Source organism: Salmo salar, chromosome ssa09 (assembly GCF_905237065.1).
Source record: "Salmo salar chromosome ssa09, Ssal_v3.1, whole genome shotgun sequence".
Lineage (NCBI taxonomy): Eukaryota > Metazoa > Chordata > Actinopteri > Salmoniformes > Salmonidae > Salmo > Salmo salar.
The window spans coordinates 67,181,135-67,325,313 of record NC_059450.1 but is presented as its reverse complement, the minus strand read 5'-3'; the positions used below and the strand labels follow the sequence as shown (position 1 = coordinate 67,325,313).

The 144,179-nt window shown below is 48.6% G+C and overlaps 7 protein-coding genes and 1 pseudogene across 15 annotated transcripts in view; 2 read left to right on the top strand and 6 right to left on the bottom strand.

Moving 5' to 3' along the window:
• Positions 1–5,777, bottom strand: part of stx3 (syntaxin 3) — a 22,018-nt gene extending 16,241 nt beyond the window's left edge. Inside the window, 1 exon segment of one of the 2 annotated variants that reach the window (NM_001139870.1) lies at positions 5,384–5,777. In NM_001139870.1, the coding sequence (NP_001133342.1) occupies positions 5,384–5,413 (30 nt within the window). In that variant the 5' untranslated portion in view covers positions 5,414–5,777. 2 annotated transcript variants of the gene reach the window in all.
• Positions 5,778–11,044: 5,267 nt separating this feature from the next.
• On the bottom strand, positions 11,045–14,805 carry ran1 (Ran protein). Of its 3 annotated transcripts, none has more exons than XM_014212121.2 (7): positions 14,719–14,805; positions 13,407–13,472; positions 13,178–13,262; positions 12,662–12,787; positions 11,989–12,176; positions 11,654–11,824; positions 11,045–11,425 (listed from the first exon to the last, which is right to left on the bottom strand). In XM_014212121.2, exons 2-7 carry the CDS (start codon positions 13,437–13,439, stop codon positions 11,381–11,383), a joined length of 648 nt encoding a protein of 215 aa, XP_014067596.1. In that variant the 5' UTR covers positions 13,440–13,472; positions 14,719–14,805; the 3' UTR covers positions 11,045–11,380.
• Positions 14,806–15,148: 343 nt separating this feature from the next.
• On the bottom strand, positions 15,149–23,842 carry LOC106611680 (NADH dehydrogenase [ubiquinone] iron-sulfur protein 8, mitochondrial-like). The gene is given in 7 exon segments (NM_001315327.1): positions 15,149–15,616; positions 15,799–15,927; positions 20,712–20,884; positions 22,487–22,576; positions 22,809–22,877; positions 22,964–23,018; positions 23,797–23,842. Coding segments are annotated over 6 exon segments (633 nt in total). The 5' UTR covers positions 23,004–23,018; positions 23,797–23,842; the 3' UTR covers positions 15,149–15,484.
• A 417-nt stretch (positions 23,843–24,259) lies between these two features.
• LOC106611681 (mucin-22) lies at positions 24,260–38,963 on the top strand. Of its 4 annotated transcripts, XM_045723897.1 has the most exons (11): positions 24,260–24,419; positions 24,793–24,947; positions 27,763–27,862; positions 27,956–28,063; positions 28,201–28,307; positions 28,473–28,587; positions 28,982–29,047; positions 34,589–34,778; positions 35,185–35,342; positions 35,461–36,288; positions 36,337–38,963. In XM_045723897.1, exons 2-11 carry the CDS (start codon positions 24,802–24,804, stop codon positions 37,939–37,941), a joined length of 3,423 nt encoding a protein of 1,140 aa, XP_045579853.1. In that variant the 5' UTR covers positions 24,260–24,419; positions 24,793–24,801; the 3' UTR covers positions 37,942–38,963. The 4 variants fall into 4 exon arrangements, with proteins under 4 accessions (XP_045579853.1, XP_045579851.1, XP_045579852.1 ...); XM_045723895.1 differs by having other exon boundaries at positions 35,461–38,963; XM_045723896.1 differs by having other exon boundaries at positions 24,265–24,419; positions 24,829–24,947; positions 35,461–38,963.
• A 252-nt stretch (positions 38,964–39,215) lies between these two features.
• LOC106611682 (cell cycle checkpoint control protein RAD9A-like) lies at positions 39,216–41,907 on the bottom strand (annotated as a pseudogene).
• A 7,117-nt stretch (positions 41,908–49,024) lies between these two features.
• LOC106611683 (P2X purinoceptor 3) lies at positions 49,025–120,877 on the bottom strand. The gene is made up of 12 exons (XM_014212134.2): positions 120,441–120,877; positions 120,059–120,194; positions 115,962–116,033; positions 115,680–115,749; positions 51,364–51,454; positions 51,115–51,192; positions 50,794–50,935; positions 50,405–50,541; positions 50,132–50,237; positions 49,987–50,052; positions 49,759–49,836; positions 49,025–49,613 (listed from the first exon to the last, which is right to left on the bottom strand). Exons 1-12 carry the CDS (start codon positions 120,569–120,571, stop codon positions 49,488–49,490), a joined length of 1,233 nt encoding a protein of 410 aa, XP_014067609.1. The 5' UTR covers positions 120,572–120,877; the 3' UTR covers positions 49,025–49,487.
• A 9,070-nt stretch (positions 120,878–129,947) lies between these two features.
• On the bottom strand, positions 129,948–141,736 carry LOC100286423 (FACT complex subunit SSRP1). 3 transcript variants are annotated; one of them, XM_045723892.1, is made up of 19 exons: positions 141,563–141,736; positions 140,886–140,967; positions 139,975–140,160; positions 137,188–137,293; positions 136,792–136,985; positions 136,390–136,490; positions 135,068–135,197; positions 134,795–134,898; positions 134,496–134,624; positions 134,077–134,301; positions 133,913–133,985; positions 133,792–133,797; positions 132,288–132,420; positions 132,032–132,074; positions 131,821–131,953; positions 131,500–131,667; positions 131,166–131,263; positions 130,616–130,814; positions 129,948–130,480 (listed from the first exon to the last, which is right to left on the bottom strand). In XM_045723892.1, the coding sequence occupies exons 2-19, from the start codon at positions 140,937–140,939 to the stop codon at positions 130,418–130,420; spliced, it is 2,145 nt and encodes a 714-aa protein (XP_045579848.1). In that variant the 5' UTR covers positions 140,940–140,967; positions 141,563–141,736; the 3' UTR covers positions 129,948–130,417. The 3 variants fall into 3 exon arrangements, with proteins under 3 accessions (XP_045579848.1, XP_045579849.1, XP_045579850.1); XM_045723893.1 differs by lacking the exon at positions 141,563–141,736 and adding an exon at positions 141,329–141,347; XM_045723894.1 differs by lacking the exon at positions 133,792–133,797.
• A 1,748-nt stretch (positions 141,737–143,484) lies between these two features.
• The window catches only part of LOC106611678 (uncharacterized), an 18,650-nt gene continuing 17,955 nt past the window's right edge, over positions 143,485–144,179 (top strand). Inside the window, exon 1 of the mRNA XM_014212125.2 lies at positions 143,485–144,035. Within this exon, the coding sequence (XP_014067600.2) occupies positions 144,023–144,035 (13 nt within the window). The 5' untranslated portion in view covers positions 143,485–144,022. The remainder of the gene's footprint in view (positions 144,036–144,179) is intronic.

Genomic DNA, 144,179 nt, shown 5'->3' with positions numbered 1-144,179 from the left:
CTCTCATTAGGTTTGTGTGTGCGCGTATGCGTTTTCTGTTCTACATCTGTGTGATCAAAAATAAACATGAATAGCTATTTATATTATTATATTTAATTGTTATTTGTCTATACTGCATTTGTTTTAGGCTTGCATAAGAGCAATGAAATGTACCAATATTTACATATAGTTGCATGTTTTCATAAACTTGGGTCCCAGGAAAACAGACTTTCTAATTTGTGTCCCAGGCTTAAAAAGTTTAAGAACCCCTGGTCTATGTGCCGGGGGAGCTAGGGTCAGTATTATATCTGGTGTAATTCTCCTGCCTTATCTGGTGTCCTATATGAATTTAAGTATGCTCCCTCCCTAGGACCATGCCTCAGGACTACCTGGCCTGATGACTCCTGGCTGTCCCCAGTCCACCTGGTTGTGCTGCTACTCCAGTTCCAACTGTTCTTTCTGCAACTATGGAACCTTGACCTGTTCACCGGACCTGCTACCTTGTCCTGGACCTGCTCTTTTCTAGACTCTCCCCCACTCTCTCTCTACCGCACCTGGTGTCTCGACCTCTGAATGATCGGCTATGAAAAGCCAACTGACATTTACTCCTAAGGCCTGTTGCACCCTCAACAACCACTGATTATTATTATTTGACCCTGCTGGTTATCTATGAACATTTGAACATCTTGGCCATGTACTGTTATAATCTCCACCCGGCACAGCCAGAAGAGGACTGGCCACCCCTCAGAGCCTGGTTCCCAGGGAGTTTTTCCTAGCCACTGTGCTTCTACATCTGCATTGCTTGCTGTTTGGGTTTTTAGGCTGGGTTTCTGTATAAGCACTGTGACATCTGCTGATGTAAAAAGGGATATATACACATTTGATTGATTGGTCTTCAGAACAAAGTTGACTACAAATACAAAGTTGGCAATGTCTTTGCAATTGATACAAACTAACTCTAGAACGCTTCAAATTAAAACCGAGATGACCGCATAAAATATAAAAAGTAGTCGAGTTCAGTTTTGTTACTTGTAGGCTACTGTCTGCAATTAGTCTCAATATACTTCATGTGTAGCATAAAATGCACCAAATAGGTGATTTAGTGCATTTTTATTGGGTAAGCGTTTGAATAAACCACCTCAATATTTGCTACTGTAGGTGGTAATATCGCTCTAGGAGCTGATCCATCATCAGTCTTGTAAACTAATTATAATGTTAAGATTTGGATGGAGGCGAAAGAAAAACGCACACCTGTTCGGGCGAGGTGCAGTAGAAAACTTCTAAAAGAAAAGAAGATCCGCACAATCTAGGTACTTAGACGCAATCACTTTATAACCATCTGAGCTGGAGAAAGCTGATCCGAGAACAGCACCCTTTCAATCCCATCAATATCGACACATTCTCCAACAACGCACTTAGCAACCATTCTCTCTACGCTATGTTTTGAAAATAAACGCACGTTACATCTTCGGCTGTTGTAGAAAAGATACATCCTTAAAAACACTCGTAAGCCTAACACGGAACCCAAACTGACTGCGCGTGTGCGCCTTCGTGCATAAATGTATTTTGTCCCCCCACACCAAACGCGATCACGACATGCAAGTTAAAATACCAAAACAAACTCTGAACCAATTATATTAATTTGGGGACAGGTCGAAAAGCATTAAACATTTATGGCAATTTAGCTAGCTAGCTTGCACTTGCTAGCTAATTTGTCCGATTTAGCTAGCTTGCTCTTGCGAGCTAATTTGTCCTGGGATATAAACATTGAGTTGTTATTGTACCTGAAATGCACAAGGTCCTCTAATCCACCAATTAGTCCACACATAAAACGGTCAGACGAATCATTTCTAATCATCTCTTCACTTTATATTGAGATTGGCAACTTTCATAAATTAGGTGCATTACCACCACTGACCTCGTTCGTCTTTCAGTCACCCACGTGGGTATAACCAATGAGGAGATGGCACGTGTGTACCTGCTTCTATAAACCAATGAGGAGATGGGAGAGGCAGGACTTGCAGCGTGATCTGCATCAGAAATAGAAAGGACTTCTATTTTAGCCCTTGGCAACCCAGACGCGCGCGAGCAGTGTGGGTGCAATAATTGAATAACAGATTTCTAAATTTATTTTGCAACACTCGCGCACCCGACGCGAGCGGTGTAGTCAGCCTGTAAGTTCAATTGCTATCGGGAAGCCGGGACCTGGTCTAAGTCAAGACAAGACAGGGCCACTTAAGTTCTCAAAAGTCTCAGAGTTAATTTCCCTGTCAATCACATCACATACAGGTTGGACACAAAACACAGTCTGTTTTTAAAATCATAAAAAACTGGAAAGGACAGCGTTCACCAGGATCTTCTATTTTTTTTATTTATTTTTTTACAACAAGAGAGAGTTGTATATCAATACACTTGTGATTTACACTGGCACTATACACATAAAGACATGACACACTCGCATGCCTAGTCAAAACACACACAAACAGTCTCTCGCTCTCTTTCACACAGTGGTAGTGCTGCGGCAGTGAGATAAGACTAAGCACTCGTTTCCTTCCTGTCTTCTCACTTAGTCGCTCTCATTCAGCATAAACAAGGAAGAGAGGGAATAAAATGTGTGAAAGAGAGAGAGAGGGTTGTGATGAGTATCGTGTGCGTCAGTTTAACACCGAGACCACAAGGTTAAGAGGGAGTGTCTCCCTCTCTCTCCCGTTGGTCATCGGTTATAAGAAACTTCCACAACCAGGCTCATAAACAGCAAACCCGTCTTGTGATTTACAACTCCACCTGCCTTTGCGAATAGAGGCTTCAGATTCTGCATACGTTGCTCGAGGTATGTCTAGTTGCATATTTCCCCTGTAACAGGGTAAATACCTAGACAGTCTTTACAACGGCACTGCATCACTGATCATTCGTCGATAGACATACGTGCTTAACGCGGAGACGTTCGATTGGCCCTCGATCTATAGGGTCGTCATAATGGAGCCATTTCATTGGTCCTCACATTGTAATTCCGCCACAATGCTTAATCTCAACCATATGCTCTTCCTGGATCTAGTCTAGTACATTAACGCCGTGAATGACTTTACAGACAAACAGATCATGCTTATGTTGGACTGGGGCTCTGATTAGATTACACGATCCATAATAACTGATTTGGGATCAACATTTCCTCTCCGAGAGCTGAACCTTTCCCAATGTGAATTTTACTACACCGCAGAGAGAGAATGACAGGTTGTGGAGAGAGAGGGATAGACTGGAAAGAGATTGAAGTTAGAGAGGCAACCTTTCTGTCAAAGGCTACTGTGACTGAAGCCCGGGAGATAAGCCTCTGGATATTGTGACTGATCTAGAGGGCGACACTGCACTGGAGTGAGACTAGTGCATAAAGGCCATACTATGGAACACAAGACAAACCCACTTTGAGTGTCACTGTGTACCTGAAGGATGCATGTCTGAACATGTCTCTAGAGTACAGTCAGACTGCTGTACAGAGAAGGCAATCTATATGGAGATCTTGCTGTAGAGTTACTACAAAGACCAGACTGAATATAATATGGTGTGTCCAGGGAAATGATCCTCCCATTTCCTGTTGTAGTCCATTCTGTCTACTGCACCTGTCAGCTGACCTTTCATGCTCCGAGCACAACAATACAGCCACACCAAGTTAAACATTAGAAGGAAAACAGATGAGAACCCTACAGATGTTCAAGGCCTCCAGGTCTTGTTTTATGTAAATGGTCATCCCTGAACAAACTGCCACACCATTTTGACTTTACTTACCCTCCCAGTAGAAACCCATTGTACCTGGGAGATTACGACTCAGGGCACCATTTGACAAACTAAACATGGCACATATTTGTCCAACAGTAAGGCCATGGTAACAGAATCTGACACGGCTGGAGTGGATCAGCAGCGTCTCACCCAAAGGCGAGCCAGACATTCTACAACTGGAAATTTACATCCTGGTTGTTTTGTGTTAGAAACTAGGCTACCGACTATCACATTGAGTGGGATAATGTCTAAATACCCAATACAAGTTCTAGGCTAATAGAGTGTGGAAAGGGATCTGAGATGTAGAACAATCACCAATCTCCCCACTATAGGCCTTGCATTAACACTACTAACTGTTAATTAGTATAGGTGTCAATTACAACTGCAGCTTAATTACAGGAGATTATAAACAAATGGTGGGAATGAAAGCCTACAACTGTCAGCCCAAATCAGAAATCAACTGACCACGTGACGCCACATTCTCCAATACCTGAAGCACGCGAGGGCACACTGCACACGCGAGGACACACGTGACACACCCGTGATCCCGTTACCTTGTCCTCAACCTCCACCCCCCCACTCACTGACTGCCGCACAAGACACCAACATGTCCCCAAGAGAGATACAGGCAATGACACTGAACAAGATCATAAACACAACACGTAAAGTGTTGGTTTCATGAGCTGAAACAAAAGATCCCAGAAATGTTCCATACGCTTCCCTGTTAGTGACCATTTCCCCTTAGACAAGATAATCCATTCAAGTGACAGGTGTGGGATATCAAGAAGCTGATTAAGCAGCATGATCACTACAAAGGCATACCTTGTGCTGGGGACAATAAAAGGTTGTGTCACACAATGTGCAGTTGTGTCACACAACACAATGCCACAGATGCCTCAAGTTGAGGAAGCATGCAATTGGCATGCTGACAGCAGGAACGTCCACCAGAGCTGTTGCCAGATAATTTAATGTTCATTTCTCTACCATAAGCTGCCCCCAACATTGTTTTAGAGAATTTGGCAGTATGTCCAACCAGCCTCACAACTGCAGAGTATTTCTGTCTGTCATAAAGCAATTTTGTGGGGGGAAAAGTATTCTGATTGGCTGGGCCTGGCTGCCAAGTAGGTGGACCTATGCCCTTCCAGGCCCACCCATGGCTGCACCCCTGCCCAGTCACATGAAATCCATATATTAGGGACTAATTTATTTATTTTAAAATCAACTGATTTCCTTATATTAACTGTAACTCAGTAAAAATCTTTGAAATTGTTGCACGTTGCGTTTATATTTTAGTTCAGTATAAATATCCAAGTTTATGAAAAATAAAAACATAACAGAAACGATTCTCTTTTCCATCGTCTCTCATGCATCTTTTCAATCGTAATTAAAGTAATTAATTATGTAGCCATGTAATCAAATCCAATAGCGGCAGTCCAAATAGGGTTTCGAATAGGCTGATGAATAGCTTGTAAACTGCCGAATAAGACCAATAATGAGTTAAATAATGTTGTCGAATGATACACTTTCTTGCATAGACCACTTGTAATTTGCATGCTGGCCCACACAGGAGGTTATAACGTTTGTCTCGCTCTGTGAAAAGGTGCCCCTGTCACACTTCCCAGACCTCACTTACTGCTTTAAGTTGTTCCAATCGGTCCTTCATCTTGACGACTGTTAATAAAACAAGCTAAAAAAATAAATATAGTAATCTTAAAAATACAATCCCCAATCTGTGAAATCCCTCAACCAGCTGGACAGCTAGCTGTTGAACTGAATCCCACCGCCAGCGGGTTGAAGATCAACTTTACCAAAGTCTTGGCAAGTTTCTTCTAAAAATGACTTTTGCTGCGGAAATACTGCTTTTTCCCACCAATAGTCCATACAGTATTGCCGCTAGGGGAGAAACTAAATCTCTTCCTCTTCGGTCTGGGGATTAAAACAAGTTGTGCACACCCTGCGTAATTTCTCTCGCTCTCCCGGAGTAATTGTTATAAAACAGACTTTCGAGCTCACGCATGCGCGACAGCCTCCTCGCTTGTCCACTTGTCTTGTAAGGGGCCACGCCCAGGCCAGCGTGATGCCTACCTGTGCGTGTCGGCCAACCAAAGTCCTTTAAAGGGGAAGCACAGTCTCAGGGGAATTCGTGTAACTTCAGGGTGTTTTCACATGTAGTCATCTTTAAAATAATATTAATAATGTTTGTGTCATGTTTTGTGCTGCTACCGTGCTGTGTGTCATGTGTTGCTGCCTTAGGTCTCTCTTTATGTAGTGTTGTCTCTCTTGTTGGGATGTGTGTTTTGTCCTATATTTATGTTGTATTTGTTTATTTGAATCCCAGGCCCCTGTCTCCTCAGGAGGCCTTTTGGTAGGCCGTCATTGTAAATAAAAATGTGTTCTTAACTAACTTGCCTAGTTAAATAAAGGTTAAATAAAAAATAAAATAGTGAATTCTGGGGTAAAAACAAAAACAAAACAGTGTTGCAGTAGTATAGTGTGTGGTGCGGGAATAATGACAAGTGAACCTGGGGAGCTTTGTGTACACATTGACCTAAAAAAAAGGATCCAGATCACGGAATCCAGGCGAAACTAACTCAGACCACCTCTTGAAATGGTTTCAGTTCGGTTTGCTTCGGGGCTCTTTTGAGAAGTCTGAAATGCTTGAGTGTTCACACTGGACAAAAAAATGTAAGGAACCTCACTGAGTTCACAAAAATTGTCTGAAAGGGATCAAGAGTGAAAACACCCACATTGACAGTGACAATATGATGTACATTAGGATATTCTCGTAGAAAAAGCCTGCACGCATCGGAATGTGCACCACGTCTCAGCGTATTTACTCAGGGGTATGTGCGTGCATTTGTTTGGTAATTAGGCCTACACAGGGTCGATGTTTATAGCCTATTCTGCCTCACCTCTAGTGGGATCTAACATTCACCCATTCACAGTCACAAAGATATGTCATCTCTCTCTCAGTTAAAATCCAATTGTATTGGTCACATACACATATTTAGCAGATGTTATTGCGGGTGTAGCGAAAAATGTTTGTGTTCCTAGCTCCAACAGTGCAGTAGTATCTAACAGTTCACAACAATACACACTAATCTAAAAGTAAAATAATGGAATTAAGAAAAATATAAATATTAGATTGAGCAATGTCAGAGTGATATTGACTAAAATACAGTAGAATAGAATACTGTATATACATATGAGATGAGTAAAGCAGTATGAAAACATTATTAAAGTGGCCAGTGATTCCAAGTCTATGTATATAGGGCAGCAACCACTAAGGTGCAGGGTTATGTAAGCGGGTGGAAATAGGATAGTGACGGCTGTTTAACAGTCTGATGGCCTTGAGATAGAAGCTATTTTTCAGTCTCAGCTTTGATTCACATGTACTGACCTCACCGCTGGATGGTAGCGGGGTGAACAGGCCGTGGCTCAGGTGGTTGATGTCCTTGATGATCCTTTTGGCCTTCCTGTGACATCAGGTGCTGTAGGTGTCCTGGAGGGCAGGTAGTTTGCCCCCGGTGATGCGTCAGATAGATCGCACCACCCTCTGTTAAGCGGGTGGTGCGGACAAGGAAAGGGTTTATTATGGGTGGCCCATGAGTGATAGTTTGATAGCTTTTGTAGTGTTTTATTATGGCACCACCACGAATGAGAGTGGGCAAGTAGCCATCTAGCCTCGCGCACAATACCATACTTTCCCTTCTCTCTCTCTCAAAATACACACTAAACACTTAACTGACATAACCAATCAATAATCAACACAAATCCTATTCAAGTGAATTTGAGGACTGGAACGTTCGTGAATGTTGAGAATTGTTGAAATCCTGCATCGTCTCATTCTGATTGGACCAGTGGCTGTTACGAGTCCACAATCAGTGAGGCTACAATCAGCGCCTTGCGGGACGGGGAATGTTGATTTCTCTAAGACGCAACAAGGCTGACACCCGGTGGTCTTTCTGACAAACCGCAACCTAATAGAGCGTAGCGCGGGGAATAGGCCACAACACATTATTTATATAGACATTAGATTACTGATTGGGGCGCTGTGTTGAAGCCACCATCTTGGCACTTCCACACCGTTGTAAAAAATATTTTTGAAGGTATAGAAATGCATGTAATACATACTTTTATGTATACTTTTAAATGATATGTGAGCGCCAATATGTCCTACCGGTGGCTTCAAAGCCCATAGCATCAGCAATTAAAATCAAATGTTATTGGTCATCACATATTTTGCAGATGTTATCGCAGGTGCAGCAAGATGCTTGTTTCTTGCTCCAACATTGCAGTAATACCTAACATAAAAAATACAAAAGCAATGTCTGAGTCCAGAATAAAAATATGTATATAATGGTGTGTATAGACAGTATATGAGTAGAGCAAGTGTGGAGCATTAGTTATATAGGACAGCAGGTAAACATTATTAAAGTGACCAGTGTTCAATGACTATGTACATAGGGCAGTAGTCTCTAGGGTGCAGGGTAGAGTACTGAAATCCAGAGTTAATATACACTGCTCAAAAAAATAAAGGGAACACTAAAATAACACATCCTAGATCTGAATGAATGAAATAACCTTATTAAATACTTTTTTTCTTTACATAGTTGAATGTGCTGACAACAAAATCACACAAAAATAATCAATGGAAATCCAATTTATCAACCCATGGAGGTCTGGATTTGGAGTCACACTCAAAATGAAAGTGGAAAACCACACTACAGGCTGATCCGACTTTGATGTAATGTCCTTAAAACAAGTGAAATGAGGCTCAGTAGTGTGTGTGGCCTCCACGTGCCTGTATGACCTCCCTACAACGCCTGGGCATGCTCCTGATGAGGTGGCGGATGGTCTCCTGAGGGATCTCCTCCCAGACCTGGACTAAAGCATCCGCCAACTCCTGGACAGTCTGTGGTGCAACGTGGCGTTGGTGGATGGAGCGAGACATGATGTCCCAGATGTGCTCAATTGGATTCAGGTCTGGGGAACGGGCGGGCCAGTCCATAGCATCAATGCCTTCCTCTTGCAGGAACTGCTGACACACTCCAGCCATATGAGGTCTAGCATTGTCTTGCATTAGGAGGAACCCAGGGCCAACCGCACCAGCATATGGTCTCACAAGGGGTCTGAGGATCTCATCTCGGTACCTAATGGCAGTCAGGCTACCTCTGGCGAGCACATGGAGGGCTGTGCGGCCCCCCAAAGAAATGCCACCCCACACCATGACTGACCCACTGCCAAACCGGTCATGCTGGAGGATGTTGCAGGCAGCAGAACGTTCTCCACGGCGTCTCCAGACTCGTCACGTCTGTCACATGTGCTCAGTGTGAACCTGCTTTCATCTGTGAAGAGCACAGGGCGCCAGTGGTGAATTTGACAATCTTGGTGTTCTCTGGCAAATGCCAAACGTCCTGCACAGTGTTGGGCTGTAAGCACAACCCCCACCTGTGGACGTCGGGCCCTCATAGAGTCTGTTTCTGACCGTTTGAGCAGACACATGCACATTTGTGGCCTGCTGGAGGTCATTTTGCAGGGCTCTAGCAGTGCTTCTCCTGCTCCTCCTTGCACAAAGGCGGAGGTAGCGGTCCTGCTGCTGGGTTGTTGCCCTCCTACACGTCTCCTGATGTACTGGCCTGTCTCCTGGTAGCGTCTCCATGCTCTGGACACTACGCTGACAGACACAGCAAACCTTCTTGCCACAGCTCGCATTGATGTGCCATCCTGGATGAGCTGCACTACCTAAGCCACTTGTGTGGGTTGTAGATTCCGTCTCATGCTACCACTAGTGTGAAAGCACCGCCAGCATTCAAAAGTGACCAAAACATCAGCCAGGAAGCATAGAAACTGAGAAATGCTCTGTGGTCACCACCTGCAGAACCACTCCTTTATTGGGGGTGTCTTGCTAATTGCCTATAATTTCCACCTGTTGTCTATACCATTTGCACAACAGCATGTGCAATTTGTCAATCAGTGTTGCTTCCTAAGTGGACAGTTTGATTTCACAGAAGTGTGACTGACTTGGAGTTACATTGTGTTGTTTAAGTGTTCCCTTGATTTTTTTTAGCAGTGTATTTTAAGCTGTAATCTATGGATTTCACATGACTGGGCAGGGACACAGCCATGGGTGGGCCTAGGCCCACCCACTTGGCAAGTGAGTTCATGAGTTTATCCCCACAAAAGGCTTTATTACAGATATAAATATTCCTCAGTTTCATCAGCAGTACTGCTGGCTGGTCTCAGACGATCTCACAGGTGAAGAAGCCGGATGTGGAGGTCCTGGGCTGGCGTGGTTTGCGGTTGGACGTTTGCAAAGTTCTCTAAAATGACGTTGGAGGCGGCTCATGGTAGAGAAATGAACATTCAATAATCTGGCAACAGCTCTGGTGGACATTCCTGCAGTTAACGTTCCAATTGCACGCTCACTCAACACTTGAGACATCTGTGGCATTGTGTTGTAGCATAACTGCACATTTTAGTGGCCTTTTGTCCACAGCACAAGGTTCAACTGTGTAATGGTCACACTGTTTAATTAGCTTCTTTACATGCCACTGGTCAGGTGGCTGGATTATCTTGGCAAATGGGAAATGCTCAGTAACAGGTACATAAACAAAATTGTTCACAAAATTTGAGAGAAATAAGCTTTTTGAGCATATGGAAAATGCGACCTTCCATTTCAGCTCATGAAACATGGGACCAACACTTTACATGTTGCGTTTATATTTTTGTTCAGTACATAACATTAGCCTCAAGTCTGTGACCATATTTAAAAAGTAGTTGCACCTCTTAAACCAGTGTTTCAAGACTCACCAGGAGTCTGCAATGAAGTCCTCCTGAGTAAATAGGATGGAATACATCTGCAGTGTGCTACATGCCCCCACATACCTGATAAGCAAAAATTTAAAATGTTAGTTCACCTGCGTTTTTTAACCAAATGCATATTCCCACCAGGACATTGGGATATATTTTAAATATATTGTTAAGTCATATCAAAAAGGAACCTGGGTAGGTGGCGTTTACTTCAGAAGTTAAACCACACCGGCACAATACAGAGTATCCGAGTCAGAGCCCATTTCATTTCCACTCAATTATGATAATTACAATACAATTATTTTTCCTCATAGGGAAATTGGAATTTCAGTTTACTTCCTGAATTGAAATTCACCCCAACCCTTGCAAGTATGCTTAAACAATCAGCTACTGGAAAGATTTAAGTCTACCATGCTCAACTTCTACCCCCAATGACATGTCAAAACACTTAGCAAAACAACAAATAAAAGACAACTGCATGTTGTTTTGAGAATGTTTTTATTCAAAGTTTATTCCCCCAAGTGCTTCCGGTCAGTCGGCCTTAGCCCAGCGTGTGCCGGGTAAGGGCAGAGAGTGGTGCTTGATGATGGTGAGTTGCACATTACCTTGCCAGCACTAGGGCGGGTGTCTTACAATGAAACTAGAGAACCACACGACTTCACCAAGTTTGTATTTTTTTATCTGTTTTAAAACAGAAACGGGAAAAAAAGTTCCAAAATAAAAATAAATCTTCAACGGGATTTTACATGAAAAGGGGCCAAACTCCAACAACTTCCTGACACACGGGGGTGGGGGTCATACATAAATACATAACAGGTTAAAGGTCATCATCTTCATCTGGGAGCGCTGTTTCTGATGCAACCTGGAGAGGGGGGAGACAGAAGTGAATAACGGTTAGGGTTACAACGATACACCATGTACAAATCGGCAACATGGATGCATGTTGTTATTATCTAGCCATTCTGATCCAATTTCATACGGTAAGACACTGATGAGATCAGATCCTTCCGATCCAATTTAAACCGATAACATTTGACTGTCTAGATGCAGTCCATCTACCCGTGCTGAGCCACTGTGCGGTTCTACTCACTTTCAGGTCATGCTCGTACTGCGCTGCGAGGGAGGGGTCCATGAGGATCTCTGGTGGGGCGAGAGCGGGCATGGCCACGAACTCCAGGTTGGGGTCTCCAATCAGCTTCCGTGCTAGCCACAGGAAGGGCTTCTCAAAGTTGTAATTACTCTTGGCAGAGATGTCGTAGTACTGTGAGAGAGGGAGAAGAGGGTTATAACCTAGCTGTGGAGAACGAGGTCTAAAATGTTTATTTACCCATTATTTCATCAGGGCTAGTCTCAGCTTGCACAGAAACCCAGATACACTACTATACAACAGCACTAGTCAACTATATTAAAGTGTATAATAATTACCTGGAGGTTCTTCTTGCGATGGAATACGATGCTCTTGGCTTTGACTTTCCTGTCTTTGATGTCTACCTTGTTGCCGCAGAGGACTATGGGAATGTTCTCACAGACTCGCACCAGATCGCGATGCCAGTTGGGTACGTTCTTGTAGGTGACTCGGGACGTGACATCAAACATGATGATCGCACACTGGGCTGGAGAGCAGAAGGCAAGGGAGTAGAAAAGAGGAGAGTGGAGAGGAAAGAGGGAGCAGAGAAAAAAAAAGTACAGATGGGGATTCAGAGAGTGAAGAGGTAAAGAAAGCAAGAGAAGGATGTAGAAAGGGAGTGTCACAACATGAATCTACTCAACATAGCATCCTTACTGGAGGGGGCAGTTTACCCAGAATAGCTTGGTGATTCTCTACTAGACGTCCTGGGGGGGGGGGCAACTTCTTCATGGACTAAAAGTAATCTGCTTCAGGGCAAGGTTATTAAAAAAATATATATATAATATATATATATATATGTGCTTAACTTTAGCTCTCGGTTATAAGAACTGGCCAGTGATATTCCATACAAAGCTCTTAAGGCAAGTAAGTCAGTAGAGCAGGGAGCTTTTTTTAGTAACTAGGGCCCAGAGTTCTTCCTCCTGGTCAGCAAAACTTCTAGGCCAAGCAAACAAGCACTTTATACAATACCTTGGATGTAGTAGCCATCTCGGAGCCCTCCAAACTTCTCCTGCCCGGCTGTGTCCCACACATTGTATTTGATGGCCCCTCTGTTGGTGTGGAAGACCAGCGGGTGCACCTCCACTCCCAGCGTGGCTGGAAGGAGGGAAAGGGGAGAGAAGAGCGGAAACCCAACAGGACAGGCGAAAGAAGGGAGCGATGAGAGGGTGACAGGGAGAGGTAGCGAGAAATAAGGAAGTGGGCAGAAGAGAAAGAGCCAGTTTAGAAACAGGTGTTTACAAGGCAGGTGGTTGAATGGTGGCTGTTGGTTTCATTCCGAGTCTATCCCTTGCTGCACATTGTTATCTGGTGCCTCCGTGTATCCTCTCTTATTGGAGGTCTCTGCAGTGTGACACGGCTCCCTCCCAATGACTAAAACTCCAATAAACCATTCTACCACTACAGGCTGAGTGCAAAGGCCTAAAACATGTGGACGTGTTGGGGGGGTTGATGTAAGTAATTACATGCTGATGGGGAGTGACTTACCAACATATTTCTTCTCAAACTCTCCCGTTAAATGTCTTTTGACGAAAGTGGTCTTTCCCGTTCCTCCATCGCCAACCAACACAAGCTGAGAGGGTAAGAGCATTAGAAGTTGGAACACATGGGGGGGAAACGGCAGCTAGCTAGCCATGACCTAACTCAACATGATCCTGCTTCATGTTCTAAAACAAAATAAACAGTAAATGTGAGAGATACAAGGAAAAACCCTCACCTTGAACTGGACCTGTGGCTCTCCCTCTGCCATTGTGGAATGTGTCGTGTTTTTTTTTATGTTCTCCTAAAACACAGACAGGGTGGTATGGTTAGCTAGCTAGTATAGTTAGCTGGCTACCCTGGATCAACTAACTACCTAGTAGTGGCTAATGAGATTGTAGTTTTGCAAAGGGGGTTCCCAAACTTTTTCCACTCGGGAACATTCTGCACTGTCCATTTCTTTTGAAGTGGTTTAAATCTTGTTTTCTGCAATTCTACACATTTTCTCATGTTTAATGTGATATTGAGTGACAAATTACAATATATATGGGCTAAAAAATCCTAAATAAAAAAACCTTAGTTGACATGGGCAAGTTGATCTGGACATTTCTGACAAGTTATAAATAGCTCTCTAAAGTTTGCAATGACGAACAGCACAAGATTAACTGATAATGCACTAACCAATTTCGAAATTTCACTATTACAACTTTCAAAAGTATGTTTAAAGCCTGACAGAGTTCCTTTATACAAATGTTTTATTTTTTAGGTCCCCCGCCCCACAGCAGTTTGTGAACCACTGAACTACAACAACCAAACAACCTTTCGACATAGCAGCACGCGTCCAAGCTAACCAACAAGAAACCTTGGTAACTAGCTGCGCGTTTTATTAAACTAGCAACTTATTCCTAAACCTAGCATATTTCCGGACATCTGACGAATCAGGATATTACAACGTGTAAACAATCCGATCGATACCCTACATTCAGGCCTGTAGTTATGCCTTCTAAATATAGTATTAATCAGTTCATGTGATGTCACGTTAGCTAGCTAGCACAGCATGCAGTCTAAACGCCGAGGATGGCTAGCTAGCGCGTACGTTAGCTAGTTAGCAATTTGATGAGTGCGCCATTCAGCAGGCTACCGCACTTTTCTAGTTTCGGCTGGAACAATGTCTGTGCAGCACATCTGTTCTCTGGTTACTTAGTCTAAGTAATGGTTCTGTTATGTAACAAATTAACCCTGCACAAAACTGCTACAATCTGATATTTGTGTGGCCTATAACGAAACATCCTCAATCAAATCTATAAACGAAACAATTAAAGTTGCCATCTAACGTTAGCTAACTAGCATTTCGCTACACAAAGCTAACGTGGTGTTAGAATCAATAAAACTGCCTAATAACTTCGCTTATTGTCAAAATAATTACTAAACTGAAGGTATAAATACACCAATAACCCACTTTTGTGTCTCTGATTGTCCCAATTTTGATTCACAATGATTAGAAATTGAATTTAGACCAGCGTCACATTAGGAAAAATGTTGAGACTCACCCGGCGTTGAAACGAAGCGGAAAAGAGTAAATGGCTGCGTTCGCGGGAGATTCAGCGATGACCTGAATCAGTTTCCGCTCATATCACGTGATCAACGCCAGCGATAAACTATTTTTGGTGTAACAATTGAGATGCAAAAGAACCGTTGCGACTGTGATATACACGTAGTAAAGCTTTATCAGGAGTTTTATGATGGTTAAAAACAAATTCACGTTTTGGAAAATGTAACCTGCATGTTTTTTTGTTGTTGCCATGGTTGCTTTCCCCCCCAGTAATTTCTTCCGCAATTTGGCCATATGATTTTTAGACAATGGAAGAGTGCAAGCTATAATATTTGTTTTCAAGCTATGCCAAGCCATCACTTTCTAATCTTCATTCAATTACACATGTAATTCATACCTAAATCAGTATGAAAAAGTACAAACAGGAGGCCTTCAGAACACAATTTATTTTCTTCATACAAATAAATAAGCTACAATTAAATCGACAGTTATAATGCTTATTCAAAATCTCATATGACAACATTTGCATGAGGTATACACTTAAATCAAATAGTGATGAATGCAAATGTGTGCGCTTTTGCTTTTACACTTGTGCGTGTTTATTTGACTTTGACAATATGCCTATTGGCTCTATGTTAAAAGTATGATCTATTGCGTAGTTGGTGTATTATTAGTTGACATAGGATTGTCATAGTGTTGCATACAGTATGCATAGTATAGGTAGTTAGCCAGTATGATGATGGTTGGTGTGCCAGTATGATGGTCTATCTATAGAGGTAGTCTGCCTGTATGTTGGCAGCAATCTCCGACTCCCACTGATCTCCATTGTTTAGCAGCTTCTCTTTGTTGTACAGCAACTCCTCGTGGGTCTCTGTGGCAAACTCAAAGTTTGGACCCTGAAGGACATGAAAAAGTTAAATAAGTCCAGAAACCCTTAACCCTAGAATACACCAGAAGTTCTAGAATATGCTACTGAAAGTTCTGTTCTAGAATGACCAAAGCCACTAGAATTTGACAAGCTCTGAGTGAGTGAGCGAGTGAGTGAGTGAATGAGAGAGTGAGATTGCCAGCCGTTTACCTCCACAATAGCATCAACAGGGCAGGCCTCCTGGCAGAAGCCACAGTAGATACACTTGGTCATGTCGATGTCGTAGCGAGTGGTCCTTCTGCTGCCGTCTGCACGAGTCTCAGCCTCAATGGTAATGGCCTGGGGCAGACACGGGGGCAGCAGAGAGAGGACAGAATGAGCAGGCCGAGGGAAATAAACAAATGTCAGTGTCCGAATACCAATACCGTCGTACTAAATAATATGAAAACAGAAAGTGTAATAGTATGTGAAATTTCCAAAACAGTACTCAGAATGCATCATCTAATGCGCGATTACGTTGACTCCCGTCATTCGTTCATTGTAGTACAACTCGTCAATTTATCTGATTATCAGTTGTCAAACGTGCGTCGGAAAAGACAAGTGAATTCTACTAGATCAAACGTGAAAATGAGTATTCCGTTTAAGTATGTAGTACGCTAATATGGGTATTCGGACACAACCAGTGTGTACCCTATGAGCTGTGCAGGGGGTATTCGATTACCAGGGGAGGTAACTGGACTTTGTAGGGGTTACCTGGTTGGGGTACCATTGCATAGTAAAGTATATGAAGTTACCGATACCCTGGATAGTATTATGGACTGCAGGTACACTACATGACCAAAAGTATGTGGACACCTGCTCGTCGAACATCTCATTACAAAATCATGGGCATTAATATGGAGTTGGTCCCCCCTTTGCTGTTATAACATCCTCCACTCTTCTGGGAAGGCTTTCCACTAGCTGTTGGAACATTGCTGCGGGGAATTGCTTCCATTCAGCCACAAGAGCATTAGTGAAGTCGGGCATTGATTTTGGGCGATTAGGCCTGGCTCACAGTTGGCGTTCCAATTCATCCCAAAGGTGTTCGATGGGGTTGAGGTCAGGGCTCTGTGCAAGGCCAGTCAAGTTCTTCCACACCAATCTCGACAAACCATTTCTGTATGGACCTCACTTTTTGCACGGGGGCATTGTCATGCTGAAACAGGAAAGGGCCTTCCCAAAACTGTTGCCATAAAGTTGGAAGCACAGAATCATCGAGAATGACATTGTATGCTGTAGTGTTAAGACTTCCCTTAACTGGAACTAAGGGGCCTAGACCGAACCATGAAAAAAAGCCCTAGACCATTATTCCTCCTCCACCAAACTTTACAGTTGGCACTATACATTGGTGCAGGTAGCGTTCTCCTGGCATCCCCCAAACCCAGATTGGTCTGTCGGACTGCCAGATGGGTGAAGCGTGATTCATCACCCCAGAGAACACGTTTCCACTTGTGGCGAGCTTTACACCACTCTAGCCAATGCTTGGCATTGCACATGGTGATTTTAGGCTTGTGTGCAGCTGCTCGGTCATGGAAACCCATTTCATCGAGCTCCCGATGAACAATTCTTGTGTGGTTTTATCAACGATAAACCAAGTTCATACATGTAGATAGAGAGCTAAAGAAAGATATGGCTGGAAGAAGGGGAAAAAAAATGTGCACCCAGAACTGAGTTTGGGAAACGGTGGAACGGAGATGGCGGAAACTGAGGTTTTGTTTGAAACTGCTAGTGAGTCGAGTGAAGCTAATAGTACAGAAAGTGAGAATGAGTGGGTTACAGTGACAAAGAAAAAAAGGGAAACAAGAGAAGTAAAGCTGTTGGAAAATAGGAAACCACTAGACTCGTTTTTGGTTGGAGTCAGGGCTTTGGATAAATGATACTTGGGAAATCCGTTTAACGTCTCCAGGAAAATCTGGAATGTGTTGGAAGAAAGTGTGGAGTCAGTGAGATTCACAAGAAGTGGTCTTATTTAGATTTTTTGTGTCTGCGGAGCAGAAGAAGCGTGTTTTAAGACTCAAAAAGATAATCAGAATGGAATGTTTCCTGCATGGATTTTCGTAGCAGGGAGCCTATCAAGGGGGTTATTTCAGGGGTGGCGCAAGAAATAAAGGCAGAGGACATAACTGAAGACATCGATGGAGTGGTTGGTGCACGTCGATTGACCTGTATGGTGGACGGAGAAAAGAAGTTCACTTCATCCATGCTACTGTTCTTAGATGAAGAGTCTCTCCCTTCACATATAAAGTTAGGATTCATGATATACCCTGTAACAGCTTCTGTGCACAAGCCACTTCAGTGTCATGCATGTAAAAGATTTGGTCATGTGTCAAGTGTGTGCAGAAGGGAAGAATATTGTATGCCAGATGAAGGGAAATGCTGCAACTGTGGAGGTGAACGTGTGCCTGAATTCTTGGAATGCCCTGTTAGGGTGAAGGAGAATGAGGTGGCAAGGGTAAGGCTTGTCTAGCATGTCTCCTATCTGGAGGCGGTGAGAAAATAGGAAGGAACAAGTGGCAGGGAAGAAGCAATGGTAGTAGAGCCACCAAGACCAGTGAAGGTTTCTCAGCAACTGAGGGATAGTGAAATGCTACATGTTAAAAAGGTGGACTTTGTATTATTTATTGCAATGGTCATAAACTGTACAGCACAAGCAGGGAAGTCTAAGAAAATTGGAATCATTGTGAATGCCGCTGAATGTTTTTTGGGGTCTTTGTGATTTCATAGCCGAGGCCGTGCAAGAAATCCCGTCGGTGAATGTAACCCCAACAGTCCCCTGAGGCTGTGTAGGGATGTATTTTGAATTGGACTGTGATTGAAGTATGATGTTTTTGTAAAAAAAAAATTGTAAAAAAATTGTTGTCTTGTTTTATTTTGTATGTCATCGTTTTCCCCTTTCCCGGAATGTTTTTTTAGTTTGTTTCTTTGTTTCTTATTCAATATCTTGTCCAGCTGGTGGCGGTAATGCACCATTAACATTGGATGCCCACTGCTTTTAAACCCCATCGAATAAGAAGAACACTTCTTGTGCTGATGTTGCTTCCCAAGTCAGTTTGGAACTCGGTAGTGAGTGTTGCAACCGAGGACAGACATTTTTTTTTACACGCTTCAGCACACGGCGATCCTGTTCTGTGAGCTTGTGTGGTCTACCACTTCGCGGCTAAGCCGTTGTTGCTCCTTGACGTTTCCACATCTTACAATAACAGGACTTACAGTTGACCGAGCAAGCTCTAGCAGGGCAGAAATTTGACGAACTGACTTGTTGGAAAGGTGGCATCCTATGACGGTGCCACATTGAAAGTCACTGAGCTCGTCAGTAATGCCGCTCTACTGCCAATGTTTGTCTATGGAGAATGCATGTGTGCTCGATTTTCTACACCTGTCAGAAATGGGTGTGGCTGAAATAGCCGAATACACTAATTTAAAGGGTTGTCCGCATACTTTTGTATATACAGTGCCTTCGGAAAGTATTCAGACCCCTGGACTTTTTCCACATTTTGTTACATTACAGCTTTGTTCTAAAATGGATGAAAAAAATAGAAAATCCTCAATCTACACATAACCCATAATGGCAAAGTAAAAACAGGTTTTTAGACATAAATACCTTATTTACATATGAGACTCGAAATTAAGCTCAGGTGCATCCTATTCCCAATGATCATCCTTGATGTTTCTACAACTTGATTGCTGTCCACCTGTGGTAAATTCAATACATTTTTTAAGGTCCCACAGTTGACAGTGCATGTCAGAGCAAAACCCAAGCCATGAGGTCAAAGGAATTGTCCGTAGAGCTCTGAGACAGGGGAAGGAAGGTCGAGGAAGGTTACTAAAAAATGTCTGCAGCATTGAGGAGTCCCAAGAACACAGTGGCCTCCATCATTCTTAAATGGAAGAAGTTTGGAACCACCAAGACTATTCCTAGAGCTGGCCACCAGGCCAAACTGAGCAATCGGGGTAGAAGAGCCTTGGTCAGGGAGGTGACCAAGAACCCGATGGTTACTCTGACAGAGCTATAGAGTTCCTCTGTGGACATGGGAGAACCTTCCAGAAGAACAACCATCTCTGCAACACTCCACCAATCAGGCCATTTTGGTAGAGTTGCCAGACGGAAGCCACTTCTCAGTAAAAGGCAGATGACGGCCCGCTTGGAGTTTGCCAAAGTGAACCTAAAGACTCTCAGACCATGAGAAACACGATTCTCTGGTCTGATGAAACCAAGATTGAACTCTTTGGCCTGAATGCCAAGCGTCACGTCTGGAGGAAACCTGGCACCATCCCTACGTTGAAGCATGGTGGTGGCAGCATCATGCTGTGGGGATGTTTTTCAGCTGCAGGGACTGGGAGACTAGTCAGGATCGAGGGAAAGATGAACGGAGCAAAGTACAGAAAGATCCTTGATGAAAACCTGCTCCAGAGCGCTCAGGACTTCAGATTGGGGCGAAGTTTCACCTTCCAACAGGACAACGACCCTAAGCACACAGCCAAGACAACACAGGTGTAGCTTCGGGACAAGTCTCTGAATTTCCTTGACTGGCCCAGCCAGAGCCTGGACTTGAACCCGATCGAACATCTCTGGAGGGACCTGAAAATAGCTGTGCAGTGACGCTCCCCATCCAACCAGACAGAGCTTGAGTGGATCTGCAGAGAAGAATGGGAGAAACTCCCCAAATACAGGTGTGCCAAGCTTGTAGTATCATACCCAAGAAGACTTGAGGCTGTAATCGCTGCCAAAGGTGCTTCAACAAAGTACTGAGTAAAGGGTCTTAATACTTATGTAAATGTGACATTTAAGTTTATTTTTATAAATGAGCAAAAATGTATAAAAATCTGTTTTTGCTTTGTTATTATGGGGTATTGTGTGTCAATTGATGGATGGAAAAAACTATGTAATCAATTTTAGAATAAGGCTGTAACCTATTGCAATGTGGAAAAAGTCAAGGGGTCTGAATACTTTACGAAGGCAAGCAGGTATTAATGATGCATATCCCTACATACAGTAGTTTGTAGTACTAGTGAGTATAGTGGCCAGGGCATTGAGGGCAGTGTAGTGCTTTACCAGTGTGTTTATGTGAGTGTATATGGGTCACCTGGGCAGGGCAGACAGCCTCACACAGCTTGCAGGCGATACAGCGCTCCTCTCCGTTGGGGTACCGGCGCAGAGCGTGTTCACCACGGAAACGAGGAGACAGGGGACCCTTCTCAAACGGGTAGTTGATGGTAGCGGGCTCGCGGAATAGGTAACTCATAGTCATCCCCAATCCTGGAGGAGTGTGTGGGAAAGACAGGTAAAGAAATGTTACTTATGTGTGTGTGTGAGCATCACTGGAGTACCGCAAGGCAGGGGGGCCCACGAGCTCTGGGGTCCCATTCGTCTGTCATCGATGTCTATTTTATTTTACCTAATAAATCATTGACAGTAACCCTCCAAAAAGTCATTCATAAACCTTTTTAATTTCCATATGCACTAGGAAGCTAAGGTTGTTCTTTGTGGTTTTTAGTTTAGAAAACTAAATCTCTGCAGAAGCGACAGCTACAGGGATGGTAAAAACAGCTATATTGATGTAGCAACATCAGGAAAACTGTGAAGAAAGGAGTTGTGCTTCAAAATTAGCAAGTTTGTAACATCTTTAATTGAGCCTCTCATTCTTAATTGCCAGCCTCAACACGTTACGGAAAGAGATTAACTGTCGCCTACAGGAAGCTCTGGGGACAGGTCATCTGGATACTGGACAGACGATAAATTGCCAGATGCAAACAGATTATCGTCTTTAGCAGACAACAGTTCTTGAGGGCTTGAACAAAGATAGCAGTTTGCGTTTTTGTTCATACATGGTGAACCAGCGTTTGAGTTGTGTGGTTGAAATATCAACTGTCTTATCTCTGGTCTATCTTGGCATGCATCATTCAAGACTACGTTTAAATTGTGTGCAGCACAACGGACATATAATGCCCAATGTCTCAGGAAAGACTGTCTGGGCTGGTAATACTCACTATAGAAAACAGTCAGGCCCCCAACCTGGACCTACAGGCCGTGGTGAAAACATTTGTACACAAAAAAGGAGGACTTCAGGACACCAGGGGAGTCTCTTAAATTGGATTCCATTTAATTTACCTTGAATATTGCAGCCCATTTGTGTAGGCTACTAGCCAGACAAAACCAGTTCAACAATAAATAGTGGAGGAATTTATCCTCAAGCCAACTACTTTTTCCTCATTGTTAGGCTATTTGATGTGAATTTTTATAAAAAGTGTATAAATAGAAGCTAAATATGGTATATAGCTATAGATCGTACACTGCATAATGAAACAAACCCTAATGAGCTTGTGTTTTGAGGGTGGACTGACTATTAGTTGGCATTAATAGACTGGTTATACGCACAACTTTTTATCCAAGCTGGGTGAGAGAGTGAGGACGGCTCATCTCATGCAGGTTCAGGTAACCTATACAGGAGAGATGCATATTCCCCAAAAAATTTATTGGTAGCTGATTAGTATGCTGTTGCATCAAACATTTATTTTAGAATCTGCAATGTTTGAATTTCCAACTTTAATTACATTATTGCTGCCAGCCAGCAGTCTAAAAATAGCAGCATTGCGACACTGTGTATAGCTTTATGAAATGTTAGGCTTAACATGAGAAAATGCCGACCAAATAGGCCTACCAATAAACATTCATCCATTAGCTAAAGCTAAGCTAAGCCCTGGCACCCCAGAAAACCTAGAAATGTTTGCAGTCGCATAGACATGTCACAATTTCAGCACCATGGACAGTGGTCGCTAGAGTCTGTACTTTGATTTGTATTTTTATTTTAGAGGGGGGGGGACTCCAGAGAAACTGTGTTATGCAAGTGGTGTGTGTCACCTCTGAAGAGCTCGGTCCACAGGAGAGTCTGAGCAGCTCGGTCTGTGATGGACCTCATATCAAGAGGAAGTTCCTTGGCATTCACATACTCTAAACACACACACACACACACACACACACACACACACACACACACACACACACACACACACACACACACACAGAGAGAGAGAGAGGAGAACAAGATAAGAGAGAGAGTAGAACAAGAGAGGAGAAAGAGAAGAGGAGAAAGAGAAGAGAACAAGAGATGAGAGGCAGCCATGAAGCCAAATCAAATTCGTAGTTATGGGTACTACTGAATATCAACATTTGTGTTACTTACTGTACATCCCTCTCTGCACACTGAGGCTGAAGTGTCGAACCAAACCGGGGCTGATAACTCCAAAGGTGCCTAGCAAAGAAACAGAGAAGACAGTGACACAGGTAGCTGTCACCCCCCCAATGAACGCAATTTGATTTACAGGTGTCTAGTCTTACCTGGCCTGGGGCAGTAAAGCAAACGCACTGCAGTAGACATCAAAGCAAGAAGAAACTGGAGAGAGAGATATGGAGCATTTGTTGAACAGTTGGTCAATGAGGCAAACAGGCAAAATAGTGGATTCCTGATCCCACATGTCCAACAGCAGAAACAACCCTCTTCTCTCTGCCCCTACGTGACCTCCAGTGAGCACATCCTAAACACAAACCTCTTTGTGAGTGTATGTAAGGTGGTGAACAGATTGTCAGGCAGCTGCTTTACCCTGCACTTTGCTAATCTCCCATCCCCAATCTGGCCTTTAGGCCGACGTCACAGGTCACGCAAAGGCGCAATGCATAAGCACTTTCACAGCCAATCACACTGACCTTACAAATAAATACTGCAGGCTACCGTACAATTATACCCCCCCCCAAAAAAAGTACAATGTATAGGCTACAACTGTAGGAATAAGTTGTTCCTAGTAAAGAAAGTTGAAACACAAAGCGTGCAGTCTCTCGTAAATCATGAATAGTTTATAACTTTAACTAGGCTGTTTTGATAAATAAACCTTGAGGAAAAACGGTTCGATTTAAAACTCTGAATAATAACTCATTATCGACAGTAGGCTATCTGAGCTGTCTGGAACATATGATAGTGAAGCTGTCCAGGCAACAATAATTACATGCTGCGCACTTAAATACCGCTGTCCTGACCGGACCGTTTACTTCGCAAGTATTCCAAGCACCGTAATTGAAAATGCAGGAATACCGATTCAAAAACGAAATTGACATGTCAAATTACTTCTTTGTTTAATAAAACAGCATCAAACATTGTAAAACAGAAAGAAACATACCTGCTCCCACAACCTGTGATAACAGACGCAAGGGATAACCGTCACTGCACTGGCACTGTTGCTCTGAAGAGGCTTGTGAAACAGCAGTGTACTGTCGGCCTGGGTAGACATTGTCGCCATTTTGAATGTGGCAAAGTGCTATGCACTTACTTTCCAGTGCATATGAAAATATGGTATTATTCATCACACCACATTTACATTTTACATTTTCACCCTCCTATTATACAATGCTATTATACACAGTCACTTAGACACAGACACACACACACCAGTGGAGACTGGTGGGAGGAGCTATAGGAGGACGGGCTCATTTGTAATGGCTTGAATGGAATTAATGTGTGGTTTCCATATGTTTGATCTGTTTGATACCATTCCATTTATTCCATTCCAGCCATTACAATGAGCCCGTCCTCCTATAGCTCCTCCCACCAGCCACCACTGACACACACACACACACACACATATATATATACACACACAATAATGACTTCCCAATATGAGTTTGTGAGAGAGCAAGACTGAATAGCGGAAGTTTCTCTCTTTCTTTCCAATCTCGTTCAAACCAAACACTTCTCTCCAGCAAGCATTTCCCCCAGTCATCAAAGAGGAGAGAGAACTCAAAGGTATTTGATTTTACACCATTATACATCATTGTTACTTTATAACTACCGGGTGTGGTAACAGTCACAGTTAGTGTCGAGGCAGGATGCAGATAGGGCTTCACCTCTGCTTCCAACTTAATCTGTTGATGCTGTGGCTAGATTCTGTAGCACCACACTGTATGTATTGTGTTAAATGCCTTTATTTATGTAACAATAGGCTGTAGGTTTGATCTAAGTGTTTTAATATACAGGATAAGTCTTCTGTGTCGCACTTGTACTTGCTTTAGCTCTAACACACATAAAGTACAGATATACACAACGGAGACGGACACACTCTGGTACATCAATACAGAAGTGATGAGTATTTTTGTAACTGGGACCTCTCCTCTCTCAGTAGAGTAAGATGCTGAGTGTGTCCACTCTGACCCAGATGCCCCCCAGCGGAGAGGACAGTTCTGGTTCTGACAGGGGTTCAGAGGTCAGTGTTCCAACTCCAGCCACAGAGACAGACCGCTTCGGCTTCATCCTGGTGAATGGATCCACTGCCGGGTCAGTACGAAGCAGTCTCTAGCTTAGCAGCACTGAAAACCAGTTTCTGCTCTCTCTGTCTCTGTGTCTCTGTCTCTGTGTCTCTGTCTCTGTCTCTGTGTCTCTGTCTCTGTCTCTGTCTCTGTCTCTCTCTCTCTCTCTCTCTCTTATTTATTTATTTTTTAAAGCCCATGTACAGTCTTTGTCATTTTATTTTTAAATCACCACTGTGTGTTTATTTAGCGAAAATAACCCAAAAATATTTGTAATCATTTATTTCCCTTGACTTAAAAAATGTAACATTAACCTAACAAAGACAGTCGTGTAGGAATGAGGTTTGTGCAGTAAATGTAAATACATTTAAATAATTTGCTTTTTTATTATAATGGACTGATGGTACCTGCATCTGATGGTCATGGTGCTTTCAGGACAACTGGGAACTCGGAAAGAAACTAGGTCAAATCATGACGTCAGTGATCTTCAGGTCAGAAAGTCAGTGCTCAAGAAAGATGCCCGAGTTTCCGACTTCCCAGTTGTCTTGAACGCACTGAAGTTGGAAGTCGGAGATTTCCAAGTTCCCCGATGTTTAAAACACGGCATTCGTCGCAGCGGAGGGAAGGATGGAGAGAGCAGCAAATGGTTCACCTCTCACAGTCCCTGCTCTCTCCTTCCTTTCCTCCGGTGAGACTGACCAGAGAGAGGGCACACCGTCTTCCAAAAAGTGAAATATTCCTTGATATTAAAATAGACACGACGAGCTGCAGATAATAATAAAAATGCAGGGCTATCAAGACACTTGGTTACTTATTCATTGCAGCTGCAGCTCAAGTGGAAGTAGGGAGAAGCATGTTTTCTGTTTTGCAATAGTGTTGAATAAAACAGTGTTGAGAGTGCTGAATAAAAACCTAGGCATGAACTCACTCATTAAACAGCAGCTCTTTGCTGTATTCTTTGACAGTCTCTCTCTGGTCATGGTTTTAAAAGTAGTGAAATCTCACGTAGGCTTGTATCAAACTTTACTGTGGCCGGGGGTCGTGGAAGCTGTAGTAACTGTGATCGGAGCTATCCAATTGGCCAGCGCAGTAGACACACTGTATTTAGCCACAGATCTCCCGATCCCCGGACAAATTAAATAGATCAAAATGGGAACACTTTACCTTTGCCAGGGCTTCTGAATCAAGTGTACCTTTCATCAACAGTGCAACCCGGAAAAAATGCGTTGTTTGGTGATCGACTAGGATGCCTTGAAGATTGACCACTTGATCGCGATCGACCGGTTGGTTACCACTGATGTAGGCTTTAGGAAACAAATTTGAAGATATTTACATACACAGCCATGCTTGGCTGATAGGATGGTCTAGAGCCCACCCCCTTACCCAAATGAACAGTCATTGGTCTATTATAATCAGATCACATTGTGACATCACGATATGGCCAAAAGTTCCATCTCACCTGAACAGGCTGAAATTTCAGGTATTTTTTTCAAAAAGCTCTTACACAAATCAGAGGGGGTGCTTTGCTGCTAGAGGTACTGGTGACCTTCACAAAACAGATGGCATCATGAGGAAGGGAAATTATGTGGCTATATTGAAGCAACATCTCAAGACATCAGTCAGGAAGTTAAAGCTTGGTCGCAAATGGGTCTTCAAAATGGACAATGACCCCAAGCATACTTCCAAAGTTGTGGCAAAATGGCTTAAGGACAACAAAGTCAAGGTATTGGAGTGGCCATCACAAAGCCCTGACCTCAATCCTATAGAAAATGTGTGGGCAGAACTGAAAAAGCGTGTGCGAGCAAGGAGGCATACAAACCTGACTCAGTTACACCAGCTCTGTCAGGAGGAATGGGCCAAAATTCACCCAACTTATTGTGGGAAGCTTGTGGAAGGCAACCCGAAACGTTTGACCCAAGTTAAACAATTTAAAGGCAGTGCTACCAAATAATTATTGAGTGTATGTAAACTTCTGACCCACTGGAAATGTGATGAAAGAAATACGATCTAAAATAAATAATTCTCTCTACTATTATTCTGACATTTCATATTCTCAAAATAAAGTAGTGATCCTAACTGACCTAAGACAGGACATTTTTTACTAGGATTAAATGTCAGGAATTGTGAAAAACTGAGTTTAAATGTCTTTGGCTAAGGTGTATATAAACTTCCGACTTCAACTGTAGCTTTTACACAATTTCAGTGTTATTTTGACCTGTGTGGAAATATCCTAAAAAACAACAGCATGGAAATCACCTTTTTAACTGCACTTCCCTTTAAAGGATTGATTAGTTATGATAATAGAAACAAACTGGTAAACAGAAGGCACTAAAGACTCATCCTATAACTTGCAACTTCATGCAAAAAAACAGTTGTAGCACGAAAGATCACAGTTCAGCGTCACAGTACCTTTTTTTTATATATAGATACAAATGTAAGTCATTCTGTATTTAGTTCATAGAATAAACCCAGCTAATAACCTAACACAAATATAACAGACATCCTCTTAACAGTCATCTCCTACACTCTCTCACTCTGTGTCCTTGAACATCCTGACCTGTTGCTATGGAGATAGTCACACCGCCACCATGCGGTTTTCCTGTTTCCTGTGTATCTTTACGGTGTTTTCTTTCTCTGTGACGAGACATGAAGGTGCAGTTGACTCAACTCAGTACATTTTGGTAAATTGGCTGCCTTAGAGAGGACTTTGGTCCTCAGAAACAGGAAATAATCCAAGTGAGGAGTTAATTACCTGCCCTAGAAAGATACTGACTTGAAAATGTTATTATGACAGTTATGCTTAAAGCGATCACCTTAATTTGCTTATTTAATGTTGGTGTCAGGAGTGAAGGCCCGCCTCCTGAGCTCGTTAGACAGAGAGAGACTAAGTGGATCAACATCATCAGCCAATGGGATCGTGTCTTATTAAAGAAGTCCAGCAAGGTGTGTACTTGGCATTTTTGATGTAACCTCCTCTGGGACACCAGACCCAGGTATTTACTCTGGCATGATCCTTACTCTCCACCGGTCTCTCAGGTCAAAGAGCAGTGTCAGAAAGGCATCCCAGCATCCCTCAGGGCTAAATGTTGGCCACTGCTGTGTGGCGCCACAGACAGAATGCACCGCAACAAGGACCTCTACCAGGTAAGATAGAGCAAACAACTCAACTATATAGATAGAATCGTTTATTAGAACCTTACTGGGCCTTAATGGTATTCTTACCGTAAATATACAAATATTGCAGAGTAAAGTTATCAGGTAAATCTCTCTCCCTCTGTCAGACTCTGGACTCCAGGCCTGCCCTACAGAGCTGGGTGGACGTTATAGAGAGAGACTTAGACCGCCAGTTCCCCTTCCATGAGATGTTCCTCTCCAGAGATGGTCATGGGTAAAACAGCCTCATAATACTCCGTACTATTTATGGAACGATGATGACATACGACACATCTTTCTCCATCTCTCGTTCTTTGTGTAGTGTTGTATAAATATTGTCTGGTGTTATCCCGTCAGTGTTCTGGTTGTTCTGAGTGTTGTGTTGTGTGTGTGTGGGTAGGCAGCGTGGTCTGTTCCGGGTGCTGAAGGCCTTTACTCAGCTGAAGCCTGACGAGGGCTACTGTCAGGCCCAGGGACCTGTAGCAGCTGTACTGCTGATGAACATGCCTACAGAGGTACTGTTACAATCAGGGGCGCAACTATGGTTTTAGAAGTGGGGGGGACATATTTATTATGATTACTTATTGTTTATCCAGTCGGATAAACACTCCAAACAGCCTACCTGACCGCTCGGAGGTGTCCCATGGTCCTAAAGCACACCGTTGCCTTGTTTTGTATCACATTCCAATGATAAAATTGGGGGGATAGAAATGCAATTTCAGAATGTATGGGGGACATGCTCCCCCCCGTCCCCCGTCCCCAGTGAAATTGCACCCCTGGTTACAATCACCATCCATCCACCTGAACAACATGAAAGGACTGGATAGGTGGTAAGCTTGAGCTTTCCCTCCGTCACAGCCTGCAATAACCTTCCATCTCTCTTAATACCTTTGCTTTCCCCTCCTATAGGAGGCATTCTGGTGCCTGGTACAGATTAGTGAACAGTACCTCCCTGACTACTACAGCCCCCTGCTGGTAAGATAATGTTACTTACTGCTCATGGTCAATTAGTGATCCAAAGAGTACTCAGAGTGAAAACTGCATATGTACAGTACCAGTCAAAAGTTTGGACACACCTGGTCATTCCAGGGTTTTTCTTTATTTTTACTATTTTCTACATTATAGAACAATAGTGAAGACATCAAAACTATGAAATAACCCAAAAAGTGTTAAGAAAATCAAAATATATTTGATATTTGAGATTCTTCAAAGTCGCCAGCCTTCGCCTTGATGACAGGTTTGCACACTCTTGGCATTCTCTCAACCAGCTTCATGAGGTAGTCACCTGGAATGCATTTCAATGAACAAGTGTGCCTTGTTAAAAGTTATTCTGTGAAATTTCTTTCCTTCTTAATGAGTTTCAGGCAATCAGTTGTGTTGTGACAAGGTAGGGGTGTTATACAGAAGATGGCACTATTTGGTAAAAGACCAAGTGCTTATTATGGCAAGAACAGCTCAAATAAGCAAAGAGAAATGACAGTCCATCATTACTTTAAGACATGAAGGTCAGTCAATCCTGAACATTTCAGGAACTTTGAAAGTTTCAAGTGGAGTCGCAGAAACCATCAAGCGCTATGATGAAACTGCCTCTCGTGAGGACCGTCACAGGAAAGGAAGACCCAGAGCTACCTCTGCTGCAGAGGATAAGTTCATTAGAGTTACCAGCCTCAGAAATTGCAGCCCAAATAAATGCTTCACAGAGTTCAAGTAATAGACACATCTCAACATCAATTGTTCAGAGGAGATTGCGTGAATCAGGCATTCATGGTCGAATTGCTGCAAAGAAACCACTACTAAAGGATACAATAATAAGAAGAGACTTGCTTGGGCCAAGAAATATGAGCAATGGCCATTAGACCGGTGGAAATCTGTCTGTTGGTCTGACGAGTCCAAATTTGAGATTTTTTGGTTCCAACCGCTGTGTCTTTGTGAGACGCAGAGTAGGTGAACGGATGATCTCCGCATGTGTGGTTCCCACCATGAAGCATGGAGGTGGTGTGGGGGTGCTTTTCTGGTGAGACTCTCTGTGATTTATTTAGAATTCAAAGTACACTTAACCAGCATGGTTTGCATCTGGTGGGACTATTATTTGTTTTCAACAGGACAATGACCCAACACGCCTCCAGGCTGTGTAAGGGCTATTTGACCATAAAGGAGAGCATCTCTAACCTCTTTTGGGTAGGGGGCAGTATTTTGACGTCCGGATGAAAAGCGTGCTCGTAGTAAACTGCCTGCTACTCAGGCCCAGAAGGTAGGATATGCATATTATTAGTAGATTTGGATCGAAAACACTCTGAAGTTTCTAAAACTGTTTGAATGATGTCTGTGAGTATAACAGAACTCATATTGCAGGCAAAAACCTGAGAAAAAATCCAACCAGTAAGTGTGGAAATCTGAGGTTTGTAGTTTTTCAAGTGATTGCCTATCTAATATACAGTATCTGTGGGGTCATTTTGCACTTCCTAAGGCTTCCACTAGATGTCAACAGTCTTTAGAACGTTGTTTGGAATCAGATGACTGAGAAAATGACATGGGCTCAATCCACGCGCTCCCGTGAGAGTTAGGTGTGTTCCTTTTCATTTCTGAAGACAAAGGAATCGTCCGGTTGGAATATTATGGAAGATTTATAACAAAAACATCCTAAAGATTGATTCTAAACATCGTTTGACATGTTTCTACGAACTGTAATATAACTTTTTTGACTTTTTGTCTGAACTTACAGCGCGAGCACAGTGCATTTGGATTACGCGACTGAACGCGCGAACAAAATGGACATAAAGATTAACTTTATCGAACAAACCGAACATTTATTGTGGAACTGGGATTCCTGGGAGTGCATTCTGATGAAGATCATCAAAGGTAAGTGAATATTTATAATGTTATTTCTGACTTCTGTTGACTCCAAAATGGTGGGTATCTGTATGGCTTGTTTTGATGTCTAAGCGCTGTATTCAGATTATTGTAAAGTTTGCTTTCGCCGTAAAGCTTTTTTGAAATCTGACACAGCGGTTGCATTAAGGAGGAGTGTATCTATAATTCTTCGAATAACAGTTGTATATTTTATCAACATTTATGATGAGTATTTCTGTAACTTGATGTGCTCATTCACCGGAAGTTTTGGGAGGCAAAACATTTCTGAACATTACACGCCAATGTAAAATGTTTTTTTGGGGATATAAACATACATGTATTGTGTAACATGAAGTCCTATGAGTGCAATATGATGAAGATCATCAAAGGTTAGTGATTCATTTTAGCTGTATTTCTGGTTTTTGTGACGCCTCTCCTTGCTTGGAAAATGGCTGTGTGGTCTTTCTTGTCTAGGCGCTGTCCTAACATAATCTAATGTTATGCTTTCGCCGTAAAGCCTTTTTGAAATCTGACACTGGGGTTGGATTAACGAAAAGTGTATCTTTAAAATGGGATATAATAGTTGTATGTTTGAGAAATTTGAATTATGAGATTTTTGTTGTTTTGAATTTGGCGCCCTGCTATTTCACTGGCTGTTGGCGAGTGTGTCCCGCAGGTGGAGCTAGTGTCCCACATACCCCAGAGAGGCTAACCTTTCTGATTCTTGATTACAAGCAAAAATTAAAGCAGGAAGCACCAGTGACTCGGCCTACAAAAAAGTGGTCAGATGAAGCAGATGCTAAACTACAGGACTGTTTTCCTATCACAGACTGAAACATGTTCCGGGATTCTTCTGATGGCATTGAGGAGTTCACCACATCAGTCACTGGCTTTATCAATAAGGGCATCGAGGACGTTGTCCCCACAGTGTCTGTACGTACATACCCCAACCAGAAGCCATGGATTACAGGCAACATTGGCACTGAGCTAAAGGGCAGAGCTGCCGCTTTCAAGGAGCGGGACTCTAACCCGGAAGCTTACAAGAAATCCTGCTATGCCCTGCAACGAAACATCAAACAGGCAAAGCGTCAATACAGGGCTAAGATTGAATCATACTACACCGGCTCCGACGCTCGTCTTATGTGGCAGGGCTTGCAAACTATTACAGACTACAAAGGGAATCACAGCCGCAAGCTGCCCAGTGACACGAGCCTACCAGATGAGCTAAATCACTTCTATGCTTGCTTCGAGGCAAGCAACACTGAGGCATGCATGAGAGCACCAGCTGTTCCGGACGACTGTGTGATCACGCTCTCCGTAGCCGACGTGAGTAAGACCTTTAAACAGGTCAACATACACAAGGCTGCGGGGCCAGACGGATTACCAGGACATGTGCTCCGGGCATGTGCTGACCAACTGGCAGGTCTCTTCACCGACATTTTCAACATGTCCCTGATTTGAGTCTGTAATACCAACATGTTTCAAGCAGACCACCATAATCCCTGTGCCCAAGAACACAAAGGCAACCTGCCTAAATGACTACAGACCAGTAGCACTCATGTCCGTAGCCATGAAGTGCTTTGAAAGGCTGGTAATGGCTCACATCAACACCATTATCCCAGAAACCCTAGACCCACTCCAATTTGCATACCGCCCAAACAAATCCACAGATGATGCAATCTCTATTGCACTCCGCACTGCCCTTTCCCACCTGGACAAAAGGAACACTTATGTGAGAATGCTATTCATTGACTACAGCTCAGCGTTCAACACCATAGTACCCTCAAAGCTCATCACTAAGCTAAGGATCCTGGGACTAAACACCTCCCTCTGCAACTGGATCCTGGACTTCCTGACGGGCCGCCCCCAGGTGGTGAGGGTAGGTAGCAACACATCTGCCACGCTGATCCTCAACACTGGAGCCCCCCAGGGGTGCGTGCTCAGTCCCCTCCTGTACTCCCTGTTCACCCACGACTGCATGGCCAGGCACGACTCCAACACCATCATTAAGTTTGCAGACGACACAACAGTGGTAGGCCTGATCACCGACAATGACGAGGCAGCCTATAAGGAGGAAGTCAGAGACCTGGCCGAGTGGTGCTAGAATAACAACCTATCCCTCAATGTAACCAAGACTAAGGAGATGATTGTGGACTAGAGGAAAAGGAGGACCGAGCATGCCCCCATTCTCATCGACGGGGCTGTAGTGGAGCAGGTTGAGAGCTTCAAGTTCCTTGGTGTCCACATCACCAACAAACTAGAATGGTCCAAACACACCAAGACAGTCGTGAAGAGGGCACGGCAAAGCCTATTCCCCCTCAAGAAACTAAAAAGATTTGGCATGGGTCCTGAGATCCTCAAAAGGTTCTACAGCTGCAACATCGAGAGCATCCTGACTGGTTGCGTCACTGCCTGGTATGGCAATTGCTCGGCCTCTGACCGCAAGGCACTACAGTGGGTAGTGCGTACGGCCCAGTACATCTCTGGGGCTAAGCTGTCTGCCATCCAGGACCTCTACACCAGGCGGTGTCAGAGGAAGGCCATAAAAATTGTCAAAGACCCCAGCCACCCCAGTCATAGACTTTTCTCTCTACTACCACATGGCAAGCGGTACCAGAGTGCCATAAGACTCCTGAACAGGTAATCAAATGACTACCTGGACTATTTGCAGTGCGTGCGTGCGTGCCCCCCCCCGCAAACCCCTTTTTTACGCTGCTGCTACTCTCTGTTTTATCATATATGCACAGTCACTTTAACTATACATTCATGTACGTATGTACATATTACCTCAATTGGCCCGACCAACCAGTGCTCCCGCACATTGGCTAACTGGGCTATCTGCATTGTGTCCCGCCACCCACCACCCGCCAACCCCTCTTTACGCTACTCTCTGTTCATCATATATGCATAGTCACTTTAACCACATCTACATGTACATACTACCTCAATCAGCCTGACTAATCAGTGTCTGTACGTAGCCTCACTACTTTTATAGCCTCGCTACTGTATATAGCCTTGCTACTGTTTTTCACTGTCTTTTTACTGTTGTTTTTATTTCTTTACTTACCCATTGTTCACCTAATACCTTTTTTACACTATTGATTAGAGCCTGTAAGTAAGCATTTCACTGTAAGGTCTACACCTGTTGTATTCGGTGCACGTGACAAATAAACTTTGATTTGATTTGAGTGGTGCATCAGATGACCTGGCCTACACAATCACCCGACCTCAACCCAATTGAGATGGTTTGGGATAAGTTGGACCGCAGAGTGAAGGATAAGCAACCAACAAGTGCTCAGCATATGTAGGAACTCCTTCAAGAATGTTGGAAAAGCATTCCAGGTGAAGCTGATTGAGAGAATGCCAAGAGTGTGCAAATCTGTCATCAAGGAAAAGTGTGGCTACTTTGAAGAATCTCAAATATAAAATATATTTTGATTTGTTTAATGCTTTTTTTGGTTACTACATGATTCCATATGTTTTATTTCCTAGTTTTGATGTCTTCACTATTATTCTTCTATGTAGAAAATAGTATAAATAAGTAGGTGTGTCCAAACTTTTGACTGTTACTGTACATCAATGTTTTTCATCAGCAAGGGGTTTGGTTGTTGTAACATAGCTGAATAGCATTTCTCCAGATACTTGTCTCTCTAATGTTTTCTGTAGGAGGGGGTTCTCTTTGACGCGGCCATGCTGACCTGGGTGCTGAAGAAGACGTGTCCCGCAACTCACAAGCATCTGCAGAGACACGGCGTGGAGCCTCTGATGTTCGCCACCGATTGGCTGATGTGCCTGTTCACACGCCACCTGCCATTCAACACCCTCCTCCGAGTCTGGGACCTGTTCTTCTGCTACGGTCTGTTAATGAAGGAGGGAATGAATGAATTAATCTAGCCATCTGTCTATACATTCATCTATGTTCTCCAGTATCTGTCTGTCTGTCTATCTGTCTGTCTGTCTGTCTGTCTGTCTGTCTGTCTGTCTGTCTGTCTGTCTGTCTGTCTGTCTGTCTGTCTGTCTGTCTGTCTGTCTGTCTGTCTGTCTGTCTGTCTGTCTGTCTGTCTGTCTGTCTGTCTGTCTCGTCTGTCTGTCTGTCTGTCTGTCTGTCTGTCTGTCTGTCTGTCTGTCTGTCTGTCTGTCTGTCTGTCTGTCTGTCTGTCTGTCTGTCTGTCTGTCTGTCTGTCTGTCTGTCTGTCTGTCTGTCTGTCTGTCTGTCACATATCCTGTGTGTCGTTCTCATGCTCTCCATCCCCCTCCATCAGGAGTGCGTGTGTTGTTCCAGGTGGCGGTTGTGTTGGTGCGCAGGGCTCTGGGCCGGGTGGAGCAGAGGGAGGAGTGCGAGGGCCAGATGGAGACTCTGGAGAGGCTGAGGGGTGTGAGGGAGCAGGTGCAGCAGGAGGACGATACCTTCATCGGAGAGGTCAGACACCTGGCCTCATGTACACCGGTTATACTTGAACTATCCTACCATGCATGTACAATACACATGTGTTACCCCACTTTTACCAACTCTCCATCTCCCTTTCACCCCCACCCAGGTGTGTTCTGTCCCCCTTTCGGGTAAGGATCTGGAGAGGCAGACGGAGAAAGAGCTGGAGAAGTGGAGGAAAGAACGGCCTGCCTCCACCTTTGATCCCCGGGGTCGTTGCCACGGATATCGGATGGCGTGGGCGAGGGCTCGAGAGAGGGAGGAGGAGAGGAACAGAAAAGAGAGGGCGAAAGGGAACCTGCCCATCCCACCGATTCGCTCGCCCTCCGTGCTCTCGCTCTCTCCCTCGCTCCTCCGCAAGAGGTGGAAGAGAGGGAGCAAAACAGACACAGGGGAGTGGGAGGGGGGAGGCAGAGAGGTGAGGAAGGTTTCAAAGGAGGTGTGGAAGGAGAGAAGCGAGGGAGGGGTACTGCGGAGAGGAAGTGAGATGGATGGTAGTCCAGTGAGGGCTCAGGGTGTTCCACCTCCTGCTACAGAGGACAGGGAACCAGTGGAACTGAGAGAACCATTAGAACACAAAGAACCATCAGAACAGGACAGAACCCAAAAGACCCAGATGACCCCAGATTCAGCCGGAGTAGCATCCCAGCAGCGTGAGCTCACCTCTGACCCTCACGTCACCTCACAGGGCCAGGAGGAGGAGCAGGGTGGTTTCAGCGAGACACAGGCCTCTGAGCAGCACGGCGACTGGCAGTCACAGGAAACTAACCACAGTAAAGGCTCCATGGAAACACAGGAAGTACTGAACAAACAGTCAACAGAGAGTGCACGTATCATCACAGAACACATAGTGACAGAGACAAAGGGTGAGGCAGAGGAACGCAAGGAGACAGAGACACATGCAGAAGCCAAGACAGAGGAGGAAACAGTGACAGAGATCCAGATTCATACAGAAGCCAAGACAGAGGAGGAAACAGTGACAGAGATCCAGATTCATACAGAAGCCAAGACAGAGGAGGAAACAGTGACAGAGATCCAGATTCATACAGAAGCCAAGACAGAGGAGGAAACAGTGACAGAGATCCAGATTCATACAGAAGCCAAGACAGAGGAGGAAACAGTGACAGAGATCCAGATTCATACAGAAGCCAAGACAGAGGAGGAAATGGAGGCTGAGGTACAGAAAGGACAACACACAGATAAAAGTGTAGAGACAGAGACAGATATGAGGTCAAAAACAGAGACCCAAACAGATGTTAATGCAGACACTGAGACAGACACTGAGACCGACACGCAACAAGAGGCAGATATAAACTTAGAGGCAGAAACAGACATTAGGTCACTGAGAGAGAGAGACAAAGAGACGAACACAGAGACTGATACCAACAAGGAGATAGAGGCGCGTACCGAGACACAGTCACACAAAGGGACAGAAATGGAGACACACACGGACAAAAAATCTGAGGCAGAGAGACAAACAAAGGTAGAAACGGAGGTAAAGGCACATATAGAAACAGAGACACAGGGAGAAAATGAGTCAGCGATGCACATAGAGGCAGACACAAGAGTAGAGGCAGACTTGGGGTCACAGATGGAGGCTGATACACACATAGAGACAGAGAAAGAGTCAGAGAAAGAGGTAGGGACAGAGACGGTCACAGAGGAAACCACTGACACAGGGATAGAGGAAGCCACTGACACAGGGACCGAGGAAGCCACTGATACAAGCACAGGGACAGAGGAAGCCACTGATACAAGCACAGGGATAGAGGAAGCCACTGATGCAAGCACAGGGATAGAGGAAGCCACTGACACAAACACAGGGATAGAGGAAGCCACTGACACAAACACAGGGATAGAGGAAGCCACTGACACAAACACAGGGATAGAGGAAGCCACTGATACAAGCACAGGGACAGAGGAAGCCACTGATACAAGCACAGGGATAGAGGAAGCCACTGACACAGGGATAAAGGAAGCCACTGATACAAACACAGGGATAGAGGAAGCCACTGACACAAACACAGGGATAGAGGAAGCCACTGACACAGGGATAGAGGAAGCCACTGACACAAACACAGGGACAGAGGAAGCCACTGACACAAACACAGGGACAGAGGAAGCCACTGACACAAACACAAGGATAGAGGAAGCCACTGACACAAACACAGGGATAGAGGAAGCCACTGACACAGGGATCGAGGAAGCAACTGACACAAACACAGGGATAGAGGAAGCCACTGACACAAGCACAGGGATAGAGGAAGCCACTGGCCCAAGCACAGGGATAGAGGCGGTCATAGCGTCCCCAAATGAAATTCAGACACACACAGAGACAGCATCAAAGATAGAGGTACAATACACAGAGCCCTCTAGGATAACACCAGCCAATCAGAGCCAGGTTTCTCCAGAGTTGACCTCAGGCCAAGACCGAACAGGTCAAGACCAGAAGATTCCTGAAGAACCCCAGGGTCCAGTCACCATCCATCCAGAGGAGAATCAGGAGACCCAGAACGTCAGAGAGAGTGAAGGAGAGAAAGAAGAGGAAGCATTGACATTTCCCTCTCAGGAAGCAGGAAGCCTCAACTGACATCCTTCCACCATCGCATCAGGGGGAATCACTGAAAGCTGAACTCCCTCTCATACCTGGCAACCCAAAGTCCCAAAGTAAGAGTGAAAAGAGTGAGTCTCCACATCCTGCAGACTCAAAGGCTGGATCTGGCAAGCCATTATCCACACACACGGATGTCTCCTCCCAAAAGACTCAGGCCCGTGATGGACCTTGGGCAACCCCTTCTGGAGACTTCGGGCTCTGCAAGTCCTCCAGCTCCCGGAAGCTCACTCGGAGGCTCTCTGAGGATCTCTTCACCGACCCCAACCAATCACAACCCACCTTCACACACTCTAACCAATCAAATGCAGGCCTCATTCAGTTCGACCAACCACAACCTAACAACACAGCTCCAACTCAGGTACCAAAACACCCAGAATCACCCCGACATGTCACAGGGAGCATCCCAGGCACTGTCCCACCTCAGACTGTGTCCAAACCATGCAGAGGACCAACTGACACCCCCAGGCTATTTGGTCTCTTCCGCAGGCTCAAAGGGGAGCAGCCCAAACAGGACAGGAAGAAAGGGGAACCTAAAGTCCCTGTCCCCAGAATCCTAATCCAGGACTTTAGTGACGGGACAGGTGAGGGGCGCACGGTCAGGGGGGAGGAAGATGAGGAGCTGAGCTCCAGAGAGAGGAGGAGGAGACGGAGGGAGCAGGAGAGGAGGGAGAAAGAGGAGGAGAAGTTACGGAAGAAGAGGGAGAAGGAGATGGAAAAAGAGGAGAAAGAGAGAAAGAGGGAGAGGAGGAAGCCTCAGACGAGAGGGAAGAGTTTTCAGGTGCAACACAGCAATGTCCCCCTCCCCGAAAACAGCGGCTCACAGACATTTGGTTCCAAAAGAAACTCTACTCCGTCTACGGAGACATACTTTTAACAAGCAAGGAAAGAAATCGACATCTAAAAATATCTTACAAACCACAAAAATTACCCAGAAAACATTTCCTTCAATTGTAGACTTTTCTGGAATGTAAATAAAACAATTATTTTTTCTAACTCAGGAAAATAGTGTTTGTTTTATTCTAGGGCTTGTGTACATTGATCATTGACATGCCAACATAAACAGGAAGTGCTTGTTGTCCAATTCCTCATAACTCCGGAGTCCCCAGAGTGATGTCATCCTCATCATGGTCCAATAAAAAGGCTGAATGTCCCGTCACTGTCCCTCATCTCTTTAAATATTTGTCCTCAAAGGGATTCCATAAGTGGTGTGAAATGGATTTACACAGTGCTCCTGTTCCACCACCCCAATGTCACAGCGATGCTGCTGGGGTATCATCCTCGCTGTCGCTGGCCAGCACTTCCTGGCTCTTGATCGTTTGATTGGTCAGTTGAGAATCAGTGGGACAGACTGACCCGAAAAACAGGGAGCGGAACAGAGCAGGGATGGAGAGGGAGAGAGGGGGAGAGATTTGATTCGATTTAAGTGGGAGAGCAAGAGAGGGGTTGGTCTTACATTTTGAACCCAGCAGTTGTGTAACTCAGCCCTTTGACAACAAAGCTCACCTTTTTACTGGGAGGTCTTTCAGTGTCCTCTGTCTCTTCCTCCTCTTCCTTGCACTGTGATAAGCTACATGCGGCTGGGTTGTGATTGGGCGAGGGGGTCCGAGCTGCGGGTGCATCGGAGGGACCCGCTAATTCACTGGTCTCCATGGCGATGAGGTAGGAGTCGATGTTGCCACACATTGAGTTGTCAGGGGCTGGCAGCGAGCGAGCTCTGGGGAAAGAGGAGAGGATTCTGGGTAAAGAGCAGGGTCCTGTACAAAGAGGTATGACTGAGTGTTTAACAGTTAATGTTCATTTACCGTTTTGTGTTGTTGATGTTATGGTTAAGGAGGTTGGAGTTTCAGAGAGTGGCGAGCACGAAGTTCACCTCCAGAACACGGTTTGTTACACTTAACACCACGAGGCAGACAAAAACAGACACACACACAAATTAGTCATACACAGGAAACACAAAATATCCTAATAACTTAATATTCATATGTGTCCATTGTCCCCCCCCCCTCCCCCACTTTTACGCTGCTGCTACTCTCTGTTTATTATCTATGCATAGTCACTTTAACTCTATCTACATGTACATATTACCTCAATTACCTCGACTAACTGGTGCCCCCGCACATTGACTCTGTACTGGTACCCCCTGTATATAGCCTCACTACTGTTATTTTATTGTTGCTCTTTAATTATTTGTTATTTTTCAATTTTCTTTTTTTTATTATTATTTTTTTCAGTTTATTTTGTAAATACTTTCTTAACACTTATTTTTCTTGTTGGATTGTTGGTTAGAGTCACGTTGGTATAAATGATTCGCGAGACAGACACAGGAATGCGTAATAGGAGTCTATTATACCCAAATCACGGTGTGCCATGTAAAAGCACGGGGACGAAGACCAAACAAACACTACAAAAAACACAGGGTTGAACCCAAACAGAAGAGTGAGGAGTACCTTGAATAAATAACACACGCACACAATGATTAAGACACGGGATGAGACCCGTAATCATCTGATCAATCCACAAGAGCACGAAAGCCCAAAACACACAGCACAAGTACTCACACGCAACAACCAACAGATATTGGAACAAAAAACGACAGCCCAATGGAAACCAAAGGGCACACTTATACAAGTACAATCAGTGGGAATAGGGGCCAGGTGTGTGCAATGAAAGTTCCAGAGGGATCCGTGACAATTAGGGGCTTGGAAGTAAGCATTTCACCTGTTGTATTCGGCGCATGTGACAAATAAAATTTGATTTGATTTGAATATGTATCCTTACCTGCCTAGCTCATCAAAATACAACGAGACAGGAAGACCTGTGGATTCTGCAAACACCGGCAAGCCTTGAAAGACAAGGTAACACTTCATTAAGTAGCCTGCTATGATGCCTTTAAATCACTTATGACATGGCAAGCCAGATTATAACAACAGTAGTAACCCATTTGACAAGTGACATAACTCTACATACCCTCTGCTCCTTTAGGCAGAAGGTTATGCTGGTCTGAGCTCCGACAGCAAAGTGGTCAAACTCATCAGAATTCAGACACAGTTCAGTCAGCATGGCTTTTGATTTCTCTGAGAGAGAGAGAGAGAGAGAGAGAGAGGGGGGGGGGGGAATATTAAAAACATTACTATAATTTTACAAAATATGGTTCTTGACTTATTAAAAAATATATATATTTACTCACTTCAATAGGGCCGAAAATAAAAACAGTTTCTCCTCACCTGCCTCGTCATCTACGTGGTTCCTGAACCACACTCATTCTCCACTCACTGACACGCTCACCTCTTCCAGAGAGGAAGGGAAGTGCAGCACTGTGTCAACCACAACCTGGAGGACAAAAAGAAGGAAAACCAAAGAGCCGCTTTCGAGGGAAGATCTGAGGAGAAGAACGTTGACAGACTGATAGAGATTGAGAGAGAGGGAGAGAGAGCACGAGAGAGAGAGAGAGAGAGAGAGAGAAGGAGAGAGAGAAATGTGCTGACCAGGGCTGGGGCGCGAAGCACGTTGGCACGGCGCTCTTTATCAAACACGGCCTGCAGACTCTCACTGTCCTGGAATGACAGGTTGTGTGTCTTCAGCCGCCCATCGGCTCACACACACACACACACACACACACACACACACACACACACACACACAATATGCCATAGTTAGGGGAAAGCGAATGGTGCGAAGAGGTTTAAAGCGGTTGACTCTCTTTAGATCAAACTGCTCTATGGTTTTACGGCACGTTTCCAGTCTGTACCATGTTTGCACTGCAGGTTGAAGGTGAGACTCTTCCATCCAGCTCATTGTGACACTTCTCTACTGTTTTCTCCGGAGACGACAGGGGCCTGAACACTGTCTGCACACACTGGGAGAAAGGTCGGGTAAGTACAAATGACAAATATATCAGTACACTATGATACAATCAATGTGTCTCTGGACCTTGATGTCCATCTTGCAGCGAAAAGCATGTCCACAGGGAATGGTGTACCTGAATGGGCAAGACAAAAGATTTATGTGCTTTTGAACGGGGTATGGTAGTAGGTGCCAGGCTCACCGGTTTGAGTGTCAAGAACTCAAATCAAATCAAATCAAATGTTATTAGTCACATGTGCCGAATACAACAGGTGTAGACCTTACAGTGAAATGCTTACTTACAAGCCCCTAACCAACAATGCAGTTTAAAAAAATAAGAATAAAAAATAAAAGTAACAAGTAGTTAAAGAGCAGCAGTAAAATAACAATAGCGAGAATATATACAGGCGGTACCAGTACAGAGTCAATGTGCGGGGGCACCAGTTAGTCGAGGTAATTGAGGTAATATGCACATGTAGGTAGAGTTCTTAAAGTGACTATGCATAGATAATAACATAAAAGAGGGGGGGTCAATGCAATTTTTAGGGCCTTCCTCTGACACCGCCTGGTATAGAGGTCCTGCATGGCAGGAAGCTTGGCCCCAGTGATGTACTGGGCCGTACGCACTACCCTCTGTAGTGCCTTGCGGTCGGAGGCCGAGCAGTTGCCATACCAGGCAGTGATGCAACCAGTCAGGATGCTCTCGATGGTGCAGCTGTAGAACCTTTTGAGGATCTGAGGACCCATGCCAAATCTTTCCAGTCTCCTAAGGGGGAATAGGTTTTGTCGTGCCCTCTTCACGACTGTCGTGGTGTGCTTGGACCATGTTAGTTTAGTTTGTTGGTGATGTGGACACCAAGGAACTTGAAGCTCTCAACCTGCTCCACTGTTAGGGCTTTATGTAGGCCCTAACAGTTTGAGGGCACCGTTTGTCACCGTTATAGTGCGAACAATGTATTGTTTAGTGTTCTGTGGCTTTGCTGGCATGCAGCAAACCCCCCCCCCCCAGAAAATGGTTTGCCCCACCAAGATTTACATGCTAAAATTGCCACTTGCAAGGAGTCATCAGGCCAGGTAGTCCTGAGGCATGGTCCTAGGGTTCAGAAGGGGAGGGAGAAAGAGAGAATTAGAGTGAGCATACTTAAATTCACACAGGACCACAGATCAGACAGGATAATTAAACCAGATATACAGACTGACCCTAGCCTCCCGGGCACATAGACAACTGCAGCATAGATCAACCTGGTCTCAGCGGAAAACGTATTATATGTTACTAAAATCTGTGCTACTCCATTTAGTTTGATATGTTATATTAGGTTACATTACATAATATGATATGTAGGACGTGTAGTATGTTACAAATTCCAATAGGTATGATGTGTTACAAATTCCAATTTGTTGTTTCTAATGGTGGCTAAGTGGCTAATGCTAATGTTAGCTAGGTTAGGGTTAAGGTTAGAGTTAATGTTAGGAGTGTGGCAAAGAAGGGGGTCGAGTGATAAATGGCAGATATGTGAGGGCAGAACTAATAAACGGGCTCTGCCCGATCACTAAAATGGCCACCCCGATCAGAACTACAGACCACAAAATGGCCGACTGCCAAAACTACAATTCCCAGAAGCAAGGGGAACCCTCAGAAGGTGGAGCCGACCCACAGATAAAAGGTCAATTAAAACCAGGAAGAGAGAGAGAGGGCGGGAAGGATCTATGAACCATAGAGAAAGAGACAATCTACATTGGTTGGATTTACCGTGTACGAGCTGGACTGTTTTGGACTTACCTGTTGGCGTTTAGACCTGGACCTACCGAGAACCAGATTTGTGTACCGAACCCTGCTATCCTTGACCTTACCTGCGGCCTGGGTGGACCAGGACAGCGAAACAAACACACAGGTACTGTCATGTTCGAAAGAACTTTCATTCTGGGCTGACTTTGGTGACAGTTTCCCACTTAATTTGTGACAAACGCTCCTAACTTTGAAGAGGTTTGCCACAGGAGTAAGGTTAAAGGGTTAAGTTTAGGGTTAGGGGAAGGGTTAGCTAACATGCTAAGTAGATCAATGCTAAGATAACATGCTAAGTTGTAACAAGTCTACTGAACAAAAATATTAAGGCAACATGCTATAATTTCAATGATTTTACTGAATTACAGTTCATATAAGGAAATCAGTCAATTGAAATAAATTAATTACGCCCTAATCTATGGATTTCACATAACTGGGCAGCGGCGCAGCCATGGACGGGCCTGGGAGGGCATAGGCCCACCCACTGGGGAGCAAGGCCCAGCCAATCAAAATGAGTTTTTCCCCACAAAAGAGCTTTATTACAGACAGAAATGCTCCTCAGTTTCATCAGCTGTCCAGGTGACTGGTCTCAGACGATCCCGCAGGTCAAGAAGCTGGATGTGGAGGTCCTGGTCTGGCGTGGTTACACATGGTTTGCTGTTGTTAGGCCGGTTGGACGTACTAACAAATTCTCTAAAACTACGTTGGCTTGTGGCAGAGAAATTAACATTCAATTCACTGGCAACAGCTCTGGTGGACATTCCTGCAGTCAGCATGCCAATTGCACATCCCGTCAAAACTTGAGACATCTGTGGCATTGTGTTGTGTGACAAAACTGCACATTTTAGAGTGACCTTTTATTGTCCCCAGCACAAGGTGCACCTGTGTAACCTGTGTAACAAATTATAGCAAAACATTTGAGAGAAATAAGCTTTTTGTGCGTATGGAAAAGTTCTGGGATCTTTTATTTCAGCTCATGAAACATGAGACCAACACTTGTTGCGTGTTTATATTTTTGTTCAGTATAGAATCGATGATACCTTTCTGTGGTGCCAGGGCATGTATAGTGTTGCTTTAGCTAATGGTTTATTGGTAGGCCTATTTGGTCGTAATTTTCTCATGTTAAGCCTAACATTTCATGAAGCTATACATGGTGTCACAACTGCTGGCTGGTGGCAATAATTTAATAACTTTTTCAGTGATTAAAGTTAGAAATGTACACATTGCAAATTGTAAAATAAATGTTCAATGCAAAAGCAATTCTAATCAACCTGCAGGACATAAGCTGTCCTCACGCTCTCTCCCAGCTTGGATAGAAAGTTGTTGTGTGTAAAACCAGTCTATTAATGCCAAATAATACAGTCAGTCCACCCTCAAAACATGAGCTTACTAGGGACTGTTTTATTATGCAGTGTACGATCTATAGCTTTATACTGTATATAGCTGCTATTTATACACTTTTTATAAAAATTCACATCAAATAGCCTAACAATGAGGAAAAAGTAGTTGGCTTGAGGATAAATTCCTCCACTATTTATTGTTGAACTGGTTTTGTCTGGCTAGTAGCCTACACAAATGGGCTGCAATATTCAAGGTAAATTAAGTAAAATCCAATTTAAGAGACTCCCCTGGTGTCCTGAAGTCCTCCTTTTTTGTGTGCAAATGTTTTCACCACGGCCTGTAGGTCCAGGTTGGGGGCCTGACTGTTTTCTATAGTGAGTATTACCAGCCCAGACAGTCTTTCCTGAGACATTGGGCATTATATGTCCGTTGTGCTGCACACAATTTAAACGTAGTCTTGAATGATGCATGCCAAGATAGACCAGAGATAAGAGACAGTTGATACCACAACTCAAACGCTAAAAAACAGCTTTAACATGACCAAAGTTCTGCTAGAAGAACAAAGGGTTTTGTAAACGTGCCACATATATCTTTGTGTGGAACAGTAGAGGTAATGTCTTTCCTAACGTGAGGCAAACTTATTTTGCTCAGACATGTAAAAATAGCTTTCTCTGACCACACTGGGCAGAGAAAGCAGGCGTGCACCTGTGACAGGGGCACACAGAGTGAGAGTGATGGAGATAAAGAAAGGGAGAGAGTCTGAGTCGCTGTCACTTGTGGATGAAAGGGCGAGGGCTATAGAGTAGTTAGGCTATCCAGCCTCACTGGGCTTTCTCATTGGTCTGGATGTGTCTGCCTGTCTGCCTCTTGTCTGTCTGTAAGGCCTGTGAAACGTTTATTCCTCTACTCTCCTCCCAGTGATGACATGATCCCTATTGGAGCGAAAGAAAGAACAACTTCACCACAAAAATAGACAAATATGACTTGTATAGAGATAGGCTACAGAGAAACAAGAGAGAGAGGATTTGATCGTGAGCAAGACAAAGAGAGACTTAATGAGTTTGAGCTGTTTTTTGACACTGCTGAGTCTACAGAGTGATGTTTCAACCTATCTGACAACATATGGACAACTGGAGTGAACATGCAACAGACAGGAAATAAGGGGAAAGAATATGTCAACAATCCATCCGGAAAAAAGTGTGACATTGGAGAAAGACTAGGATGAAAAAGAGAAATCCTGGCATTCTTCCTAACAAGAGAAGAGAGGCCAAGGCACATGTCTGAAACTGAACTAAGACTGTGGACAATCAAGGAATATTCCAGATTGTTCTCTCTATATGTAAATCTCAATAGCCGCTGGTCTGTCTAATCCATAATCCATATACAGCAAATCATATGTATGTAATGTACAGTACCAGTCAAAAGCTTGGACAAACCTACTCATTCAAGGTATTTTCTTTATTTTGACTATTTTCTACATTGTATAATAATAGTGAAGACATCAAAACTATGAAACAACACATATTGAATCATGTACTAACCAAAAAAGTGTTAAACAAATCAAAATATATTTGAGATTCTTCAAAGTAGCCACAGCTTTGCACACTCTTGGCATTCTCTCAACCAGCTTCATGAGGTAGTCACCTGGACTGTATTTCAATCAACAGGTGTGCTTTGTTTATTTGTGGAATTTCTTTCCTTCTTAATGCGTTTCAGGCAATCAGTTGTTGTGACAAGGTAGGGGTGGTATACAGAAGATGGCACTATTTGGTAAAAGACCAAGTCCATATTAGGGCCGGAACAGCTCAAATAAGCAAAGAGAAACGACAGTCCATCATTACTTTAAGACATGAAGGTCAGTCAATCCGAAATATTTCAAGAACTTTGAAAGTGTCTTCAAGTGCAGTCTCAAAAACCATTAAGCGCTATGATGAAACTTGCTCTCAAGAGGACCGCCACAGGAAAGGAAGACCCAGAGTTACCTTCACTAAAGAGGATAAGTTCATTAGCGTTAACTGCACCTCAGATTGCAGCCCAAATAAATGCTTCCCAGAGTTCAAGTAGCAGACACATCTCAACATCTACTGTTCAGAGGAGACTGTGTGAATCAGGCCTTCATGGTCAAATTGCTGCAAAGAAACCACTACTAAAGGACACAAATAAGAAGAAGAGACTTGCTTGGGCCAAGAAACACGAGCAATGGTAGAAATCTGTCCTTTGATCTGATGAGTTCAAATTTGAGATTTTTGGTTCCAACTGCCATGTCTTTGTGAGACGCAGAGTAGGTGAACGGATGATCTCTGCATGTGTGGTTCTCACCGTGAAGCATGGAGGAGAAGGTGTAATGGTGGGGGTGCTTTGCAGGTGACAGTGTCTGTGATTTATTTAGAATTCAAGTTACACTTAACCAGCATGACTACCACAGCATTCTGCAGTGATACGCCATCCCATCTGGTTTGAGCTTAGTGGGACTATTATTTGTTTTTCAACAGGACAATGACCCAACACACCTCCAGGTTGTGTAAGAACTATTTGACCAAGAAGGAAAGTGATGGAGTGCTGCATCAGATGACGTGGTCTCCACAATCACCTGACCTCAACCAAGTTGAGATGGTTTGGGATGAGTTGGAGTGAAGGAAAAGCAGCCAACAAGTGCTCAGCATATGTGGGAACTCCTTCAAAACTGTTGGAAAAGCATTCCAGGTGAAGCTGGTTGAGAAAACGCCAAGAGTGTGCAAAACTTTCATCAAGTCAAAAGAACTTTAAAGAATCTCAAATATAAAATATATTTTGATTTGTTTAACACTTTTTTGGTTACTCCATGATTACACGTGTTATTTCATATTTTTGATGTCTTCGCTATTGTTCTACATTGAAAAACCCTTGAATGAGTAAGTGTGTCCAAACTTTTGACTTGGCATGGTATATAGCTGAAGTCGGAAGTTTACATACACTTAGGTTGGAGTCATTAAAACTCGTTTTTCAACCACTGCACAAATGTCTTGTTAACAAACTATAGTTTTGGCAAGTCGGTTAGGACATCTACTTTGCGCATGACACGTAATTTCTCCAACAATTATTTACAGACAGATTATTTCACTTAAAATTCACTGTCTCATTGAGGTATTTAAAACCATATCATAATCTCCCACAATAATAATAGAGTCTTGTATTGCTTGTAGGGTAAATAAATTATTACAGTTGATTTCGGAAGTTTACATACACCTTAGCCAAACACATTTAAACTACATTTTTCACAATTCCTGACATTTAATGCTAATAAAATTCCCTGTTTTAGGTCACTAATAACGATATTAATTAACAATAATTTTGATCGAATGTGCAAATTGTGCCAAACAGACAATTAGCACATTCGGATCAAAATGATTGTTAATTTATATATTCTCGCATGGGAGAAGTATAACTTCATCTAATATTGTCGAATGAGTTTCCTGTAAACAATATATATTATATTCCTTCTCTTTTAGCCAGGTAAATACTGATCGTCTTTTCTTATTCTCTGCTAAGCCATTACAATTACAACTGGCTATACTTATTTCCCCATTTACCATGAGACACAAGTTTCAATTCAATTTATCATAATGTTTGTAAACTTACCATTAAAAGTACCATGATGATTGAGTGTCCATATAACTGTACCATGATATTTGATATTGTTTTCCACTATTCCACCCGCCAAAACCTCCTCCCCTCCCAAGTTGGGTCATCGTCCATGTAACTGGCAGACCAGCCCTGTCCACCTGGTCCACCTAGACTTCCTGTCATTGCACTACTGCTAGTTAGCATTGGTTCACGAAATGACCTCTAACTTCCTTCCTACTGGACACAGAGACACTAAAATGGTATCCAGGAATTAATCTGACACACAAGTACGTAGATAAATGCCAAAATCCCGAAGTATCCTTTTAAGATGCTCTTAAGCTGATCTATTAGTGCTGTGATGGGTCCGTGGTGGGAGGAGTGCACAGGTTTTGCGTGTGTGTGTGTTTTGTGTGTGCATGTGTGTGTATATATTGGGTGTGTATTGCAATAGAATCAGATACAGACACACACAAAATACAGCAGGCGCGATTCAGTCAATTCCGACATTTATTTACTGGTTACTGTTGTTTTTTGGGGGTCCAAGAAGATTCTAGAACCACGTCATCTCTTCTCATACCCCTTTAATCCCCCCCATCGTTATAGAACATCACAAATGGAGGTTATGAGAGCAAGACAGAGATGAAGAAAGGGATGAGGCCAGGTAAATGTAACATATGAACTACATAGTATATGTACAAAAGCAATGGGACCAGGGCAGAGCTTTTATGTATATTGAAGTAACTGTTTATAAAGATATTTTAAGCTACAGTAGAGTTCAGAAATAGTTTGCACCAAAAGATTTTAAAACATATTTTTAATTTTTTTTAAAAAGTTCCTCTGATGTTAAATCGTTACCTTCCCTCACATGAACATGGGACTTATCAACTGCTGCTAATAAAATAAGGAAGTGGGGGCGGATCCTGTCTGCCGATTGGTTGAAGTGGACTGTCACTCAAAGCTGCTGGTCCAGGTAAAGGGAGGCAGCTCCCGAGTCATCTGAAATCTTCTCCTCTGGTTTGATTGACAGCTGGCTGCAACTTTCTTGGGAGAGTAATATCTGTATCTGTGACTCAGAAACCTAGGGAGAGGAAGCGAGAGAGAGAGAGAGAGAGAGAGAGAATAAGACTGTCTCGAGATGCTCTTCACCTCTCTCTCCCACACACAAATGACGTACAGTTTAACACACAAAAAATATGCTTTTATCTGAGTAATTAAAAAAATACCTCTTCAAATTTCTTGGCCTTGTATTGGTCCGCCCCCTTCAGGAAGTTCAGGAGGATGATATCACAAAGGACCGTACCCTGCAGCATATCAGAACAAAGACAGTTACACAAGTTGACCAAAATAAATCCTGAAATACTTGCCTCGATTCTAGGGTTAATGGAGGTAACATTCAAAACGTATTGCATGACCTCCTTTTAAAGCATACAGTCTGAGTACAGAAGCCTTACCAGTCCCACAGAGGTAAAGGCTGCCACTAGGTTGATCAGAGTAGGAACTGTGTTGAACTTCCCTGCCTGAAAGGACAAAGACAGATGAAACCCGTATAATACACAGATAACAGGTACACGCACACACACCCTAATCCACACTCACAAGCCCAGTGACCAGGATGTCAAAGCGGATAGCGTAGGCCTTGTGGAGAGTGCGGAAGTCCGTCCGATTCTCCATCCCGTTCTCCGTTTTGTAATATTTGGCAAATCTGTGGATGGTGAGAGAGGGGGAGACAGTGTCAATGAACACAGAAATAAAACGAGAGGAGGAGGGGGGTAAGAAGGATGGAGAGGGGAAAAGAAAGAGGATGGGGAGAAGGAGGAAGAAAGAGGGGGAGTCTCTTGAACAGTACTAAACTGAAAGGGGTTACAGTACCTGAAGTTGTATCCCTGAGAGATGGCGTTCTTCTGAAACACAGCATCAAGTCGCGTAAAGGAGTAATGTGGTTCACATCTTTCTTCTGACTCATCCAGATTACACTCCCATTCAATATTGATCCCGATCTCTCCACCCTGATAGAGGGAGACAGAGGGAGGGAAAAGAAGAGAAGGGCAGATAGGTGAGGAGGGGGAAGAGGAAATGTAGGGACAAGCAGGTGGGACTGGAGATATATGAAATGGAGAGGGAGAAGTGGGAAAGAGAGAGGTTGAGAAAGCAGAATATAAGAGAGAGGGAGAGGAGAGAAAAGAAAGATGGGAGACTTTTGGGGGAGAGACATGGAGATAGAGGAGATGATGATGAAGAGGGGAGGAGATGGGTCTCACTGTCTGAGCGATGGTGGAGAAGTTCTGTCCAGTATAGCGCAGCACATCTCCCACCTTAAAGATGGGACAGTGGCGGTTGTGCTCCGGGTCATATGTACAGCTCCTGATATAAGTTGTATTCAGCGATGACGGGAAGTTCCCTCTGTGGGAGAGAGAAGGTACAAATTTGAGTGACAGAGCCAAATCCCCTTCTTCGGCAGAAAAGAGAGGGCAACGCCTTGACAAGAAAGTTGGAGTGAGACCTCCTGAAAGTACTCTAGCACAACATCATAAAGGTCTTCCCCAATACAGCCCCAGAAATGAGAGGTGTGTGGGACTCACCTGGTGACGTTGAACATAGGGAAGCGGATACTGTTCTTGATGAAGATGGTGAAGTTTTCCACCTCCATCATTGGTTGCCTGAGAAAGGGTAAGGGAGAGAAGAGAGAGAGAGAGAGAAGAAAGACTTAGGTAGGTGGGATGCACAAGTTGTAAACATGACATGTCATATGCTCATGATATTATGGTGTATTTGAAGCAGCTTTCTTCGTGAGCGAGTGAGAGAGAGAAAGAGAAAATGAGAGGTCTTACATTATGACTTTGTCATTCTCAGCAGGGCACCAACCCTCCATCTCACAGCGGCCTCCTTCAGAGGAGTTCACACAGGCACCAGTTATTATTCCTGTGGAGGAGAGAGAGAGAGAGAGCCACAAGACTGTTTTGTTAGCATAGACTGGAATATGTTCTGGGATTCATCCAATGGCATTGAGGAGTATACCACCTCAGTCAACGGCTTCATCAATAAGTGCATCGGCGATGTCGTCCCCACAGTGACCGTACGTATATATCCCAACAAGAAGCCATGAATTACAGGCAACCTCCGCACCGAGCTAAAGGCTAGAGTACCCTCCAAGCTCATCATTAAGCTTGAGGCCCTGGGTCTCAATCCCGCCCTATGCAATTGGGTCCTGGACTTCCTGATGGGCCGCCCCCGGGTGGTGAAGGTAGGTAACAACATCTCCACTTCGCTGACCCTCAACACTGGGGCCCCACAAGGGTGCGTGCTCAGCCCCCTCCTGTACTCCCTATTCACCCATGACTGCATGGCCATGCACGCATCCAACTCAGTCATCAAGTTTGCAGATGACACAACAGTAGTAGGCTTGATTACCAACAACAACTAGACAGCCTACAGGGAGGAGGTGAGGGCACTCGGAGTGTGGTGTCAGCAAAACAACCTCTCACTCAATGTCAACAAAACAAAGGAGACGATCATGGACTTCAGGAAACAGCAGAGGGAGCACCCTCTATCCACATCAACGGGACAGCAGTGGAGAAGGTGGAACGTTTTAAGTTCCTCGGCTTATACATCATGGACAAACTGAAATATTCCACCCACTCAGACATTGTGATGAAGAAGGAGTTACGTTACGTTCAGAGGTTGGTGCGTTCTGCACCACGCAACTCCGGGGGCAAACAAAATGAAGCTCCTTATGGAAAATCAAGAGACACCTTTTGCTGACTATTATAAAAATGGGAACATCAGCAAACTCATCTCACACAGACCATCCCCTGGCATGGCACAGTGCTATTTTAGCACACTACCCCTCTGTTGGGGGGGGGGGGGTGTTACCGAGGGGTGGAAAGTCAGGATACTAGACAACGAGGACTCTGAGTCAACTAATATAAATCTCTAAGTCTGGAACAGTACTGGTACAGGGCAAACCCAAACAGTTTCAGCTGGACTTTCACCTAATCAAAGAATTAGCTCAGGAGGAGAACCTCTCCCTTGAGAAAAATACCCCGAGCGGGTCAGACCAGACCTCTTCATTATATAACCACACAGATGAGCAACCGCAAGTGGAAAGTCAATCTCCCAGCACAGAGTACTACTTACTCCCTCATTGAAATGAAGGATACATTTACCTAGCTGGAGGTAAGGCAGGTGAAGCTGGAACAGCAGGTGAACACACTCCAGTCAGCACAAAAAAATATCCAGCTCAACAACACCCTCAACCAGACAGAGAGCTGGAGGTGGAGAGAGACAAATCTGCACTCAGGACTGTAGTGAGACAACTTCCACAGGAGGAAAAGCAGAAGCAGGAGAATAACAGAGCACTAGAGGAGAGGATCAGACTGCTGGAGTAGAAGGTGAGGGGGATGGAGGGAGAGGATCAGACTGCTGGAGTAGAGGGTGAGGGGGATGGAGGGAGGGAGAGGATCAGACTGCTGGAGTAGAAGGTGAGGGGGATGGAGGGAGAGGATCAGACTGCTGGAGGAGAGGTTGAGGGGGATGAGGGAGAGGATCAGACTGCTGGAGGAGAAGGGGAGGGGGATGGAGGGAGAGGATCAGACTGCTGGAGTAGAAGGTGAGGGGGATGGAGGGAGAGGATCAGACTGCTGGAGTAGAAGGTGAGGGGGATGAGGGAGAGGATCAGACTGCTGGAGGTGAGGGGGATGGAGGGAGAGGATCATACTGCTGGAGAAGCAGGTGAGGGGGATGGCATATGACAGAGAACAACACACTAGAGAGGTGGCCACACCTGCAGAGAAGCCAGCAGAAAAGCCCATCTCAGCTCCCGACTAAAGTCTCGACATCACAGGAGAACAGGCCACCCCAGACCCTGACCACGTCTACATCACAGCAGAACAGTTCCCAGACCCTGACCACATGTAAAACACAGCAGAACAGTCCTCAGACCCTGACCAAGAGTACATCACAGCAGAACAGTCCACCCCAGACCCTGACCACGTCTACATCACAGCAGAACAGTCCCCAGACCCTAACCACGTCTACATCACAGCAGAACAGTCCACCCCAGACCCTGACCACGTCTACACCACAGCAGAACAGTCCACCCCAGACCCTGACCACGTCTACATCACAGCAGAACAGTCCTCAGACCCCGACCACGTCTACACCACAGCAGAACAGTCCACCCCAGACCCTGACCACGTCTACATCACAGCAGAACAGTCCTCAGACCCCGACCACGTCTACACCACAGCAGAACAGTCCCACCCCACAGACCCTGACCACGTCTACATCACAGCAGAACAGTCCCCAGACCCTGACCCCGTCTACATCACAGCAGAACAGTCCTCAGATCCCGACCACGTCTACATCACAGCAGAACAGTCCACCCCAGACCCTGACCCCGTCTACATCACAGCAGAACAGTCCACAGACCCCGACCACGTCTACATCACAGCAGAACAGTCCTCAGACCCTGACCACGTCTACATCACAGCAGAACAGTCCACACCAGACCCTGACCACGTCTACATCACAGCAGAACAGTCCTCAGACCCTGACCAAGAGTACATCACAGCAGAACAGTCCACCCCAGACCCTGACCACGTCTACTTCACAGCAGAACAGTCCCCAGACCCTGACCACATCTACATCACAACAGAACAGTCCACCCCAGACCCTGACCACGTCTACATTACAGCAGAACAGTCCTCAAACTCTGACCATGTCTACACCACAGCAGAACAGTCCCCAGACCGTGACCACGTCTACATCACAGCAGAACAGTCCCCAGACCGTGACCACGTCTGCATCACAGCAGAACAGTCCCCAGACCCTGACCACGTCTACATCACAGCAGAACAGTCCCCACCAGACCCTGACCACGTCTACATTACAGCAGAACAGTCCTCAAACTCTGACCATGTCTACACCACAGCAGAACAGTCCTCAAACTCTGACCACGTCTACATCACAGCAGAACAGTCCCCAGACCATGACCACGTCTAAATCACAGCAGAACCATCCACCATAGATCCTGACCACGTCTACATCACTGCAAAACAGTCCCCACCAGACCCTGACCACGTGTACAACACAGCAGAACAGTCCCCAGACCCTGACCACATCTACATCACAGCAGAACAGTCCCCACCAGACCCTGACCACATCTACATCACAGCAGAACAGTCCCCACCAGACCCTGACCACGTCTACATAACAACAGAACAGTCCCCACCAGACCCTGACCACGTCTACATCACAGAAGAATAGTCCTCAGACCCTGACCAAGTATACATCACAGCAGAACAGTCCACCCCAGACCCTGACCACGTGTACAACACAGCAGAACATCCCCAAGACCCTGACCACGTCTACATCACAACAGAACAGTCCTCAGACCCTGACCACGTCTACATCACAACAGAACAGTCCTCAGACCCCTACCACGTCTACATCACAGCAGAACAGTCCACACCAGACCCCGACCACGTCTACAGCACAGCAGAACAGTCCACCCCAGACCCTGACCCCGTCTACACCACAGCAGAACAGTCCTCAGACCCCGACCATGTCTACATCACAGCAGAACAGTCCACACCAGACCCCGACCACATCTACATCACAGCAGAACAGTCCTCAGACCCTGACCACGTCTACACCACAGCAGAACAGTCCCCAGACCCTGACCACGTCTACATCACAGCAGAACAGTCCCAAGACCATGACCACGTCTACATCACAGAAGAACCATCCACCCCAGACCCTGACCACGTCTACATTACAGCAGAACAGTCCCCAGACCCTGACCACGTCTACATCACAGCAGAACAGTCCCCAGACCCTGACCACATCTACATCACAGCAGAACAGTCCCCAGACCGTGACCACGTCTAAATCACAGCAGAACTGTCCCCACCAGACCCTGACCACGTCTACATCACAGCAGAACAGTCCACCTCAGACCCTGACCACGTGTACAACACAGCAAAACAGTCCCCAGACCCTGACCAAGTCTACATCACAGCAGAACAGTCCCCAGGTTCTGACCACGTCTACACCACAGCAGAACAGTCCCCAGACCCTGACCCCGTTAATCACAGCAGAACAGTCCACACCAGACCCCGACCACGTCTACAACACAGCAGAACAGTTCACACAAGACCCTGACCACGTCTACATCACAGCAGAACAGTCCAAAGACCCTGACAACGTCTACATCACAGCAGAACAGTCCACCCCAGACCCTGACCACGTCTACATCACAGCAGAACAGTCCCCAGACCCTGACCACATCTACATCACAGCAGAACAGTCCTCAGACCCTGACCACGTCTACACCACAGCAGAACAGTCCCCAGACCCTGACCACGTCTACACCACAGCAGAACAGTCCACACCAGACCCTGACCTCACCACAGCAGAACAGTCCACCCCAGACCCTGACCACGTCTACATCACAGCAGAACAGTCCTCAGACCCTGACCACGTCTACATCACAGTAGAAAAGTCCACCCCAGACCCTGACCACGTCTACATCACAGCAGAACAGTCCCCACCAGACCCTGACCACGTCTACACCACAGCAGAACAGTCCACCCCAGACCCTGACCACGTCTACATCACAGCAGAACAGTCCTCAGACCCCGACCACGTCTACACCACAGCAGAACAGTCCACCCCAGACCCTGACCACGTCTACATCACAGCAGAACAGTCCCCAGGCAGTGACCACGTCTACATCACAGCAGAACAGTCCTCAGACCCCGACCACGTCTACACCACAGCAGAACAGTCCACCTCAGACCCTGACCACGTCTACACCACAGCAGAACAGTCCACCCCAGACCCTGACCACGTCTACATCACAGCAGAACAGTCCACCTCAGACCCTGACCACGTCTACACCACAGCAGAACAGTCCACCCCAGACCCTGACCACGTCTACATCACAGCAGAACAGTCCACCCCAGACCCTGACCACGTCTACATCACAGCAGAACAGTCCACCTCAGACCCTGACCACGTCTACATCACAGCAGAACAGTCCCCAGACCCTGACCCCGTCTACATCACAGCAGAACAGTCCTCAGATCCCGACCACGTCTACATCACAGCAGAACAGTCCACACCAGACCCCGACCACGTCTACAGCACAGCAGAACAGTCCACCCCAGACCCTGACCACGTCTACATCACAGCAGAACAGTCCTCAGACCCCGACCACGTCTACATCACAGCAGAACAGTCCACACCAGACCCCGACCACGTCTACATCACAGCAGAACAGTCCTCAGACCCTGACCACGTCTACATCACAGCAGAACAGTCCTCAGACCCTGACCAAGAGTACATCACAGCAGAACAGTCCACCCCAGACCCTGACCACGTCTACTTCACAGCAGAACAGTCCCCAGACCCTGACCACATCTACATCACAACAGAACAGTCCACCCCAGACCCTGACCACGTCTACATTACAGCAGAACAGTCCTCAAACTCTGACCATGTCTACACCACAGCAGAACAGTCCCCAGACCGTGACCACGTCTACATCACAGCAGAACAGTCCCCAGACCGTGACCACGTCTGCATCACAGCAGAACAGTCCCCAGACCCTGACCACGTCTACATCACAGCAGAACAGTCCCCACCAGACCCTGACCACGTCTACATTACAGCAGAACAGTCCTCAAACTCTGACCATGTCTACACCACAGCAGAACAGTCCTCAAACTCTGACCACGTCTACATCACAGCAGAACAGTCCCCAGACCATGACCACGTCTAAATCACAGCAGAACCATCCACCATAGATCCTGACCACGTCTACATCACTGCAAAACAGTCCCCACCAGACCCTGACCACGTGTACAACACAGCAGAACAGTCCCCAGACCCTGACCACATCTACATCACAGCAGAACAGTCCCCACCAGACCCTGACCACATCTACATCACAGCAGAACAGTCCCCACCAGACCCTGACCACGTCTACATAACAACAGAACAGTCCCCACCAGACCCTGACCACGTCTACATCACAGAAGAATAGTCCTCAGACCCTGACCAAGTATACATCACAGCAGAACAGTCCACCCCAGACCCTGACCACGTGTACAACACAGCAGAACATCCCCAAGACCCTGACCACGTCTACATCACAACAGAACAGTCCTCAGACCCTGACCACGTCTACATCACAACAGAACAGTCCTCAGACCCCTACCACGTCTACATCACAGCAGAACAGTCCACACCAGACCCCGACCACGTCTACAGCACAGCAGAACAGTCCACCCCAGACCCTGACCCCGTCTACACCACAGCAGAACAGTCCTCAGACCCCGACCATGTCTACATCACAGCAGAACAGTCCACACCAGACCCCAACCACGTCTACATCACAGCAGAACAGTCCCCAGACCCTGACCACGTCTACACCACAGCAGAACAGTCCTCAGACCCCGACCATGTCTACATCACAGCAGAACAGTCCACACCAGACCCCAACCACGTCTACATCACAGCAGAACAGTCCCCAGACCCTGACCACGTCTACACCACAGCAGAACAGTCCCCAGACCCTGACCACGTCTACATCACAGCAGAACAGTCCCAAGACCATGACCACGTCTACATCACAGAAGAACCATCCACCCCAGACCCTGACCACGTCTACATTACAGCAGAACAGTCCCCAGACCCTGACCACGTCTACATCACAGCAGAACAGTCCCCAGACCCTGACCACATCTACATCACAGCAGAACAGTCCCCAGACCGTGACCACGTCTAAATCACAGCAGAACTGTCCCCACCAGACCCTGACCACGTCTACATCACAGCAGAACAGTCCACCTCAGACCCTGACCACGTGTACAACACAGCAAAACAGTCCCCAGACCCTGACCAAGTCTACATCACAGCAGAACAGTCCCCAGGTTCTGACCACGTCTACACCACAGCAGAACAGTCCCCAGACCCTGACCCCGTTAATCACAGCAGAACAGTCCACACCAGACCCCGACCACGTCTACAACACAGCAGAACAGTTCACACAAGACCCTGACCACGTCTACATCACAGCAGAACAGTCCAAAGACCCTGACAACGTCTACATCACAGCAGAACAGTCCACCCCAGACCCTGACCACGTCTACATCACAGCAGAACAGTCCCCAGACCCTGACCACGTCTACATCACAGCAGAACAGTCCTCAGACCCTGACCACGTCTACACCACAGCAGAACAGTCCCCAGACCCTGACCACGTCTACACCACAGCAGAACAGTCCACACCAGACCCTGACCTCACCACAGCAGAACAGTCCACCCCAGACCCTGACCACGTCTACATCACAGCAGAACAGTCCTCAGACCCTGACCACGTCTACATCACAGTAGAAAAGTCCACCCCACACCCTGACCACGTCTACATCACAGCAGAACAGTCCCCACCAGACCCTGACCACGTCTACATCACAGCAGAACAGTCCCCAGACCCTGACCACGTCTACACCACAACAGAACAGTCCTCAGACCCTGACCACGTCTACATCACAGCAGAACAGTCCCCACCAGACCCTGACCACGTCTACATCACAGCAGAACAGTCCCCACCAGACCCTGACCACGTCTACATCACAGCAGAACAGTCCCCACCAGACCCTGACCACGTCTACATCACAGCAGAACAGTCCCCAGACCCTGACCACGTCTACATCACAGCAGAACAGTCCCCAGACCCTGACCACGTCTACATCACAGCAGAACAGTCCACACCAGACCCCGACCACGTCTACAGCACAGCAGAACAGTCTACCCCAGACCACGTCTACATCACAGCACAACAGTCCTCAGACCCTTACCACGTCTACATCACAGCACAACAGTCCTTTGACCCTGACCACTTCTAAATCGCAGCAGAACAGTCCACACCAGACCCTGACCACGTCTACATCACAGCAGAACTGTCCTAAAACCGTGACCACGTCTAAATCACAGCAGAACTGTCCCCACCAGACCCTGACCACGTCTACATCACAGCAGAACAGTCCACCTCAGACCCTGACCACGTGTACAACACAGCAAAACAGTCCCCAGACCCTGACCAAGTCTACATCACAGCAGAACAGTCCCCAGGTTTTGACCACGTCTACACCACAGCAGAACAGTCCCCAGACCCTGACCACGTCTACATCACAGCAGAACAGTCCAAAGACCCTGACAACGTCTACATCACAGCAGAACAGTCCACCCCAGACCCTGACCACGTCTACATCACAGCAGAACAGTCCAAAGACCCTGACAACGTCTACATCACAGCAGAACAGTCCACCCCAGACCCTGACCACGTCTACATCACAGCAGAACAGTCCCCAGACCCTGACCACATCTACATCACAGCAGAACAGTCCTCAGACCCTGACCACGTCTACATCACAGTAGAACAGTCCACCCCAGACCCTGACCACGTCTACACCACAGCAGAACAGTCCCCAGACCCTGACCACGTCTACACATCAGCAGCACAGTCCTCAGACCCTGACCACGTCTACATCACAGCAGAACAGTCCACCCCAGACCCTGACCACATCTACACCACAGCAGAACAGTCCTCAGACCCTGACCACATGTAAAACACAGTAGAACAGTACCCAGACCCTGACCACGTCTGCATCACAGCAGAACAGTCCCCAGACCCTGACCAAGTGTACATCACAGCAGAACATTCCACCCCAGACCCTGACCACGTCTACATCACAGCAGAACAGTCCACACCAGAACCTGACCACGTCTACTTCACAGCAGAACTGTCCCCAGACCCTGACCACGTCTACATCACAACAGAACAGTCCACCCCAGACCCTGACCACGTGTACAACACAGCAGAACAGTCCCCAGAACCTGACCACGTCTACATTACAGCAGAACAGTCCACCTGAGACCCTGACCACGTCTACATAACAGCAGAACAGTCCCCAGACCCGGACCACGTCTACATCACAACAGAACAGTCCCCAGACCCTGACCACGTCTACATCACAGCAGAACAGTCCCCAGACCCTGACCACGTCTACATCACAGCAGAACAGTCCACCCCAGACCCTGACCACGTCTACTTCACAGCAGAACAGTCCCCAGACCCTGACCACATCTACATCACAACAGAACAGTCCACCCCAGACCCTGACCACGTCTACATTACAGCAGAACAGTCCCCAGACCCTAACCACGTCTACATCACAGCAGAACAGTCCCCAGACCCTGACCACGTCTACATCACAGCAGAACAGTCCCCAGACCCTGACCACGTCTACATCACAGCAGAACAGTCCCCAGACCGTGACCACGTCTAAATCACAGCAGAACCATCCACCATAGACCCTGACCACGTCTACACCACAGCAGAACAGTCCTCAGACCCTGACCACGTCTACATCACAACAGAACAGTCCTCAGAGCCTGACCACATCTACATCACAGCAGAACAGTCCCCAGACCCTGACCACGTCTACATCACAGCAGAACAGTCCCCAGACCCTGACCACGTCTGCATCACAGCAGAACAGTCCACCCCAGACCCTGACCACGTGTAAAACACAGCAGAACATTCCCCGGACCCTGACCACGTCTACATCACAGCAGAACAGTCCCCAGACCCTGACCACGTCTGCATCACAGCAGAACAGTCCCCAGACCCTGACCACGTCTGCATCACAGCAGAACAGTCCCCAGACCCTGACCACGTCTACATCACAACAGAACAGTCCACCCCAGACCCTGACCACGTCTACACCACAGCAGAACAGTCCCCAGACCCTGACCACATCTACATCACAACAGAACAGTCCACACCAGACCCTGACCACGTGTACAATACAGCAGAACAGTCCCCAGACCGTGACCACGTCTAAATCACAGCAGAACCATCCACCCCAGACCCTGACCACGTCTACATCACAGCAGAACAGTCCCCAGACCCTGACCACGTCTACACCACAACAGAACAGTCCTCAGACCCTGACCACGTCTACACCACAGCAGAACAGTCCCCAGACCCTGACCACGTCTACACATCAGCAGAACAGTCCTCAGACCCTGACCACGTCTACATCACAGCAGAACAGTCCACCCCAGACCCTGACCACATCTACACCACAGCAGAACAGTCCACCCCAGACCCTGACCACGTCTACATCACAGCAGAACAGTCCTCAGACCCTGACCACGTCTACATCACAGCAGAACAGTCCACACCAGACCCTGACCACGTCTACATCACAGCAGAACAGTCCCCAGAACCTGACCACGTCAACATCACAGCAGAACAGTCCACCCCAGACCCTGACCACGTCTACATCACAGCAGAACAGTCCCCAGACCCTGACCACGTCGACATCATTGCAAAACAGTCCACCCCAGACCCTGACCACGTGTACAACACAGCAGAACAGTCCCCAGACCCTGACCACGTCTACATCACAGCAGAACAGTCCCCACCAGACCCTGACCACGTCTACATCACAGCAGAACAGTCCCCACCAGACCCTGACCACGTCTACATCACCGCAGAACAGTCCCCACCAGACCCTGACCACGTCTACATCACAGCAGAACAGTCCCCACCAGACCCTGACCACGTCTACATCACAGCAGAACATCCCCAGACCCTGACAAAGTCTACATCACAGCAGAACAGTCCCCAGACCCTGACCCCCGTCTCATCACAGCAGAACAGTCCACACCAGACCCCAACCACGTCTACAGCACAGCAGAGTGTCCACCCCAGACCCTGACCACGTCTACATCACAGCAGAACACTCTACCCCAGACCACGTCTACATCACAGCACAACAGTCCACACCAGACCCTGACCACGTCTACATCACAGCAGAACAGTCCCCACCAGACCCTGACCACGTCTACATCACAGCAGAACAGTCCCCAGACCCTGACCACGTCTACATCACAGCAGAACAGTCCCCAGACCCTGAATACGTCTACATCACAGCAGAACAGTCCTCAGACCCCGACCACGTCTACATCACAGCAGAACAGTCCACACCAGACCCCGACCACGTCTACAGCACAGCAGAGTGTCCACCCCAGACCCTGACCACGTGTAAAACACAGCAGAACATTCCCATGACCCTGACCACGTCTACATCACAGTAGAACAGTCCACCCCAGACCCTGACCACGTCTACATCACAGCAGAACAGTCCTCAGACCCTGACCACGTCTACACCACAGCAGAACAGTCCCCAGACCCTGACCACGTCTACACATTAGCAGAACAGTCCTCAGACCCTGACCACGTCTACATCACAGCAGAACAGTCCACCCCAGACCCTGACCACATCTACACCACAGCAGAACAGTCCACCCCAGACGCTGACCACGTCTACATCACAGCAGAACAGTCCTCAGACGTTGACCACGTCTACATCACAGCAGAACAGTCTTCAGACCCTGACCACGTCTACATCACAGCAGAACAGTCCTCAGACCCTGACCAAGTGTACATCACAGCAGAACAGTCCACCCCAGACCCTGCCCACGTCTACATCACAGCAGAACAGTCCACCCCAGACCCTGACCACGTCTACATCACAGCAGAACAGTCCACACCAGACCCTGACCACGTCTACTTCACAGCAGAACTGTCCCCAGACCCTGACCACATCTACATCAGAACAGTCCACCCCAGACCCTGACCACGTGTACAACACAGCAAAACAGTCCCCAGAACCTGACCACGTCTGCATCACAGCAGAACAGTCCCCAGACCCTGACCACGTCTGCATCACAGCAGAACAGTCCCCAGACCCTGACCACGTCTACATCACAGCAGAACAGTCCCCAGACCCTGACCACGTCTGCATCACAGCAGAACAGTCCCCAGACCCTGACCACGTGTATATCACAGCAGAACAGTCCTCAGACCCTGACCACGTCTACATCACAGCAGAACAGTCCACCCCAGACCCTGACCACGTCTACACCACAGCAGAACAGTCCCCAGACCCTGACCACATCTACATCAGAACAGTCCACCCCAGACCCTGACCACGTGTACAATACAGCAGAACAGTCCCCAGACCGTGACCACATCTAAATCACAGCAGAACCATCCACCATAGACCCTGACCACGTCTACATCACAGCAGAACAGTCCCCAGAACCTGACCACATCTACAACACAGCAGAACAGTCCAACCCAGACCCTGACCACGTCTACACCACAGCAGAACAGTCCACACCAGACCCTGACCACATCTACAACACAGCAGAACTGTCCTCAGACCGTGACCACGTCTAAATCACAGCCGAACAGTCCACCCCAGATCCTGACCACGTCTACATCACAGCAGAAGAGTCCCCAGACCCTGACCACGTCTACATCACGGCAGAACAGTCCCCAGACCCTGACCACGTCTACATCACAGCAGAACAGTCCCCAGACCCTGACCAAGTCTACATCACAGCAGAACAGTCCCCAGACCCTGACCACGTCTACATCACAGCAGAACAGTCCATAGACCCTGACCACGTCTACATCACAGCAGAACAGTCCCCAGACCCTGACCACGTCTACATCACAGCAGAACCATCCACCCCAGACCCTGACCACGTCTACATCACAGCAGAATAGTCCTCAGACCCTGACCACGTCTACATCACAGTAGAACAGTCCACCCCAGACCCTGACCACGTCTACATCACAGCAGAACAGTCCCCAGACCCTGACCACGTCTACATCACAGCAGAACAGTCCATAGACCCTGACCACGTCTACATCACAGCAGAACAGTCCCCAGACCGTGACCACATCTACATCACAGCAGAACAGTCCTCAGACCCTGACCACGTCTACACCACAGTAGAACAGTCCACCCCAGACCCTGACCACGTCTACATCACAGCAGAACAGTCCTCAGACCCTGACCACGTCTACATCACAGTAGAAAAGTCCACCCCAGACCCTGACCACGTCTACATCACAGCAGAACAGTCCACCCCAGACCCTGACCACGTCTACATCACAGCAGAACAGTCCACACCAGACCCTGACCACGTCTACTTCACAGCGGAACTGTCCCCAGACCCTGACCACATCTACATCACAACAGAACAGTCCCCAGGCCGTGACCACGTCTAAATCACAGCAGAACCATCCACCATAGACCCTGACCACGTCTACATCACAGCAGAACAGTCCTCAGACCCCGACCACGTCTACATCACAGCAGAACAGTCTACCCCAGACCACGTCTCCATCACAGCACAACAGTCCTCAGACCCTGACCACGTCTACATCGCAGCAGAACAGTCCACACCAGACCCTGACCACGTCTACATCGCAGCAGAATAGTCCTCAGACCCTGACCAAGTCTACATCACAGCAGAACAGTCCACAGACCCTGACCACGTCTACACCACAGCAGAACAGTCCCCAGACCCTGACCACGTCTACACCACAGCAGAACAGTCTCCAGACCCTGACCACATCTACATCACAACAGAACAGTCCACCCCAGACCCTGACCACGTGTACAATACAGCAGAACAGTCCCCAGACCGTGACCACATCTAAATCACAGCAGAACCATCCACCATAGACCCTGACCACGTCTACATCACAGCAGAACAGTCCCCAGAACCTGACCACATCTACAACACAGCAGAACAGTCCAACCCAGACCCTGACCACGTCTACACCACAGCAGAACAGTCCACACCAGACCCTGACCACATCTACAACACAGCAGAACTGTCCTCAGACCGTGAGCACGTGTAAATCACAGCCGAACAGTCCACCCCAGATCCTGACCACGTCTACATAACAGCAGAAGAGTCCCCAGACCCTGACCACGTCTACATCACGGCAGAACAGTCCCCAGACCCTGACCACGTCTACATCACGGCAGAACAGTCCCCAGACCCTGACCACGTCTACATCACGGCAGAACAGTCCCCAGACCCTGACCACGTCTACATCACAGCAGAACAGTCCATAGACCCTGACCACGTCTACATCACAGCAGAACAGTCCTCAGACCCTGACCACGTCTACATCACAGTAGAACAGTCCACAACAGACCCTGACCACGTCTACATCACAGAAGAACAGTCCACCTCAGACCCTGACCACGTCTACATAACAGCAGAACAGTCCACCTCAGACCATGACCACGTCTACATAACAGCAGAACAGTCCACCTCAGACCCTGACCACGTCTACATAACAGCAGAACAGTCCCCAGACCCTGACCACGTCTACATAACAGCAGAACAGTCCCCAGACCCTGACCACGTGTACATCACAGCAGAACAGTCCTCAGACCCTGACCACGTGTACATCACAGCAGAACAGTCCACCCCAGACACTGACCACGTCTACACCACAGCAGAACAGTCCCCAGACCCTGACCACATCTACATCACAGCAGAACAGTCCCCAGACCCTGACCACATCTACATCACAGCAGAACAGTCCTCAGACCCTGACCAAGTCTACATCACAGTAGAACAGTCCACCCCAGACCCTGACCACGTCTACATCACAGCAGAACAGTCCTCAGACCCTGACCACGTCTACATCACAGCAGAACAGTCCCCAGACCCTGACCAAGTGTACATCACAGCAGAACAGTCCTCAGACCCTGACCAAGTGTACATCACAGCAGAACAGTCCACCCCAGACCCTGACCACGTCTACATCACAGCAGAACAGTCCACCCCAGACCCTGACCACTTCTACATCACAGCAGAACAGTCCACACCAGACCCTGACCACGTCTACTTCACAGCGGAACTGTCCCCACACCCTGACCACATCTACATCACAACAGAACAGTCCACCCCAGACCCTGACCACGTGTACAACACAGCAGAATAGTCCCCAGAACCTGACCACGTCTACATAACAGCAGAACAGTCCACCTCAGACCCTGACCACGTATACATAACAGCAGAACAGTCCCCAGGCCGTGACCACGTCTAAATCACAGCAGAACCATCCACCATAGACCCTGACCACGTCTACATCACAGCAGAACAGTCCTCAGACCCCGACCACGTCTACATCACAGCAGAACAGTCCACACCAGACCCCGACCACGTCTACAGCACAGCAGAACAGTCTACCCCAGACCACGTCTCCATCACAGCACAACAGTCCTCAGACCCTGACCACGTCTACATCACAGCAGAACAGTCCACACCAGACCCTGACCACGTCTACATCACAGCAGAACAGTCCCCAGAACCTGACCACGTCAACATCACAGCAGAACAGTCCACACCAGACCCTGACCACGTCTACATCACAGCAGAACAGTCCCCAGAACCTGACCACGTCTACATCACAGCAGAACAGTCCACACCAGACCCTGACCACGTCTACATCACAGCAGAACAGTCCACCCCAGACCCTGACCACATGTAAAACACAGTAGAACATTCCCCAGACCCTGACCACGTCTACATCACAGCAGAACAGTCCACACCAGACCCTGACCACGTGTACATCACAGCAGAACAGTCCTCAGACCCTGACCACGTGTACATCACAGCAGAACAGTCCACCCCAGACACTGACCACGTCTACACCACAGCAGAACAGTCCCCAGACCCTGACCACATCTACATCACAGCAGAACAGTCCCCAGACCCTGACCACATCTACATCACAGCAGAACAGTCCTCAGACCCTGACCAAGTCTACATCACAGCAGAACAGTCCACCCCAGACCCTGACCACGTCTACATCACAGCAGAACAGTCCTCAGACCCTGACCACGTCTACATCACAGCAGAACAGTCCCCAGACCCTGACCAAGTGTACATCACAGCAGAACAGTCCTCAGACCCTGACCAAGTGTACATCACAGCAGAACAGTCCACCCCAGACCCTGACCACGTCTACATCACAGCAGAACAGTCCACCCCAGACCCTGACCACTTCTACATCACAGCAGAACAGTCCACACCAGACCCTGACCACGTCTACTTCACAGCGGAACTGTCCCCACACCCTGACCACATCTACATCACAACAGAACAGTCCACCCCAGACCCTGACCACGTGTACAACACAGCAGAATAGTCCCCAGAACCTGACCACGTCTACATTACAGCAGAACAGTCCACCTCAGACCCTGACCACGTCTACATAACAGCAGAACAGTCCACCTCAGACCCTGACCACGTATACATAACAGCAGAACAGTCCCCAGGCCGTGACCACGTCTAAATCACAGCAGAACCATCCACCATAGACCCTGACCACGTCTACATCACAGCAGAACAGTCCTCAGACCCCGACCACGTCTACATCACAGCAGAACAGTCCACACCAGACCCCGACCACGTCTACAGCACAGCAGAACAGTCTACCCCAGACCACGTCTCCATCACAGCACAACAGTCCTCAGACCCTGACCACGTCTACATCACAGCAGAACAGTCCACACCAGACCCTGACCACGTCTACATCACAGCAGAACAGTCCCCAGAACCTGACCACGTCAACATCACAGCAGAACAGTCCACACCAGACCCTGACCACGTCTACATCACAGCAGAACAGTCCACCCCAGACCCTGACCACGTCTACATCACAGCAGAACAGTCCACACCAGACCCTGACCACGTCTACATCACAGCAGAACAGTCCCCAGAACCTGACCACGTCTACATCACAGCAGAACAGTCCACACCAGACCCTGACCACGTCTACATCACAGCAGAACAGTCCACCCCAGACCCTGACCACATGTAAAACACAGTAGAACATTCCCCAGACCCTGACCACGTCTACATCACAGCAGAACAGTCCACACCAGACCCTGACCACGTCTACTTCACAGCAGAACTGTCCCCAGACCCTGACCACATCTACATCACAACAGAACAGTCCACCCCAGACCCTGACCACGTGTACAACACAGCAGAACAGTCCCCAGAACCTGACCACATGTACATTACAGCAGAACAGTCCACCTCAGACCCTGACCACGTCTACATAACAGCAGAACAGTCCCCAGACCCTGACCACGTCTACATAACAGCAGAACAGTCCCCAGACCCTGACCACGTCTACATCACAGCAGAACAGTCCCCAGACCCTGACCACGTCTACATCACAGCAGAACAGTCCCCAGACCCTGACCACGTCTACATCACAGCAGAACAGTCCACCCCAGACCCTGACCACGTCTACTTCACAGCAGAACAGTCCCCAGACCCTGACCACATCTACATCACAACAGAACAGTCCACCCCAGACCCTGACCACGTCTACATTACAGCAGAACAGTCCCCAGACCCTGACATTTTTACATTTTAGTCATTTAGCAGACGCTCTTATCCAGAGCGACTTACAAATTGGTGCATTCACCTTATAATATCCAGTGGAACAACCACTTTACAATAGTGCATCTAAATCTTTTAAGGGGGGGGTTAGAAGGATTACTTTATCCTATCCCAGGTATTCCTTGAAGAGGTGGGGTTTCAGGTGTCTTCGGAAGGTGGTGATTGACTCCGCTGTCCTGGCGTCGTGAGGGAGCTTGTTCCACCATTGGGGTGCCAGAGCAGCGAACAGTTTTGACTGGGCTGAGCGGGAACTGTGCTTCCTCAGAGGTAGGGAGGCGAGCAGGCCAGAGGTGGTTGAACGGAGTGCCCTTGTTTGGGTGTAGGGCCTGATCAGAGCCTGAAGGTACGGAGGTGCCGTTCCCCTCACAGCTCCGTAGGCAAGCACCATGGTCTTGTAGCGGATGCGAGCTTCGACTGGAAGCCAGTGGAGAGAGCGGAGGAGCGGGGTGACGTGAGAGAACTTGGGAAGGTTGAACACCAGAAGGGCTGCGGCGTTCTGGATGAGTTGTAGGGGTTTAATGGCACAGGCAGGGAGCCCAGCCAACAGCGAGTTGCAATAATCCACACGGACCACGTCTACATCACAGCAGAACAGTCCCCAGACCCTGACCACGTCTACATCACAGCAGAACAGTCCCCAGACCGTGACCACGTCTAAATCACAGCAGAACCATCCACCATAGACCCTGACCACGTCTACATCACAGCAGAACAGTCCTCAGACCCTGACCACATCTACATCACAGCAGAACAGTCCCCAGACCCTGACCACGTCTACATCACAGCAGAACAGTACCCAGACCCTGACCACGTCTGCATCACAGCAGAACAGTCCCCAGACCCTGACCACGTCTACTTCACAGCAGAACAGTCCTCAGACCCTGCGCACGTCTACATCACAGCAGAACAGTCCCCAGACCCTGACCACGTCTACATCACAGCAGAACAGTCCACCCCAGACCCTGACCACGTGTAAAACACAGCAGAACATTCCCCGGACCCTGACCATGTCTACATCACAGCAGAACAGTCCACACCAGACCCTGACCACGTCTACTTCACAGCAGAACTGTCCCCAGACCCTGACCACATCTACATCAGAACAGTCCACCCCAGACCCTGACCACGTCTGCATCACAGCAGAACAGTCCCCAGACCCTGACCACGTCTACATCACAACAGAATAGTCCTCAGACCCTGACCACGTCTACACCACAGCAGAACAGTCCTCAGACCCTGACCACGTGTACATCACAGCAGAACAGTCCACCCCAGACCCTGACCACGTCTACATCACAGCAGAACAGTCCACCCCAGACCCTGACCACGTCTACATCACAGCAGAACAGTCCACACCAGACCCTGACCACGTCTACTTCACAGCGGAACTGTCCCCAGACCCTGACCACATCTACATCACAACAGAACAGTCCACCCCAGACCCTGACCACGTGTACAACACAGCAGAATAGTCCCCAGAACCTGACCACGTCTACATTACAGCAGAACAGTCCACCTCAGACCCTGACCACGTCTACATAACAGCAGAACAGTCCACCTCAGACCCTGACCACGTCTACTTCACAGCAGAACAGTCCACACCAGACCCCGACCACGTCTACACCACAGCAGAACAGTCCACCCCAGACCCAAACCCTGTCTACATCACAGAAGAACAGTCCTCAGACCCCGACCACGTCTACATCACAGCAGAACAGTCCACACCAGACCCCGACCACGTCTACAGCACAGCAGAACAGTCTACCCCAGACCACGTCTCCATCACAGCACAACAGTCCTCAGACCCTGACCACGTCTACATCACAGCAGAACAGTCCACACCAGACCCTGACCACGTCTACATCACAGCAGAACAGTCCCCAGAACCTGACCACGTCAACATGACAGCAGAACAGTCCACACCAGACCCTGACCACGTCTACATCACAGCAGAACAGTCCACCCCAGACCCTGACCACATTTAAAACACAGTAGAACATTCCCCAGACCCTGACCACGTCTGCATCACAGCAGAACAGTCCCCAGACCCTGACCAAGTGTACATCACAGCAGAACAGTCCACCCCAGACCCTGACCACGTCTACATCACAGCAGAACAGTCCACCCCAGACCCTGACCACGTCTACATCACAGCAGAACAGTCCACACCAGACCCTGACCACGTCTACTTCACAGCAGAACTGTCCCCAGACCCTGACCAAGTGTACATCACAGCAGAACAGTCCACCCCAGACCCTGACCACGTCTACATCACAGCAGAACAGTCCACCCCAGACCCTGACCACATTTAAAACACAGTAGAACATTCCCCAGACCCTGACCACGTCTGCATCACAGCAGAACAGTCCCCAGACCCTGACCAAGTGTACATCACAGCAGAACAGTCCACCCCAGACCCTGACCACGTCTACATCACAGCAGAACAGTCCACCCCAGACCCTGACCACGTCTACATCACAGCAGAACAGTCCACACCAGACCCTGACCACGTCTACTTCACAGCAGAACTGTCCCCAGACCCTGACCACATCTACATCACAACAGAACAGTCCACCCCAGACCCTGACCACGTCTACATCACAGCAGAACAGTCCTCAGACCCTGACCACGTCTACACCACAGCAGAACAGTCCCCAGACCCTGACCACGTCTACATAACAGCAGAACAGTCCCCAGACCCTGACCACGTCTACATCACAACAGAACAGTCCACACCAGACCCTGACCACATCTACATCACAGCAGAACAGTCCCCAGACCCTGACCACGTCTACATCACAGCAGAACAGTCCACCCCAGACCCTGACCACGTCTAATTCACAGCAGAACAGTCCCCAGACCCTGACCACGTCTACATCACAGCAGAACAGTCCACACCAGACCCCGACCACGTCTACAACACAGCAGAACAGTTCACACCAGACCCTGACCACGTCTACATCACAGCACAACAGTCCAAAGACCCTGACAACGTCTACATCACAGCAGAACAGTCCACCCCAGACCCTGAGCACGTCTACATCACAGCAGAATAGTCCCCAGACCCTGACCACATCTACATCACATCAGAACAGTCCTCAGACCCTGACCACGTCTACATCACAGTAGAACAGTCCACCCCAGACCCTGACCACGTCTACATCACAGCAGAACAGTCCTCAGACCCTGACCACGTCTACACCACAGCAGAACAGTCTTCAGACCCTGACCACGTCTACATCACAGCAGAACAGTCCCCAGACCCTGACCACGTCTACATCACAGCAGAACAGTCGCCAGACCCTGACCACGTCTACACCACAGCAGAACAGTCCACCCCAGACCCTGACCACGTCTACATCACAGCAGAACAGTCCTCAGACCCTGACCACGTCTACATCACAGCAGAACAGTCTTCAGACCCTGACCACGTCTACATCACAGCAGAACAGTCCACACCAGACCCTGACCACGTCTACATCACAGCAGAACAGTCCCCAGACCCTGACCACATCTACATCACAGCAGAACAGTCCCCACCAGACCCTGACCACGTCTACATCACAGCAGAACAGTCCCCACCAGACCCTGACCACGTCTACATCACAGCAGAACAGTCCCCACCAGACCCTGACCACGTCTACATCACAGCAGAACAGTCCCCACCAGACCCTGACCACGTCTACACCACAGCAGAACAGTCCACCCCAGACCCTGACCACATCTACATCACAGCAGAACAGTCCTCAGACCCTGACCACGTCTACATCACAGCAGAACAGTCCTCAGACCCCGACCACGTCTACATCACAGCAGAACAGTCCACACCAGACCCAACCACGTCTACAGCACAGCAGAGTGTCCACACCAGACCCTGACCACGTCTACATCACAGCAGAACACTCTACCCCAGACCACGTCTACATCACAGCACAACAGTCTTAAGACCCTGACCACGTCTACATCGCAGCAGAACAGTCCACACCAGACCCTGACCACGTCTACATCACAGCAGAACAGTCCCCACCAGACCCTGACCACGTCTACATCACAGCAGAACATCCCCCAGACCCTGACCACGTCTACATCACAGCAGAACATCCCCCAGACCCTGACCACGTCTACATCACAGCAGAACAGTCCCCACCAGACCCTGACCACGTCTACATCACAGCAGAACAGTCCCCAGACCCTGACCACGTCTACATCACAGCAGAACAGTCCCCAGACCCTGACCACGTCTACATCACAGCAGAACAGTCCCCAGACCCTGAATACGTCTACATCACAGCAGAACAGTCCCCACCAGACCCTGACCACGTCTACATCACAGCAGAACAGTCCCCAGACCCTGACCACGTCTACATCACAGCAGAACAGTCCACACCAGACCCTGACCACATCTACATCACAGCAGAACAGTCCCCAGACCCCGACCACGTCTACATCACAGCAGAACAGTCCTCAGACCCCGACCACGTCTACATCACAGCAGAACAGTCCACACCAGACCCCGACCACGTCTACAGCACAGCAGAGTGTCCACCCCAGACCCTGACCACGTGTAAAACACAGCAGAACATTCCCCGGACCCTGACCACGTCTACATCACAGTAGAACAGTCCACCCCAGACCCTGACCACGTCTACATCACAGCAGAAAAGTTCTCAGACCCTGACCACGTCTACACCACAACAGAACAGTCCTCAGACCCTGACCACGTCTACACCACAGCAGAACAGTCCCCAGACCCTGACCACGTCTACACATCAGCAGAACAGTCCTCAGACCCTGACCACGTCTACACCACAACAGAACAGTCTTCAGACCCTGACCACGTCTACATCACAGCAGAACAGTAATCAGACCCTGACCAAGTGTACATCACAGCAGAACAGTCCACCCCAGACCCTGACCACGTCTACATCACATCAGAACAGTCCACCCCAGACCCTGACCACGTGTACAACACAGCAGAACAGTCCCCAGAACCTGACCACGTCTACATCACAGCAGAACAGTCCCCAGACCCTGACCACGTCTGCATCACAGCAGAACAGTCCCCAGACCCTGACCACGTGTACATCACAGCAGAACAGTCCTCAGACCCTGACCACGAGTACATCACAACAGAACAGTCCACCCCAGACCCTGACCACATCTACAACACAGCAGAACTGTCCTCAGACAGTGACCACGTCTAAATCACAGCCGAACAGTCCACCCCAGATCCTGACCACGTCTACATCACAGCAGAACAGTCCCCAGACCCTGACCAAGTCTACATCACAGCAGAACAGTCCCCAGACCCTGACCACGTCTACATCACAGCAGAACAGTCCCCAGACCCTGACCACATCTACATCACAGCAGAACAGTCCCCAGACCCTGACCAAGTCTACATCACAGCAGAACAGTCCCCAGACCCTGACCACGTCTACATCACAGCAGAACAGTCCCCAGACCCTGACCACGTCTACACCACAGCAGAACAGTCCCCAGACCCTGAACACGTCTACATCAAAGCAGAACAGTCCCCACCAGACCCTGACCACGTCTACACCACAGCAAAACAGTCCTCAGAACCTGACCACGTCTACATCACAGCAGAACAGTCCCCAGACCCTGACCACGTCTACACCACAGCAGAACAGTCCACCCCAGACCCTGACTAAGTCTACACCACAGCAGAACAGTCCTCAGACCCTGACCAGGTCTACACCACAGCAGAACAGTCCACACCAGACCCTGACCAGGTCTACACCACAGCAGAACAGTCTACCCCAGACCCTGACCACGTCTACATCACAGCAGAACAGTCCTCAGACCATGACCACGTCTACATCACAGCAGAACAGTCCCCAGACTCTGACCACGTCTACATCACAGCAGAACAGTCCACCCCAGACCCTGACCACACCACAGCAGAACAGTCCACCCCAGACCCTGACCACGTCTACACCACAGCAGAACAGTCCACACCAGACCCTGACCACGTCTACACCACAGCAGAACAGTCCACACCAGACCCTGACCAAGTGTACATCACAGCAGAACAGTCCACCCCAGAAACTGACCACGTCTACACCACAGCAGAACAGTCCTCAGACCCTGACCACGTCTACACCACAGCAGAACAGTCCTCAGACCCTGACCAGGTCTACACCACAGCAGAACAGTCTACCCCAGACCCTGACCAAGTCTACACCACAGCAGGACAGTCCCCAGACCCTGACCACGTCTACATCACAGCAGAACAGTCCACCCCAGACCCTGACCACACCACAGCAGAACAGTCCACCCCAGACCCTGACCACGTCTACACCACAGCAGAACAGTCTACCCCAGACCCTGACCACGTCTACACCACAGCAGAACAGTCCTCAGACCATGACCACATCTACACCACATCAGAAAAGTCCCCACCAGACCCTGACCACGTCTACACCACAGCAAAACAGTCCTCAGAACCTGACCACGTCTACATCACAGCAGAACAGTCCCCAGACCCTGACCACGTCTACATCACAGCAGAACAGTCCACCCCAGACCCTGACCAAGTCTACACCACAGCAGAACAGTCCTCAGATCCTGACCAGGTCTACACCACAGCAGAACAGTCCACACCAGACCCTGACCTCACCACAGCAGAACAGTATACCCCAGACCCTGACCAAGTCTACACCACAGCAGGACAGTCCCCAGACCCTGACCACGTCTACATCACAGCAGAACAGTCCACCCCAGACCCTGACCACACCACAGCAGAACAGTCCACCCCAGACCCTGACCACGTCTACATCACAGCAGAACAGTCTACCCCAGACCCTGACCACATCTACATCACAGCAGAACAGTCCACCCCAGACCCTGACCACGTCAACATCACAGCAGAACAGTCCTCAGACCCTGACCACGTCTACATCACAGCAGAACAGTCCTCAGACCCTTACCACGTCAACATCACAGCAGAACATTCCACCTCAGACCCTGACCACGTCTACATCACAGCAGAACAGTCCCCAGACCCTGACACGTCTACATCACAGCAGAACAGTCCACCCCAGACCCTGACCACGTCTACACCACAGCAGAACAGTCCACCCCAGACCCTGACCACGTCTACACCACAGCAGAACAGTCCACCCCAGACCCTGACCACGTCTACACCACAGCAGAACAGTCCACACCAGACCCTGACCACGTCTACATCACAGCAGAACAGTCCACCCCAGACCCTGACCACACCACAGCAGAACAGTCCACCACAGACCCTGACCACGTCTACACCACAGCAGAACAGTCTACCCCAGACCCTGACCAAGTGTACACCACAGCAGAACAGTCCACCCCAGACCCTGACCAAGTCTACACCACAGCAGGACAGTCCCCAGACCCTGACCAAGTCTACATCACAGCAGAACAGTCCACCCCAGACCCTGACCACACCACAGCAGAACAGTCCACCACAGACCCTGACCACGTCTACACCACAGCAGAACAGTCTACCCCAGACCCTGACCAAGTGTACACCACAGCAGAACAGTCCCCAGACCCTGATCACGTCTACATCACAGCACAACAGTCCACCCCAGACCCTGACCACGTGTACACCACAGCAGAACATTCCCCAGACCTGACCTCGTCTACATCACAGCAGAACAGTCCCCAGACCATGACCACGTTTACATCACAGCAGAACAGTCCTCAGAACCTGACCACGTCTACATCACAGCAGAACAGTCCTCAGACCCTGACCACGTCTACATCAAAGCAGAACAGTCCACCCCAGACCCTGACCACGTCTACACCACATCAGAAAAGTCCCCACCAGACCCTGACCACGTCTACACCACAGCAAAACAGTCCTCAGAACCTGACCACGTCTACATCACAGCAGAACAGTCCCCAGACCCTGACCACGTCTACATCACAGCAGAACAGTCCCCAGACCCTGACCACACCACAGCAGAACAGTCCACCCCAGACCCTGAATACGTCTACACCACAGCAGAACAGTCTACCCCAGAACCTGACCACGTCTACATCACAGCAGAACAGTCCTCAGACCCTGACCACGTCTACATCACAGCAGAACAGTCCACCCCAGACCCTGACCACACCACAGCAGAACAGTCCACCACAGACCCTGACCACGTCTACATCACAGCAGAACAGTCCCTAGACCCTGACCATGTCTACACCACAGCAGAACAGTCGTCAGACCCTGACCACGTCTACATCACAGCAGAACAGTCCCCAGACCCTGACCACGTCCACATCACAGCACAACAGTCCACCCCAGACCCTGACCATGTCTACACGACAGCAGAACAGTCCCCAGACCCTGACCATGTCTACATCACAGCAGAACAGTCCACCCCACAACCAAACCACGTCTACATCACAGCAGAACAGTCCAGCCCAGACCCTGACCACGTCTACACCACAGCAGAACAGTCCACCCCAGACCCTGACCACGTCTACACCACAGCAGGACAGTCCTCAGACCCTGACCACGTCTACACCACAGCAGAACAGTCCACCCCAGACCCTGACCAAATCTACACCACAGCAGAACATTCCCCAGACCATGACCACGTCTACATCACAGCAGAACAGTCCCCAGACCCTGACCACGTCTACATCACAGCAAAACAGTCCTCAGAACCTGACCACGTCTACATCACAGCAGAACAGTCCCCAGACCCTGACCACGTCTACATCACAGCAGAACAGTCCACCCCAGACCCTGACCAAGTCTACACCACAGCAGAACAGTCCTCAGACCCTGACCAGGTCTACACCACAGCAGAACAGTCCACACCAGACCCTGACCACACCACAGCAGAACAGTCTACCCCAGACCCTGACCAAGTCTACACCACAGCAGGACAGTCCCCAGACCCTGACCACGTCTACATCACAGCAGAACAGTCCACCCCAGACCCTGACCACACCACAGCAGAACAGTCCACCCCAGACCCTGACCACGTCTACACCACAGCAGAACAGTCTACCCCAGACCCTGACCACGTCTACATCACAGCAGAACAGTCCTCAGACCATGACCACATCTACACCACATCAGAAAAGTCCCCACCAGACCCTGAACACGTCTACATCACAGCAAAACAGTCCACCCCAGACCCTGACCACACCACAGCAGAACAGTCCACCCCAGACCCTGACCACGTCTACACCACAGCAGAACAGTCCACCCCAGACCCTGACCAAATCTACACCACAGCAGAACAGTCCTCAGACCCTGACCAAGTCTACATCACAGCAGAACAGTCCTCAGACCCTGACCACGTCTACATCACAGCAGAACAGTCCACCCCAGACCCTGACCAAGTCTACATCACAGCAGAACAGTCCACCCCAGACCCTGACCAGGTCTACACCACAGCAGAACAGTCCACCCCAGACCCTGACCACACCACAGCAGAACAGTCCACCCCAGATCCTGACCACGTCTACACCACAGCAGAACAGTCTACCCCAGACCCTGACCACGTCTACACCACAGCAGAACAGTCCACCCCAGACCCTGACCACGTCTACACCACAGCAGAACAGTCCACACCAGACCCTGACCACACCACAGCAGAACAGTCTACCCCAGACACTGACCAAGTCTACACCACAGCAGGACAGTCCCTAGACCCTGACCACGTCTACATCACAGCAGAACAGTCAACCCCAGACCCTGACCACGTCTACATCACAGCAGAACAGTCCCCAGACCCTGACCAAGTGTACACCACAGCAGAACAGTCCCCAGACCCTGATCACGTCTACATCACAGCACAACAGTCCACCCCAGACCCTGACCACGTGTACACCACAGCAGAACATTCCCCAGACCTGACCTCGTCTACATCACAGCAGAACAGTCCCCAGACCATTACCACGTCTACATCACAGCAGAACAGTCCCCAGACCCTGACCACGTCTACATCACAGCAGAACAGTCCTCAGACCCTGACCACGTCTACATCAAAGCAGAACAGTCCACCCCAGACCCTGACCAAATCTACACCGCATCAGAAAAGTCCCCACCAGACCCTGACCACGTCTACATCACAGCAGAACAGTCCTCAGAACCTGACCACGTCTACATCACAGCAGAACAGTCCCCAGACCCTGACCACGTCTACATCACAGCAGAACAGTCCCCAGACCCTGACCACGTCTACATCACAGCAGAACAGTCCCCAGACCCTGACCAAGTCTATACCACAGCAGGACAGTCCCCAGACCCTGACCAAGTCTACATCACAGCAGAACAGTCCACCCCAGACCCTGACCACACCACAGCAGAACAGTCCACCACAGACCCTGACCACGTCTACACCACAACAGAACAGTCTACCCCAGACCCTGACCACGTCTACACCACAGCAGAACAGTCCACCCCAGACCCTGACCACGTCTACATCACAGCAGAACAGTCCTCAGACCCTGACCACGTCTACATCACAGCAGAACAGTCTTCAGACCCTGACCACGTCTACATCACAGCAGAACAGTCCACACCAGACCCTTACCACGTCTACATCACAGCAGAACAGTCACCAGACCCTGACCACGTCGACATCATTGCAAAACAGTCCACCCCAGACCCTGACCACGTGTACAACACAGCAGAACAGTCCCCAGACCCTGACCACATCTACATCACAGCAGAACAGTCCCCACCAGACCCTGACCACGTCTACATCACAGCAGAACAGTCCACCCCAGACCCTGACCACACCACAGCAGAACAGTCCACCACAGACCCTGACCACGTCTACACCACAGCAGAACAGTCTACCCCAGACCCTGACCAAGTGTACACCACAGCAGAACAGTCCACCCCAGACCCTGACCAAGTCTACACCACAGCAGGACAGTCCCCAGACCCTGACCAAGTCTACATCACAGCAGAACAGTCCACCCCAGACCCTGACCACACCACAGCAGAACAGTCCACCACAGACCCTGACCACGTCTACACCACAGCAGAACAGTCTACCCCAGACCCTGACCAAGTGTACACCACAGCAGAACAGTCCCCAGACCCTGACCACGTCTACATCACAGCAGAACAGTCCCCCAGACCCTGACCACGTTTACATCACAGCAGAACAGTCCCCAGACCCTGACCACGTCTACATCACAGCAGAACAGTCCCCCAGACCCTGACCACGTCTACATCACAGCAGAACAGTCCACCCCAGACCCTGACCACGTCTACACCACAGCAGAACAGTCCCCACAGACCCTGACCACGTCTACACCACAGCAGAACAGTCCCCAGACCCTGACCACGTCTACACCACAGCAGAACAGTCCCCCAGACCCTGACCACGTCTACACCACAGCAGAACAGTCCCCAGACCCTGACCACTACACACAGCAGAACAGTCCACCCCAGACCCTGAACACGTCTACACCACAGCAGAACAGTCTACCCCAGACCCTGACCACGTCTACATCACAGCAGAACAGTCCTCCAGACCCTGACCACGTCTACATCACAGCAGAACAGTCCACCCCAGACCCTGACCACGTCTACATCACAGCAGAACAGTCCACCCCAGACCCTGACCACGTCTACATCACAGCAGAACAGTCCCCCAGACCCTGACCACGTCCACATCACAGCAGAACAGTCCACCCCAGACCCTGACCATGTCTACACCACAGCAGAACAGTCCCCCCAGACCCTGACCATGTCTACATCACAGCAGAACAGTCCACCCCACACCCAAACCACGTCTACATCACAGCAGAACAGTCCAGCCCAGACCCTGACCACGTCTACACCACAGCAGAACAGTCCACCCCAGACCCTGACCACGTCTACACCACAGCAGAACAGTCCTCCAGACCCTGACCACGTCTACACCACAGCAGAACAGTCCACCCCAGACCCTGACCAAATCTACACCACAGCAGAACATTCCCCCAGACCATGACCACGTCTACATCACAGCAGAACAGTCCCCAGACCCTGACCACGTCTACATCACAGCAAAACAGTCCCCAGACCCTGACCACGTCTACATCACAGCAGAACAGTCCCCCCAGACCCTGACCACGTCTACATCACAGCAGAACAGTCCACCCCAGACCCTGACCAAGTCTACACCACAGCAGAACAGTCCCCAGACCCTGACCAGGTCTACACCACAGCAGAACAGTCCACACCAGACCCTGACCACACCACAGCAGAACAGTCTACCCCAGACCCTGACCAAGTCTACACCACAGCAGAACAGTCCCCAGACCCTGACCACGTCTACATCACAGCAGAACAGTCCACCCCAGACCCTGACCACACCACAGCAGAACAGTCCACCCCAGACCCTGACCACGTCTACACCACAGCAGAACAGTCCACCCCAGACCCTGACCACGTCTACATCACAGCAGAACAGTCCTCACCCAGACCCTGACCACGTCTACATCACAGCAGAACAGTCCACCCCAGACCCTGACCACGTCTACACCACAGCAGAACAGTCCACCCCAGACCCTGACCACATCTACACCACAGCAGAACAGTCCTCCCAGACCCTGACCACGTCTACATCACAGCAGAACAGTCCTCAGACCCTGACCACGTCTACATCACAGCAGAACAGTCCACCCCAGACCCTGACCAAGTCTACATCACAGCAGAACAGTCCACCCCAGACCCTGACCACGTCTACACCACAGCAGAACAGTCCACCCCAGACCCTGACCACACCACAGCAGAACAGTCCACCCCAGACCCTGACCACGTCTACACCACAGCAGAACAGTCTACCCCAGACCCTGACCACGTCTACACCACAGCAGAACAGTCCACCCCAGACCCTGACCACGTCTACACCACAGCAGAACAGTCCACACCAGACCCTGACCACACCACAGCAGAACAGTCTACCCCAGACACTGACCAAGTCTACACCACAGCAGGACAGTCCCTAGACCCTGACCACGTCTACATCACAGCAGAACAGTCAACCCCAGACCCTGACCACGTCTACATCACAGCAGAACAGTCCCCAGACCCTGACCAAGTGTACACCACAGCAGAACAGTCCCCAGACCATTACCACGTCTACATCACAGCAGAACAGTCCCCAGACCCTGACCACGTCTACATCACAGCAGAACAGTCCTCAGACCCTGACCACGTCTACATCAAAGCAGAACAGTCCACCCCAGACCCTGACCAAATCTACACCACATCAGAAAAGTCCCCACCAGACCCTGACCACGTCTACATCACAGCAGAACAGTCCTCAGAACCTGACCACGTCTACATCACAGCAGAACAGTCCCCAGACCCTGACCACGTCTACATCACAGCAGAACAGTCCCCAGACCCTGACCACGTCTACATCACAGCAGAACAGTCCCCAGACCCTGACCAAGTCTATACCACAGCAGGACAGTCCCCAGACCCTGACCAAGTCTACATCACAGCAGAACAGTCCACCCCAGACCCTGACCACACCACAGCAGAACAGTCCACCACAGACCCTGACCACGTCTACACCACAACAGAACAGTCTACCCCAGACCCTGACCACGTCTACACCACAGCAGAACAGTCCACCCCAGACCCTGACCACGTCTACATCACAGCAGAACAGTCCTCAGACCCTGACCACGTCTACATCACAGCAGAACAGTCTTCAGACCCTGACCACGTCTACATCACAGCAGAACAGTCCACACCAGACCCTGACCACGTCTACATCACAGCAGAACAGTCACCAGACCCTGACCACGTCGACATCATTGCAAAACAGTCCACCCCAGACCCTGACCACGTGTACAACACAGCAGAACAGTCCCCAGACCCTGACCACATCTACATCACAGCAGAACAGTCCCCACCAGACCCTGACCACGTCTACATCACAGCAGAACAGTCCCCACCAGACCCTGACCACGTCTACATCACAGCAGAACAGTCCCCACCAGACCCTGACCACGTCTACATCACAGCAGAACAGTCCCCACCAGACCCTGACCACGTCTACATCACAGCAGAACATCCCCCAGACCCTGACAAAGTCTACATCACAGCAGAACAGTCCCCAAACCCTGACCCCCGTCTACATCACAGCAGAACAGTCCTCAGACCCCGACCACGTCTACATCACAGCAGAACAGTCCACACCAGACCCCAACCACGTCTACAGCACAGCAGAGTGTCCACCCCAGACCCTGACCACGTCTACATCACAGCACAACAGTCTTAAGACCCTGACCACGTCTACATCACAGCAGAACAGTCCACACCAGACCCTGACCACGTCTACATCGCAGCAGAACAGTCCCCACCAGACCCTGACCACGTCTACATCACAGCAGAACATCCCCCAGACCCTGACCACGTCTACACCACAACAGAACAGTCCCCAGACCCTGACCATGTCTACACCACAGCAGAACAGTCCCCACCAGACCCTGACCACCCTGACCACGTCTACACCACAACAGAACAGTCTACCCCAGACCCTGACCACGTCTACACCACAGCAGAACAGTCCCCAGACCCTGACCACGTCTACATCACAGCAGAACATCCCCCAGACCCTGACCACGTCTACATCACAGCAGAACAGTCCCCAGACCCTGACCACGTCTACATCACAGCAGAACAGTCCCCAGACCCTGACCACGTCTACATCACAGCAGAACAGTCCCCAGACCCTGAATACGTCTACATCACAGCAGAACAGTCCTCAGACCCCGACCACGTCTACATCACAGCAGAACAGTCCTCAGACCCTGACCACGTGTACATAACAGCAGAACAGTCCACACCAGACCCCGACCACGTCTACAGCACAGCAGAGTGTCCACCCCAGACCCTGACCACGTGTAAAACACAGCAGAACATTCCCCGGACCCTGACCACGTCTACATCACAGTAGAACAGTCCACCCCAGACCCTGACCACGTCTACATCACAGCAGAACAGTTCTCAGACCCTGACCACGTCTACACCACAACAGAACAGTCCTCAGACCCTGACCACGTCTACACCACAGCAGAACAGTCCCCAGACCCTGACCACGTCTACACATCAGCAGAACAGTCCTCAGACCCTGACCACGTCTACATCACAGCAGAACAGTCCACCCCAGACCCTGACCACATCTACACCACAGCAGAACAGTCCACCCCAGACCCTGAGCACGTCTACATCACAGCAGAACAGTAATCAGACCCTGACCACGTCTACATCACAGCAGAACAGTCCTCAGACCCTGACCACGTCTACATCACAGCAGAACAGTCCACCCCAGACCCTGACCACGTCTACATCACAGCAGAACAGTCCACCCCAGACCCTGACCATGTCTACATCACAGCAGAACAGTCCACACCAGACCCTGACCACGTCTACTTCACAGCAGAACTGTCCCCAGACCCTGACCACATCTACATCAGAACAGTCCACCCCAGACCCTGACCACGTGTACAACACAGCAGAACAGTCCCCAGAACCTGACCACGTCTACATCACAGCAGAACAGTCCCCAGACCCTGACCACGTCTGCATCACAGCAGAACAGTCCCCAGACCCTGACCACGTCTACACCACAGCAGAACAGTCCCCAGACCCTGACCACGTGTACATCACAGCAGAACATTCCTCAGACCCTGACCACGTGTACATCACAGCAGAACAGTCCACCCCAGACCCTGACCACGTCTACACCACAGCAGAACAGTCCCCAGACCCTGACCACATCTACATCACAACAGAACAGTCCACCCCAGACCCTGACCACGTGTACAATACAGCAGAACAGTCCCCAGACCGTGACCACATCTAAATCGCAGCAGAACCATCCACCATAGACCCTGACCACGTCTACATCACAGCAGAACAGTCCCCAGAACCTGACCACATCTACATCACAGCAGAACAGTCCCCACCAGACCCTGACCACATCTAAATCACAGCCGAACAGTCCACCCCAGATCCTGACCACGTCTACATCACAGCAGAACTGTCCTCAGACCCTGACCAAGTCTACATCACAGCAGAACAGTCCCCAGACCCTGACCACGTCTACATCACAGCAGAACAGTCCCCAGACCCTGACCAAGTCTACATCACAGCAGAACAGTCCCCAGACCCTGACCAAGTCTACATCACAGCAGAACAGTCCCCAGACCCTGACCACGTCTACATCACAGCAGAACAGTCCCCAGACCCTGACCACGTCTACATCACAGCAGAACAGTCCTCAGACCCTGAACACGTCTACATCACAGCAGAACAGTCCCCAGACCCTGACCAAGTCTACATCACAGCAGAACAGTCCCCAGACCCTGACCAAGTCTACATCACAGCAGAACAGTCCCCAGACCCTGACCAAGTCTACATCACAGCAGAACAGTCCCCAGACCCTGACCACGTCTACATCACAGCAGAACAGTCCCCAGACCCTGACCACGTCTACATCACAGCAGAACAGTCCTCAGACCCTGAACACGTCTACATCAAAGCAGAACAGTCCACACCAGACCCTGACCAAGTCTACACCACAGCAGAACAGTCCACCCCAGACCCTGACCAGGTCTACACCACAGCAGAACAGTCCACACCAGACCCTGACCAAGTCTACACCACAGCAGGACAGTCCCCAGACCCTGACCACGTCTACATCACAGCAGAACAGTCAACCCCAGACCCTGACCACACCACAGCAGAACAGTCCACCCCAGACCCTGACCACGTCTACACCACAGCAGAACAGTCAACCCCAGACCCTGACCACACCACAGCAGAACAGTCCACCCCAGACCCTGACCACGTCTACACCACAGCAGAACAGTCTACCCCAGACCCTGACCACGTCTACATCACAGCAGAAAAGTCCACCCCAGACCCTGACCACGTCTACACCACAGCAGAACAGTCCACACCAGACCCTGACCACGTCTACACCACAGCAGAACAGTCCACACCAGACCCTGACCACGTCTACACCACAGCAGAACAGTCCCCAGACCATGACCACGTGTACTTCACAGCAGAACAGTCCCCAGACCATGACCACGTGTACTTCACAGCAGAACAGTCCCCAGACCCTGATCACGTCAACATCACAGCAGAACAGTCCACACCAGACCCTGACCACGTCTACACCACAGCAGAACAGTCCCCAGACCCTGACCACGTCTTTACCACAGCATAGCAGTCCCCAGACCCTGACCACGTCTACACCACAGCAGAACAGTCCACCCCAGACCCTGACCACGTCTACACCACAGCAGAACAGTCCTCAGACCCTGACAACGTCTACACCACAGCAGAACAGTCCTCAGACCCTGACCAGGTCTACACCACAGCAGAACAGTCCACACCAGACCCTGACCACACCACAGCAGAACAGTCTACCCCAGACCCTGACCAAGTCTACACCACAGCAGGACAGTCCCCAGACCCTGACCACGTCTACATCACAGCAGAACAGTCCTCAGACCATGACCACGTCTACATCACAGCAGAACAGTCCACCCCAGACCCTGACCACATCTACACCACATCAGAAAAGTCCCCACCAGACCCTGACCACGTCTACATCACAGCAAAACAGTCCTCAGAACCTGAACACGTCTACATCACAGCAGAACAGTCCCCAGACCCTGACCACGTCTACATCACAGCAGAACAGTCCCCAGACCCTGACACGTCTACATCACAGCAGAACAGTCCACCCCAGACCCTGACCACGTCTACACCACAGCAGAACAGTCCACCCCAGACCCTGACCACGTCTACACCACAGCAGAACAGTCCACACCAGACCCTGACCACACCACAGCAGAACAGTCCACCACAGACCCTGACCACGTCTACACCACAGCAGAACAGTCTACCCCAGACCCTGACCAAGTGTACACCACAGCAGAACAGTCCCCAGACCCTGATCACGTCTACATCACAGCACAACAGTCCACCCCAGACCCTGACCACGTGTACACCACAGCAGAACATTCCCCAGACCTGACCTCGTCTACATCACAGCAGAACAGTCCCCAGACCATGACCACGTCTACATCACAGCAGAACAGTCCTCAGACCCTGACCACGTCTACATCACAGCAGAACAGTCCTCAGACCCTGACCACGTCTACATCAAAGCAGAACAGTCCACCCCAGACCCTGACCACGTCTACACCACATCAGAAAAGTCCCCACCAGACCCTGACCACGTCTACATCACAGCAAAACAGTCCACCCCAGACCCTGACCACGTCTACACCACAGCAGAACAGTCCACCCCAGACCCTGACCACGTCTACACCACAGCAAAACAGTCCTCAGAACCTGACCACATCTACATCACAGCAGAACAGTCCCCAAACCCTGACCACACCACAGCAGAACAGTCCACCCCAGACCCTGAATACGTCTACACCACAGCAGAACAGTCTACCCCAGACCCTGACCAAGTCTATACCACAGCAGGACAGTCCTTAGACCCTGACCACGTCTACATCACAGCAGAACAGTCCCTAGACCCTGACCACGTCTACACCACAGCAGAACAGTCGTCAGACCCTGACCACGTCTACATCACAGCAGAACAGTCCCCAGACCCTGACCACGTCTACATCACAGCAGAACCGTCCTCAGACCCTGACCACGTCTACATCACAGCAAAACAGTCCACCCCAGACCCTGACCACCTTAACATCACAGCAGAACAGTCCATCCCAGACCCTGACCACGTCTACACCACAGCAGAACAGTCCCCAGACCCTGACCACGTCTACACCACAGCAGAACAGTCCCCAGACCCTGACCACGTCCACATCACAGCACAACAGTCCACCCCAGACCCTGACCATGTCTACACGACAGCAGAACAGTCCCCAGACCCTGACCATGTCTACATCACAGCAGAACAGTCCACCCCACAACCAAACCACGTCTACATCACAGCAGAACAGTCCAGCCCAGACCCTGACCACGTCTACACCACAGCAGAACAGTCCTCAGACCCTGACCACGTCTACACCACAGCAGAACAGTCCACCCCAGACCCTGACCACATCTACACCATAGCAGAACAGTCCACCACAGACCCTGACCACGTCTACACCACAGCAGGACAGTCCTCAGACCCTGACCACGTCTACACAACAGCAGAACAGTCCACCCCAGACCCTGACCAAATCTACACCACAGCAGAACATTCCCCAGACCATGACCACGTCTACATCACAGCAGAACAGTCCCCAGACCCTGACCACGTCTACATCACAGCAGAACAGTCCTCAGACCCTGACCACGTCTACATCAAAGCAGAACAGTCCCCACCAGACCCTGACCACGTCTACAGCACAGCAGAACAGTCCACACCAGACCCTGACCACACCACAGCAGAACAGTCTACCCCAGACCCTGACCAAGTCTACACCACAGCAGGACAGTCCCCAGACCCTGACCACGTCTACATCACAGCAGAACAGTCCACCCCAGACCCTGACCACACCACAGCAGAACAGTCCACCCCAGACCCTGACCACGTCTACACCACAGCAGAACAGTCTACCCCAGACACTGACCAAGTCTACACCACAGCAGGACAGTCCCCAGACCCTGACCAAGTCTACACCACAGCAGAACAGTCCACCCCAGACCCTGACCACACCACAGCAGAACAGTCCACCACAGACCCTGACCACGTCTACACCACAGCAGAACAGTCTACCCCAGACCCTGACCAAGTGTACACCACAGCAGAACAGTCCCCAGACCCTGATCACGTCTACATCACAGCACAACAGTCCACCCCAGACCCTGACCACGTGTACACCACAGCAGAACATTCCCCAGACCTGACCTCGTCTACATCACAGCAGAACATTCCCCAGACCATGACCACGTCTACATCACAGCAGAACAGTCCCCAGACCCTGACCACGTCTACATCACAGCAGAACAGTCCCCAGACCATGACCACGTCTACATCACAGCAGAACAGTCCCCAGACCCTGACCACATCTACATCACAGCAGAACAGTCCTCAGACCCTGACCACGTCTACATCAAAGCAGAACAGTCCACCCCAGACCCTGACCAAATCTACACCACATCAGAAAAGTCCCCACCAGACCCTGACCACGTCTACATCACAGCAGAACAGTCCACCCCAGACCCTGACCAAGTCTACACCACAGCAGAACAGTCCCCAGACCCTGACCAAGTCTACATCACAGCAGAACAGTCCACCCCAGACCCTGACCACACCACAGCAGAACAGTCCACCACAGACCCTGACCACGTCTACACCACAACAGAACAGTCCACCCCAGACCCTGACCACGTCTACACCACAGCAGAACAGTCCACCCCAGACCCTGACCACGTCTACATCACAGCAGAACAGTCCCCAGACCCTGACCACGTCTACATCACAGCAGAACAGTCCTCCAGACCCTGACCACGTCTACATCACAGCAGAACAGTCCACACCAGACCCTGACCACGTCTACATCACAGCAGAACAGTCCACCCAGACCCTGACCACGTCTACATCACAGCAGAACAGTCCCCAGACCCTGACCACGTCTACATCACAGCAGAACAGTCCCCCAGACCCTGAACACGTCTACATCACAGCAGAACAGTCCTCAGACCCGACCACGTCTACATCACAGCAGAACAGTCCTCAGACCCTGACCACGTGTACATAACAGCAGAACAGTCCACACCAGACCCCGACCACGTCTACAGCACAGCAGAGTGTCCACCCCAGACCCTGACCACGTGTACAACACAGCAGAACATTCCCCAGACCCTGACCACGTCTACATCACAGCAGAACAGTCCACCCCAGACCCTGACCACGTCTACATCACAGCAGAACAGTCCCCAGACCCTGACCACGTCTACACCACAACAGAACAGTCCTCAGACCCTGACCACGTCTACACCACAGCAGAACAGTCCCCAGACCCTGACCACGTCTACACATCAGCAGAACAGTCCTCAGACCCTGACCACGTCTACATCACAGCAGAACAGTCCACCCCAGACCCTGACCACATCTACACCACAGCAGAACAGTCCACCCCAGACCCTGAGCACGTCTACATCACAGCAGAACAGTAATCAGACCCTGACCACGTCTACATCACAGCAGAACAGTCCTCAGAACCTGACCACGTCTACATCACAGCAGAACAGTCCACCCCAGACCCTGACCACGTCTACATCACAGCAGAACAGTCCACCCCAGACCCTGACCACGTCTACACCACAGCAGAACAGTCCACACCAGACCCTGACCACGTCTACATCACAGCAGAACAGTCCCCAGACCCTGACCACATCTACACATCAGAACAGTCCACCCCAGACCCTGACCACGTCTACAACACAGCAGAACAGTCCCCAGAACCTGACCACGTCTACATCACAGCAGAACAGTCCCCAGACCCTGACCACGTCTACACCACAGCAGAACAGTCCCCAGACCCTGACCACGTCTACACCACAGCAGAACAGTCCCCAGACCCTGACCACGTCTACATCACAGCAAACATTCCCAGACCCTGACCACGTCTACATCACAGCAGAACAGTCCACCCCAGACCCTGACCACGTCTACACCACAGCAGAACAGTCCCCAGACCCTGACCACATCTACATCACAACAGAACAGTCCACCCCAGACCCTGACCACGTGTACAACACAGCAGAACAGTCCCCCAGACCCTGACCACGTCTAAATCACAGCAGAACCAGTCCACCATAGACCCTGACCACGTCTACATCACAGCAGAACAGTCCCCAGACCTGACCACGTCTACATCACAGCAGAACAGTCCCCACCAGACCCTGACCACGTCTAAACCACAGCAGAACAGTCCACCCCAGATCCCTGACCACGTCTACATCACAGCAGAACTGTCCTCAGACCCTGACCACGTCTACACCACAGCAGAACAGTCCCCCAGACCCTGACCACGTCTACATCACAGCAGAACAGTCCCCAGACCCTGACCAAGTCTACATCACAGCAGAACAGTCCCCAGACCCTGACCACGTCTACATCACAGCAGAACAGTCCCCCAGACCCTGACCACGTCTACATCACAGCAGAACAGTCCACCCAGACCCTGACCACGTCTACATCACAGCAGAACAGTCCCCAGACCCTGACCACGTCTACACCACAGCAGAACAGTCCACCCAGACCCTGACCACGTCTACACCACAGCAGAACAGTCCCCAGACCCTGACCACGTCTACACCACAGCAGAACAGTCCCCAGACCCTGACCACGTCTACATCACAGCAGAACAGTCCCCAGACCCTGACCACGTCTACACCACAGCAGAACAGTCCACCAGACCCTGACCACGTCTACACCACAGCAGAACAGTCCTCAGACCCTGACCACGTCTACACCACAGCAGAACAGTCCACACCAGACCCTGACCAAGTCTACACCACAGCAGAACAGTCCACCCCAGACCCTGACCAGGTCTACACCACAGCAGAACAGTCCACACCCAGACCCTGACCAAGTCTACACCACAGCAGGACACTCCCCAGACCCTGACCACGTCTACATCACAGCAGAACAGTCAACCCCAGACCCTGACCACACCACAGCAGAACAGTCCACCCCAGACCCTGACCACGTCTACACCACAGCAGAACAGTCTACCCCAGACCCTGACCACGTCTACATCACAGCAGAAAAGTCCACCCCAGACCCTGACCACGTCTACACCACAGCAGAACAGTCCACACCAGACCCTGACCACGTCTACACCACAGCAGAACAGTCCACACCAGACCCTGACCACGTCTACACCACAGCAGAACAGTCCCCAGACCATGACCACGTGTACTTCACAGCAGAACAGTCCCCAGACCCTGATCACGTCAACATCACAGCAGAACAGTCCACACCAGACCCTGACCACGTCTACACCACAGCAGAACAGTCCCCAGACCCTGACCACGTCTTTACCACAGCATAGCAGTCCCCAGACCCTGACCACGTCTACACCACAGCAGAACAGTCCACCCCAGACCCTGACCACGTCTACACCACAGCAGAACAGTCCTCAGACCCTGACCACGTCTACACCACAGCAGAACAGTCCTCAGACCCTGACCAGGTCTACACCACAGCAGAACAGTCCACACCAGACCCTGACCACACCACAGCAGAACAGTCTACCCCAGACCCTGACCAAGTCTACACCACAGCAGGACAGTCCCCAGACCCTGACCACGTCTACATCACAGCAGAACAGTCCTCAGACAATGACCACGTCTACATCACAGCAGAACAGTCCACCCCAGACCCTGACCACATCTACACCACATCAGAAAAGTCCCCACCAGACCCTGACCACGTCTACATCACAGCAAAACAGTCCTCAGAACCTGACCACGTCTACATCATAGCAGAACAGTCCCCAGACCCTGACCACGTCTACATCACAGCAGAACAGTCCCCAGACCCTGACACGTCTACATCACAGCAGAACAGTCCACCCCAGACCCTGACCACGTCTACACCACAGCAGAACAGTCCACCCCAGACCCTGACCACGTCTACACCACAGCAGAACAGTCCACACCAGACCCTGACCACACCACAGCAGAACAGTCCACCACAGACCCTGACCACCTCTACACCACAGCAGAACAGTCCACACCAGACCCTGACCACGTCTACACCACAGCAGAACAGTCTACCCCAGACCCTGACCAAGTGTACACCACAGCAGAACAGTCCCCAGACCCTGATCACGTCTACATCACAGCACAACAGTCCACCCCAGACCCTGACCACGTGTACACCACAGCAGAACATTCCCCAGACCTGACCTCGTCTACATCACAGCAGAACAGTCCCCAGACCATGACCACGTCTACATCACAGCAGAACAGTCCTCAGACCCTGACCACGTCTACATCACAGCAGAACAGTCCTCAGACCCTGACCACGTCTACATCAAAGCAGAACAGTCCACCCCAGACCCTGACCACGTCTACACCACATCAGAACAGTCCCCAGACCCTGACCACGTCTACATCACAGCAAAACAGTCCACCCCAGACCCTGACCACGTCTACACCACAGCAGAACAGTCCACCCCAGACCCTGACCACGTCTACACCACAGCAAAACAGTCCTCAGAACCTGACCACGTCTACATCACAGCAGAACAGTCCCCAGACCCTGACCACATCTACATCACAGCAAAACAGTCCCCAGACCCTGACCACACCACAGCAGAACAGTCCACCCCAGACCCTGAATACGTCTACACCACAGCAGAACAGTCTACCCCAGACCCTGACCAAGTCTATACCACAGCAGGACAGTCCTTAGACCCTGACCACGTCTACATCACAGCAGAACAGTCCCTAGACCCTGACCACGTCTACACCACAGCAGAACAGTCGTCAGACCCTGACCACGTCTACATCACAGCAGAACAGTCCCCAGACCCTGACCACGTCTACATCACAGCAGAACCGTCCTCAGACCCTGACCACGTCTACATCACAGCAAAACAGTCCACCCCAGACCCTGACCACCTTAACATCACAGCAGAACAGTCCATCCCAGACCCTGACCACGTCTACACCACAGCAGAACAGTCCCCAGACCCTGACCACGTCTACACCACAGCAGAACAGTCCCCAGACCCTGACCACGTCCACATCACAGCACAACAGTCCACCCCAGACCCTGACCATGTCTACACGACAGCAGAACAGTCCCCAGACCCTGACCATGTCTACATCACAGCAGAACAGTCCACCCCACAACCAAACCACGTCTACATCACAGCAGAACAGTCCAGCCCAGACCCTGACCACGTCTACACCACAGCAGAACAGTCCTCAGACCCTGACCACGTCTACACCACAGCATAACAGTCCACCCCAGACCCTGACCACATCTACACCATAGCAGAACAGTCCACCACAGACCCTGACCACGTCTACACCACAGCAGGACAGTCCTCAGACCCTGACCACGTCTACACAACAGCAGAACAGTCCACCCCAGACCCTGACCAAATCTACACCACAGCAGAACATTCCCCAGACCATGACCACGTCTACATCACAGCAGAACAGTCCCCAGACCCTGACCACGTCTACATCACAGCAGAACAGTCCTCAGACCCTGACCACGTCTACATCAAAGCAGAACAGTCCCCACCAGACCCTGACCACGTCTACAGCACAGCAGAACAGTCCACACCAGACCCTGACCACACCACAGCAGAACAGTCTACCTTAGACCCTGACCAAGTCTACACCACAGCAGGACAGTCCCCAGACCCTGACCACGTCTACATCACAGCAGAACAGTCCACCCCAGACCCTGACCACACCACAGCAGAACAGTCCACCCCAGACCCTGACCACGTCTACACCACAGCAGAACAGTCTACCCCAGACACTGACCAAGTCTACACCACAGCAGGACAGTCCCCAGACCCTGACCAAGTCTACACCACAGCAGAACAGTCCACCCCAGACCCTGACCACACCACAGCAGAACAGTCCACCACAGACCCTGACCACGTCTACACCACAGCAGAACAGTCTACCCCAGACCCTGACCAAGTGTACACCACAGCAGAACAGTCCCCAGACCCTGATCACGTCTACATCACAGCACAACAGTCCACCCCAGACCCTGACCACGTGTACACCACAGCAGAACATTCCCCAGACCTGACCTCGTCTACATCACAGCAGAACATTCCCCAGACCATGACCACGTCTACATCACAGCAGAACAGTCCCCAGACCCTGACCACGTCTACATCACAGCAGAACAGTCCCCAGACCATGACCACGTCTACATCACAGCAGAACAGTCCCCAGACCCTGACCACATCTACATCACAGCAGAACAGTCCTCAGACCCTGACCACGTCTACATCAAAGCAGAACAGTCCACCCCAGACCCTGACCAAATCTACACCACATCAGAAAAGTCCCCACCAGACCCTGACCACGTCTACATCACAGCAGAACAGTCCACCCCAGACCCTGACCAAGTCTACACCACAGCAGGACAGTCCCCAGACCCTGACCAAGTCTACATCACAGCAGAACAGTCCACCCCAGACCCTGACCACACCACAGCAGAACAGTCCACCACAGACCCTGACCACGTCTACACCACAACAGAACAGTCTACCCCAGACCCTGACCACGTCTACACCACAGCAGAACAGTCCACCCCAGACCCTGACCACGTCTACATCACAGCAGAACAGTCCTCAGACCCTGACCACGTCTACATCACAGCAGAACAGTCTTCAGACCCTGACCACGTCTACATCACAGCAGAACAGTCCACACCAGACCCTGACCACGTCTACATCACAGCAGAACAGTCCACCAGACCCTGACCACGTCTACATCATTGCAGAACAGTCCACCCCAGACCCTGACCACGTGTACAACACAGCAGAACAGTCCCCAGACCCTGACCACGTCTACATCACAGCAGAACAGTCCCCACCAGACCCTGACCACATCTACATCACAGCAGAACAGTCCCCACCAGACCCTGACCACGTCTACATCACAGCAGAACAGTCCCCACAGACCCTGAACACGTCTACATCACAGCAGAACAGTCCTCAGACCCCGACCACGTCTACATCACAGCAGAACAGTCCACACCAGACCCCAACCACGTCTACAGCACAGCAGAGTGTCCACCCCAGACCCTGACCACGTGTAAAACACAGCAGAACATTCCCCGGACCCTGACCACGTCTACATCACAGCAGAACAGTCCACCCCAGACCCTGACCACGTCTACATCACAGCAGAACAGTCCTCAGACCCTGACCACGTCTACATCACAACAGAACAGTCCACACCGACCCTGACCACGTCTACACCACAGCAGAACAGTCCCCAGACCCTGACCACGTCTACACATCAGCAGAACAGTCCTCAGACCCTGACCAAGTCTACATCACAGCAGAACAGTCCACCCCAGACCCTGACCACATCTACACCACAGCAGAACAGTCCACCCCAGACCCTGACCACGTCTACATCACAGCAGAACAGTCCTCAGACCCTGACCACGTCTACATCACAGCAGAACAGTCTTCAGACCCTGAGCACGTCTACATCACAGCAGAACAGTAATCAGACCCTGACCACGTCTACATCACAGCAGAACAGTCCACCCCAGACCCTGACCAAGTGTACATCACAGCAGAACAGTCCACCCCAGACCCTGACCACGTCTACATCACAGCAGAACAGTCCACCCCAGACCCTGACCATGTCTACATCACAGCAGAACAGTCCACACCAGACCCTGACCACGTCTACTTCACAGCAGAACTGTCCCCAGACCCTGACCACATCTACATCAGAACAGTCCACCCCAGACCCTGACCACGTGTACAACACAGCAGAACAGTCCCCAGAACCTGACCACGTCTACATCACAGCAGAACAGTCCTCAGACCATGACCACATCTACACCACATCAGAAAAGTCCCCACCAGACCCTGACCACGTCTACACCACAGCAAAACAGTCCTCAGAACCTGACCACGTCTACATCATAGCAGATCTGTCCCCAGACCCTGACCACATCTACATCACAGCAGAACAGTCCCCAGACCCTGACCACGTCTACATCACAGCAGAACAGTCCACCCCAGACCCTGACCAAGTCTACACCACAGCAGAACAGTCCTCAGATCCTGACCAGGTCTACACCACAGCAGAACAATCCACACCAGACCCTGACCTCACCACAGCAGAACAGTCTACCCCAGACCCTGACCAAGTCTACACCACAGCAGGACAGTCCCCAGACCCTGACCACGTCTACATCACAGCAGAACAGTCCACCCCAGACCCTGACCACACCACAGCAGAACAGTCCACCCCAGACCCTGACCACGTCTACACCACAGCAGAACAGTCTACCCCAGACCCTGACCACGTCTACATCACAGCAGAACAGTCCACCCCAGACCCTGACCACGTCAACATCACAGCAGAACAGTCCTCAGACCCTGACCACGTCTACATCACAGCAGAACAGTCCTCAGACCCTTACCACGTCAACAGCACAGCAGAACAGTCCACCTCAGACCCTGACCACGTCTACATCACAGCAGAACAGTCCCCAGACCCTGACACGTCTACATCACAGCAGAACAGTCCACCCCAGACCCTGACCACGTCTACACCACAGCAGAACAGTCCACCCCAGACCCTGACCACGTCTACACCACAGCAGAACAGTCCACACCAGACCCTGACCACACCACAGCAGAACAGTCTACCCCAGACACTGACCAAGTCTACACCACAGCAGGACAGTCCCCAGACCCTGACCAAGTCTACATCACAGCAGAACAGTCCACCCCAGACCCTGACCACACCACAGCAGAACAGTCCACCACAGACCCTGACCACGTCTACACCACAGCAGAACAGTCTACCCCAGACCCTTACCAAGTGTACACCACAGCAGAACAGTCCCCAGACCCTGATCACGTCTACATCACAGCAGAACAGTCCCCAGACCATGACCACGTCACCACAGCAAATAAAAGCAGAACAGTCCCCAGACCTGACCACGTCTACATCACAGCAGAACAGTCCTCAGACCCTGACCACGTCTACATCACAGCAGAACAGTCCTCAGACCCTGACCACGTCTACATCAAAGCAGAACAGTCCACCCCAGACCCTGACCACGTCTACACCACATCAGAAAAGTCCCCACCAGACCCTGACCACGTCTACACCACAGCAAAACAGTCCTCAGAACCTGACCACGTCTACATCACAGCAGAACAGTCTACCCCAGACCCTGACCAAGTGTACACCACAGCAGAACAGTCCCCAGACCCTGATCACGTCTACATCACAGCAGAACAGTCCTCAGAACCTGACCACGTCTACATCACAGCAGAACAGTCCCCAGACCCTGACCACGTCTACATCACAGCAGAACAGTCCCCAGACCCTGACCACACCACAGCAGAACAGTCCACCCCAGACCCTGAATACGTCTACACCACAGCAGAACAGTCTACCCCAGACCCTGACCACGTCTACATCACAGCAGAACAGTCCTCAGACCCTGACCACGTCTACATCACAGCAGAACAGTCCACCCCAGACCCTGACCACACCACAGCAGAACAGTCCACCACAGACCCTGACCACGTCTACACCACATCAGAAAAGTCCCCACCAGACCCTGACCACGTCTACACCACAGCAGGACAGTCCCCAGACCCTGACCACGTCTACATCACAGCAGAACAGTCCCTAGACCCTGACCATGTCTACACCACAGCAGAACAGTCGTCAGACCCTGACCACGTCTACATCACAGCAGAACAGTCCCCAGACCCTGACCACGTCTACATCACAGCAGAACCGTCCTCAGACCCTGACCACGTCTACATCACAGCAGAACAGTCCTCAGACCCTGACCACGTCTACATCACAGCAAAACAGTCCACCCCAGACCCTGACCACCTTAACATCACAGCAGAACAGTCCATCCCAGACCCTGACCACATCTACACCACAGCAGAACAGTCCCCAGACCCTGACCACGTCTACACAACAGCAGAACAGTCCCCAGACCCTGACCACGTCCACATCACAGCACAACAGTCCACCCCAGACCCTGACCACGTCTACACGACAGCAGAACAGTCCCCAGACCCTGACCACGTCTACATCACAGCAGAACAGTCCACCCCACAACCAAACCACGTCTACATCACAGCAGAACAGTCCAGCCCAGACCCTGAGCACGTCTACACCACAGCAGAGCAGTCCTCAGACCCTGACCACGTCTACACCACAGCAGAACAGTCCACCCCAGACCCTGACCACATCTACACCATAGCAGAACAGTCCACCACAGACCCTGACCACGTCTACACCACAGCAGGACAGTCCCCAGACCCTGACCACATCTACATCACAGCAGAACAGTCCCCAGACCATGACCACGTCTACATCACAGCAGAACAGTCCTCAGAACCTGACCACGTCTACATCACAGCAGAACAGACCCCAGACCCTGACCACGTCTACATCACAGCAGAACAGTCCCCAGACCCTGACCACGTCTACATCACAGCAGAACAGTCCACCCCAGACCCTGACCAACTCTACACCACAGCAGAACAGTCCTCAGACCCTGACCAGGTCTACACCACAGCAGAACAGTCCACACCAGACCCTGACCACATCTACACCATAGCAGAACAGTCCACACCAGACCCTGACCACACCACAGCAGAACAGTCTACCCCAGACCCTGACCAAGTCTACACCACAGCAGGACAGTCCCCAGACCCTGACCAAGTCTACACCACAGCAGAACAGTCCACCCCAGACCCTGACCACACCACAGCAGAACAGTCCACCCCAGACCCTGACCACACCACAGCAGAACAGTCTACCCCAGACCCTGACCACGTCTACATCACAGCAGAACAGTCCACCCCAGACCCTGACCAAGTGTACACCACAGCAGAACAGTCCCCAGACCCTGATCACGTCTACATCACAGCACAACAGTCCACCCCAGACCCTGACCACGTGTACACCACAGCAGAACAGTCCACCCCAGACCCTGACCACATCTACACCATAGCAGAACAGTCCACCACAGACCCTGACCACGTCTACACCACAGCAGGACAGTCCCCAGACCCTGACCAAATCTACACCACAGCAGAACATTCCCCAGACCTGACCTCTTCTACATCACAGCAGAACAGAACATTCCCCAGACCATGACCACGTCTACATCACAGCAGAACAGTCCCCAGACCCTGACCACGTCTACATCACAGCAGAACAGTCCTCAGACCCTGACCACGTCTACATCAAAGCAGAACAGTCCCCACCAGACCCTGACCACGTCTACACCACAGCAAAACAGTCCTCAGAACCTGACCACGTCTACATCACAGCAGAACAGTCCCCAGACCCTGACCTCGTATACATCACAGCAGAACAGTCCACCCCAGACCCTGACCAAGTCTACACCACAGCAGAACAGTCCTCAGACCCTGACCAGGTCTACACCACAGCAGAACAGTCCACACTAGACCCTGACCACACCACAGCAGAACAGTCTACCCCAGACCCTGACCAAGTCTACACCACAGCAGGACAGTCCCCAGACCCTGACCACGTCTACATCACAGCAGAACAGTCAACCCCAGACCCTGACCACACCACAGCAGAACAGTCCACCCCAGACCCTGACCACGTCTACACCACAGCAGAACAGTCTACCCCAGACCCTGACCACGTCTACATCACAGCAGAACAGTCCTCAGACCATGACCACGTCTACATCACAGCAGAACAGTCCCCAGACCCTGACCACGTCTACATCACAGCAGAACAGTCCACCCCAGACCCTGACCACACCACAGCAGAACAGTCCACCCCAGACCCTGACCACGTGTACTTCACAGCAGAACAGTCCCCAGACCCTGATCACGTCAACATCACAGCAGAACAGTCCACACCAGACCCTGACCACGTCTACATCACAGCAGAACAGTCCCCAGACCCTGACCACGTCTTTACCACAGCATAACAGTCCCCAGACCCTGACCACGTCTACACCACAGCAGAACAGTCCACCCCAGACCCTGACCACACCACAGCAGAACAGTCCACCCCAGACCCTGACCACGTCTACACCACAGCAGAACAGTCCACCCCAGACCCTGACCACGTCTACACCACAGCAGAACAGTCCTCAGACCCTGACCAGGTCTACACCACAGCAGAACAGTCTACCCCAGACCCTGACCAAGTCTACACCACAGCAGGACAGTCCCCAGACCCTGACCACGTCTACATCACAGCAGAACAGTCCACCCCAGACCCTGACCACACCACAGCAGAACAGTCCACCCCAGACCCTGACCACGTCTACACCACAGCAGAACAGTCTACCCCAGACCCTGACCACGTCTACATCTCAGCAGAACAGTCCTCAGACCATGACCACATCTACACCACATCAGAAAAGTCCCCACCAGACCCTGACCACGTCTACACCACAGCAAAACAGTCCTCAGAACCTGACCACGTCTACATCATAGCAGAACAGTCCCCAGACCCTGACCACGTCTACATCACAGCAGAACAGTCCCCAGACCCTGACCACGTCTACATCACAGCAGAACAGTCCACCCCAGACCCTGACCACGTCTAAACCACAGCAGAACAGTACACCCCAGACCCTGACCAAGTCAACACCACAGCAGAACAGTCCACACCAGACCCTGACCACACCACAGCAGAACAGTCTACCCCAGACCCTGACCAAGTCTACACCACAGCAGGACAGTCCCCAGACCCTGACCACGTCTACATCACAGCAGAACAGTCCACCCCAGACCCTGACCACACCACAGCAGAACAGTCCACCCCAGACCCTGACCACGTCTACACCACAGCAGAACAGTCTACCCCAGACCCTGACCACGTCTACATCACAGCAGAACAGTCCACCCCAGACCCTGACCACGTCAACATCACAGCAGAACAGTCCTCAGACCCTGACCACGTCTACATCACAGCAGAACAGTCCTCAGACCCTGACCACGTCTACATCACAGCAGAACAGTCCACACCAGACCCTGACCACGTCTACATCACAGCAGAACAGTCCCCAGACCCTGACCACGTCTACATCACAGCAGAACAGTCCCCAGACCCTGACCACGTCTACACCACAGCAGAACAGTCCCCAGACCCTGACCACGTCTACATCACAGCAGAACAGTCCTCAGACCCTGACCACATCTACACCACAGCAGAACAGTCCACCGCAGACCCTGACCACCTTAACATCACAGCAGAACAGTCCCCAGACCCTGATCACGTCAACATCACAGCAGAACAGTCCACACCAGACCCTGACCACGTCTTTACCACAGCAGAGCAGTCCCCAGACCCCGACCACGTCTAAACCACAGCAGAACAGTCCACCCCAGACCCTGACCACGTCTACACCACAGCAGAACAGTCCTCAGACCCTGACCACGTCTACACCACAGCAGAACAGTCCTCAGACCCTGACCACGTCTACATCACAGCAGAACAGTCCCCAGACCATGACCACGTCTACATCACAGCAGAACAGTCCCCAGACCCTGACCACATCTACATCACAGCAGAACAGTCCTCAGACCCTGACCACGTCTACATCAAAGCAGAACAGTCCACCCCAGACCCTGACCAAATCTACACCACATCAGAAAAGTCCCCACCAGACCCTGACCACGTCTACATCACAGCAGAACAGTCCCCAGACCCTGACTACGTCTACATCACAGCAGAACAGTCCACCCCAGACCCTGACCAAGTCTACATCACAGCAGAACAGTCCACCCCAGACCCTGACCACACCACAGCAGAACAGTCCACCACAGACCCTGACCACGTCTACACCACAACAGAACAGTCTACCCCAGACCCTGACCACGTCTACACCACAGCAGAACAGTCCACCCCAGACCCTGACCACGTCTACATCACAGCAGAACAGTCCTCAGACCCTGACCACGTCTACATCACAGCAGAACAGTCCTCAGACCCTGACCACGTCTACATCACAGCAGAACAGTCCACACCAGACCCTGACCACGTCTACATCACAGCAGAACAGTCCCCAGACCCTGACCACGTCGACATCATTGCAAAACAGTCCACCCCAGACCCTGACCACGTGTACAACACAGCAGAACAGTCCCCAGACCCTGACCACATCTACATCACAGCAGAACAGTCCCCACCAGACCCTGACCACGTCTACATCACAGCAGAACAGTCCCCACCAGACCCCGACCACGTCTACATCACAGCAGAACAGTCCACACCAGACCCCAACCACGTCTACATCACAGCAGAACATCCCCCAGACCCTGACCACGTCTACATCACAGCAGAACAGTCCCCAGACCCTGAATACGTCTACATCACAGCAGAACAGTCCTCAGACCCCGACCACGTCTACATAACAGCAGAACAGTCCACACCAGACCCCGACCACGTCTACAGCACAGCAGAGTGTCCACCCCAGACCCTGACCACGTGTAAAACACAGCAGAACATTCCCCGGACCCTGACCACGTCTACATCACAGTAGAACAGTCCACCCCAGACCCTGACCACGTCTACACCACAACAGAACAGTCCTCAGACCCTGACCACCTCTACACCACAGCAGAACAGTCCCCAGACCCTGACCACGTCTACACATCAGCAGAACAGTCCTCAGACCCTGACCAAGTCTACATCACAGCAGAACAGTCCACCCCAGACCCTGACCACATCTACATCACAGCAGAACAGTCCTCAGACCTTGACCACGTCTACACCACAACAGAACAGTCTTCAGACCCTGAGCACGTCTACATCACAGCAGAACAGTAATCAGACCCTGACCACGTCTACATCACAGCAGAACAGTCCACCCCAGACCCTGACCAAGTGTACATCACAGCAGAACAGTCCACCCCAGACCCTGACCACGTCTACATCACAGCAGAACAGTCCACCCCAGACCCTGACCATGTCTACATCACAGCAGAACAGTCCACACCAGACCCTGACCACGTCTACTTCACAGCAGAACTGTCCCCAGACCCTGACCACATCTACATCAGAACAGTCCACCCCAGACCCTGACCACGTGTACAACACAGCAGAACATTCCCCAGAACCTGACCACGTCTACATCACAGCAGAACAGTCCTCCCCAGACCCTGACCACATCTACACCACATCAGAAAAGTCCCCACCAGACCCTGACCACGTCTACACCACAGCAAAACAGTCCTCAGAACCTGACCACGTCTACATCATAGCAGATCTGTCCCCAGACCCTGACCACGTCTACATCACAGCAGAACAGTCCCCAGACCCTGACCACGTCTACATCACAGCAGAACAGTCCACCCCAGACCCTGACCAAGTCTACACCACAGCAGAACAGTCCTCAGATCCTGACCAGGTCTACACCACAGCAGAACAGTCCACACCAGACCCTGACCAAGTCTACACCACAGCAGGACAGTCCCCAGACCCTGACCACGTCTACATCACAGCAGAACAGTCCACCCCAGACCCTGACCACACCACAGCAGAACAGTCCACCCCAGACCCTGACCACGTCTACACCACAGCAGAACAGTCTACCCCAGACCCTGACCACGTCTACATCACAGCAGAACAGTCCACCCCAGACCCTGACCACGTCAACATCACAGCAGAACAGTCCTCAGACCCTGACCACGTCTACATCACAGCAGAACAGTCCCCAGACCCTTACCACGTCAACACACAGCAGAACAGTCCACCCCAGACCCTGACCACGTCTACACCACAGCAGAACAGTCCCCAGACCCTGACCACGTCTACATCACAGCAGAACAGTCCACCCCAGACCCTGACCACGTCTACACCACAGCAGAACAGTCCCCAGACCCTGACCAAGTCTACACCACAGCAGAACAGTCCACCCCAGACCCTGACCACGTCTACACCACAGCAGAACAGTCCCCAGACCCTGACCATTTCTACACCACAGCAGAACAGTCCACCCCAGACCCTGACCACGTCTACACCACAGCAGAACAGTCCACACCAGACCCTGACCACGTCACCACAGCAGAACAGTCCACCCCAGACCCTGACCACGTCTACACCACAGCAGAACAGTCTCCCCAGACCCTGACCACGTCTACATCACAGCAGAACAGTCCCCCCAGACCCTGACCACGTCAACATCACAGCAGAACAGTCCTCAGACCCTGACCACGTCTACATCACAGCAGAACAGTCCTCAGACCCTGACCACGTCTACATCACAGCAGAACAGTCCACCCCAGACCCTGACCACGTCTACATCACAGCAGAACAGTCCACCCCAGACCCTGACCACGTCTACACCACAGCAGAACAGTCCACCCCAGACCCTGACCACGTCTACACCACAGCAGAACAGTCCCCAGACCCTGACCACGTCTACACCACAGCAGAACAGTCCACCCCAGACCCTGACCACGTCTACACCACAGCAGAACAGTCCACCCCAGACCCTGACCATTCTCTACACCACAGCAGAACAGTCCACCCCAGACCCTGACCACGTCTACACCACAGCAGAACAGTCCACACCAGACCCTGACCACGTCTACATCACAGCAGAACAGTCCTCAGACCCTGACCACGTCTACATCACAGCAGAACAGTCCACCCCAGACCCTGACCACACCACAGCAGAACAGTCCACCACAGACCCTGACCACGTCTACACCACAGCAGAACAGTCTACCCCAGACCCTGACCAAGTCTATACCACAGCAGGACAGTCCTTAGACCCTGACCACGTCTACATCACAGCAGAACAGTCCCTAGACCCTGACCATGTCTACACCACAGCAGAACAGTCGTCAGACCCTGACCACGTCTACATCACAGCAGAACAGTCCCCAGACCCTGACCACGTCTACATCACAGCAGAACCGTCCTCAGACCCTGACCACGTCTACATCACAGCAGAACAGTCCTCAGACCCTGACCACGTCTACATCACAGCAAAACAGTCCACCCCAGACCCTGACCACGTCCACATCACAGCACAACAGTCCACCCCAGACCCTGACCATGTCTACACGACAGCAGAACAGTCCCCAGACCCTGACCATGTCTACATCACAGCAGAACAGTCCACCCCACAACCAAACCACGTCTACATCACAGCAGAACAGTCCACCCCAGACCCTGACCACATCTACACCATAGCAGAACAGTCCACCACAGACCCTGACCACGTCTACACCACAGCAGGACAGTCCCCAGACCCTGACCACATCTACATCACAGCAGAACAGTCCCCAGACCATGACCACGTCTACATCACAGCAGAACAGTCCTCAGAACCTGACCACGTCTACATCACAGCAGAACAGACCCCAGACCCTGACCACGTCTACATCACAGCAGAACAGTCCCCAGACCCTGACCACGTCTACATCACAGCAGAACAGTCCACCCCAGACCCTGACCAAGTCTACACCACAGCAGAACAGTCCTCAGACCCTGACCAGGTCTACACCACAGCAGAACAGTCCACACCAGACCCTGACCACATCTACACCATAGCAGAACAGTCCACACCAGACCCTGACCAAGTCTACACCACAGCAGGACAGTCCCCAGACCCTGACCAAGTCTACACCACAGCAGGACAGTCCCCAGACCCTGACCAAGTCTACACCACAGCAGAACAGTCCACCCCAGACCCTGACCACACCACAGCAGAACAGTCTACCCCAGACCCTGACCACGTCTACATCACAGCAGAACAGTCCACCCCAGACCCTGACCACGTCTACACCACAGCAGAACAGTCCACACCAGACCCTGACCACACCACAGCAGAACAGTCTACCCCAGACACTGACCAAGTCTACACCACAGCAGGACAGTCCCCAGACCCTGACCAAGTCTACATCACAGCACAACAGTCCACCCCAGACCCTGACCACGTGTACACCACAGCAGAACAGTCCACCCCAGACCCTGACCACATCTACACCATAGCAGAACAGTCCACCACAGACCCTGACCACGTCTACACCACAGCAGGACAGTCCCCAGACCCTGACCACGTCTACATCACAGCAGAACAGTCAACCCCAGACCCTGACCACGTCTACATCACAGCAGAACATTCCCCAGACCTGACCTCTTCTACATCACAGCAGAACAGAACATTCCCCAGACCATGACCACGTCTACATCACAGCAGAACAGTCCCCAGACCCTGACCACGTCTACATCACAGCAGAACAGTCCTCAGACCCTGACCACGTCTACATCAAAGCAGAACAGTCCCCACCAGACCCTGACCACGTCTACACCACAGCAAAACAGTCCTCAGAACCTGACCACGTCTACATCACAGCAGAACAGTCCCCAGACCCTGACCTCGTATACATCACAGCAGAACAGTCCACCCCAGACCCTGACCAAGTCTACACCACAGCAGAACAGTCTACCCCAGACCCTGACCAAGTCTACACCACAGCAGGACAGTCCCCAGACCCTGACCACACCACAGCAGAACAGTCCACCCCAGACCCTGACCACGTCTACATCACAGCAGAACAGTCAACCCCAGACCCTGACCACACCACAGCAGAACAGTCCACCCCAGACCCTGACCACGTCTACACCACAGCAGAACAGTCTCCCCAGACCCTGACCACGTCTACATCACAGCAGAACAGTCCTCCCCAGACCCTGACCAAGTCTACACCACAGCAGAACAGTCTACCCCAGACCCTGACCAAGTCTACACCACAGCAGGACAGTCCCCAGACCCTGACCACACCACAGCAGAACAGTCCACCCCAGACCCTGACCACGTGTACTTCACAGCAGAACAGTCCCCAGACCCTGATCACGTCAACATCACAGCAGAACAGTCCACACCAGACCCTGACCACGTGTACATCACAGCAGAACAGTCCCCAGACCCTGACCACGTCTTTACCACAGCATAGCAGTCCCCAGACCCTGACCACGTCTACACCACAGCAGACCAGTCCCCAGACCCTGACCACGTCTTTACCACAGCATAGCAGTCCCCAGACCCTGACCACGTCTACACCACAGCAGAACAGTCCACCCCAGACCCTGACCACGTCTACACCACAGCAGAACAGTCCCCAGACCATGACCACGTCTACATCACAGCAGAACAGTCCTCAGACCCTGACCACGTCTACATCACAGCAGAACAGTCCACCCCAGACCCTGACCACACCACAGCAGAACAGTCCACCCCAGACCCTGACCACGTCTACACCACAGCAGAACAGTCTACCCCAGACCCTGACCACGTCTACATCTCAGCAGAACAGTCCTCAGACCATGACCACATCTACACCACATCAGAAAAGTCCCCACCAGACCCTGACCACGTCTACACCACAGCAAAACAGTCCTCAGAACCTGACCACGTCTACATCATAGCAGAACAGTCCCCAGACCCTGACCACGTCTACATCACAGCAGAACAGTCCCCAGACCCTGACCACGTCTACATCACAGCAGAACAGTCCACCCCAGACCCTGACCACGTCTAAACCACAGCAGAACAGTACACCCCAGACCCTGACCAAGTCTACACCACAGCAGAACAGTCCCCAGACCCTGACCACGTCTACATCACAGCAGAACAGTCCACCCCAGACCCTGACCACACCACAGCAGAACAGTCCACCCCAGACCCTGACCACGTCTACACCACAGCAGAACAGTCTACCCCAGACCCTGACCACGTCTACATCACAGCAGAACAGTCCTCAGACCCTGACCACGTCTACATCACAGCAGAACAGTCCCCAGACCCTGACCACATCTACACCACAGCAGAACAGTCCCCAGACCCTGACCACGTCTACATCACAGCAGAACAGTCCTCAGACCCTGACCACATCTACACCACAGCAGAACAGTCCACCGCAGACCCTGACCACCTTAACATCACAGCAGAACAGTCCCCAGACCCTGATCACGTCAACATCACAGCAGAACAGTCCACACCAGACCCTGACCACGTCTTTACCACAGCAGAGCAGTCCCCAGACCCTGACCACGTCTACACCACAGCAGAACAGTCCACCCCAGACCCTGACCACGTCTACACCACAGCAGAACAGTCCTCAGACCCTGACCACGTCTACACCACAGCAGAACAGTCCTCAGACCCTGACCACGTCTACATCCAAGCAGAAAAGTCCTCAGACCCTGACCACGTCTACACCACAGCAGAACAGTCCTCAGACCCTGACCACGTCTACATCACAGCAGAACAGTCCTCAGACCCTGACCACGTCAACATCCAAGCAGAACAGTCCTCAGACCCTGACCACATCTACATCACAGCAGAACAGTCCCCACCAGACCCTGACCACGTCTACATCACAGCAGGACAGTCCCCAGACCCTGACCACGTCTACATCACAGCAGAACAGTCCCCAGACCCTGACCACGTCTACATCACAGCAGAACAGTCCTCAGAGCCTGACCACATCTACATCACAGCAGAACAGTCCTCAGAGCCTGACCACATCTACATCACAGCAGAACAGTCCTCACACCCTGACCACGTCTACATCACAGCAGAACTGTCCCCAGACCACATCTACATCACAGCAGAACAGTCCCACCTGACCCTTTCCACGTCTACATCACAGCAGAGCAGTCCTCAGACCCTGACCACGTCTAGATCACAGCAGAACAGTCCTCAGACCTTGACCACGTCTACACCACAGCAGGACAGACAAATGAAGAACCCCAAGCCCGGGGGATCTCACGCCCCTTGAGCACCCCCCCGTCAGCCACCCTGATAGCCCTCCTGACAACCCCCCCCCCACACACCCACTGAGGACATACCAATACACAGATTGTACTCAAGCAGGAAATATACTGCTCAAAAAAATAAAGGGAACACCTAAACAACACATCCTAGATCTGAATGAAAGAAATAATCTTATTAAATACTTTTTTCTTTACATAGTTGAATGTGCTGACAACAAAATCACACAAAAATAATCAATCGAAATCCAATTTATCAACCCATGGAGGTCTGGATTTGGAGTCTCACTCAAAATTAAAGTGGAAAACCACACTACAGGCTGATCCAACTTTGATGTAATGTCCTCAAAACAAGTCAAAATGAGGCTCAGTAGTGTGTGTGGCCTCCACGTGCCTGTATGACCTCCCTACAACGCCTGGCATGCTCCTGATGAGGTGGCGGATGGTCTCCTGAAGGATCTCCTCCCAGACCTGGACTAAAGCATCCGCCAACTCCTGGACAGTCTGTGGTGCAACGTGGCGTTGGTGGATGGAGCGAGACATGATGTCCCAGATGTGCTCAATTGGATTCAGGTCTGGGGAATGGGCGGGCCAGTCCATAGTGTCGTGTCTTTGGGGTACCATTAAACTGAAGACATGTTTATCAATTAACTCCCTGTAATTATTATCACACGATCAAACTGATTAATCGTTTAATTGTAATTAACTAGGAGATCGGGGCACCAAGGAAAATATTCAGATTACAAAGTTATAATTTTCCTAATATAACTTTCCTATATTATAACATTATATATTATATTCTATTATAGTATAGGCCGGTTATCTTCTGGTTTAAATGGTGTATTTTACCTCGCGTCCAGTCTCATTCCAAACGTCGTAAATTGTTGTATCTGCACGAACCCAGCCTTTACTAAGAGTCATCCATACATCAATTGTCTTAAAATCATTTATTTACTAAACTAAGTAATTCACAGAAAGTATACAAACAGTAATTATCATCACAAAGAATTGGTAGAGTAATGTGCCCTAGTGGCTAAACAGGCCTGGCTGGTGTCTTGTTAAACAATGGGTCATAAAATGTTCAGCTGAGGAGACACACAGAGTTCATTAGTATTAACAATTGACATGCTAAATCTTTTGCGCATGAACGCTCACTCATTTGGGAACAATTGCAATCAATATATATTTACGCTCAGTGTTGTCGGGATCCTTGTTGAAGAGTCGTTCTGTTGGAGAGTTTTGTCCGCGTTCTCTCTCTCTCTCTCTCTCTCGGTTAGAATGGGTCTTTCAAAGCGACATTCATTAATGTCGTCATAGAATGGATGTTTCGTTGGTCTTCGCGTTCAATGATATAATTTCTAGCTGCAGACTATTAATTAATATCAAAGACTTGTTCTTATTCTGTCGGTATCAATAGTCTAAAAGTTAACCATGTGGTATAGTTCACTTTCAGTAGAGTACTTGGATGGTCAAACCAATTGGCCAACTCGCAATGGAGTGGAGTGGAATGTGATTTTGGGAAGGAGGTCATCTTAATGGGAGATTTTAATATTAATTATGAAGACAAGTCTTGTAGGAAAACCCTCAAACGGATCACTAATACCTTTGACCTTACACAGCTTGTTAAAGGGCCAACCAGGGTGACTTGTTGCTCTAAAACACAGATTGATTTGGTGTTCAGTAATAAACCAGAGAGAGTGACTAAATCATTCAATATGGTTACTGGGCTATCTGATCATAATTTGACACTTATAGCCAGAAAGTTGTCTAAGAGCAGGTTTAAGCTCTCTACTGTTAGAAAGCCGGATCAACTAAGAATACCTAAGAGTGAATTAAACTATTTTGAAAAAGCAATTAATGGAATTAACTGGAATGATCTCTTGTCCTATACAGACGTGGAAGTTGATAGTGAGGTTTTTCTATCCACAATCCAGGCTACAATAAATGGTTTCCTAAAGAAAATCTAATCCAAACCTGGCCAAAAGAGCACTCTTCCTTGGCTAAATGGAGAAATTTGGAAATTGATGAAAGAACGAGATTATGCTCTAAAAACAGCCCTAAAATCCAAATTAGAGCATGACAGACGTAGGTTTACCATGTTGAGAAATAAGGTGATGAAAGAAATCAGACAGGCCAAGGCAAACTTTTTTATTAACATAATTGGTGAGGCAAAGGGAAATTCTAAATTGCTCTGGGAGAATCTTAAAAAGTTAACAGGGAAAGACCATAGTAACACCGCAAAAAGACTAGAAATCATGGTGAATAACAATCTAACACAGGATGCAGTTGAAATAGCAATAGCCTTCAATTCCTACTTTATTGACTCTGTCAAGGTACTGACACAGAACCCCTCCACTGGTTTATTTGGCTCAGTGCTAGTGAATGACGCTCAACCTGTCTTCATCATAAGGGAGGTTTCTGAGTCAAAGGTGAACAAGGTGATTAGCTCACTAAAGAACTCTAAATCCAAAGATGTGTTTGGGCTGGACTCTACCTTTCTTAAAAACTACAAAGAGTCACTCATTGGCCCCATTACTAAGGTCACCAACACATCTATTGGTCTGGGGGTGTTTCCAAGGGTATGGAAGTCAGCCATAATAACGGCCATCTTTAAATCGGGCGACCCTGCTGATGTGAGTAACTACAGGCCCATTAGTATACTACCTGTAGTGTCGAAGGTTGTTGAAAAGTGTGTAGCAGAACAACTGATTTCCCACCTCAACAACAGCCCCTTCACATTACACTCCATGCAGTTTGGCTTCAGAGCGAAACACTCCACAGAAACGGCCAACTGCTTTCTTCTGGAAAATGTGAAGTCCAAGATGGACAAAGGGGGCGTTGTTGGGGCTGTGTTTCTGGACCTAAGGAAGGCTTTCGATACTGTTAACCATGAGATTCTCATCACAAAATTGTCCAAGTTCAACTTTTCCCCCGATGCCTTGAGATGGATGAAATCATACCTTGAAGGCAGAACTCAGTGTGTCAGAGTGAGCAATGAGCTGTCGCCCACTCTTAGCTATGATGTGGGCGTGCCCCAAGGGTCAATACTGGGGCCCCTCCTGTTCAGCTTGTACATTAATGATCTGCCTTCCGTCTGCACTGGGTCTGAAGTTCAAATGTATGCAGATGATACAGTGATATATGTGCATGCAAAGAGCAAACAACAAGCTGCACAAGAACTCACTACTGTAATGGTCCAGGTTACAAAGTGGCTCAGTGACTCGTGTTTGGATCTCAATGTGAAAAAAACAGTTTGCATGTTCTTCACAAAGAGGGCAACAGATGCTACTGAGCCAGATGTCTATGTGTCAGGGGAGAAGCTCCAGGTGGTATCTGATTTTAAGTACCTTGGAATCATACTTGATTCCAACCTCTCTTTAAAAAGCATGTGAAAAAGGTAATTCAAATAACCAAATTCAACCTAGCTAATTTCCGATTTATACGAAATTGTTTGACCACAGAGGTAGCAAAACTGTATTTCAAATCGATGATACTCCCCCACTTAACATACTGCTTGACTAGTTGGACCCAAGCTTGCTATACAACATTAAAACCTATTCAGTCTGTCTACAAACAGGCTCTCAAAGTGCTCGATAGAAAGCCCAATAGCCATCATCACTGTTACATCCTCAGAAAGCATGAGCTCCTGAGTTGGGAAAATCTTGTGCAATACACCGACGCATGTCTTGTATTCAAGATCCTAAATGGCCTGGCTCCCCCTCCACTCAGTATTTTTGTAAAACAGAAAACCCAAACATATGGCAGCAGATCCACAAGGTCTGCCATGAGAGGTGACTGTATAGTTCCCTTAAGGAAAAGCACCTTTAGTAAATCTGCTTTCTCTGTGAGAGCTTCCCATGTCTGGAATATACTGCCATCAGACACACATAACTGCACCACATATCACACTTTCACAAAATACATGAAGACATGGCTAAAGGTCAATCAGACTTGTGAACATAATCCCTAGCTGTGTATTGCCGCTTTCCATGTTGTCTGTTGTCTGTAGCTTGTGAGGTGTGGAAACACTTTGTTGTTTTTATGGATTTTGTCTTGTTGCTTTTTGTTCTATGTTACTCTGTCTGTATGCTACATCTTGCTTGTCCTATGTTGCTCTGTCTGTATGCTATGTCTTGCTTGTCCTATGTTACTCTGTGTGTGCTCACTGTTCAATGATTGTCTATATTGTAATTGTTTTTAATAACCTGCCCAGGGACTGCGGTTGAAAATTAGCCGGCTGGCTAAAACCGGCACTTTTACTGAAACGTTGATTAATGTGCACTGTCCCTGTAAAAATAAAATAAACTCAAACTCAAGCTTTGTTGATTTCAAAAAAGCCTTTGACTCAATTTGGCATGAGGGCCTGCAGTACAAACTGATGGAAAGGGGGGTTGGGGGAAAAACATACAACATTATAAAATCCATGTACACAAACAACAAGTGTGCAGTTAAAATAGGCACACATTTATTCCCACAGGGCCATGGGTTGAGACAGGGATGCGGCTTAAGCCCCACCCTCTTCAACATATATATCAACGAATTGACGAGGGCACTAGAATAGTCTGCAGCACCCGGCCTCACCTTACTAGAATCTGAAGTCAAATGTCTACTGTTTGCTGATGATCTGGTGCTTCTGTAACCAACCAAGGAGGGCCTACAGCAGCAGCTAGATCTTCTGCACAGATTCTGTCAGACCTGGACCCTGACAGTAAATCTCAGTAAGACCAAAATAATGTTGTTCCAAAAAAGGTCCAGTCGCCAGGACCACAAATACAAATTCCATCTAGACACCGTTGCCCTTGAGCACACAAAAAAACGATACATACCTTGGCCTAAACATCAGCGCCACAGGTAACTTCCACAAAGCTGTGAACGATCTGAGAGACAAGGCAAGAAGGGCATTCTATGCCATCAAAAGGAACATAATATTTGATATACCAATTAGGATTTGGCAAAAAATACTTGAATCAGTTATAGAACCCATTGCCCTTTATGGTTGTGAGGTCTGGGGTCCGCTCACCAACCAAGAATTCACAAAATGGGCCAAACACCAAATTGAGACTCTGCATGCAGAATTCTGCAAAAATATCCTCCGTGTACAACGTAAAACACCAAATAATGCATGCAGAGCAGAATTAGGCCGATACCCGCTAATTATCAAAATCCAGAAAAAATACGTTAAATTCTACAACCACCTAAAAGGAAGTGATTCCCAAACCTTCCATAACAAAGCCATCACCTACAGAGAGATTAACCTGGAGAAGAGGTCCCTAAGCAAGCTGGTCCTGGGGCTCTGTTCACGAACACAAACAGATCCCACAGAGCCCCGGGACAGCAACACAATTAGACCCAACCAAATCATGAAAAAACAAAAAGATAATTACTTGACACATTGGAAAGAATTAACAAAAAACAGAGCAAACTAGAATGCTATTTGACCCTGAACAGAGAGTACACAGTGTCAGAATACCTGACCACTGTGACTGACCGAAACTTAAGGAAAGCTTTGACTATGTACAGACTCAGTGAGCATAGCGTTGCTATTGAGAAAGACCGCCGTAGGCAGACCTGGCTCTCAAGAGAAGACAGGCTATGTGCACACTGCCCACAAAATTAGGTGGAAACTGAGGTGTACTTCCTAACCTCCTGCCAAATGTATGACCATATTAGAGACACATATTTCCCTCAGATTACACAGATCCACAAAGAATTCGAAAACAAACCCAATTTTGATAAACTCCTATATCTATTGGGTGAAATACCACAGTGTGCCAACACAGCAGCAAGATTTGTGACCTGTTGCCACAAGAAAAGGGCAACCAGTGAAGAACAAACACCATTGTAAATACAACCCATATTTATGTTTATTTATTTTCCCTTTTGTACTTTAACCATTTGCACATCGTTACAACACTGTATATATACATAATACAACATTTGTAATGTCTTTATTAATGTTTACACTCACTGTCCATTTTTGTTTATTTCACTTTTGTATATTATCTACTTCACTTGCTTTGGCAATGCTAACATATGTTTCCCATGCCAATAAAGCCCCTTGAATTGAATTGAATTGAATTGAGGGAGAGAGAGAGAGAGAGAGAGAGAGGGAGAGAGAGAGAGAGAGAGCGAGAGAGAGAGAGCGTGAGAGAGCGAGAGAGAGAGAGAGAGCGTGAGAGAGCGAGAGAGAGAGCGAGAGAGAGAGAGCGAGAGAGAGAGAGAGGAGGAAGGAGCAATGGAGTCCCAGCAAGGGAATGGTAGAGAAAGCAAGAAGAGGAAAGAGTTGAAACTCACCGTTTCCAAGGAAGCTCCCTAAATGCTTGTCACAGTCTTCATCTGTTTCACACTCATACTTCACTTCACTCTGAACACACAAAGAACAGATACACAGGCATTAATAGCATTGCCCTTCAACCAGAAGCTCTGTCACCACCCAATATTAAATGCCTCAGCTTTTGTTAGTTGTAAAGGCTGGAGCTTTGCAGAGTAGAGTACATTGTATTGTTAAAAACATGGTATAGCGTGCTGGAGCAGGTAGGTACATGGTACATGTATACTGGACTGAAATGGACTCACCTCAGGGCATAAGCCTTGGAACTGTTGCTCCGTGACGATGAGCTTGGTGATGATGCAGAACACTGCAGCACCCTGTCAGAACATATACAAGCCAGCACTTTAGCCTAAACATCATCAAGTCAACCTATCAGGCTGAAATCATCTAAAGTCTCAACCAACGCCTTCATCTTTTGTTGTTCTTGCTATCATTAGCAACTGTTTTTTTTTTTTTTTTGCCATGCTATTTAACCAGTTTCTTGGGCTAATGCTAACTAATGTACTATAATGAACCACTCAGACACTTATTCCACCCAACCAAAGGACTTAATTTAGTTCCCCATCACCTCACACCAAGCACTTCCCTTTAAGTGTTTAACATTACAACAGTGAAATGCTCAATGACATTATATCAAGTATCTATAGACTGTTCTTGTACCGCACCTCGGCTGACTGGGCGGGTTTTGTGTGTGTGTACATATTGCAATCATTTTAATAACGTTTAATCAACGTTTGGTACACTGAGTATTCAAAACATGAAGAACACCTGCTCCTTCCATGACAAATCAAATCAAATTGAATTTGTCTCCTGCGCCGAATACAACAGGTGTAGACCTGACAGTGAAATGCTTACTTACAAGCCCTTAATTTTAACAAACATTGCTCTAAGAAGTAAAAAAATTCTAATAAAGTGTTAAGTAAAAAATAAAAAATAAAAGTAACAAATAATTAAACAGCAGTAGTAAAATAACAACAGCGAGGCTATATACAGGAGGTACTGGTACAGAGTCAATGTGCGGGGGCACCAGTTAGTCGAGGTAATTGAGGTAATATGTACATGTAGGTTGAGTTAAAGTGACTATGCATAGATAATAAACAGAGAGTAGCAGCAGCGTAAAAGAGGGGTCTGGGTAGCCCTTTGATTAACTGTTCAGGAGTCTTATGGCTTTGGGGTAGAAGCTGTTAAGAAGCCTTTTGGACCTAGACTTGGCGGTCCGGTACCGCTTGCCGTGCGGTAGCAGAGAGAACAGTCTATGACTTGGGTTGCTGGAGACACAGACTGACCAGGTGAATCCAGGTGGAAGCTACGATCCCTTATTGATGTCACTTGTTAAATACACTCCAATCAGTATAGATGAAGGGGAGGAGACAGGTTAAAGAAGGATTTTTAAGCCTTGAGACAATTGAGACATGGATTGTGTATGTGTGTCATTCAGAGGGTGAATGGGAAAGACAAAAATGTAAGTGCCCTTTCACGGGATATGGTAGTAGGTGCCAGGCACACCGGTTTGAGCATGTCAAGAACTGCAACGCTGCTGGGTTTTTCACCCTTAACAGTTTCCTGTGTGTTTCAAGACTGGTTCGCCACCTGAAGGACATCCATCCAGTCAACCTGACACAACTGTGGGAAGCATTGGAGTCAACATGGGCCAGCATCCCTGTGGAACGCTTTCGACACCTTGTGGAGTCCATGCCCCCCTACGAATTGAGGCTGTTCTGAGGGCAACGTCTTCAAGAGAGCGAGAGTTGCACCCCTTCTCAAAAAACCTACACTCGATCCCTCCAATGTCAACAACTACAGACCAGTATCCCTTCTTTCTTTCCTCTCCAAAACTCTTGAGCGTGCCGTCCTTGGCCAGCTCTCTTGCTATCTCTCTCAGAATGACCTTCTTGATCCAAATCAGTCAGGTTTCAAGACTGGCCATTCAACTGAGACCGCTCTTCTCTGTGTCACGGAGACTCTCCGCACTGCTAAAGCTAACTCTTTCTCCTCTGCTCTCATCCTTCTAGACCTATCTGCTGCCTTTGATACTGTGAACCATCAGATCCTCCTCTCCACCCTCTCCGAGTTGGGCATCTCCGGCGCGGCTCACTCTTGGATTGCGTCCTACCTGACAGGTCGCTCCTACCAGGTGGCATGGCGAGAATCTGTCTCCGCACCACGTGCTCTCACCACTGGTGTCCCCCAGGGCTCAGTTCTAGGCCCTCTCCTATTCTCACTATACACCAAGTCACTTGGCTCTGTCATATCCTCACATGGTCTCTCCTATCATTGCTACGCAGACGACACACAATTAATATTCTCCTTTCCCCCTTCTGATAACCAGGTGGCGAATCGCATCTCTGCATGTCTGGCAGACATATCAGTGTGGATGACGGATCACCACCTCAAGCTGAACCTCGGCAAGACGGAGCTGCTCTTCCTCCCGGGGAAGGACTGCCCGTTCCATGATCTCGCCATCACGGTTGACAACTCCATTGTGTCCTCCTCCCAGAGTGCTAAGAGCCTTGGCGTGACCCTGGACAACGCCCTGTCGTTCTCCGCTAACATCAAGGCGTTGACCCGATCCTGTAGGTTCATGCTCTACAACATTTGCAGAGTACGACCCTGCCTCACACAGGAAGCGGTGCAGGTCCTAATCCAGGCACTTGTCATCTCCCGTCTGGATTACTGCAACTCGCTGTTGGCGGGGCTCCCTGCCTGTGCCATCAAACCCCTACAACTCATCCAGAACGCCGCAGCCCGTCTGGTGTTCAACCTTCCCAAGTTCTCTCACGTCACCCCGCTCCTCCGCACACTCCACTGGCTTCCAGTTGAGAGTCTGGGTTGGCGCCCTGTCTGGGTTGGCGCCCCCCCTTGGGTTGTGCCATGGCGGAGATCGTTGTGGGCTATACTCGGCCTTGTCATAGGACGGTAAGTTGGTGGTTGGAGACATCCCTCTAGTGGTGTGGGGGCTGTGCTTTGGCAAAGTGGGTGGGGTTATATCCTGCCTGTTTGGCCCTGTCCGGGGGTATCATCGGATGGGGCCACAGTGTCTTCTGATCCCTCCTGTCTCAGCCTCCAGTATTTATGCTGCAGTAGTTTATGTGTCGGGGGGCTAGGGTCAGTCTGTTACATCTGGAGTATTTCTCTTGTGTTATCCGGTGTCCTGTGTGAATTTAAATATGCTCTCTCTAATTCTCTCTTTCTCTCTTTCTGTCTTTCTCTCGGAGGACCTGAGCCCTAGGACCATGCCTCAGGACTACCTGGTATGATGACTCCTTGCTGTCCCCAGTCCACCTGGCCGTGCTGCTGCTCCAGTTTCAACTGTTCTGCCTGCGGCTATGGAACCCTGACCTGTTCACCGGACGTGCTTGTTGCACCCTCGACAACTACTATGATTATTATTATTTGACCATGCTGGTCATTTATGAACATTTTAACATTTTAACATCTTGACCATGTTCTGTTATAATATCCACCCTGCACAGCCAGAAGAGGACTGGCCACCCCTCATAGCCTGGTTCCTCTCTAGGTTTCTTCCTAGGTTTTTGGCCTTTCTAGGGAGTTTTTCCTAGGGAGTTTTTCCTAGCCACCGTGCTTCTTTCACATGCTTTGCTTGCTGTTTGGGGTTTTAGGCTGGGTTTCTGTACAGCACTTTGAGATATCAGCTGATGTACGAAGGGCTATATAAAAATACATTTGATTTGATTTGATTTGAAGCTCGCAGCTGCTACAAGACCATGGTGCTTGCCTATGGAGCTGTGAGGGGAACGGCACCTCCGTACCTTCAGGCTCTGATCAGTCCCTACACCCAAAGAAGGGCACTGCGTTCATCCACCTCTGGCCTGCTCGCCTCCCTACCTCTGCGGAAGCACAGTTCCCGCTCAGCCCAGTCAAAACTGTTCGCTGCTCTGGCACCCCAATGGTGGAACAAGCTCCCTCACGACGCCAGGACAGCGGAGTCAATCACCACCTTCCGGAGACACCTGAAACCCCACCTCTTTAAGGAATACCTGGGATAGGATTAAGTAATTCTTCTAACCTCCCCCCAAAAAATATATAGATGTACTATTGTAAAGTGGTTGTTCCACTGGATATCATAAGGTGAATGCACCAATTTGTAAGTCGCTCTGGATAAGAGTGTCTGCTAAATGACGTAAATGTAATGTAAATGTAAAGTACTCAATATTAGGAAGGTGGTCCTAGTGTTTGGTATACTCAGTGTATATTACACAGTGTACAGTTATAATATGCAAGTTGTGTACAGTAACTGTTAGCACTGCAGTATAACTTCTGTGTTGTTTTAGATTAGGGTCGAGCGTAAGATGGCACGGTTAGGCGTCTGGGTGTCACAGACCTGCGTAGGGGCGACATAGTCCGCCACGTCCATCACACGGTTGTTATGGTAACCGAAGCCCTTCACCTTAGTCATGACAGAAGACTCGATGCCAGAGTCTTTCACCTGGTATGCCTTTTCGTGTAAAAAGACCCAACTAAATGACAAAAACAGGAAAGAAAGATAGGTGGAGGCAAAGGTTATGGAGAATGACAGGGAGAGGGATGGGTAATGAAGGACGATTAGTAACAACAGTTCTAGAATGTTCAGGAGCAAGACATTGGGAGAGGAAAGAATTAAGGGGGAAAGAAAGATGAAAAAGAGAGTTCAACATTATCATACACACACACGCACATACATACACACACACACACACACACACACATACACAAGTTGTACCGACCAAACGAAGTAGATGATGATGAGCAGTTGTACGACACGGTTGATGATTCCAACAGACCAGCTCTTCACCACCACAGACTTGGTTGTCTCGTAGGTGAAGAAGTCCGTAATAAAGCCCCATAGCATAGACATCCTAAGAGATGGGTTGTGTGTCCGTGCGTGTGTCTACGTGCGAAACAGCTACACCTGTATTTTGCGTCAGAGTTTCTCCAGGTGTGTGAGTGAGAGCCCAACAAGTGTGCAAATACTCCTTCAGTTGCCACACAATGCTGCTGAGAAGACGTCTCACAAAAATGTCCTCTGTGTGTCGTCTATCTTTCTGCTTTTCACCCTCTTAGTCCCTCTTTCTGTAACACCCTGTCCCTCTCTCTCTCTTTTCACCAACTCTCTCTCTCTGGTTCATTGGGTAATTATGTTGGACCTCCCCTTTTCTCCTACAAAAGAAAAAAAAAGAAAAAAACTGAAATAAAAACCTCTTTATCTCTCTGTTCCTCCATCACGTCCTCTCTCTCTCCTCACCACAAATCCCTATCTCCCGGCCGCCCCTTGAGTCCCTCCCTTTCCCATCAAAACAGTTCTCTCCTCTTACTTCTGACACAAGTGTCTCGCTACATGTGACACAAAGCGCTTACCTCAAATCGCCTTCGACCTACACATTCTCAAAAGCCTTCACACGTTCAACTCCAACAGAACCCCACTACATGTGAACAGTACTCCGCAGAGCGGTAAACACACAGTAAGATGCATTTCAGAGATCAATACAAACTTGGTCCCTCGTATCATTAATGGTGTAATGATAATGGCTATTATAGTCCCGCTTAGTGGCATACATTCAAAGCGTGGTAATGTAATCATTTCAACAGTTGTGTGTTTGCGGCGTGTGTGTGTGTGTGTGTGTGTGTGTGTGTGTGTGTGTGTGTGTGTGTGTGTGTGTGTGTGTGTGTTGTGTACATGCGTATAATATCTACAGACCGAGCTGGAAGATGTCATGTCTTCATTTCTTAAGTGGTTCCATTACGTCTGTCGCCAATTACAGTAGTACAATGCAAGTAACAAACACGATTAATACATTAACAATACGATTATGTGAGCTCTGAGTGCACATGCCAAGGCAATGTTATCACGTTTCAGGAAATGGCATGGTTCTGTGAAATCTATGTACAGTACATCCCAGACATACATGATAAAGCAGAGACTTAGTAAGGGGTGTGCTCATGATATGAGAAAGACAGAGAGAGAGAGACAGAGAGAGCAACAGCAAGAGAGAGAGAGAGAGAGAGACAGAAAGAGAGAGAGACAGGGAGAGAGAGAGAGAAAGAGAGAGACAGAAAGAGAGCGAGAGAGAGAGACAGAGAAAGAGAGAGAGAGAGAGACAGAAATAGACAGCGACGACATAGATATGAGAAACACAGAGAGAGAGACAGAGAGAGCAACAGCGAGACAGAAAGAGACAGAAAGAGAGAGAGACAGAGAGAGAGACGGAGAGAGAGAGAGAGACAGAGAGAGAGAGACAGAGAGAGAGACGGAGAGAGAGAGAGAGAGAGACAGAAATAGAGAGCGACGACATAGGATTGACTGAGGTCTCTCTCATTAATGACATTTTTTTGAAAGGGAAAACCACAAGTGATCATCAAACAGGAAATGACTCAGCGTAGACAGATAAACATGCACGTACACGCGCGGACACAAAAGTATGTCTTCACATTAGTGAAATTATAGATATATACGCACATAAAAGTTTGAATTATAGTGACCTGAGGGAAGGAGGAGTAGTAGTCATTTTCGGGATCTCTGATGAACATGGTAATTTGGAGAGGAGACGCTGTCTTACCTACCCAGGGGAATCCCTCTGGGTCGGAAGCACACACTATCATCCGGGTACCCCTCGCTTTTAAAAACCACCCCCCTCACCTTACCCACCCCACCCAGCCCCTTTTAATAACCACCCTTCCTATTCTGACCCCACTCTACAACCACTGTCTCTACCCTGCCCTGCCATCAACTAACATTAGAGTTCACTCTGAAACAAACTACCCCTGCTTGGTTAAACTGGATCAATGCATATGTAAGTAGCAGGAAAAGCACTAAAGGTTCCTCTCTTTGTTTGAACAACTTTCTGCATCCAGGATGAGATTCCGATAAGTGTGTTCACCTTCTGACCCCACACTCATGCTTAGTCAGTCGTCTGAACGGTCTGGCTCTCTCTTCTCTAATTCTGAAGGCGAAGACTATTACCTCCCACTATGATGACCACATAATAATGTTATAGTAACGTTGAATAAATTATACATCTGGAAATGTTCATCTATGTGCCACATCAACCGAACGACATCGTAGACCTTCCTGTAATATCTATTATCTCTCTCAGTACAGCCACTAATGCCACACTTTCTATAACAAACTCAATTAAGAGAAGCAATCTTTCGATCTGTGTTAAAACGTATCAATAGCAGAACAGCAAGGATCAAATTACAGAACTTCTGATAATTTTTTGGGGGGGGCTAAGTCCCTGACTTACGTATCTTGGACCACCTTTTACAAAACTTGAAATACAAATGTCATCAGTGAATACAAAACTCACTGTTAAGTATTCTGTTCACAGAATAAAACACATTGTATCAGGGGCGCAACTTTGGTTTTAGAAGTGGGGGGGACATAATATATATTTATACTGTATATACACACTACCGGTCAAACATTTTAGAACACCTACTCATTCAAGGGTTTTTGTTTATTTTTACTATTTTCTACATTGTAGAATAATAGTGAAGACATCAAAACTATGAAATAACACATATGGAATCATGTAGTAACCAAAAAAGTGTCAAAATATATTTTATATTTCAGATTCTTCAAATAGCCACCCTTTGCCTTGATGACAGCTTTGCACACTCTTGGCATTCTCTCAACCAGCTTCACCTGGAATGCTTTCCAAACAGTCTTGAAGGAGTTCCCATATATGCTGAGCACTTGTTGGCTGCTTTTCCTTCACTCTGCGTTCCGACTCATCCCAAACCATCTCAATTTGGTTGAGGTTGGGGGATTGTGGAGGCCAGGTCATCTGATGTAGCACTCCATCACTCTCCTTCTTGGTAAAATAGCCCTTACACAGCCTGAAGGTGTGTTGGGTCATTGTCCTGCTGAAAAACAAATGATAGTCCCACTAAGCCCAAACTTGATGGGATGGCGTATCGCTGCAGAATGCTGTGGTAGCCATGCTGGTTAAATGTGCCTTGAATTCTAAATAAATCACTGACAGTGTCACCAGCAAAGCACCCCCACACTATAACACCTCCTCCTCCATGCTTTGTGGTGGGAAATACACATGCAGAGATCATCCGTTCACCCACACCTCATCTCACAAAGACATGGCGGTTGGAACCAAAAATCTCCAATTTGGACTCCAGACCAAAGGACAAATTTCTACCGGTCTAATGTCCATTGCTCGTATTTCTTGGCCCAAGCAAGTCTCTTCTTCTTATTGGTGTCCTTTAGTCGTGGCTTCTTTGCAGTAATTCGACCATGAAGGCCTGATTCACGCAGTGGGATGCAATTTCTGAGGCTGGTAACTCTAATGAACACCCTCTGCAGCAGAGGAAACTCTGGGTTTTCCATTCCTGTGGCAGTCCTCATGAGAGCCAGTTTCATCATAGCGCTTGATGGTTTTTGAGACTGCACTTGAAGAAACTTTAAAAGTTCTTGAAATGTTCTGTATTGACTGACCTTCATGTTTTAAAGTAATGATAGACTGTCATTTCTCTTTGCTTATATGAGCTGTTCCGGCCCTAATATGGACTTGGTCTTTTACCAAATAGTGCTCTATTCTGTATAACACCCCTACCTTGTCACAACACAACTGATTGGCTCAAACGCATTAAGAAGGAAAGAAATTCAACAAATGAACTTTTATGAAGGCACACCTGTCAATTGAAATGCATTCCAGGTGGCTACCTCATGAAGCTGGTTGAGAGAATGCCAAGAGTGTGCAAAGCTGTCATCAAGGCAAAGGGTGGCTACTTTGAGGAATCTCAAATATAAACATATTTATATTTTCTTAACACTTGTTTGGTTACTACATGTTTTCATATGTGTTATTTCATAGTTTTGATGTCTTCGCTATTATTCTACAATGTAGAAAATAGTAAAAATAAAGAAAAACCCTTGAATGAGTAGGTATTCTAAAACTTTTGACTGGTAGTGTATATATTTTTTTATCCAGTGGGATAAACACTCCAAACAGCCTACCCGACAGCTCAGAGGCGTCCGCATGGTCCTACAGCACACCGTTACCATGTTTTGTATCACACTCCAATGATAAAACTGGGGGGGGGACAAAAACGCCATTTCAGAATGTGGGGGGGGGGGCATGTCAGCCCCGTCCCCAGTGAAAGTTGTGCCCCTGCATTGTATTCATCAGAAGATAAATGTGTGCAATTGTGTTCACTGTTTCCAGCAATCAGTAAATACTACTGCAGGAAATTCTAAATCCCTGCGTCAGTGTCGTACCATGTACGATATATCATTTCTACAATATTGTGGACATGCAGATGCAGAAAATGGGTTACTTCTACATAACTTTGCGTTACTCCTAAGTCATCATCTTCGACATTGTGACCTTCCACTATAGAGCGTTGCTTCGATGTGGATTTTATTACGCTGCTGCTACGCGCTGTTTATTATCTATGCATAGTCACTTTACCCTTACCTACATGTACATATTACCTCAAATTACCTCGACTAACCTGTACCCACACACATTGACTCGATACCGGTACCCCCTGTATACATGTTATTGTTATTTTATTGTGTTACTTTTTTTACTTTAGTTTATTTAGTAAATATTTTCTTAACTCGTTTTTTTTTTTAAATTGCATTGTTAGTTAAGGGCTTGTAAGTAAACACTTCACGGTAATGTCTACACCTGTTGTATTCGGCGCGTAAAATGTGATTTGATTTGATTGAGGCCTATAAATTCATATCAGTTGTGTTCCTCCATTGTGTAGACCTTTCCTTATTTCTATTGTGGATTGTGTTTCTGTGCAATGGAAAGTCTACAAAACTATGAGCAAACCAGCCTTTCTATTGAATACATGGAATTGGATTGTGAAGGAATTAAATCCTGCACATGTGCTTATTTTTTATTTTTTTACCAGGAATAATACACTACCTGACCAAAAGTATGTGGACACCTGCACGTCAAACATCTCATTCCAAAATCATGGACATTAACATGGAGTTGGTCCCCCGAAGACATGGATGTCGATTAAGGCAGCCCTCCGCACCTCTCTGATTCAGAGGGGTTGGGTTAAATGCGGAAGACACATTTCAGTTGAATGCATTCAGTTGTATAACTGACTAGGTATCCCCCTTTCCCTTTCCTTTGCTTCTTTAACAGCCTCCACTCTTCTGGGAAGGCTTTCCACTAGATGTTGGACATTGCTTCCATTCAGCCACAAGAGCATTAGTGAGATTGGGCACTAATGTTGGGCGATAAGGCCTGGCTCACAGTCAGTGTTCCAATTCATCCCAAAGGTGTTTGATGGGGTTGAGGTCAGGGCTCTGTGCAGGCCAGTCAAGTTCTTCTTCACCGATCTCGACAAACCATTTCTGTATGGACCTCACTTTTTGCATGGGGGCATTGTCGTGCTGAAACAGGAAAGGGCCTTCCCCAAACTGTTGCCTCAAAGTTGGAAGCACAGAATCGTCTAGATTGTCATTGTGTGCTGTAGCGTTAAGATTTCCCTTCACGGGAACTAAGGGGCCTAGCCCGAACCATGAAAAACAGCCCCAGACCATTATTCCTCCTCCACGAAACTTTACAGTTACCACTATGCATTGGTCAGGTGGCGTTCACCTGGCATCCGTGAAACCCAGATTTGCCCGTCAGACTGCCAGATGATGAAGCTTGATTCATCACTCCAGATAAAGTGTTTCCACTGCCCCGGAGTCCAATGGCGGCGAGCTTTACACCACTCCAACCGATGCTTGGCATTGCGCATGGTGATCTTAGGCTTTCTTGTGGCTGCTCGGCCATGGAAACCCATTTCATGAAGCTGACGTTGCTTCCAGAGGCAGTTTGGAACTCGGTAGTGAGTGTTGCAACTGAGGACAGACGAGGACAGACCACTTTGAGGCTGAGCCGTTGTTGCTCTTAGACGTTTCCACTTCACAATAACAGGGCAGAAATTTGACTAACTGACTTAGCATCCTATGACAGTGCCACATTGAAAATCAATGAGCTCTTCAGTAAGGCCATTCTGATGCCAATGTTTGTCTACAGAGATTGCATGGCTGTGTGCTCGATTTTATACACCTGTCAGCAACGGGTGAGGCTGAAATAGCCGAATACACTAATTTGAAGGGGTGTTCACATACATTTGTATATATAATGTACTTGATTTGATGTGTATGAAATTGTTTGGTGAAATATGCATAAAAGGAGAGTAATTGCCCATAATTATGCACCTTTGAATAGCTATACTTCCAATTTTGATCAACATGACTTAATGACTGCAAAGAAAATGTATTGATCTACTAGTATTTCTTGAAGACAGACCAACTCGGTTGTCTGCTTGGACTCAAGAGATAAGTACGGCTGGGTTAGTCTTTTTGCAGGCCGTCGGGCTCCTTTGATTAACCTATTAGCAATTTTGACAGTATAATTGTTTTGATGAACGCATTTACGTTCTGAAAAGGCTACTACATTTTTGAAAACACAAAAACTGTGTTAGAAAGCAAGAGTGCATACTTGGGTACAAAATAAGTGTTTATGCTATCCTTATCTGCCCCTGTGTAGTGTTCCATCTAATATATACTGCTCAAAAAAATAAAGGGAACACTTAAACAACACAATGTAACTCCAAGTCAATCACACTTCTGTGAAATCAAACTGTCCAATTAGAAAGCAATACTGATTGACAATACATTTCACATGCTGTTGTGCAAATGGAATAGAAAACAGGTGGAAATTATAGGCAATTAGCAAGACACCCCCAATAAAGGAGTGGTTCTGCAGGTGGGGACCACAGACCACTTCTCAGTTCCTATGCTTCCTGGCTGATGTTTTGGTCACTTTTGAATGCTGGCGGTGCTTTCACTCTAGTGGTAGCATGAGACGGAGTCTACAACCCACACAAGTGGCTCAGGTAGTGCAGCTCATCCAGGATGGCACATCAATGCGAGCTGTGGCAAGAAGGTTTGCTGTGTCTGTCAGCGTAGTGTCCAGAGCATGGAGGCGCTACCAGGAGACAGGCCAGTACATCAGGAGACGTGGAGGAGGCCGTAGGAGGGCAACAACCCAGCAGCAGGACCGCTACCTCCGCCTTTGTGCAAGGAGGAGCAGGAGGAGCACTGCCAGAGCCCTGCAAAATGACCTCCAGCAGGCCACAAATGTGCATGAGTCTGCTCAAACGGTCAGAAACAGACTCCGTGAGGGTGGTATGAGGGCCCGACGTCCACAGGTGGGGGTTGTGCTTACAGCCCAACACCGTGCAGGACGTTTGGCATTTGCCAGAGAACACCAAGATTGGCAAATTCGCCACTAGCGCCCTGTGCTCTTCACAGATGAAAGCAGGTTCACACTGAGCACATGTGACAGAGTCTGGAGACGCCGTGGAGAACGTTCTGCTGCCTGCAACATCCTCCAGCATGACCGGTTTGGCGGTGGGTCAGTCATGGTGTGGGGTGGCATTTCTCTGGGGGGCAGCACAGCCCTCCATTTGCTCGTCAGAGGTAGCCTGACTGCCATTAGGTACCGAGATGAGATCCTCAGACACCTTGTGAGACCATATGCTGGTGCGGTTGGCCCTGGGTTCCTCCTAATGCAAGACAATGCTAGACCTCATGTGGCTGGAGTGTGTCAGTAGTTCCTGCAAGAGGAAGGCATTGATGCTATGGACTGGCCCGCCCGTTCCCCAGACCTGAATCCAATTGAGCACATCTGGGACATCATGTCTCGCTCCATCCACCAACGCCACGTTGCACCACAGACTGTCCAGGAGTTGGCGGATGCTTTAGTCCAGGTCTGGGAGGAGATCCTTCTGGAGACCATCCGCCACCTCATCAGGAGCATGCCCAGGCGTTGTAGGGAGGTCATACAGGCACGTGGAGGCCACACACACTACTGAGCCTCATTTTGACTTGTTTTAAGGACATTACATCAAAGTTGGATCAGCCTGTAGTGTGGTTTTCCACTTTAATTTTGAGTGTGACTCCAAATCCAGACCTCCATGGGTTGATAAATTGGATTTCCATTGATTATTTTTTGTGTGATTTTGTTGTCAGCACATTCAACTATGTAAAGAAAAAAGTATTTAATAAGATTATTTCATTCATTCAGATCTAGGATGTGTTATTTTAGTGTTCCCTTTTTTTTTTAGCAGTGTATATTGAACAAAAATATCAACTCAACATGCAACAATTTTACTGAGGTACAGTTCATATAACGAAATCAGTCAATTGAAATAAATTCGTTAGGCCTTTATCTATGGATTTCACATGAATTGGCAGGGCCGCAGGCATGGATGGGTATGGGATGGCATAAGTCCACCCACTGGAGAGCCAGGCCCAGCCATTCAGAATTCATTATTCACCACAAAAGGGCTTTATTACAGACAGAAAATCTCCTCAGTTTAATCAGCTGTCCTGGTGGCTGGTCTCAGACGATCCCGCAGGTGAAAAAGCCAGATGTGGAGGTCCTGGGCTGGCGTGGTTACATGTGGTCTGTAGTTGTGAAGCCTGTTGAATGTACTTACAAGTTCTCTAAAACAACGTTGTAGGTGGTTTATGGTAGATAAATTAACATTAAATTCTCTGGCAAGAGCTCTGGTGGACATTCCTGCAGTCAGCATGCCAATGGCACACTCCCTCGAAACTTGAGACATCTGTGTGCATTGTGTTGTGTGACAAAACTGCACATTTTAGTGTGGCCTTTTATTGTCCCCAGCACAAGGTGCACCTGTGTAATGCTCAATCAATCAAATGTATTTATAAAGCCCTTCTTACATCAGCTGATGTCACAAAGAGCTGTACAGAAACCCACCCTAAAACCCCAAACAGCAGTGATCATGCTGCTTAATCAGCTTCTTGATATGCCACACCTGTAAGATAAATCGATTAGTCTTGGCAAAGGAGAAATGCTCACTAACAGGGATGTAAACAAATTTGTGCAAAACATTGAGAAGTAAGCTTTTTGTGCATATGGAACATTTCTGGGATCTTTTATTTCAGCTCATGAAACATGGGACCAACACTTTACATGTATATTTTAGTTCAACTACATATTCTAGATGTGTGAGAGTTTGTGTTCTTGAGGGTCTTTTCAGGGTTTATAATATGAACAGGAGACCTGTCTCACGGGGTTAAACCGACATCTCTACTCATTAAAGATATTCATGGCCCCATTCCAGTACTCCTAAATGGCTTCCTGTCCTTTGTCCTATCGCCTGCTAAATAATTTCATTTCCTTGAGGACTTCATTTCCTCAAGCTCCCACAAACAATCACAAAGATTTTATTACAAAAGATTTATTAATTCTGTCCGAAAACAAAAGAAACAAACATGACATGGTAATTAAACAAAATTAAAATATAAAAAAAGTACAGAATTGCAGTTCTTCATTTCTCTAAACAGGTCAAAAGGACAAGCAACAACAAAAAAACTCAAGACTGATGACCCCTGCATGTCTCAGTGCTATTAAACTACAACCACCCCATGGGGCAAATAGAATAGAACCCAGTAGAATCATGGGTAATGTAGTACATAATAATTCACTTTCTAAGAATGTCTGTATGTCCCACACAGAGTACAATTTATTGGTCCATGTAACACTTAGTGTGTGTGTGTGTGTGTGTGTGTGTGTGTATGAACGTTGTATGATGTGCATATGTCTTTGTGCACCTGTCACTGTGTAAACTTGTTCAAATGTTCCCTGTTCGTTCTGATGCCCATCAGAAGCTCCAGAGGCCCCTCCCCCTCTCCTTAGTCAGAGTCCGCTTCAGAGCTGGGGGGCGTGGTCATCACTTCCTCCTCTTCCTCAGACTCCTGAGAGAGCGAGAGAAAGAGTCTTCACTATGATAATCCCGTAATTTCATTTTAATGAATGCTTTGATCATAATCTATGAAAATGGCTACACAAATAAAGCTATTCCTGTTGTTGTCATAGTGACAGTGCAGTACCTTGCTCTTGGGTTTTCCTTTGGCTTTCTTGGCCTTCTTCCGTTCACCCTCAGACGAACTCTCCTCGCTGGAGATAAACTCTCTGCTCTTAAAACTGTCGTTCCCTCCTTGCTCCTTTTCTTTCTCTCCTCCGTCAGACCTCCTCTTCTTGCCTCCTGCCTTCTTGTCCTCCTTCTTGCCTCCTGCCTTCTTGCCCTCCCTGGTGGAGAAACGGAAAAGGGACATGTATGGTCAAAGACGGGCGGACGTTTGTGCGCGTGTTAAAAGCAGGGTTACAAGTGTGTGTTTTGAGCGCTTGTAAGTGTACCTGGTCGTGTGCGTATTTGATCTTCACGGGTGTGTGTGTGTGTGTCAGAGGAGGCTGGTGGGAGGAGCGGTAGGAGGACGGACTCATTGTAACGGATGGAATCAACGGAACGGCGTAAAACAGGTGGTTTCCGTATGTTTGAAACCATTCCATAGATTCCATTCCAGTTATTACAAGGAGTCCGTCCTCCTACCGCTCCTCCCACCAGCCTCCCCTGGTGTGTGTGTGTGTGTGGTCTCGTACTTCTTGGCGGGTGTAGAGGAGCCTCCACCGTTCTCTCTGTATTCCTTCATGGCTTTCTCATAGTTCTTCTTAGCCTCCTCTGCTTTCCTGTCCCACCCCTAGCAGAGAGACCCTTTGTTATCAATCTGTTTCCCTAAACAATGGTTTAAATACAGTTAGCTAGGATGATCATTATTGTATTCAAAATGCCCATGGAGCACAGCGGAGGGCACTCAACCAACATGAGTTGAGATGCAACCACAAAACTAGACCAGGTGCAACACTCACTCACTATTAAAAACATTGTTTTATTCAAGCAGCTACTACATTTAAAAGGTAATAAGTAGTTCCTCACCTCTTTGTCGTCCTTCCCTATCTGTTTCCACATCTCTCCGGCCTTCTTGGAGATCTCCGTGATTGAGATTCCGGGGTTTTCCGACTTGATGCGCTCGCGGCTGGAGTTGAGCCACAGCATGTAGGAACTCATCGGCCTCTTGGGGGCGTTGGTGTCCTTCTGCTTCTTCTAAAATACAGAGAGGGGGGGAAGAGAGAGAAACATGAGCACACACACTATTTAGGTGCCTCCAGAGGTCAATACGAAGGTATATTTATCTCTGATACAATAAACACACATTTTACTGTTCACGACTTACTCCGCCCCCCCCTCCCCTCTCACCTCTTTGCGTGGCTTCCTCTCCTTCCTCTCCTTCACTACTTTGGCCTTCTTTGCAGGTTTCTTCTTCTTTCCCTCGTCATCGGTGCCATCGCCTCCGCTGCCGCTGTCGCTCACTGACGCGTTACTGTCATACCTGAGAGAGAGAGAGAAATACTGTTAGAGAGAGAGAGAGGAACTGAAGTGGGTAATGGATGAAGGGGTAAAAACTCACTCCTCAGCAACATCACTCTCCTCCCCAGGGTTGAAAGACTCATCTAGTAAAAAAAGAGAAAAAAAACGATCACTAACACAGCTGCTGTTAGAAATTGAAACCTCTCCCAACAGCCAAACATCCCTATGACGTTTTTAAACCCATTAACGTATGAACGAGTCCCTTTGAGATCTCTTACTAACGAGGTCCTGACTGGCAACGGGAGCTGTCACTCAGCGGTCCGGCCACCCTATTGGCTGCGGGAGTCGTCACTCACCGGTCTCTTCGTCCGAGTCGTTGCTGCCGTCTCCCTCCTCTCTGATCTTGCCCTCAGCCTTCATCCTCTCCAGGTAGGCATCGTGCTGGTCTTCATCGGAGTCACTGTACTCGTTGTTCTTACTCTTCATGCCCTGTGGGGGGGGGGAGCAGCAGAGTCAGACTACACTACCCATGATGCTCCAGCAAGGCCCTGCATCCATCTCTTCCCATGGACTGCAGGTTAAATTACAGGGGCTGTGTTCCAACACTTTACAATGGCTTCTTTTTCTTACCTCCTTACCTTTAGGACTACTCCTAGGAAAAAGTGAAACTAGGGAAGAAACTCAATTGCATTTAGTTTATTCCTCACATCCTCTCTTCGCCTCCCTCTCAAAACCCATTGTTCTCATCCAATGACTGTATATATGAATGGAAAAAGCCATCGATCACGTGACACCATTCGTTCCTATGTAAAGACTCAGTAGTGCACTGAAGCCAAACGGAGTGGGTTAAGATGGCGTCTCATAGAGACATAACATGCGCAGTTTGAGCTACTCCAGGAAGTGACGTTGCAGGCTAGCTCAGTGCTGTCCCCTCTCAGTTGAAGGCCAACCGGTGTAATGCAGTCTGCCATTAGCTACTAAAATGATCCTTATAACTACTGTGTGGGATTTAAAAAAATAATCGACTCAAGGACATACATCTGGTGTATTAGAAGTCATTTTTGGCACGATGATTGGTGATTGTTTTATTCACTATAATGGGGGATCGTGTTTTCTGCAAACAATGCCTGCAGTACAACGGTCAGCCTTGAACTCCACGGCTTCAATGAGAGGGTCATTCAGTCATTCTCCCCTGGATGAGGTCAGAGGTCACTCCCCGCTGACCTTTTAATCCAAGAGGCTTTGATGAGGCGAAGAGAGAGGACGCGAAGAATCAAGGAAACGCAATTGAGATTCTCCCTAGGTGAAAAGCTTAGAAGCTAGACCAACAGGAGGAAGTGGAGGACAGGCTCATTTGTAGTTCTTGACCATTCGGGTGACCCCAGGGTAGTCACTTTGTTACCATGGCAACTCCCACCCAGGGCAACGAAGTTGGCCGTTGACGGACAGAGCAGGCTATGTTTATATTACCAGAAAACATTATGGGTGAAAAATCAGGACTTCCTGTATCTGGTTTAGAGGACGTGTTTCGTCTTTCAGTTAACACACTGCAACACCTCAGGCAATACATTAGTCAAGACAACGCAGGCAACCAACCAAACACACACACACACTCTTTTTCACACACACACACACACACACACACTCTGACACATCTCTAGGTGTCTCAGCATAATCATAAACCGATTAGTAAATCATTTATGGCCATTCACAGCAACCAATCACCATGATTAGAATGGTAGCACCCTCCTCTTCCCCCATCCAACACACAGACACGCCCCCCTGCCCACCATGCGAGCAGTAACCACTACAAACCAAAAAACCAAGCCAACCCTCCCGAACCCCCGTAACCATACCAACCTTCTTCTTCAGGAGTACACAACAGACACACAAGAAAAGAGCGAAATCCGTCAATATTTCTTAAACGCATCTCGGAAGAGAGTTGAATGTATTTCCACCACAGTAAACATCTAAAGGTTACCTCCTTGAATCCTCTGTTCTTGATGTTGAGTTTCTTGGCGTTTACAAAGTCAAACAGCTTCCCGTACTCCTCCCTGTGACGGACGGAGAGAGGGGGGGGAAAACCTGTTCGTTAGGCAAAGAATCTACACGGTTGTGTGTCCGTTTCCAAGTCCCCCTCCATACCTCTCTATGCTGCTGAAGGTGAACTGGTTCCCCTGCTTGGTCTCCACCTCGAAGTCGAAGGAGCGCGTCGTGGTGGTTCCTCTGGCGAAATTGACACAGGAGATCTCCTCGAAGCGCAGGTGGACAGGCGGCTTATGCACGTAGATGAAACCCCTCTCCAGCGGGTAGAGCAAGCCGGACTGGGCCTTGTAGGAACATGTTATACACTGGGCCCCTGGCGTGTTCCTACAGGGGAGAGGAGGGGAGGGAGACTCAATTACGAAACGCACGACAAAGTGCTTTATGATAATATGGGTTTATAATGTAGACCTTACAAAAGAGGAACTGCTGGAAGCACAACGGGGTTTGAACTTTAGGGAGAGGAGGAACATTGGTGTGTGTTTGCGAGTGCTTCCGCAAGCGCGTGTTTTTTTTTTTACCCCTGGAAGTTTCCGGGCACGGTGATCTTCCTGTTGACCAGAGCCTTCATCACTCTGCTGACCATCTCATAGAGAGAACCTGACATGTTCTTACTGAGCTTCCCTTCATAACGCTTCTCCACCTCCTCCCTACGGAAAAAAGAGGAGGGAGAGGAGGGATGGTAGAGGGAGAAAGAAGGGAAGGGGGGGGCGCAAAGAGAGAGGGGGAGAGAAACAGAAATTGGACCACCCGACAATACGAGTTAATTGTTCCTCTCCCATGTGCTGTCGAGCTGCTGTTGTTTATTTCTCCCACTCACTCGCTCATGTTGAGGGTGAGGCGGAGCTCCTCCTCCTTAGAGAAGAGCAGGATGAGGAAGTGGTAACGGGTCTGTCCCTGCTTGATGGGCGGGTCCAGACTGATCTATAGACGGAGGGAGGGAATGGTTACGAATCGAAGAGGCTGACACGGCGTTTGACGTGAGCACGACTGCATTCACACTGTATTGTCCACGCGTTTGGTGCCGGACACAACTTAATACAGTCTACTGTCAAGCACTCACCTCAATCAAACACACACACACAACACTTACCACAAAGAACATCTGTCTCTGGTCCTTGTGTGGTAGCAGGAAGAGACGCAGCACGGTGGTGTAGGGGATCTTGTAGTCAAACGTCTTACCGTGGAGGTGGAGGAAGGCGGGGTAGATGAGGATATCATACCTGACACACAGAGAGAGAAGAAAGTCGGTGAACGAGGGCAAGAAAGAGAGGAAGACCTGTGATCATAGTAGGTGTTTGTCTTGTAGTGGTAGTGCTGAGCGACTAAGTGAAATTTTGTTTTTTGGACGGTTATTAAACAACGAATCGACCGACGTTGGTTGAATTACTTGAATTCCAAGTTTTAAAAAAAATAAATAATGTATTCCAACTCGCCGTTTCTCTAGAGAGAAATCAAATCATTCACGAGAGAAATCAATTCAAGAACTGTATGGGACTGAAGGGAGTTTAATTTTCCCTAAGCAAATATTTAAACTAGTTCGGCACAGAAATGTGGTAATTAACTACAATGGCCATAACTCACGGCACCCGTTTTTTCCAGAGAGGAAGAGGAGAAGCGAGAGGTTTCACTCTCACCAGAATCTGTCCAAAATAAGCCCAAGGCGTTTTGGACCTAAGCTTGTTGCCTTTGGGACAACGACTCCCATTGTTAGGGCGGAGACATGAGTATCTCCTCATTATATTCAGATCTCTGGACAGATACACGTTTACACCTGCTACGTTATGTTAGATATACACAGACCGTATGAGAGAGGAATGTACACAACACAATGAGGAGAGAGACAGACTGTTCAGGAAGTTCTATCTTATCTACTTTGAAGAACTAGTAGGATGACTGAAGACAGTACAGTATGGAGGAGAACATAATGTTAGATGGCCTGGCTGGCTGACTGCTCCTGGCTGACTGCTCCTGGCTGAGCAGAGAAAGAGATGAGGACGTCAAGGAATGAGAAATAATAAAGTCATCAAATAAAAACTAAGTAATAAACACAACTGAAATATTCTATTTCATAGTCATTTCACACCCAAAGTGGACTTGACCGAGACAATGGAAGTGTTTTGGCATTTGACTGTTAACTATTTTAGGTTTTGGAATTTCCATTAAAATCATTGTAATGTCCTTATTTCATAACGCATTTAAATAAAAAAACGAAAACTGTGATTATTGTGTTATAATCAAAAAGCATGAATGGCTCAGCTCTACTTGTCCGTGGTAGTTAGTACGTGGAAGGGGGAGCGTATTAAGCCAGGTGAACAATTTGCGGATCAACCTGATAAACGTAGAGTAACACTATATAAAATAATGACGGATAATACTGATGAATGCTGGTTCATGGTGCTGATGTCACAGTACCTGCCCCTGGGTGTGAGGCACTGCAGCTCTTTGAAGACACACACAGCATCTCCAGTAGCCTGTATCACATCTGCCTTAGACAGCACGTTCGCGGCAAACGCCTGACAGGAAGGAAGGAAGGAAGGAAGGAAGGAAGGAAGGAAGGAAGGAAGGAAGGAAGGAAGGAAGGAAGGAAGGAAGGAAGGAAGGAAGGGTTTAAACAGGATTAACATTAATCACTGCATCATTGATGTTGCTGTGAAAATAACTGTTTCTGAGTACAGAACAGCTGTAGTGGTAGCGCCATCTGCTGGGGTAAAGCCAGTAAGGCACCGATGACCACCATTCAACCAGTGGCAGTACAGAGTGGTTGTTAAGTTAGTTCTCTCCCTGGTACAGGTCCGGTAGTATAGCGTGGGTTACCTCCACGGGGTCTGCCCCCTCGTCTGCGGGGCCAGGGGGGACGTAGAAACGGACCTCCATGAGAGAGACCTCAGCGTCATCGTTCTGGTGGAACTCCAGCGTCACCTCGTTCTTCCCTGTGGCACACTGGGACACGCTGGCCAGGGGGATCTCAAACACAGAGCTGTCATTCACATCAAACGACAACAATGGACCTGCGGAGGGCGGGGGGGGGTTAAAGACTACAGCTCCCACAACGCACCTCAACATAGCTGGAGAAATGCTACAACGAACGCTTCAAGAGAGATCCAGAGAGATTAAAAATATGGTTACGAAAACATCCAAGAGGGAACTATATAAGGACTAGATCCTCTGCTGGTGTGACGGGCGTTTAGAGTTTTAGAGGGTGTTGTTTACCAGAGAATTTAGCAGTGCCCCAGTTCCAGCCCTTCACACACATGTCCTTCTCTGTCAGCTCCACCTTGTAGTTGGCCTTGAAGAACTCCGAGATCCTCTCATAATCCTGCAGAGGGAGATGTGTGGGGGGGAGAGAGAGGAGATGTGTGGCGGGGGGAGGAGATGTGTGGCGGGGGGGAGAGAGAGGAGATGTGTGGCGGGGGGAGAGAGAGGAGATGTGTGGCGGGGGGAGAGAGAGGAGATGTGTGGCGGGGGGAGGAGATGTGTGGCGGGGGGAGAGGAGATGTGTGGCGGGGGGGAGAGGAGATGTGTGGCGGGGGAGAGGAGATGTGTGGCGGGGGGGAGAGGGGATGTGTGGCGGGGGAGAGGAGATGTGTGGCGGGGGGGAGAGGAGATGTGTGGCGGGGGGAGAGGAGATGTGTGGCGGGGGGGAGAGGAGATGTGTGGCGGGGGGAGAGGAGATGTGTGGCGGGGGGAGAGGAGATGTGTGGCGGGGGAGAGGAGATGTGTGGCGGGGGAGAGGAGATGTGTGGCGGGGGGAGAGGAGATGTGTGGCGGGGGAGAGGAGATGTGTGGCGGGGGGAGAGGAGATGTGTGGCGGGGGGAGAGGAGATGTGTGGCGGGGGGAGAGGAGATGTGTGGCGGGGGGAGAGGAGATGTGTGGCGGGGGGAGAGGAGATGTGTGGCGGGGGGAGAGGAGATGTGTGGCGGGGGAGAGGAGATGTGTGGTGGGGGGAGAGGAGAGAGGAGATGTGTGGCGGGGGGAGAGGAGAGAGGAGATGTGTGGCGGGGGGAGAGGAGATGTGTGGCGGGGGGAGAGGAGATGTGTGGCGGGGGGAGAGGAGATGTGTGGCGGGGGGAGAGGAGATGTGTGGCGGGGGGGAAAGAGAGGAAGAGAGAACGTGAAAGAAGAAAAACTGAGTAGAAAGATGTTCTCAGTTAAATCCTTAATGCCCCACTAGTCTGAAAAACAAAAAAACACACCCCCTTTCCTCCCCCTCTCCCTTCCTCCCCCTTGATGAGGGGGCTAATTCATCAAAGCTCAATTATGGCCCCTCCTGACGCTCGGCCCCCTGGGACGCTGGAGGTGAATGTAATCCGTCCACTCCCTCCCTCTCTGCCGCTTACAATCAGCCTGTTTATTTATCCTGCAGGCCCGATTAGAGCTGGGGCACACAGACACACACACACCTCAACCACTTCCACATGTGTGTGAAGGACAGAGTGTGTGTGTGTGAGAGAGAGAGGAAAAAGAGTGTGTGGGAAAGAGAGTTTATGCACCTGGGTATCAGCTTGTCTGTTGGGTTATTAGAGTGTGTGTGTGTGTGTGTGTGTGTGTGTTGGTTGGACGGCGAAAGAGACTATACGCCAAGCTGTGTGTGTATAGAATATCAGATCAGTGTGTTGACAGCATCTGTACGTGTGTTTGTGAAGATGTATGAAGGCATTGTGTTTGTATGTGACAGGACATGTATACAGATCTAAGTGTGTTTCCATTTCAGACTATATACTGGATATAAATCTGTGTGTCTGTATAATGACTGGCCTGTAACTGTGTAAAGACAAACACATCAGTGTGTGTGTGTGTGTGTGTGTTCCTGCTGTCCTCATCAGCCCCTGTGTTAAGAGCGCCGTCTCTCATTAGAGCTTTGGCAGAGTCAGGTTGCTTACCTCACTCAAACAACCATAATAACACTCATCCCAGCCTTCCCATCCACTATCCACACAATCAATATATGCATATGCACAAAACACCAAACAGTCCCAATCCTCCACCCCATAGTTGTTCCATTCCACCACCCCTCTTCCTCGCCCCCTAACTAGGGCAGCTCACCATTTGCCCAGCGGTGTCCGGGTTAGGGTTTGGCCCGGCGAAGACCGTCATTGTAAATACGAATGTTCTTAACTGACTTGCCTAGCTAAATAAGAAAAAGAAAAAATGAATATGATGCTGCCATAGGATCTTCCCACCAGGGTGCTATGCATTAGCAGACACCATAGCAAAGTATTTTGCAACAGAAAACAAAAACAAGCACTTCTCATTGGACAAGATCGTCCCTCCCCGTGTTGGCCCCGGCTTTGTTTCCGTTTTGTGCCTAGTGAATACAACCCAGTTATGGCTAACACCGTCGAGTCCTGATCAATACAAAGCCAACTCCGTTAAAGAGCGGTGCGCTTCACAAGTAGTACCAAATTAGCAAACAGATGGCTCGTGATACGTGGACTTCACAACTCGCCAGTGCACTGCACCACTCCTAAATCCAATAAATGACCATTACTTTTTGAGAACAGACATTCAAAGCATTGAGTACGCATGGGGAGTGGGGCTGAGGTGGTGTTTAACCAGTGGAACATGATATAGAAGGTAAACGCATCAAACTGACAGGCTGGCCACTCCACTAACCTATGTTTGAATTCCTCACCAGTGACAGTGTGCAGGATAATAAACAATGACATCATTGTCTGAACCACCACAGTCAGAAGAAACCATTTTCAAATACACACTGATTAACCTCAGGAGACCAGCCTTCCTTCTCTCCCTCTCCTGCAGCACTGGTAAGGTTAGATCATACACACATACACGCGCACTCACACACATCCCCTCTTGCACTCACTCAACCGGGCACACAACCTGAGGAACAGATCAACAAATGTATCTAAAAACTCACCCGACACCTACCCACGGAACTCTCACGAAGAAACACACCACCACAGCAGACAGACAATCACAAACATTTTCAAACAAATTCTCTCAGTCGTTCACACACACACACACCACTGCCTCACCGTGTCTCTGAAGCCATCATATTTGTAGACATGTCCGGAGCTGGTGGCCAGCTTGATGCCGTGTCCCAGGCATACACGCCTCCACGTGGCCTGAGACAGCTCTGCTGCCGGGATGTTGTCCACCTTCCCCGTCTTACTGCTCTTATACACCAAGTTCTGCTTACTGAACCTCAGACGACCGTCGTTCTGCGGGGAGTCACCACTCACACATAAATACACTTAGGCTATTGTTACAGCCAAACTTGATAGTAGGTAGATGCTGAGTTTCGGTTGGTTCCCGTTTGTGGTCATTTATTTGTACATCAATTACAACACGGTTCCTTCCAGCATTAGGGAACACAATAAAAACATTAGCTGACATGGGCCTTTATAACAAGATATATATATCTATATCTATCTATATAGGCTCTCTATGGTGCGCAATGACTAACAGGACAAGAGGAACTGATGATGCACTACCCAATTAGGCGGGAGGGTGACCCCCCAAGCACCCCGCAGTTTGGGAACCACTGATTTACACTACCAGATTTTCAAAGCAAAGACTTCACTCTATGGTCCTTTAAAGCCTACCTTTGTCAAATAGTGTGTGCTATTGCTTGCAAATAAACAAATGTGACTGGGTGCCAAAATAAGAAATTAAGTCTGCTTCATGTTTTGTTTCCTTCCTTCCTGGTATCTGATACTGGTATCATGACAACCTTAATATACATGCTACCCATGTGTACTTCAATCCTGATCTAGGAGACCCACAAGGCGTGGAGACCCACAGGCATGTGTTCTACTTTCATCCTAGACAGGATTCATCTAAGTACTGGGCTACAACAAAAGCCTACACAGCATGGGGCTCTCCGGGACCTGGTTAGTTAAGACACTGATGGTAGATGGCATGATGAGGTAAACTAACTACTGACCCAGGACCCCTTGGATTCCTGGTAGATCTCGTTGAACTCAAGCGTGTCTCCCATCTCTGCCTCCACAAGAAGTGATGTTCAACTGAGTACACAGAATAAAACAATGTCAAAAAATGTGTTAGCGACGTTATTCATTTGCAGAGGAGCCCAAGTTGTAATAGCTAACTAGCTAGGTAGCAAGCTAATTCCTTTGAGAGTCAACATGTGAGTCTGTTGACATTTCATTTACTATAGAGCTAACTTAGCGTAAAGTCAAAACATGTAGTTAGGCTAGCTAGCCAATAACAACAACCATGTAAATATTTAGCTAGCCAAGTTAGCAACAAGTGACAACTCAATGCGGGTATAAAAGCTTAGTATTGAGAGAACAACAATATGCAAATTGTAGCTAGCTAGCTGCTTTCTTTGTGGCAAGAACATGCCGATACTAGCTATTTAGCTACCATAGTTTGCTGGCCATTCTTAGCGATGTGGCTAGTAAATGGATGCCAGTGTGGCTAGCATGTTAACGTTAGCTGGCTAGTGATTATGTGGCGTTTCTTCGTTAGCTATTTAACTCCAATGGGTCAATAGTAACTAGGCCAATGTTACTGGTCTCATCTGTTTGGTTTTATACACATCTACTTAGAATCCGCTACCTTTCTCCCTCAATAAAACGAACAAACGTGATGTCTTACTGTCAACGTGATGAGGAGACCTCTCTGTTTCCCGCGTGAAGCATCAGCCCACGAGCCGACGTCACCGGAAATAATCCGTACTAGTTTTGAATTCACTTCCGTTTCCTTCTAATTTCCAGAAAGTAACACTTTTTCAAAGGTGTAGGACCTACACCTACTCGTGTAGGTCTTTCGTCTGACACTCACATAAACAACTTGGCCTACAAGTAGGTGAGAATTGTTTAATACGAATGAGTTTAGCTCGGCCTACTTGTCTCCTGTTATGAAATTCAAATAAACCTCTCATAGTTGTCAGAACTGCATGCAATAACTGCTCACCCCCACTAAGGGGTGCACGCAGCAGCCTGTTGTTAAATGATGCGTGAGAGGTTCTCCAATTGAATTGCTCATTTGTGACGATGGATGGTGATGAAACTACAAGACTCCCCACCAGTCCTGTCCAATATAGCCTACTGTACTACTTTGGCACAGGAATTACGCTAATAGGTTACTGAAATCCTGTAAAAAGCTTTGTAAAATCCTGTTGCCTTGTTCCAATATCAACATACCATGACTACTACTATGAGCAGACGCACATCAATGTTTTGACAATAATTAAATATTAGTTTTGCAATTGTTAGATTTAACATATTATTCTCTCTCTCTCTGTCTCTCTCTCAATTCAATTTCAATTTAAGGGCTTTATTGGCAAGGGAAACATATGTTTACATTGCCAAAGCAAGTGAAATAGATCATAAACAAAAGATAAATTAACAATAGAAAATTAACAGTAAACATTACACTCACATTTCAAATGTCATATTATGTACCAAAGGGAAAATAAATCAACATAAATATAGGTTGTATTTACAATGGGGTTTGTTCTTTGTTCTTGGGCTCCCGAGTGGCGCAGCGGTCTAAGGCAGTGCATCTTGGTGCTAGAGGCGTCACTACAGACACCCTGGTTTGATTCCAGGCTGTATCACAACCGGCCGTGATTGGGAGTTCCATAGGGCAGTGCACAATTGGCCCAACGTAGGCCGTCATTGTAAATAAGAATTTGTTCTTAACTGACTTGCCTACTTAAATAAAAGTACAATTTAAATAAAATCACTGGTTGCCCTTTTCTTGTGGCAACAGGTCACAAATCTTGCTGCTGTGTTGGCACACTGTGGCATTAAACTCCCAATAGATATGGGAGTTTATCAAAAATTGATTTGTTTTCAAATTCTTTGTGGGTCTGTGTAATTTGAGGGAAATATGTGTCTCTAATATGGACATACATTTAGCAGGAGGTTAGGAAGTAAGTGCAGCTCAGTTTCCACCTCATGTTGTGGGCAGTGTGCACTTAGCCTCTCTCTCTCTCTCTCTCTCTCTCTCTCTCAATTCATTCATTCTCTCTCTCTCTCTCTCTCTCTCTCTCTCTCTCAATTCATTCATTCTCTCTCTCTCTTTCTCTCTCTCTCTCTCGCACACACACACACACACACACACACACACACACACACACACACACACACACTCAAACGCAGACCACACTATGGGTACACAATGGCACATGTTGACTGACAGGTGGAGGTGAGAGAAGGAGATCAGACTAATCTAACTCAAAGCTAATGCCAATTGAATGAATATAACACAAAGGGGAAAGTTAGGAGTGGGGCAGGCAAACATTCACATAGGCTAACACACGCACACCTAAATACACAATGACCACACACATACAAACGCATCAGGCTCTATTCATAGAGCCTGTTCACTCAACTTCAATTCAAATAGACTGTTTTAATTCGCTGAGGTAAGCCTATATGCCATTGACATAGGCTAACATGTACAAATATCCTGATGAAGCATGAAACGAATGAAATAACAATATGTTTGATGAAAAGGAAGAATCACAGAGATAGAAATTAGTTGTGACAAGTTCGAGTCTCGTGCTTCCAACGACTCCTTCAAGTTTAGCCGATGCGTCAACTTGGTGAATCACCAGGAGAATAACTAAAGAAAGGAGGGAAAGGATGGGAGGGGGGAAAGGAGGGGGGCAGAAAAACTTTCGCCCTCCTTACAAAAACCCTCCGCCGTCAGTCAGTCTGTCACACAGACCACACACCCGTCAAGTCTGCGGACCGTCAAAGTCAGCCAGGCGGATTTGGTGCGCACACCTCGGCTTTTATCAACAGCGACCCACCGGTAGAATTCGGTGTTGGCGATGTTTTTGATCAATTCACAAATGTTTAATTAGAGAGAGTGTAAAGTTCCATGGACATAGGATTCAGAATGTTTTTTTTCAAGAGAAGATACTTCAAGTTAGACTAATCAAGGAACAATTTAAGTTTATGGAGAAAAGTTTTGAAAAGGTTAAATCAACAAAAGAGATACGAATTCATCATTACGCAATTAGTCCAGTAGTCTTTGGAGAAAGTCTTGCTGATTTAATCAGTGCGCGCCGAAAGGAAATAAAGGATATTGCGAAAATTAAAAATGCATTTTGAAGGTAAGTCCCAGTAAGAATTATCACGGGTAAATATTTTCCACAATAACATTCTTATAAAAATTTGTATTTATTTATTATAATGATTATTATTATAATTCGTATAGTAATGGTTATTATTATGGGATATTTAATATTTGAATATCC

What these genes read in the sequence shown, in the direction of transcription:
- ran1 (XM_014212121.2), bottom strand. Translation starts at nt 13,439, where the DNA reads ATGGCAGAGGGAGAGCCACAGGTCCAGTTCAAG. An exon ending in AGATGGCTACTACATCCAAG is followed by an intron (nt 12,177 to 12,661) that starts GTATTGTATAAA and finishes TCTGCTCTCCAG; the next exon opens with CCCAGTGTGCGATCATCATG. An exon ending in ATCGCAAGAAGAACCTCCAG is followed by an intron (nt 11,825 to 11,988) that starts GTAATTATTATA and finishes CCTCTCTCACAG; the next exon opens with TACTACGACATCTCTGCCAA.
- LOC106611681 (XM_045723895.1), top strand. Translation starts at nt 24,802, where the DNA reads ATGCTGAGTGTGTCCACTCTGACCCAGATGCCCCCCAGCGGAGAGGAC. An exon ending in TATTAAAGAAGTCCAGCAAG is followed by an intron (nt 27,863 to 27,955) that starts GTGTGTACTTGG and finishes CCGGTCTCTCAG; the next exon opens with GTCAAAGAGCAGTGTCAGAA. An exon ending in GGACCTGTTCTTCTGCTACG is followed by an intron (nt 34,779 to 35,184) that starts GTCTGTTAATGA and finishes CCCCTCCATCAG; the next exon opens with GAGTGCGTGTGTTGTTCCAG.
- LOC106611683 (XM_014212134.2), bottom strand. Translation starts at nt 120,571, where the DNA reads ATGTCTATGCTATGGGGCTTTATTACGGACTTCTTCACCTACGAGACA. An exon ending in CCTATGTTCAACGTCACCAG is followed by an intron (nt 50,936 to 51,114) that starts GTGAGTCCCACA and finishes TCTCTCCCACAG; the next exon opens with AGGGAACTTCCCGTCATCGC. An exon ending in ACATCCTGGTCACTGGGCTT is followed by an intron (nt 50,053 to 50,131) that starts GTGAGTGTGGAT and finishes TTGTCCTTTCAG; the next exon opens with GCAGGGAAGTTCAACACAGT.
- LOC100286423 (XM_045723892.1), bottom strand. Translation starts at nt 140,939, where the DNA reads ATGGGAGACACGCTTGAGTTCAACGAGATCTACCAGGAATCCAAGGGG. An exon ending in ACCTTCAGCAGCATAGAGAG is followed by an intron (nt 133,986 to 134,076) that starts GTATGGAGGGGG and finishes CGTCCGTCACAG; the next exon opens with GGAGGAGTACGGGAAGCTGT. An exon ending in AGAGGAAGCCACGCAAAGAG is followed by an intron (nt 131,668 to 131,820) that starts GTGAGAGGGGAG and finishes TCTGTATTTTAG; the next exon opens with AAGAAGCAGAAGGACACCAA.